Consider the following 122,313-nt stretch of genomic DNA (forward strand, 5'->3'; position numbering starts at 1 on the left):
CATGGATGCTGGATGCAATCCTCCCATTTTCAGTTGTAATCACTCTAGGCTCCATGGTGTGGTGGTTGTCCTTCTTCAACTCCATCTTAGCTGAGTGTGGTAAGTCCAATAGATCAGATTGTAGGTGCTGGAGTCTGTTGAGGCTCAGGACCTGACTATCACATTGTCAGTCCAGAGATTCAAATCCCCTAAATATATCTTAAACCCCAACATTAACTGCACCTCCAGCACATTAGCATGAAAGTCTTATGAAGGGAGATCCCATTTGAGTCCAGATTCATCACACATAAACACCATTTCCAAAGAGGAGGCCCTGGGTATTGAACCCTGGACCTCTTACATGGTAGGCGGATGCTCTATCAGTTGAGCCATATCCGCTTCCCTCCTTTGGTTCTTGGTCCATGTTTTCCTTTAGCTCTTCGAGCATATTTGAGACCATTTTAAAAAAGTCTTTGTCTGGGGAAGCGGCTGTGGCTCAATCAGTTGGGCTCCTGTCTGCCATATAGGAGGCCCTCATTTCATGTCCCAGGGCCTCGTTGTGAAGGTAGGCTTGCCCGCACGCCGCCGGCCCACAAGTGCTGCGGAGTGCCGCCCTGCCCGCAAGTGCTGTGGAGAGCCGACTCAGCATGGTGATGCAACTAAAAGAGAGACAAGTAAAAACACAGAAGAGCATGCAGTGAATGGACACAGAGAGCAGACAACAAGCAAGCTGCAAGGAGAGGGGAAATAAATAAAAATAAATACAGACACACAGAAGAATGCACGGTGAATAGACACAGAGTGCAGACAGCAAGCAAGCTGCAGGGGAGGGGGGCGGGAATTTTAAAAAAGTCTTTGTCTGGTATGTCCTAGGTCCTCCTCACTGGTGGTGTCTAATGCTTTTATCTTCTTTGCCTGGCCATCACTTGCTGTTTTTTTGTATGTTTTGTAATCTTTTGTTGAAACCTGGGTATATTGATATTTTAATGTGTTATCTCTGAAATTTACACTCTGCAGCTTCTATTCCTTAAGTTTGTATCCAGCTAGTGTTATGACCGAGTTTTCCTTGAATGCCCATTGGAGCTAGTATAACAACCAAGTGGGTTGGGGGGAAAATATACCAAATGTAAGATATGAATTATTGTTAGTAGTAATATATATTTTTAAAGATTTATTTTATTTATTTCTCTCCTCCCTCCCCCATTGTCTGCTCTCTTGTGTCCATTTGCTGTGTGTTCTTCTGTGTCTGCTTGCATTCATGGTGGCATCGGAAATTTTTATCTTTTTGTTGTGTCATCTTACTGCGTCAGCTGTGGTGCCACTCCTGGTTGGGCCGCGCTTTTTTCACACTGGGCGGCTCTCCTTGCAGGGCACACTCCTTGTGCGTGGGGTTCCCCTATGCAGGGGACACCCCTGCATGGCATGGCACTCCTTGTGTGCAGCAGCACGCACGTGTGCCAGCTTACCACATGGGTCAGGAGGCCCTGGGTTTGAACCCTGAACCTCCTATATGGTAGGTGGACACACTATCAGTTGAGCCACATTCACTTCCCAGTAGTAACATTTTGATGATGCTCTTTCATGGTCTGTAACAAAACAAATGTTTCACAACAATGCTAGGTGGTGGCGGTGGTGGTGGTGGGGTAAAGCATGGGAGCCCTGTATGATGATAAGCATGTTTGTTTTGTAGGTTCATAACTTTTACCACACACATATTGTTTATGTATGATCATGTATGAATGATATACTTGAATAAATTTTTATTTTAAAAAACACCATGGAAAAAAAAGGAAAAAAATAAGTCACCTTTCCTAGCCTTTGCAGATTGGCCTGTGCAAGTGATCTCCTCCAGGGTTTATCCATACAATGGGTTGCATGAGAACATAGTGGCCCTCCTGATCCTTTCTGTGCATGTTTTCTTGTCTGGGGCATGTGCAGGTGGCCCTAGGAATTCCCATTTATAGGATTAGGAACGGCCCTTCTTCCCTAGGAAAGGGTTTCCTCAAGGTTCCAGACACTGCACTGTATGTTCTATAGCTAGCAATCCTTTGCCCCAGGCAGCATGACTTGACTGCTCTTCCACAGAGTTCTGCTAGAAAGCTCTGAAAGACGCCTTCTACATGCAGGACAAATTCTGGGATGGTGTTGCTCTCAGGCCACCACCACCAGATAGACTGGGCCAGATATATATGTGCCCAGCACGTGCATGTGGGCCACTCTGCCCCCTCCAGAATGGACACCTGGGATCCACACTGGCAACACGGGGCAGCAGAGCATGGGAGGTATGGGGAAGGGGCCAGCCAAGGCAACACCAGATCCCACTCCTTTTAAGTGGCCTTTATCTTGATTCCATGCTCACCCTGTTCCTGCAATTCTTTCACTGCTTTCTGGAGCCCTAAGAAAGGTGTTTCCATCAGGGATTTTCTTTGGTGAGCCACCATGAGCCCCACCATCCAGCTTTTTATGGCAGCAATATGCATCATAACATCTTCTGACCCTTCTATCAGGATTGGGAACCTCAAACCACAAGTATCTATGGGCCAAATGCAGCCTTCCTGATTGGGAGCAATAACCTGGCATTTAACAACAAAAAGTGTGGCTTAATTGACTAGCACCCACTAATCAGTAAGGCCTAAACATCTGCCAGTGGAATTTGAGAAGTCTGGTTTAAAAGTTGAAAAGCTGAGTTTATTCACCACAGATGGGGCACTGGTAGTGAGAGGGGAACAACAACAACAAAAACGCCCAATTTCTAGGAGAGTTTTTGCAGTGAACTTTGTCTTTTTCACTGCCATGACGTGACTCTTGATTATGTGATGGAAGAAATTATCACTATTATGAACTTTCTCTGTGCTTATATTCATACTCAACCATTTGTGGACTGTCTGGAAGAAATGGAAGCAAAACTCGAGGACTTTTCTTTTTTAATGTAGTCAAATGACTAGGTTGTAGAAAATTTTTTAAAGCAATTCACTGCCCTGCTTTCTTAGATCAAGGGCTAAATAAGAGGGTTCTCAAAGACCCAACTTATGGCTTCCAGTTGTTTATAATAATTTCTTGCTGATAGGACAAGCTACCTGAAATCCTTTCTGGAAAAAGACATGGAGTATAAATGAATGCTAACATGACAAAATATCTAAACAGTGGACTTGAGACTGCAGGAGAATCCTAAAAGCTGATTTGTTATTGAAAGTGGAGGTAATTCAGACTCGAACTAGATATGTGGTTCAGGTAGATGGCAAGTTAATTCATTCAGCATTTTTGAACTGCCTGGAGCTCAGTGGAATCAGTGTGATGATCTGCAGACCTATTTTGTGGAAATGAAGTTACAACTCAGAAGAGAGTCATGGATTTTAAGTGGATTTTAACGGGCACTGAATATCATATTTAACATTTTATGGCTATCTTTGGAGGGCAAACTCTCAGGATGTTCCTGAGCATCTACCCTACTGTGGGCAGAACTATCCTGAATACCAAAACTATTTTGCAATGTCCGGAAATAGGTGCAAAAATCTGAGATGTTTGGGTTTATTTGGCCTTATGAACACATCAGTCTTTTTCACTGAAGTGCTTTAATCAATGGCTCAGGTCAGAACTATGAGGTGTGTTCAAATCGCAACCGCTCCCCCCACCCCATCATTTTGGCAAACGGTTCAGTCTTCAAAATTTAATCATCTAAATTTATTGGCTCCGAATCGATCCTCGACTAGTAATCATCAGTCTTTTAACTACTCAGTTTCGTATGAATCAAAACTTGATTAAACTTTTCTAGACTCCTTTGACATTTCTGTTCAAGTCTACATTATTGTCTAAGGGGACAGGTCACACTTGCGCACTGTAGCAAAAACATATGCGTATATGGATGCGTTTTTAAAAACCTTATGCTAAACAAGTTAGAAAACAAAGCAAAACAAAACTTGGACCCTCCGGCCGGAGCCAATGCCCTAGCCAGCCAGAGTCAGGTTGACAGGGTTGCTCGCATGCGCTGTCGACACAATCGTGTTTGTCGCAATGGGACCTGCGCGGAGGGTTACATAAGAGCAAGCGACTTTGATTATAGTCATTTTTTTTTGTCAGCTAGCGTTGGTTACCGCGCTCCCTCCGCGCTGGTACTTGATTGTAACAGAAAGTAGTTCCGGCCCGTGTTGTTTCAGCCGAGGAGCCGTCGCCGCCATTTCAAGACCGTGAGAGGTAGATGGGCAACCAGAGTTCCTAAGGTTCGAAGCCTGTAACTGCTGTCGCCGTTTAAGCCTTCCCGAGTACTGGCACGGTTGCTGCCTTCTTACCACTACCTCCAGAAATATTTTTGTCCGTAGCGGCGGCAGCGGGACCCACTTAGCCCTCCTCGCTCTCCCTCTCAAGAAGCTCCAGATGGCGTCTTCCGTGGGCAACGTGGCCGACAGCACAGGTACCGGTGTCCCATTCTACCTTGGCAGACGCCCCATTGGGGGCTCGCGCTGTCCTCTTCCTTTCGTCCCTCCCTGCCTCCCTTTCCTCTAGCCCTCCCCGTTACATTAGTGGTGTTGCGTTAGCTTTTCAGGGGCTCCCGGCATCTGATCTGTTCTCCCCGTCTTCCCCTCAAGTATTTCCTCTTTCTTTTTGCTTGTTTAAGGCTTCCTTTCTTCCTTTTTAATCCCATACAGTGTGCTAGCTTCCGACACTCTCGGGACACTTCTTCCACGAGTGCGCTCCCAGGCTGTCTCGGGACGGACTGCCTTGGAATCCCTGCCCTTTCACTCTCCTTTTCCCTACCGTATCCTCCCTTCATTCCGTATCCTCCCTTCATTCCGGCTCCCCGCCCTCCCTTTCCCTCGCCAGGGCCTCCTCCCACCCTTTCCCCTTAGCCAGACTGGGTCTTCCTCCGGCCGTCGAGGGCGGGGGTGCCCTTCCGAGGTAATCGCAGTCCCATTTTTCGCACCCGAGGACGAGCACAGCTCGCCTATGGGCTCCGGGGATCCCGGAGAGGACGGGACCTGGAGCAGCGCCTTCCTCGGCTGCTCTCGGCCCAGCGGGCCCCAGTTTAGATGGGAAATTTCCAGGGGGTTCTCTTTGCCGTCGCCCAGTGCCTCCCGCTGCCCCCAGCCTGGCCCTCCTACCCTGCGCCCCCTCTGGTCCCCTCCGGCGGGGAACCACACCCTTTCCCTTCGCGCTGTGCCAGCCCTGCGGTCCGGTTCCTACCCTTGGGGGCAGAAACCATGCCTGCTGCTGTTGCTTCGGCGTTGACCGGCCTGCCTTCGGGAATCTGGCTTTGTGTTACTTTTCTCCCTGTATTCCTCCGCCGTTGCCGCCGCCTCTGGGTCTGCCATCCCCATTCTTTAGCCCCGCATCTCGTTATTCACCGGGTGGATGATGATATTATTATTATTTATTTTAAGTTTTCATCCCTGCTTGCAGAGTTTGTAAAGCCACTGGAGTGTAGCTGCACGAGTGCCAGGTGGTTGTCCTTGTAGACAATTGAGTCGATAGCCTTTGGTACTAAAAATATAAAATCAAACAAAAAAAAAACCCAAAACACACAACCAAATCATAATTTTCCTTCGGCTGCCATTCCTTAGCGAGGCTCTTTGGCGAGGAGGGAGGGGGCGAGGATTGGGCTGCGGCTATAAGGTTACCCACGAGGTTGTTTTTTTGTTTCTGGGTCGAGGTGGGTCGTTGGGCATTAAATGATAGGTGGCGTCAACACCGTGTTATCCGTAATTGTATATAGTGGGATTAATAATTAGTGGTCTCCCCCTTCCCCTGCAGTGTGTTTCAAGATTGAAGATTCTGTACTCGTTTGCCTCCCCCCCCCTTTTTTTTTTTTTAAATGTGCGTTGTTTTATTTGAGGAAGTCGTCATTTCAAGTGTTAAAATAGCAGATAAGGCTCTTTGAAAAGTGAGAAAGTAAATGTGTTAAATTAAAGAGCTAGGAAGTTCTAGAGACTTATCTAAAATGTAATTTCCTAGTTGCTGTTAGAAAAACTCGCCCACATTTGAATGCCAGTCTCTCTGCTCTTATGGGTACGTGGTCAGCTCTACGTTCTGTCAGGAAATTTCCTTTGCTTTAGTATCCGGAACAAACGGCAGCTCTTCCTGATTCGGGAGCGAGGCTCAAATTTGAGTTTGTCTAATCTGCTACCCTTGGGAGGGTTTAGGTAATTTTTCCATGGTTTCCAGTCCAATCATCTAGGCAGGTTGTTTGTGAGAATGTGATAGTCAAATTCCCGGTCATGAATCACTGTTTAAATAAGTATTTACAATTAACACTTAGGCAGTTTGCTAGTTTTTGTCCCCCTCCCCTCTCTCTAGGCCTTAGCTATATCCCTTATTTTTGTCTGTCTGAGTTAACATAACAAAGTGCCTTCATTTATTATCCCTTCTGTTGAGCTTTAGCCAATGTTTTATATTTTAGCATTTTCCCATTCCTCTTAAATCATTGCAGTTTTCGGTAACTCCTTGGTTTTTATATGGTTGTTTCAGTATCTTGATTCTTTAGTTTGTGCCAGATCTCTTTGGAAAATGCAAGTGTTAAACCAGCGTGGGTGGGTTTTGCTAATTTAGTCTTCCTGTGAGTTTGGGTTGGTAGAGGAGTAATATAACCTTGGGTCTTTATTTAAAATGTTCTGTGACCCCTTTAAATATTTTGGCTCTTGACAGATGGATTCATCTTGTTTATCAGCTGTTTTAAAAATAGCACCTTGACTTTCAGTTTTTTCCTTATGCTTCTTTCTAGTGTTGCCCTTAAGATATGTATATTGTGAAATACACAAACATATCAGTATAGAGAAATAAAAACAAAATGAACATGAGTGTCCCAACTCAGGTTAAGAAATAGATTGTTACCAGTTATCTCCCCCCCCCCCATTTCAACCTAAAACATGGAAGAAAGTATTGTTTCTCAGCAGGTTGTTCTGACATTATTAAATATTTGTGACCTTTCAAAGTCACATGTTTTATATTTTATTTCTATTTGTTAACTAAGGTAGGAGGAATTATGTCTAGTGACTCTTTAGATGTTACCTGTGATTTATAATTTAAGAGTTCAAAATGTTTGTACTCTTGTTGTAATATAGCTTGGAAGTATATCTCCCTGTCTAGTTTGGAAAAGAAACTTAATGGGTGAATTCTAAAAAAGCCAATTCTGCACCTGGATTAACTTGGGGCTGTGAATAACATGCAGAACACTCTAGTGCTTTACATAGTTTCAAGCATTTTCATCTTTTAAGTTTTATATACCATATTTTTACATTTTTTTGTTTGCATTTCTAACTTTTTGTTTTCCCCCCTCCCTCCCTCAAATGTTTTGATGATTCTCCAGAACCAACGAAACGTATGCTTTCCTTCCAAGGGTTAGCTGAGTTGGCACATCGAGAATATCAGGCAGGCGATTTTGAGGCAGCTGAGAGACACTGCATGCAGCTCTGGAGACAAGAGCCAGACAATACTGGTGTTCTTTTATTACTTTCATCTATACACTTCCAGTGTCGAAGGCTGGACAGGTAGGAGATGTGGGGGTCCCTGATGGTGATAGCTGCCTCTGGGTGCTGAGCTTGAAAAATGATACTTAAATATTTGAAGTTTTACCAGTAGTGGATTTCAGCTGAGCCACCAACATACATCTGCTCTGTTGCCCACTTTTGATATGTGGCAGCCCAAATGCCAGTTTTTCTGCCTTTTTTTGTTATATTAACTGTAAGACCAGAGTTCTTTTCTAGACTTTTCTACCTGGGTCTGCAGCTTTCTTAACTCTGTTCAGGTAATAAATTATTCTTAGTGTGAGATGTGTCAGCCAAGGGACTGAAATGTTGATAAATGATGGTATATGTGCAGTGATAGGAGATGCTTGTGTGCCTCAAGTTGCAGATAGCACTGTTAACTCTGTACAAGGTGTGTGTGTTACTTTTAGCTGATCAGTGGAAGTAATTGAAAGGGAAGATTTTGTGCTCTTGTCTTTTTATTTGTCAATCTGGTTTACTTCCACATTTAAAGACATAAGAGGGAAACGGACTTGGCCCAGTGGTTAGGGCGTCTGTCTACCACATGGGAGGTCCGCGGTTCAAACCCCAAGCCTCCTTGACCGGTGTGGAGCTGGCCCATGCGCAGTGCTGATGCGCGCAAGGAGTGCCGCCCCACTCAGGGGTGTCCCCCCGCAGCGTAGGGGAGCTCCACGTGCAAGGAGTGCACCGGTAAGGAGAGCCGCCCAGGGCAAGAAAAGTGCAGCCTGCCCAGGAATGGCGCCGCCCACACTTCCTGTGCTGCTGATGACAACAGAAGCGGACAAAGAAACAAGACGCAACAAATAGACACAGAGAACAGACAACCGTGGGAAGGGGGGAATTAAATAAATAAATAAATCTTTAAAAAAACAAGACATAAGAATTTTATCTCAGGAAAAAAAATGTTTTCCAATTTGAAATTTGAAATACCTCCACTTTTGAAAATCTTTTATTTCCAAAAATTTTCATACTCTGTACTAGTTAAAAGGTTGTTCCATAACTAGCAATTGCAAGGGATCTTAAGAAACTGTGTTGCATGTGGGCCATACCTTTGTCCTGTAACACACATACCCATGCATTGACAATTTTGATTTTTCTAGATCTGCTCACTTTAGCACTCTGGCAATTAAACAGAATCCCCTTCTGGCAGAAGCCTATTCCAATTTGGGAAACGTGTATAAGGAAAGAGGGCAGTTACAGGAAGCAATTGAGCATTATCGACACGCATTGCGTCTCAAACCAGATTTCATCGATGGTTATATTAACCTGGCAGCCGCATTGGTAGCAGCAGGCGACATGGAAGGGGCAGTACAAGCTTATGTCTCTGCTCTTCAGTACAATCCCGTGAGTAAAATTTTAATGGTTATTATTTTCCCTTCAGGGAAACTCAGAAGGAAGCATCGTTTGATAGTTTAGACACAGAAATAGGTTTTTACATGGAATAAAATGAGGAGTTTAGAAATGTTTGTCTGCTTGAAATGAAATGGTGAAATTGTTTTGACCCCTGGTCTGCAGTTTTTAAAAAAAATATCATTTATCTAGCACGTTATATTGAAAAGCATAAAGATTATTATCCTTATTGTGAGAACCTACATCTATTTTTTAATATACCCATAAAAATAAGGAATACATGACATTGTTTCTTTGGGCTGCTTTGATTACATTTGGATAAATTCTGATAGGTATTTGTGACTGTTTAATTGATTTCCAAGGAATGATGGATAAAGGGTATTATCTGTAAAATAAAATATTAAAGCAAGTTGCCAGTCTATGGATTAGTGACATGAAAACTAGGCTGTAAAATTTGCCCCTCAATATCCTATTCTTTTTTCTTTCAGTGTATTTAGATGTGGTAGGATTCAGATGATAGTGTCTATGCCAGGCTTTTGATTAGTTTTTAAAAATTACAGATGTTTTCTGATGAACAAGCAAGGCCCAGCTGGCAGATACTAAGTTTATACTGTATTAGGGTCTGTGAAAGATACAAAGGAAATAAGACTTGCAACCCAGAACTTTAATGTAGTTAGGGAAAGAAGATAGATATAAATTTAAGAGGTAAGTGATGAAAAAAAAAGAGGGTTATGGGAATCTAGAAAAAGTTAGAATACAGTCCCAAAGTATATCATCAATATTTAGTTGTGCTACAACCCTGGAAGTGGCTATAATAATCACTACCATTTATTGAAAGCCTACTATGTGCTTTGACACTGAGCTAAGTGCTTCAAATGTTGGTCTCATTTAATTCTTACAGTGATCTTTCAGAGTAGGTGGTGATATTTCCAATTTTACCAATTTAAAAAAACAGACTGAGAGATTATGTAACTTTCTTGGAATCACACGTCTCATAATGTTGAAGTGGGTATTAAATCCTAAGCTTGAATTTCCTCAAAGCAAACATTGAAGAGAAAAGAAATAAAAGATAAAACGGGGATGTAATTTTAGTCAGTTATATTTGAAGGTGCTATTGCAGATGGTGTTCTTTCACATGATAGTTCAGTAGAGTAGCCCACACCTAGCTGTCCCTTTTATGTTATGTTTAAATTGCCTTTTGTATAATGGTTGTAACGGTGACTTACTCTAAGCAGCTCTCTTTCTAAATCTATAGGTTTTCGAACTATTGTTTCTGCTTTGATTGTGGATGAACAGCACTGAGAGTTACTGGCATCCTAACCATCATGTGTTAATGTCACATTATTTCTTACTGACACAAACCCTGCTTAAATAGCTGGACTGTAGGAAACCGTGTATTTCTTGTCTTTGTTCTGCTCTTTGTTAAATTTGCCATACAATGTCATGTCTAAATATTTTTGAGAGTTAGTTTGTACAGTGTTTTGCTAGGAATTGGGGGGACGCATTGAAGAAGTGGGGGGGGTTGTGGTTTATAATATAAAGACAGGACCTATAAAGGAAAAAAAGGCTCTTTGGATGATTATTGTTAGAGAGTATTAATCAGAAGATTTTCTCGAGTGGGTGCTTATAACCTAAGCATTCTGTAGGAAGGTAAATAGCAAGTAGACTTACTTGGCTGAAGTGGTGAGTCAAGTAGTAACAAGAAGTGAGTGTAGTAGAGGAGAGTCAATTGGTAGATTTAGAAAGACTAGAGAGGCTGAGGAGTTTGAATTTAATTTGAGAGGCAATTGAGAATTACCATAGGTTTTTATAGACCTGATTTTCATGTGTGTGTATAGAAGTTTTGATGGGGGGCGGGGGCTATCTCTAGGAGGAAAGCCAAGAAACATAATATCTAGGAGGGGTAGATATATAGGAAAATCTTATTCATTTCCCTCTTTTAGTCATGCTATTTTCCCTTGTCTGCAGTGCCTTTCTTTGTCTATTAATAAAGCCCTACTCATCCTTCAAGGCCCAGTTTAAATTTCTTTGAGTTTGTTTATTTCTCTAAAATTCTACACTCCTGTGGGCACTTAATATCTATGTGCCTTGTCTTTCCACATAGTTTGTAAGCCTTCTGAGGATAAGAATTTTATTAATTTCTTTCTTCTATAGTTCCACACATATTATTGAGTTGAGTAAAGGTTGCCATGGAAAGTATTAATCTGGGAGTGAAGAGAATGGGTCAGGTTTGAGAAATGTGATTCTCCTACCAGACATTGTTTTTATTTGCCAGGTGAAGCAGAATTTGATGAGGTTTTGAACCTTAGGGAGAATGGTGGTGTTCTTGAATTGTCTAGAAATTAGCTGTACATGCATACAGGTTTGTATTCCCAAGCAGGAGAATTAGATTTTACAGTTGTATTTTAATGTGATGTGTTTTGCTTTTTTCCAAAGCTACCTTATTGACTCTTATAGTAATTTTAAAGATAATCTATTTTTAATTATGGATAGTATGTTCATTTGACTTAGTGTGTTGTAATGGACCTAAATGATGTAATCTAAGTGATAGAGATAGATACGCTGTCAGCACTGGATGGCCTCTGTCCAAAGAGTGTATAGAAACTAGAGGATACAAATATATAACAGTTGGCTAAAATATATATCCAGTGTGGTCATTTTTGGAAAATTGTTGTAAGACTTCTGAGTATTGTGCCTCAGAAAAGTCATAGGAGTTGGTAAGAGCCCAAAGATGTATAACCACAATAATCAAGTAGTAGAAGGAGCTTGAATGAACAGATTGGATTATTTAGCCACAGTCTATCAAAACGGGTAAAACTGAAAGGAGAAAAAAACACCAAAGTAGATAGCAAAATTATGAAATTCATTATGTCTGAGAGTATAAATAGGGTTTAAAAATGCTTAAATTAATTGGAGGAGGCTATCTATAATAAGACTAATAGTACCTATGGGGAAGCGGATTTGGCTCAACTGATAGAGCATTTGCCTACCATATGGGAGGTCCAGGGTTCAAACCCAGGGTCTCCTGACATGTGTGGTGAGCTGACCCACGTGCAGTACTGATGCGTGCAAGGAGTGCCGTGCCACGCAGGGGTGTCCCCCGCTCGTGCAAGGAATGCCCTGCCACGCAGGGGTGTTTCCCACGTAGGGGAGCCCCACGTGCAAGGAGTGCACCCCACTTGAAAAAAGTGCAGCCCACCCAGGAGTGGTGCCGCACACAGAGAGCTGAGGCAGCAAAATGACGCAACAGTGACACAGATTCTCAGTGCAAGCAGACACAGAAGAACACACAGTGAATGGATACAGAGCAGACAGCTGGGGTGGGGGAGTGGGTAGAAGGGGAGAAAAATAAATAAAGCTTTAAAAAAAATAGTACCTATGATGCTTTGAGAATTAGTGTTAACCTTTTGTGCTTGAAGTCATGAGAGACAACCCTACTCTCCCAAAACATTAGTCATTGCCTGATGGACAGTACTGGGTTGGGAAGTTCTGTGGCAGCCTGCTTTTTACTGGAAGATTTTTGATTGACTTGATGGATAATATACAATCTTAAAAGCTGTTTATCAGAAATTATTTTCCCAATTCTAGAAACCATAATATCATTGCACATAGAATAGTATAGGTGGTATTTCTTTGGCACAGTTGCCAAAATTGCACTTTCTAGGATTTAAGGCTCTTCTACCCACAGAACAGTTTGGAATGATAAACATACTCCCTAGTGCCATTGTTCTCTGTTTATTGACTGATGATACTGCTGACAAAGACATAATAGGATAAATAAAAATTAAGCTCACTATTCTGAGGTGTTTCTCATACTGATGAATGGACTGGCGTTTCAGATGACTAGCAATACAAATTGAGCTGCTAATAAAAAGCAGCGTCAACTGCTTTTCATTATTCGCCTACTCAGCTCTAATGGCACTTAATATTAATGAATAATTGAGTGGCAGGTGCCAGAATTAAGGCTTTAGTTGGATGGTAATCCTTTTGCCTGATAGTAAAATGAAGTCAAGGTTTCTAAATATGCCTGAGAGCCTAAGGGCAGGTTTGTTGATAGGTAATCACTGGCTAGATACTTTTTTCCACTATGGAAAATTTTTGGTCCTTGATATAGATTGATTCATTATAACCTTAAATAAAATAGTGTATTTGATTTTTTTAAAAACATGGTTGACATTGGGAAGGAGAGATACTATAGTAAGTTCCGTAATCGTCTGAAACCACATGGGGCCAAGTGCATTTCAGAATTCAGAAATTTTAGGATTAGAAAGGTAATAATATAATAATAGTGTATATGAAACTTGCAGGCAGGTCTGGAGCAGCACCTTAAAATGAAACACGCTTATATTTCTGCAGTAAAGTGTGTTGAGTATTCACACTAAGATAAATTCTCTAAATAGTTTCATGTCAGTTCAGGTCAGTTTTAACCAGCAAATGAGTGTTTGGAAGTTTTTGAATTTTTAATTGAGGTTTAAGGATTGTGGTCCTGTGCTATTTGTCAAGCAGTGTCTTTAGTTGACAGAATAGAATGACAGGGAGCTAGATACATAAAAGTGATTTTAAGATATTGTGGGGAAGCATATGTGGTGCGTCCGCCTACCATATAGGAGGTCCAAGAGTTTGATACCCAGGGCCTCCTGACTTGTGTGGTGAGCTGGCCACTTGCAGGGCTGCTGCACACAAGGAGTGCTGGCCCACACAGGGATGCCCCTGCGTAAGGGTGCCCCCCTCACAAGGAGTGGCCCCTGTCCAAGGAGAGCCGCCCCACATGAAACCGCAGCCCACCCAGGAGTGGTGCCACACACATGGAGAGCTGATGCAGCAAGATGAGACAACAAAAAGAAACAGATCCCCAGTGCTGCCTGATGAGAATACAATGGACACAGAAGAACACACAGCAAATGGACACAGAGAGCAGACAAGTGTGGGGGGATAAATAAATTTAAAAATCTTTTAAAAAAAGATATTGTGGATTAACAAAGCAGAGTATAATTAATGACAAAGTATCTCTGGGTTTCTAGGATTTGTACTGTGTTCGCAGTGACCTGGGGAACCTGCTCAAAGCCCTGGGTCGCTTGGAAGAAGCCAAGGTAGGTGTTTGGTAGAACACATTTAAACATCAGTGTTTTTGAAAACTTGTACTTTTTGCCAAGTCCTCAACTCCTCATTGAGCTATCTTCACAAAACAGTCCTAAGAAACTGAGGAAAAATGACAGCATGAATCGCCTCAGACTAGAGCAGGGCCAGGCTTTGGCATATCTGTTCTAAATCTGGGGGTAAAGCAAGAACCTGAATGTTTTGGAGCCTTTCTTTCGAGCTAGATCATCTTTGTAACAATGGGCTCCATCCTGATCTTATGTGGGAATAAATAACATTCCTTCAAATCTGAGGCTTGCCTGCTGGTGACAAGCAGAGCGCCTGTGATTTGGCTCAAGACTCCTATATGATGCAGGTGCCACTGAAAATGCTGCTCTTCTAAGTCCTTTGTGGCTTGTAAGTGGAGAAGAATTTCATCCAAATGTTACCCTGTAATACTGGCATTTAAAATTCTTATTTAACCTTCCTCCCTTCATCTTCCTCATCCTTTTTATAGTGGAAGAAAGGCTGTTAAAATGATGGCAAATTAATAATTGGAACATCCTGCCCCTTCTTGTTCCCCATTCCCTCCCCCAAGTTCCTTTTTCCTCTTTTCCAGTCCTGGTTGTCTACCTTCTTTTCTTCTTTACTTCCTTCTTTTATTCCTCCTTACCCCACCTCCTTTAAAAAAAAAAGTCAGGATGACAAAGCTGGTTTGTTTGGGAAATGGACTGATCGAAAGAAAACTTGCCAAAGTGGAAAGGTGGCTTTTAGCATTGTGTTTCCAAATAATGAATTTGAATACCAGGTTGGGTTCTTAAAGCTTTTGGTGTAATTTTAAATTACATTTATAAATGAAATGGTCTTGTTACAAGCCACCTTACGCAACCGCGCTGCAGGGGTGAGGAGTGGGGAGAAACCAGAATGCTTCTGAAACTCCCACCTGTTGCTCTGAGCCCCACGCGCATGCTAATGCGTGGAGTGTATGCGCAGCGTAGCTGTCTGTTTGATTGCTTCATTCAGGGAGGGAGAAGGCTTTTCTGCACCATCTAATGTTAAAAGGCACAAGTTTTAAGTGCATAGCTCATAAATTCTGCTGACACTTTGGATTAACCTGATATAAGTTTCCAGCTAATGAATTGTAATTGATCTCAATCTTAGCTGATAAATCTAATTGGTAATTTATAGAGCAAATATTTGATAAGCTCCTGTTAATTTTCACCCCACCAAGCGGACAGCTAACATGAATTGCACTTCACTGCAGCTTTAGAGATCGGTTTAGGCTGAGACATTGCGCCTGCCTTAGGTTGCTGACTTCTTTATTTCAGAGCTCTGGAGACACCTAGTTTGAAAAATGTTATTCTGTTTTTGTGAGAACTTAGTAAACAAGAAAATACTCTTGAGTGAAATGCAATGTATTTCTTTTGTAATCAGTGCATTTGAAAATTCAAGCCAGCATATTTCTAGTAGACGGAAGCAAAATAAAGTTCTTTGTAGAAAATGAAGAGCCTTTCTTCCAGCAAAAAATCCCTGCTGTATGCAATAGCCCTGATTAACCCTCTCCCTTCTGCATGTTTCCCATGTTACAGACTTGAGACTGTCCTCATTCCCATATGTAATAGACATCCAAAGAATTTCAATTGCTTTGTTGAACTTTTACTAATGATCTTGTTTTTATTTTCTCTCTTGTTTTTGGTTTTTCACCATTGATATTGTATTTAGAAGGTTTCAGGTGGGTGAAACCTCCTATTCCATGCGTAAGGTGCCTCGCTGAAGGGAGCTCGAGGCCTGGATCTAGGGCAGACACACACCTCCTCCTCCTCTTCCAGCAAGGAACGCACCGAAAAGTCACATGATGAGAAATATGGTAACGGGTTTGTAACTGCCACAGCAAAACAATTTGCCTCCATGCCTGAATCTTCTGTCTTGTGGCTTCAGAAACAGCTTAAAATAATTTTATTTACAAACAAGTTATGTAAGAGAATGTTTTATACTATAGCCACAATTCTGTCAAAGATAAGTAAAAGTTAATTAAGATATTAAAAATTGTTAGAGATAATTTACTAGTAAAAGCTTCTAACTCTTCTTGTTGTTCATTTTTTTTCCTTTTTTCTTCTTTGTTTGGATTGCAGCATTCTGCTCTTCTGATGATGCGCTGTGACCCTGCAGTAGCGCAAAGGCTGCGCAGCGTTAATGCGCAATGCGTGCGAATGAGCCCCTGTGAACGGTTGACTAGATGAGTAATCTGATTGACTGGCTCCTGCAGTCCTATTCTGTAGCCTTTTTGGATAAAATTGGGTTTTAACATACCTCGAGTCCAATGAATCTCATGAAACAAATATTCTCTATGGGCCTGTCTAGTAGATTAATAGATTCTGGTTGGCCGTTTGCTGCGTCTAGGGGTGTTCTATGTAGCGCAGCAGTTCGCAGCGATTGCGCAGTGCGATGCTGTTAGGTTGCGCAAGCGATGTTTGCGCTCGCATTACAGGGACCTCAACCTAGGTGCAGTCCTGTCATATGAGGTTTCAGCTTTGGTCCCCTTTGGGAGACAGGGGCATTGTGAGAATGTAACCTATAGCCTGGCTTTATGACATCAGACTGGCATAAAAACATTTTTCTCCTCAGTAACGTAGTGAAGAACATTAGGGTTTAGAGCAGCACTTCCCAAAATGTGCAGTGAAAGAAGGGTTCCATGGTCAACTAAGTTTAGGGAGTCTTGCATATACCGTGGAAGGCTTAGGGAAATCTCATAGTACAGAAACCTGCTCTCTGTTTTCCTAGTTTGTTTTATCAAATCCTTTTTCTAGTGATACCTGTTAATGCCTCATATAACACACTTTAGGAGACAATGGGGGTGGGAAAATCTGACCTTAAGTGGTACCTCTAGCTATTGCTTAAAAACCTAACAGGAGCCCTCAAGTGTTCACAAAAGAGAAGGGACCAACATATAGGGTCTTAATTGACTTCCTGTATTCCCAGTGGAAGGGTTAGTCATTGGTTGGCAGAACTGAACATGGTGGTTTGCACTTGGGTTCTGGTGGCGCAGGCGCAGGAGCAGCCAGCTGTGGCAGCGCATTAGTTTTGGCGCAAGCGAGCCTATGCTGCAGGGTCACTTTTGGCTGGTCAGAGAAGGAATAATGATATCACCTTCTTCCTCCCTCCCCCAATCTTTTTTTTTTTTCCCCTTTACAAATTTTCCCTTTTCCCTTTACCTCCTTTCCCTCCCATCTTCTTTCATTAACCCCTCCTAAGGCATGTTATTTGAAAGCAATTGAGACGCAACCGAACTTTGCAGTAGCTTGGAGTAATCTTGGCTGTGTTTTCAACGCACAAGGGGAGATTTGGCTTGCAATTCATCACTTTGAAAAGGTTAGTTGTTAAATTAATAATTAGTATTTATGAAGTGCTTATGAATGCACAGTGTTTTTACTAGAACTAGAGAAGAGGCCTTTCCATTACCTACTAACTGGATATCTTTGTTTCTCTGAAAATCACAATGTTCACTAGAGAATATATTGTGTAGCACAATCAGTTTCCAGTTTTGCATCAAGAATGTACTTTAGTAATTAAAAGTAGTTTTTAAAATTGGCAGCTTCACCTAGAAGCAGGGCTTCTTGATGAAAAGGCTGATTCTGGGTCTGGGACAGTGAATGTACAAAGTTAGTCTCTGAAATGCCTTGTCGTACCAAACACAAGGAAGTTTTGCTGTTTTACTTTGTGTCAGAAGGACTTGGGAGACAACTTGGAGAGACTACCACTGGCTAAAGATGAGAGTTGAGCATCAGTAAGGATAATAATTGAAATATACTGGAACTTAACAAATAATGTTCCAATGCACAAGTTCATAACTATGCTAAAAAGAAATTGTTTGGTTACCTTTGGAAGATAAAGAGCAACTCATTTTAAAAGCCAGTTTGTCAAGGAAAGAATAAAGCATTTTTCGTAATCCTGTACGAACTTAATTTCATCTGCCCAGTAGTTGATGGGAGAAGTTTCTCTTTGTGGAAGTATTCCAGGTAGTAAATGAAGTAGGAATGATAGAATTAGAGTATTGCCTTTAATAGACTCTTATCAAAGGCAAAAAAAAGAGACAACCAGATGTTATAAACCTTGTGATAGAAAAGTAAACAGTTCCACCAATGAAGTAGTCTTTCAAAAAGAGAAAAGAAACCAAATCTGCTTAATCTTCTAGTTCTATTAACTAACAGGAAATACAAGGGACTGGGGAACACGTTAAAGGACACCATTGGGATGTAGTCAGCAAAATCCAAAGTGGGAAGCTTTATAGGACCAATGATGTGAGTTCTTCAACAAATTTCAGGAATAAAAATGGAGATTTAAATTAAACCATTAATTGAAGGATTAAAAGAAACTCACAAAGTCATGTTGACAAATTGTATTGTATGGATCTTATTTGACTCTTGAGTCAAAGTTAGGGTTTAATCAAACTGGACCACTGAATGGATATTTGATATTAAGGAATTACTACTGATGGTTTTTAGGTGTGCTAATGGTTATGGTGGGAGGAAAAAGCATTTTTTTTCCCAGAGGTACATATCGAAGTATTTTTGGATGGAATGATATATCTGGGATTTGCTTCAAAATATCTGGGAGGAGTAGGAAAAGGTTGGCATATAGATTAAATAAGGTTGAACATGGTATGTTAATTGTTGAAGATAGGTAATGGGGGCCAGGGGGGTTCATTATATTCTCCTTTTGTATATATTAGAAATTTTCCATAATAAAAGGTTAAAAAGATTTTAGGGTTGACATACCACTATAGACAGCCTAAATATGTGCTGCTTTTTAACTACAGAGTTAAATCATCTGAGTGAAGATGAAGTGTTCTTCAAGAATCTTTAATATATTCAGAATTACTCATTACCTTTATCTTTTCAGTGTTAAGGTTTGCACTTACACTATAGGAATATTTTGCTTGATCAGTAGTTCTCTACTTTGGTTGCACATGAGGAGGTTGTAAAATATATGGATGTCTTGGTCCCATCTTCAGAGGGTTTGGTTTAATTGGCCTGTGATGGAGCTTAGGTACCTTTTAGAAGGTGAATTTTAATAATACACTGCCGGGGTTGAGACTCACTGCTTTAGAAATACCTGTATATTCAGCCATTTATTAAGACAATTTCAGAAGCATTTGGGTGAAATTATTTAATGGTTAGTATCTACTTGTGATAACATATCGAACTCAGTGTACAGTTCTAGTTATGTATGTTCAGTAAGCACTTGTTACCTCTTCCTGCAGTTATTTTTCAGAAGGGTTAAGCTAGCTAATCGTGAATAAGGTATGGGCCAATCATTACAAGTATTCAGCTCAATAAAACAGAACAGGGCCAGTTTTAAATTTATCCCTTCAGGGCCCTTTCTTCTCTTATGAGAAGTTATTTTCATTGAGGTTTGTGAATGATGGAGAGGGTACTGAAAATGAAAGAAATGAAATTTAATTATACTTAGATTAGAAAAATGTAATTAGAAATTTAAACTTAAAGTTATAATTTGGAAGTTAATCTGGTGAAATGCTACATTTCTTTAAGTAACTGTCTTGTAATTTTTAGGCTGTTACCCTTGATCCAAATTTTCTGGATGCTTATATCAATTTAGGAAATGTCTTGAAAGAGGCACGCATTTTTGACAGGTGAGAGAATGTTCTATTTGATCAATTTTCCTGAGTCTTCGCTGTTCTGATACTTGGGAATTTGGACTGAGGTTATGACAGTGGTCCATTGAAAATAAATTTTCCTTTTCTAGTTGTTTTTCCTTGCTCATAATGTCTGCTGTGTTAACCTTTTATTTATACATATTGTAGCTTGACTTTTCATTGTTGGCTTTTCTCAAAGCCATTTTCCTTACTGGGAGTTTAGTTGGAATTTCTTTCATTGTAAAACTGTCGAAATGGTTATTTCTTAGGCTAGATTATTTCTTTGCTCTGACTCAGAAAGCTAAATAAGTCATCTTGCATTTGAACTTTTTTTGTTGTCAAAGGAAAGCCTGTTTTCCTTTGTGGGAATAGAAGAACTTTCAGTGTAGAAATACATTTTATAGAGATGCAATTTTGGTTTGAGGTTAAATAGTATAGCTTGAATTAATTGTAATTAATTACAGTTAATTGATAGACTTTGGCATAGTGAAGCATGAATTAATTGTAACAAAGCGTCCATTAAAAGTTAGTTGCATTTTGTGTGTGTATGTGTGTGTGTGTTTGTTTTTTATTTACAGAGCTGTTGCAGCTTACCTTCGTGCCCTAAGCTTGAGTCCAAATCATGCAGTGGTGCACGGCAACCTGGCTTGTGTATACTATGAGCAAGGCCTGATAGATCTGGCAATAGACACCTACAGGCGAGCTATTGAACTGCAACCACATTTTCCTGATGCTTACTGCAACCTAGCCAATGCTCTCAAAGAGAAGGGCAGTGTAAGGATTTTTACTCAGTTTATTTCTTTGTTACCTGGTAGGATTAAAATCGCCTTTTTTGTACATATTGTTATTAAGTAATAAGATGGTAAATCATTTTATTTTGGAGTTTTGGTTGAGGCGTAGAATAGTGAAAATATTTTCTGGAATATTGCCAGCCATTAGGCTTAACAACACCATTGTTAAACTTGTTAGAAAAATATCAGTGGTGGCTCTGTGATTCTTCTGTATAGTATTTGAATTGTTTGTTCTGTTTTCTAGGTTGCCGAGGCAGAAGATTGTTATAATACAGCTCTCCGTCTGTGTCCCACGCATGCAGACTCTCTGAATAACCTAGCCAATATCAAACGAGAACAAGGAAACATCGAAGAGGCAGTTCGCTTGTATCGTAAAGCATTAGAAGTATGTTGAGGGTGGTGTGGCTAGGTCTTTTTGTCTGTGTGGTAGTAGAGGGAAAGCAGTTAAGTTTTCCATGTCATCTACCTCTTTTGTAAAGATAGTAGTTGAGTAATTTAAAAGTGGGGTATTCATCGGGCAGCTAATTGAGTACTTGAGGCACTCTGTGAGGTACTTTGTGACTTTCAAGAAAATCCTGCATCCAGAGTTGTTATTTTTATGGGTAGGTAAGATAATTAAACAGTAATCCACAGTTCAAGAGAAGTTACCGGTAAGTATATAATTTCAGTGTCTAATGGCTATTATGGCAGTTAGTAGATGTAATAGGAGTTTAGGAGAGACTTCAGCAGTCAGCATAAACTAAGAAGGTGAGGGTGACCTCATATTTTGAAATGAGAGGTATGCATAAAATAAAGGAAAAGGTAGAATTTGAATTAGTAGGTCTTGAAATGAGTAGAATTGGCAAAGGTGGAAAGAAATTTAGGGATTGTAAAGGTCTTTGAACAAAGTTCTTAAGGTGTGGGTAAATTATTACTGCTGTTTTAGGTGTGTTGTATGTGTGTGTTTTTAACTTCAGTTATGATCTTGACCTTTTATAGGTCTTCCCAGAGTTTGCTGCTGCCCATTCAAATTTAGCAAGTGTACTGCAGCAGCAGGGAAAACTTCAGGAAGCTCTGATGCATTATAAGGAGGCTATTCGGTAAGAGGCCCATAGCCTTATTTTTTTTCTTTTTAATTATCATTTGATTTTGAAATGTTTCAACTTTTGCACATTTGGCATGCACTAAAATGATTTTAGTAACAACATAAATTAATACTAAGGAAGTTAAGGATTTTTGTACTAGAGAAATAAAACTTTTGTATTCTCATTTAGAATCAGTCCTACCTTTGCTGATGCCTACTCAAATATGGGAAATACTCTAAAGGAGATGCAGGATGTACAGGGAGCCTTGCAGTGTTACACTCGTGCCATCCAGATTAACCCTGCATTTGCAGATGCGCACAGCAATCTGGCTTCGATTCATAAGGTACTACTGTTGACTATTATGCGGGCATGTTAGTGTCTAATGTTTGATTTTAGGAAACTTTTCACCGTCTACTTATTTTCAGGATTCAGGAAATATTCCAGAAGCAATAGCTTCTTACCGCACTGCTCTGAAACTTAAACCTGATTTTCCTGATGCTTATTGTAACTTGGCTCATTGCCTGCAGGTAAGAAATAATGGGCCAATAATGGCCTTTTAACGTTGTAATCACTTTTTCATTGTTTTATGTCATAATCCAGGCCTGACTGTGGAGATGGTAGATATAGATATATAGTAGATAATATATAGATACATTTATAGTATATATATATTTTAGGAGGTATTGGGGATTGAACCCAGGATCTTGTACGTGTGAAGCAGGTACTCAACCACTGAGCTATACCCACCCCGCTTTTTTTTTATTAGAGAAATTGTGAGCTTAAAGAACAGTCATGCATAATGTGCAGAATTCCCATATATCACCCCTCCACCAATAACTTGCTGGAGATAGTATTTTTTAAAAGGTTATCTGATATTACTTTAGGCCAAAGACATGTGAAATGTTAAATCCCTGGGTAGAGTTTTCTGGATAGTAATTCCTTTTTGTTTCCTCTAGATTGTCTGTGATTGGACAGACTATGATGAGAGAATGAAGAAGTTGGTTAGTATTGTGGCTGACCAGTTAGAGAAGAATAGACTGCCTTCTGTGCATCCTCATCATAGTATGCTATATCCTCTTTCTCATGGCTTCAGGAAGGCTATTGCTGAGAGACATGGTAACCTCTGCTTGGATAAGGTAGGGATTCTTTTAGTATACTTGTAAAATAAAACACAGATAAAGAAACTACTCAAATATATGGCTTAATGGATGGTCATAAGGTGAACAGCACCCTGGTTGAGGAGTGAAACTTCGTTAGCATGCCAGAAACCCCTTCCATGTACCCTGTTTTGATCACAACCTCCTCCATTCCATAAGTTGGAATTCTTAGATACTAACAGTAGCCTGATGGTGTTTTCCTTTAAGTTGAAAATGCTTAATGAAGTATTTTTTTAACTTTTTATTTTGAAATACTTTCAAACTTACCTAACAGCTACAAAAATATGAACCCCATATAGAGAACTCCAGCATACCCCTATCCCCCCAAATACCCAGAGCTACCAGTTTGAACATTCTGCTACATTTGCCATATTTCATCTTTCCATCCATCCATCTGTATATCTATCTGTCCATTAATTTTCTGAACACTGAGTATAGGTTGTATATATCATGCTCTTTGAACACTTAGTACTGCCATGTACCTTTCCTAAGAAAAGGATATTTACTTATTTTATCTCCTTAAGCAGAGAAACCATGTTCAAGAAATTGAGCCAGTGGTATAAAGATTATAGTCTATATCCCCATTTTTTCATATGTTCCAATAATTTCCTTTGGGGGCCTTTTCACCTCCATTATTAGGTCCTGTCCAGAATCATGCAGTGCATTTAATTGTCACTGTTTCTCTAGTAGCTTTTTTTTTTTAAATTGTGGGAACATATATACAACATAAAATTTACCATCTCAACCACTCCCACACATAACATGAGATTAATCACATTCACATTGTTGCACTACCTTCACTACCAGACGTTACCAGAATTTTCCCATTATCTCACAAAGAAACCCTGCACCTGTCTGTTACCCCTGCTACCCGCCCCTGGCTACCTATGTTCTAATTTCTGACTCTGAGCTTGCATATTCTGTGATTACCATTGGGCTTAAATACCAAAAATCCAGTAGTACTGGCATATATATTTATCCATGTTGTTACCTTTACCGGAGATCTTTATTTCCTCATGTGACTTTGATGTATTATTTTTTTTAAAAGATTTATTCATTTATTTCCCACCCCCTCCCCACCCCGGTTGTCTGTTCTCTGTGTCTATTTGCTGCGTCTTCTTTGTCCGCTTTGGTTGTTGTCAGCAGCACGGGAATCTGTGTTTTTTTTGTTGTTGCATCATCTTGTGTCAGCTCTCCATGTGGGTTGCACCATTCCTTGGCAGGCTGCACTTTCTTTCTCGCTGGGCGGCTCTCCTTACGGGGTGCACTCCTTGCGCGTGGGGCTCCCCTACGCGGGGGACACCCCTACGTGGCACGGCACTCCATGCGTGCATCAACACTGCGCATGGGCCAGCTCCACACGGGTCAAGGAGGCCCGGGGTTTGAACCGCAGACCTCCCATGTGGTAGACAGACGCCCTAACTACTGGGCCGAGTCCGCCACCTTGATCTATTATTATTCTCTCTTCCTTTCAATCTTCAGAACTCTCTTTAGCATCTCTCTAGAGCTGGTCTAGTAATGATGAAGTCCCTCAGCTTTTATCTGGGCGTTTCTTAATCCCTCCCTCATTTTTGAAATACAGTTTTGCTAGATAAAGAATTCTTGGTGGCAATTTTTTCCTTTCAGCACTTTTAAATATGTGATCCCACTGCCTTCTTACTTCCATAGTTTCTGATAAGAAATTGGCACTTGATCTTAATTGAGGCTCCCTGGTACTTAACATGTTGCTTCTCTTGCAGCATTCAGAATTCTCTCTTTTTCTTTGGCATTTAACAGTTTGATTATAATATGCCATTATGTAGGTCTAATTTGGTATATCCTATTGGAAGTTCATTGAGTGTCTTAGATGCATATGCTCATGTTTTTCATTCAAGTTGGGAAGTTTTCAGCCATTCTTTGAACACTCTCTTTGGGACTCCCACAATATATATATTGATATGCCTGATGAATCCCACAGGTTCCTCAGGCTTTGTTCACTTTTTAAAATTTTTTCTTCTGTCTTTCAGACTAGATGGTTTCCATAGTCATAGATTCATTCTTCTGATAATTCTAATCTATTGAACTACTACTGTGGTTCATATTTTTGATATGTTACTGTGGTCTTCAGCTCTCTTTGGTCCCTTCTCATCGTTTCCCATCTCTCTGTTAATAGTCTCTTTTCCTGATTTCCCTTACTTCTTTGTCTGTGTTTTTCTTTAGCTCTTCAAGCATATTGAGGACATATTAAAAAGTGTTTGTCTGGTCCCCCCCCGCCCCCCCCCCCAGTCTGGGCCTCTTCGTTGATGGTTTGTGATGCTTTAATTATTTCCTTTGTCTGAGTCATTGCTTCCTGTTACTTTGTATGTTTTGTAATCTTTTGTTGAAACCAGACATTTTGATAGTTTAATGTGTTATTGCTAGAATTTAGTATGAGGCATCTGTTTCTTAAGCTTGTATTCAGCTAGGGTTATGACAGCTTTCCTTGCATGTCAGGAGCTATCACACAAAAAGATGAAAGAAAAAAGAAAACACCTTTCCCAGTCTTTGCAGATGGACCTGTGCAAGTGCTCTCTTCCTCAGGGCTTAGCTATACCATGAGTTTAGAGAATAGCTCAAGGCCATAGTGTAGGGACCTCCCCTGATTGTTTCTGTGCATGCGACTTGTCCTGGGCCTGCACATGTTGCCCTAACAATTCCATTTACAAATATACAAATGTCCCCTCTTCCCTACTGTATTAATCAGCCAAAGGGTGATGCACAGTACCAGAGCTTTATTGGCTTATTATAAAAGGTATTTATTTGGGGTAGAAGCTTATGAAACCCTAAAGAGTGATTCACGGTACCACAAGAGGTACTTTCTCACTCAAAGTCTGTTGCCATGTGTTGATGCAAGATGGCAAGCATGTCTACAAGGGTTCAGCCTTCCTCTTCCCTCTTAAGGCTCTGTGGTCCCGGGTTCTTCCCATCTCAGCTGTAGGCTGGCTTAAGGCTTGTCACTTCCCAGGGCTCGTTTCTTTCTGGGCTCAGTTGCTCTGGTCTCTGCTAGGTCAGCTGTAGACTATCAGGCTCATCTTTCTTCCAGGGCTGAGTCTATGGAGCATTCTCTCTTCCTGCTTATCTGCTTCTGTGTGTCTACTGATGTGTGAGAGTCTGTTTTATCAAGCCAAGGGGGCTGAGACTCAATGCTGAGTCGCACTCTAGTGACATGGTTGGATCAGAGTCCTAATCTTAACATGATTTAGTCATACCTCTCAGTTGAATCTAATGCAGTCAAAAAGGTTATCATGCCAGAGAAACCAACCAGTTTACAAACATAATCTATATTTCTTCAAACTGCTATACCTAGGAAACATTTCCTCACTATCCTGGGCACTATACTGTATGTTATACAGCCAAGGCAGCCACGACTTGATTACTCTCCCACAGCATTGTGTAGGACTCTGTAGCTATCTTCTACATGCAGGGCAAGTTCTAGAATGAGCCTACATTAAATGTCCTGGTTCATTCCCACAGGTTACCACCAGAGAGATTGGGCCAGATATATATGCTCCCAGTATATGTATAAGGGTTACTTTGTTCCTTCCAGAACTGGGACCAGAGACCTGCACTGAGCTGACGAGGGGTGGGGAAGGGGCCAGCCAGGGCACCATGGCTTTTTTTCTTGATTTGATGCTTGCCCTGTTACTGCTACTTTAACTTTTTTTACTGGAGCTTTGAGTTTTAAGTGGCCTTTTTCTTGATTCCACACTTACCCTATGTTTGGTTTTTATATCCTCCTTTGAGAGCTAGAGTATTACTTGATCAAAGGTTGAAATTTGCTTGGCAGAATAGATTGGAGAGCTGGGTGTAATTTTGTTTTTTAAAATGCTCCCCTACAGAAACTTCTAAAATGTAGGGTTCATCATGCTCTGTCCACATTGTCTCATTCCTACAAGTTTTAGATTTGCTGGGGGTATTTCATGATCCTCAGGAATAGGTCAAAGTATGAAGCATATAAACTACTATGGTTGCATTAAACTGGCTTCATGAATTAAGTAATGTGCTGTAAGCCAACCTTTCCCAAAAGGTGTGAGGTGTAGATTTTAGGTTGTATTTTAGTCAGTTTGCTTAGATGAAAATGTATATATTAGGCTCAGCTTTACTAACAAGCATTGGATTCTGTTAACAGATTAATGTCCTTCATAAACCACCTTATGAACATCCCAAAGACTTGAAGCTCAGTGATGGTCGACTGCGTGTAGGATATGTGAGTTCTGACTTTGGGAATCACCCTACTTCTCACCTTATGCAGTCTATTCCAGGCATGCACAATCCTGACAAATTTGAGGTAAGAATAGTGTTTATCTAGAACCACTTATTTGTTTTAAAGCAAAACAAAACACAGTGGTGGCTTTGTTGTCCTCATTAGGTGTTAAACCCAGTATCTTCTGGAAATATTAAGGTTATTAAATATATTGTTGCTGTCTTTCAGGTATTTTGTTACGCCCTGAGCCCAGATGATGGCACAAATTTCCGAGTGAAGGTGATGGCAGAAGCCAATCATTTCATTGATCTTTCTCAGGTAGGCGAAAATAACACTTCTAACTTGTTATTTTGAGCAAATATTGAATATGTAACTATGAGTGTATAGTTTGAATTTTTGATGTTAAGTCTTAAATATCAACTACTACATAAGGATAATTGTTTTTATTTCCTTGGCTATTTATAATTATAATTGGCTTTGGCTGAGTTTGCACATGGAATGAAAATGTATTAAATTTGTGTGCTTGGATGTATAACTTTTCTGGGTATTAAGCTAACATTTATGACAGTAGGCGTTTTATAAATAGCAACTGAATAAATGCAGTAAAATAGTGGCTTAGAAGAAGAGGTCACTTACGGAAAATGACTACTGTGGTTCATCTACTTTTGTGGGCCTTTGCCTTTGGTTATTTTTATTTCTATATTTTCTCTGCTGCTATTTCCTCTAGGTGCACATATATATTTTATGATAAATTAAGATAGAAACTTGGGGAATTAATTTACTGAGGATGTAGACAAGAGTTTTTCCTTTAGACTGTATTGGCCACTGTGGTGACTAATAGAGATAATATGCAATATATAGTAATATGGGAATCATTGAAGTCCTAGTAGAAGGGTTGTGAGACTTATTTAATAAATAGTATGCATCAACATCTTTTGTAGTATAGCTGTTACTTCAGAAATATGCCTGATCATTTTTTATGTATTTTGGGGCTCTTTGTGACTATAAGCATACCACCCTCTACCTCTGAGGCCGTCAGGGACTCACTGCCTACTGACTGAAGTCTAAACTTTTCAGCATGGCCTTCAAACCCTTCCCAGGTTGATTACAACCTTGTTTCCCAGTACTCTCACCAATCATTTACACTTATGTATATACCCAATACCAAATATAAATGAACTCACAATTTATGAATCTACCTGGCTTTTTATTCATACTGTTCTCCACGAAGATAGTATTCTATCAAACTCTTATTTATTTTTGAAAGTCCATTTCAACTATCAGTTCCTCTTTGAAGCCTTCAATCCAAAAGTAAACATTCCTTCCTGTGTTCTGTTTGTGTAATGTTTCAAGCTCAGTTGTCTGACACTTAACCATATTTCTGCCCTATTAATATAGTTAATTTGTGTTTTTATCACTTTTCCATCTGGGGAAATGTGGATTCCTTTTAATGCTATTAAAACAAGTTGAATTCATCTGAAATTACACATAGCAAATCATTTTTTCTTATTCCATAGATTCCATGCAATGGAAAAGCAGCTGATCGCATTCATCAGGATGGAATACACATCCTTGTAAACATGAATGGTTATACCAAGGGTGCTCGAAATGAACTCTTTGCTCTCAGGCCAGCTCCTATTCAGGTAAAGGAATTAATAATAATTACTCACAATGTGCATCCAACTAAAAAGACAGTGATGTCTTTCCTCTGGTTAACTGGCATTTGAAACAATAGAGTAGACATACTTGACTTTATAAATGCCTAGGGACAAAATTTTGGGTGTAGAACACAATGCCTACAGGTAGATGAATACAGGTAGATGCAATTCCTGGTTAGTTATAAACAGTTGCTCTATCTTGCAAATTGGAAAACATTTTCACAGTTAGAAGATTGTGACCTGGTTAGTCTAAAATACTACTTGATTGCTCTCAGATAAAGATGTCAACCTTCTTCCCTTCACTCATTTATTCATTTAAGGTTGGAGCCATTTCATGAAGGTTCTTAATCAGTTTTTAGTCTAATTTTTTTTTTTTTAAGGCAATGTGGCTGGGATACCCTGGGACCAGTGGTGCGCTTTTTATGGATTATATCATCACTGATCAGGAAACTTCACCAGCTGAAGTTGCTGAGCAATATTCTGAGAAACTGGCTTATATGCCCCATACTTTCTTTATTGGTGATCATGCTAATATGTTCCCTCACCTGAAGGTAGGCAGAATAAAATGCTATGGGGGGATTGGGGAATTTCAGAAAACCATGGTTGTTTATTTCCTTTCTAGTGTTTGTATGCATCCTAAAAGACATGTCTGAAATTTTTTCCATTAGAAAAAAGCAGTCATTGATTTTAAATCCAACGGACACATTTATGACAATCGGATTGTTCTGAATGGCATCGACCTCAAAGCATTTCTTGATAGTCTACCAGATGTGAAAATTGTCAAGGTCAGAGCTTAGTCAATACTGTTAGAAAAGTAAAGGTAACTTCTTTTGGGATCTTTTTCCTAGTGATGCATTTTGTGACTTTTTTTTTTTTAGATGAAATGTCCTGATGGAGGAGATAATGCAGATAGCAGTAATACAGCTCTTAATATGCCTGTTATTCCTATGAATACTATTGCTGAAGCAGTTATCGAAATGATTAACAGAGGCCAGATTCAGATAACAATTAATGGATTCAGTATTAGCAATGGACTGGCAACTACCCAGGTGAGGAGAATAATTGTCAGGACCATAGTATGTACCACCAAGTATGCATTTATCTCCTTTAGACCTCTTAATCATTAATTTTAGATGAACGAATGAGCTCAGTGGAAATTGGTATCCTACATAGGTCTGTCTGATTTTAAGTCTCGTGGATTCCATCAGCAGGTTATTTAATAAGAGTCTGTTGTGTTAATACATTGTTATTCCCTGCCTGTGGCTTTAGTCTCTTATCAATAGTGGACTATCTGTAGGCACCGTCCAGTTTCTTGCTTTTGTAAGCCATGCTTTCTCTGGCTAAATTCTACTTATCTTTTTAAAAAAAATTTTTAAATTTCAAATTTTTATTTTTTTTATCCCTCTCCCTGCCCAAGATGGCTCCCTTGTCTGCTCATTGTTTTTGCTCGTTGTCTGCTTGTCTGCCTGCTCTTTTTTTCTTTAGGAGGCACCAGGAACCGAACCCAGGATCTCCCATGTGGGAGGTGGGTACCCAACTGCCTGAGCCATATCTGCTTCCCTCTACTCAGCTTTAAGAATTTAAGTTCAGTTAGCTCTTTCAGGAATTTATTCCTGTCCTTATTCCTGCCTCTCACACTCCTACATCATTGGTTCCTGTCTAATATGCTTTTGTAATATTTGGAATATTTCATTACATTGGGTACAACGTACTATAATTTCCTGTGTTTGTATCCTCCACTGAGTTGAATTTCTTTAGGGGCCCATGTCTTAATCACAGTAATGTTGTATATCCTCACTAAATATATATTGCCTGCATAAATAAGTGAATATGTAGAATATATAACTCTGTCATGAGGTTGTAAGTCAAGGGTCGCTAGCCTCTAGGAATTAAAGTTTTGTTGGAATGTCCACACATCATGGAATAGTTACATAAAAGTGTAAGATAGTACTCAAGTATGTGGGAATGGTATGATAAGACTCTTGCATATTGTATACTGTAGAACCTCAGAAATAGTGATGAGGGGAAGCATTTCAGGGAAAAGAAACCACCTTGAGGATTAGCTTTGAAGAGTGGGTGAGATTTAGAAAAGGATACTTCAGTCATAAAGAATAAGCAAAAGCTTACTGTTGGATTATTAATAGGGCTGGGGATTTTTGTTTGTTTTTGAGGTATTGGGGCCCAGGTATTAAACCTGGGACCTCGTATATGGAAAGCCAGTGCTCAATCACTGAGCCACATTGGCTCCCCTGAGTTGTTTTTTTTTTCATTTGTTTTGCTTGTTGTTTGTTTTGGATTTTTTAGGGAGCACCAGGAACTGAACCCGTTAGTTCCCGTATGGGAAGCAGGTACTCAACCGCTTGAGCCATATCTGCTCCCATTAATAGGGTTTTGAGGAGCCTTTTTTGACTAGAATGAAAAGTATCATAATGCAGTCTTCTCCCCACCCCCAAAATTTAAGATAATGCTCTAAGCTTTTTTCCTGTTTTTAACTTAATATATGAGTATTTTCTCTTACAGTTAACGATATTATGAACATTTTCTCATATTAGAGTTCAGTGACGTGACTTTTCATCTTATGGGTTCTATTGATTAAAAAGCTACCTTGACTTTACATATAGTCATCATAATCTTTTCCTTGTTCTAGATCAACAATAAGGCTGCAACTGGAGAGGAGGTTCCTCGTACCATTATCGTAACTACCCGTTCTCAGTATGGGTTACCAGAGGATGCTATTGTGTACTGTAACTTTAATCAGTTATATAAAATTGACCCTTCTACTTTGCAGATGTGGGCAAATGTGAGTATCCATAGATTCATTATGGATATTTAGAGACTAGATTATATGGGCCATCTTGCCAAAGCTGGCTCTTCTATCCCCATTCAGGAGCTGTTGGGCTCTTTTATAATCTGGAAAAGAGTTATAGATTTTCCAGCCATTTTTGATTTCTCCTTCCAGTTTCTAAACACCGTATCATGAACCTTTAAAAAATTTACATATTCAGAGTGTCCATTCATCTAAACCAGGTATCAGCAAACCTTTTCGTTTATGACCCGATGGTAGATATTTTCTCACATCTACTCTGTTCTGTAATTGTAGAAGCACCATGCACAATATGTAAGTGAATGAGCATGACTGTGTTCCAGTAAAATTGTATTTATAAAGACAGGTAGCCCCTAGGTTGTAGTTTGCCAGTCTCTGTTTAAACTGATGGCAGAAGCTTTCATATGCATCTTACTATGTTTAACATTCTTGGAATATTGCAGAGTTGTAACCGGGAAAGAAATGATTTCTATTCATTTCCCTATCAGTCAGTTCATTAGACTGCTGTGCATAGGCAGGACTCTGATTATCCTAATCTTTGCTACCCATAACTGGCTCTTATTCTGTAGAGCTAAAATGACTTGTCTTATCTTCAGATAATCTGGGGTTAATATCTTGGTTGACATCTTTTTTTTTACTTTAAAAAATTTTGAAATATATTCAGACTTACAAAACAGTTGAAAAAATATTACATACTCCATGCAGAGAATTCCATCATACCCATGCTGCCTCCAGATTCCCCAGATCTACCAATTTTGACATATTGCCACCTTTGCTATATCATTCTCTCATCAATCTGTCATCTATCTTACCTATCTCCCAAACGTTCGAGAGAAGGTTGCACACATCATATTCCTTGAATACATGATAATTGCATGTACATTACTTACAAACAAGGATAGTCACTTTGGTAATCACCTTAAGTGCATTTATCAGTTTCAAGAAATTTATCATCAATATAAAGCTTACATTCTATAGTCTGAATTTTTCATATAATGTCCTTGTGAGCCTTTTCTCCCCCATTCTTAGATCCCATCGAGTATAGACTGTTGCATTTAATTGCCATTATCTTTTTAGTGTATCTTTCTTTTTTTTTAATTGTGGAAACTTGTATGTAAAATAAATCTTACCATCTTAGCCCCTCCCAAGCATACCATTCAGTGGTATTAATGACATTCACATTGTTGTGCTACCCTCATAATCATCCATTACTATAACTTTCCTTTACCCCACACAGAAACCCTGCCCTCATTTTGCATTAACTCCCCATTATCCCTGCCCCCCACCTCTGATAACCTGTACTCTACTTTGTTTTTATGAGTTTTAATTAAAATTTGACATTCTAAATCTATGACATTCTTGTTTGCTTTCCTACCAATGTAACAACTTCAGTAGCACATACAAATTATGTTCCTATACCCTTCTCCCCCCGCTTTTGTAATTCTTGTCACAAATTATATCTTTATATGTAGGTCCCAAACCATTGATTTATTGTTAGTTTATACATTTGCCTTTGAGATCCTATAGTGGAGTTATAAACCAAAACTATAATAGTACTGGTATTTATATTTACCCATGCCCATTATCTTTACTGGGGATCTTTATTTCTTCATGTGGCTTCAGTCATTTTTCTTTTCAAACTGCACAACTTCCTTTAGCAATCCTCATAGGACCAGTCTAGTGGTGACAACTTTTGTTTATCTGGGACTATCTTAATCTCACCCTCATTTTTGAAAGACAGTTTTGCTGAATGTAGAATTCTAGGTTGGCAGGTTTTTACTTTTGGCACTTTAAATATGTTTTACCACTGCCTTCGTGCCTCCATGATTACCAATGAGAGATTGGCACTTAATCTTATTGAGGCTCCCTTGCATGTGACATGCTGCTTTCTTTCCTCTCATAGTTTTCAGGATTCTCTATCTTTGGCATTCGACAGTTATGGCACAGTGTGGGTCTTTCTGGGTTTATCCTATTTGGAGTTCTTTGAATGTCTAAGATGTATATATTCATGTCTTTCATTAAGTTTGGGAAGTTTCCAGCCATTACTTCCTGTACTGTTCTCTCTGTCCCTTTCTTCTCCCTCTGGTACTCCCACAGTGCCTGTATAGGTATTCTTGATGGTGTCCCACAGGTTCTTAGTTTCTGTTATCTTTCCTTCATTCTTTCTGTTCTTCATACTGGGTGATTTCCATCGTCTTTTCCTTTTTCTTTTTTTCTTTTCTTTTTTTCCATTGTTTTATCTTCAAGTTCTGGATTTATTCTTCTGTCATTTCCAATCTTCTATTGAACTGACAGAATTGTAGAGAATTTTAAAATTCTGTTATGCTGGTCTTCAGCTCTGTTTGGAACCTTGTCATCATTTCCATCTCTCTTGATATTTTCTTTGTGTGCATCTGTTGTTTTCCTGATTTCCTTTAATTCTTTGTCCATGTTTTCCTTTAGCTCTTTAGCATATTTAGGAAGATTTTGCTCTTTCTCTTTCTCTTTTCCTTCCTCCCTCCCTTCCTGTTTTTCCTTCTTTTCAGTGGGTTTACAGAAAAATTATGCATAAAATACCAAGTTCCCATATACCACCATATTATTAACACTTGTATTAGTTTAGTGTGTTTGTTACAATTCATGGAAAAACATTTTTATAATTGTACTGTTTAGTCTGTTTATAGTAGCGTTCACTGATAGGACTTTTTTTTTTAAGTTTTTGTCTGGTTTGCCCCAGGTCTGGCCCTCCTTGTTGATGGTTTCTAATATTCTCCTTGCCTGTGCTGTCACTTCCTATTTCTTTTGTATGTTTTGTAATCTTTTGTTGAAACCTGGACATTTTGATATTTTAATGTGTTATTGCTAGAATTTAGTCTGAGGCATCTGTTCTTTATGCATATATCCAGCTAGTGTTATAACAGAACTTTCCTTGGATACCATGAAATAAAAAAAGGAGGAGGAGGAGGAGGGATAAAAGAAAATACCTTTCTCAGTCTTTGCAGATTGACCTCTAGGAGTTCTTTCCTTTGGCAGTTATCCATACAGTGAATTTAGAGAGTAGCTCAAGGCCAAAGCTTCTTGTCCTATGACCCTAGAAATTCCACCATTTATAAGAATAAGTTTCCCCTCTTCCCTAGGAAATAGTTTTCTCACTGTCCTGGGTACTGCACTGTTTGTCTTATAACCAGCATTCCCTAGCCCCAGGCAGCTATGACTTGACTTCAACAGCACTTTTGTAGGAGAGTTCTGTGAGCTGCTTTCTGTACCCAGGGCAAGTTCTTGGACAGCAAGCCTGTGATAAGTGTCCTGGTTTGGTCCCTCAGATGCCACCTGAGAGATTGGGCCAGGCATACCCAGTATGTGCAGGAGGGTTACTCTGCTCCTTCCAGAATTTGGACAAGGGATCTGCAGTGGGAGCACAAGGTGACTCCTCAGCAAGCTGGTGAGGTGATGGGGGAGGGGCCAGCCAGGGCACCATGAGTTCCTACCACTTTTAAGTTGTATTTTTCTTGATTCGGCGCTAACCTTGTTACTACAGTCCTTTAACTGTTTTATGGAGCTTTGAGAAAGATTTTCTGCCAGTTCCTGCTGCTTGTTCAGAGCCTCTATTGGGGAATAGGACTCTGAAGCTTCTCACTCAGCCATCTTGATTAGGGCTTCTATTTTGGTTGATTTTTATTTTTTATTCCTAGTTAATATCTATTTGCTTTTTCTTTAAGTAGAGGGGAAGGTAGAGATGAGGCAGATGATGTGGAGATAAGGAGGAATAAATCCTTAATTCTAAGTGTTCAAAGCTCTCAAAACCAAAAGCTTTATCTTAGTTTGTGGCAAATATATTTGGCGGCAAAACATGTCCTGAACTGACATAGGCTTTTTATTGTCTTTCTGTTATCTCATTTCGTATGAATATTCCTACATCTTGATGCATAAAACACTAACATGTTTGTCTACATGGAATTGCAGTTGAAGGTTTTATGTAATACATATGCCCTGTACTACTCTTTAAAAATTCTCATGGCTTTTAGAGAAAATTTTGAATGTAAACCTCTGTTCATTGAGTAGTAAAGCAATGTTCAGGAAACTATGGCCCACAGTAAATCCAACCCACTGCCTGTTTTTGTAAATGAAGTTTTATTGGAACACGGACAGCTATTTTTCCCCATAATGTCTGTGGCTGCTTTTGCACAACACTGGTAGAATCGAGCAGTTATGGCAGAGTCCATGTGTCCACAAAATCAAAAATATTTTCTATCTGGCCCTTTACAGAAAACGCCCACTGACCTCTCCTTTAGATAAAGTTCAGCAAGTGTGGGCTGACTTTGTTGTGTCATGGTTGGGGATTTAAAATTGAAATGGAAAATTCCTATCTCTTTGACAGAGACTTCTGCCATTATCAATTCTCATAAGATATAGCTCCCTCAGATTTTGCAGTTAATAACTTGTTCAGTGTTTCCAACATCGGGCTTTCTCTGATGTCTCTTTGGGAACAGCTTAAGTAGAGGAGGGACCTATTCAGGTGATCTATTTCATCTATGTGAGAAAAAGACTTAAATTCAAAGTAGGCTACTATTTGGATGAAAAGAACAGAGTGTGGTAGAATATTAAAAACCTATGGACACTTTTGTTGAGAAGGGCACATCTGCTATCAGTAATTATTTTATTTTCTGTATTTTAGATTCTAAAGCGTGTTCCCAATAGCGTGCTCTGGCTTTTGCGGTTTCCAGCTGTAGGGGAACCCAATATTCAACAGTATGCACAAAACATGGGCCTTCCCCAGAATCGTATAATTTTTTCACCTGTTGCTCCTAAAGAGGAACATGTCAGGAGAGGCCAGCTGGCTGATGTTTGCCTGGACACTCCACTCTGTAATGGGCACACCACAGGAATGGATGTCCTCTGGGCAGGGACACCCATGGTGACTATGCCAGGTGAGTTGATGATAAATCATGGTAATCTTTCTTATGTTTTGTTAACATCTCCTTTGCAGGAGACAGTTTCAGGTGAAATCGCCTATGCTAGAAGCAACATTTAGAGCAAGATGATAGAAAATGAGATTTGTTCAAGTTTGAACACTTGACTCTTGTCCTCATCTGCATTGTGTAGATGCGTGACATCAATAAAATGAATAAGCATGTGCTACTTACATTCTCAATTAATGGTTTCCTTTCTTAATACAGGAGAGACACTTGCTTCTCGAGTTGCAGCTTCCCAGCTCACTTGCTTAGGTTGTCTTGAGCTTATTGCTAAAAATAGGCAAGAATATGAAGACATTGCTGTGAAACTGGGAACTGATCTAGAATAGTAAGTAAACTTTTCCATGAACAAATAAGCAAAGAAATCAGGAATATTTAGGGAGAATATAGCTGTTATAAAATGAAACCATAAAACAAGGATAATATAAAATAGGTGAATTAGTTTTATGATTCTTGGATGAGAGAAAAAGTTTGTAAATTCTCATAAAGAGGAGTGATCATTAGGTTTTACTACGTAAAGAATAAATGGCTGAATTTTTAAAAATCAAGAAAATTAAAAGGCAAATGAAAGTTTTTTCTCATGTCAAAGTATTAACAATCTTGCTATGTAAAGACTGGCGAACATTTAAGTTTAAATCCCTAATAGAAAAATGAACAAGGAAATGACCAGATAATTCACTGAAGCAGAAATTAAGGTGGTTAACAAGAAAAATCTTCAACCTTTCTTTAGTAGAAATGCAAAGTAAAATAACATTGAGTTATACTTATTATTTGCCTATAAAATAAGATTTTTATTATGATAATAATGGTGAAGGAGCATTGAGAAATGGGGATTAATGATAGTAGTACGTACTTACCTTACAGGGATGGTCTACGGATTGAAAGAGGTATTCCGTATAAAGCACTTAGAATTGTTCTTGGTGCATACATAATAAACATCTAACAGATTTTAGCTATTTATGTATTATTTTCAGAATTTTCTCTATTGAACATATGCATCTAAGAAAAATGAGTGAAGATTTTGAACAAGCATTAAAAAAATTAAGGTTCTTGATTTCTAATGACACAGGAAAATGCTTGTACCCTAGTATTTTATAATCAGTGACAAAAATTTAGTGGGTATATCTTTTTTTAATTATACCTTTTCTTTTTAGTGGGGTTCAGGCAATTTTTTCCTAACTTTTTGCTGTGAAAAATTTCAGTTCATAGTAAACACATATCTACCACCCAGACTCTACCCTTTGTTACTTGCTTTATCACAATAGATACTTGCTTTATCACATCTCTTCCAATTATTTATTCCTTTATCAACCCATCTTACTTTGATTTATTTCAAAGTAAATTGTAGACAGTACTTTCTCCTAAGTACTTCAGAATGAATATTTTTAGAGTTCAATATTTGCTTCTTTTTTCTTGATGCAGAATTTATATGCAGTGGAATGCACAAATCTTAAATGACCCAATTCAGTGAATTTTGAGAAATATCTTTGTAACGCAGACTCCTACCAAGATATACAACATTACCATCATTACTCCAGAAAGTTCCCTCGTGCCCCTTCTCAGTCCCCATCCCTACCCCACAGAGACAACCACTGTTTTGAATTTTTTTCTCAACGTAAATTAGTTTTGTCTTTATAGAACTTTATATAATGGACCCATACAATATGTACTCTATAAAGGCTTCTTTCACTTAGTCTATTTTTGAGATTCATCCATGCTATTGGCTTGTATTGGTAGTTTTTATTGCTAAGTAGTATTCCATTGTATGGATGTACCACAGTTTAACCATTCTTCTATTGATATACTGAATTTTAAAAAATGGAACAGATGTATTTTTATTTGAAAAGCAGCATTAAAATGGTCATAGTTGGATTGAGGCCAAAAGATTGACACAGCAATTTCACTAGTTCTGTCCTGGCAAACATGAAAACAGCTTTTTTATTATTGCTTTTAAAAATGCACAGGAATCTTCTACTTCTGCTTCTAAAGTAGTCTCTTTTTAAGAACAATCTCATGACAAATAATATGTCTAGAAGGGAAGTATAGAGAGAATTCTTCCCCTTTTGTTCCCAGAAGAATTCATTGATTGGTTCTGTACCGAAATAAGGAAAAAAGCAGTAAATTCTTCTGTAATCTTGGTATATTAGGACACCTGCTATTATATCTAAATAATTGTCCTGGTTCAAGTATAAGTATCTATGGCAGTAGATATCTTGCATTTCTTTCCCCCTTGAGTGTTTTCTCCTTTCATTAAAACCTTCATAAACTATATACCTCGTTTTCTGTCTGTGCCTTCATGATTATAAATGACGCTTTCAGGAACATCTTTGTGTGGGCATTGTCTGCATCTCTAATTCTTTTGAATAGATTTACATTCTAACCAGTAGCACATAGGAATAGTCGTGTGTCATGCCAATTCTTGTTTTTATTTTAAAGGTAGAAATGAGATGAAATGGAGAAAATATGGTATCCCTTGGTTATACTTGTCTAGGACGGAACTAAGTTGTTTCAGAGGGTGTGAGAGTGTGAGGGTGAACTCCATTATAAATGATTTGTCAAAGATTATGTTAGCCATGACCCTTTTTCGGCACTGAGGTGATTGGGGTAAATAAAAAAAAAAGCAGCATGAATTTTGGTCATGTAGTTTACCACAAAAGTGACTAGGTATTTTATGGGGTCTCATTCTGAGTTTCTGCTCTTAATTTGTAAACTTGACTTTTTTTTTTTTTTAATTACCCAGCCTGAAGAAAATTCGTGGCAAAGTCTGGAAACAGAGAATATCTAGCCCTCTGTTCAACACTAAACAGTACACAATGGAACTAGAGCGGCTCTATCTACAGATGTGGGAGCATTATGCAGCTGGCAACAAACCTGACCACATGATTAAGCCTGTTGAAGTCACTGAGTCCACTTAAATAAAGACCGTATGCACAGGAGAATTACCCCTCTACCCTGAGCCTCAACCCTCTGGGGGAAAGGGAACTAGATACATACTTTTCACGTATCTGTACAGTACCATTTTGCAGACGGGTGACACATAATAGTAATAGAATAGCACAGCCAGATTTGCTTCCTGCATGATAGGGAGAGATGCAAGAGATGGGAAACTACTGTTCCACGAGGAATCTCCATAGAATATTGCAACAACCAGGTGGTGCATAGGCCTGGAAGGTCTGATCTCCCTTGGTCTTCCATGGGATAGTTAGTATGGAGGGGAGATAGAGATTGTCCAGCCATTTTGTGATTCCATGGATTGAATGAGTCTTCTCTGAATTAATTTTTCTTTATATTTTGGGTATTGGAGCTTTTAAAAAACGTTTGGTTTCAGGTATTTTTATTCATGTGAAGTATATATGATTCTCTTGAGATAAGGTTTTAAGCTAAAATGTTGCTCCTTGTTTTAGTTTCTGAGCTATACAGATTATAGGGGACTTTGCTGGTGTAGTCTTTTTATAGGTTTTATAAACCACTTAAGCCTATATCAGTCGTTTTAGTATCTTACCTAATGTTTGGAGCTATCAGTGCTTTGTGGTTTAGATAACCCAATGTATTTTCTGGTCCATTTCCCATTTCCTTCTCCCTCTTCCACTTTAAAATTTCTCCTGTAGCTCAGCTAACAAAACCAAGTCTGACTCAAAACATCCCAGAGTGTTTATCTTAAACACGTCATCTGGTGCCAAATGAAAATTCTTAGGAGTGATTGATTATTAATGATGAAAGGTGCAGTCATGATACTGTCATTGATTATAATATAGTTTGTTTTTTTGCCTTGTTTTGATCTATTTCACCAGTGTTTTATCTTCGACTGCCCCTTCTATGCTGCTTCCAAAGTGATAGTGTGTGATAAGATTTTTACCTTCCTTTCTAAAGTTTTTTTTTTAAGTGAGTCCTGTTCTTCCTATTTCTTTCAGCAGAAATGAAATCCCAGGTAAGTATAAGTATTCAAATATTCAATCAATAAGTCATAGTTATCTCCAGTACATTAAATAATGTTCATCAAAAAACCTGTTATCTCATAGGGAAAAAGCTCTGAAGGACTTCTTTCTGTGTGTATACAGTAATTATTTTTTCAGACCTTCTAGGATATTATATAATGACTGTCTACTGGACTTGGTCTTGAAGCCTGTCTGGATTCAGCCTCAATAGTAGTGGCTGCACTGCTACTTGATTTGGAGTACAAAGTAGACTTTAGCCCTCCTGGAGCTTGAGGTCTTGGTCTTTAAAACCATAGGAATAAAATTATTGAATTTCAACAAAGGATCGAGGGCTTGAGGCTTAAACAAGCCAACATATGAATATATGTTTGGCTTGCTATCCTGCACTTAGCTATCCAGTAACATAATTTTTTGTCTGCTACTAGTGTTCTAGATTACAATGTCTTTCCAAAGCGCTGAGGCAGTGCACCTATTCTGTAGTTGCAGCTGATGCCTGAATGTATCCTAGCTGACAAATTATTAATAAGAACTTGAATTTCTGAAAGATTCTTACTGCTGACCAAAATCTGAGCAAGGAGTCTCAAATGTAATTCTTAACCAGAATTACATATCAATGAACTGTGTACCTTTTCACAATGTAAATCAAGAAACATCAGTTGAGAGATTTCTTAATTTATTTTCTACCTGATTGAAAAGTCAAAGGTTGCCGGCATGGTTGCAGATAAACTGATGTTTGAAGTTCACCAAACTACTTAATGTGGAACGTAAGAGTATACTTCCAGTGCCCTCAAGGCTGTGAGTGATATTACAGCCATTTCACATAGCACATCATTCCTCCTATAGGGATGAACTTTTTCCTGGCACGAAAAGTAGCCGCTCTGGTTGAAGCTTTGCTTATTGTAACAGGCTTTTGTTTCCAGGTAACATGTCTGTGGAACACTTAATTCTGAATAGAGATATAGATATTACTGGAAACTAATTGTTTTTTTCTATTATACTCTGTCAAAAAAGTAAAACATTTAAATTGTGCTACAGAAATCCAGATGTTGTCTTGCGAACTTTAATAAATGAATGATTTCCCCTTAATGTGGCTGCTGATGTGTTTTGTATTCCATTATATTAAGTGTTGGACTGAAGATTATGGTCATTCAGTGATTAAACATATATTTGAACTGTACCAAACAGCATAAAAGGACCAGATTTCCCTATTACAGCTATGATATTAGGAATTATTTTGCTTTCTTAGCCAATTTTGGTGGGATGGGGTTTGGTTAAGAAACATTCAGAGAACAAACAAAGCAAGTGATTCCCAGAGATACAAATTTCTCAGAGATATAAATGGGAAGTTATTCTTTTCAATAAAATTTCAAGTAATTTACTTGCCAGCCTCAGTGGGTTGTGACCCTCAAGGCCTTAATGTGGACTATGTCTCCTAAAAGATGGTGTGGGAAGAAAAGTGCTCAGTAGCCTACTTTCCTCCACCTTCTTTCCTCTTTTATTAAAATCTGAAACAGTTATTTCCAGTCTAATTCAGTTCCTTCAGTCTAAAGGTGTTGCTTGCATACCTCGAAAAAACTTTTATAACTTCTGGATTGCCCATTTTAAGAGTATCCCGTTCCTAATCCCCTCTTAACTTGAAGCATATTCCCGTTAATATTTCATAGCTAACATTTGGGTTCTTTACCCACACTTCTGAGGTGCAGTTATGTAACCCCACATTGTATAGATCAGGGAACGTACATGCAGAGGCTTATTTGCAAGTTTGTGGTAGATAAGGTTATAATTATGCTTGTTTTATCCAATTTCCTATCAACTTGGAAAGTACCTTTAATAAGTAGGCAGTTTGGTTAAGAGCCTGGGTTTTGGCTTTGGGATTCCCATTTGAATCCCAGTTCTGCCACTTTCTAGCTGTGTGATCTCTAAAATGAGAATGCTAACATTACTTTGTAATGTGTCTTACAAAGATTAATCCCACATAAAACACGGGGCTACAAACGCTAAAAAATTATCTTCAAATGCAGGGATGATCCGTTGGACAATCGCTTAAATTATCAAATGTATGGTTGCCAGAGAAACGGGCACAACCTAGGAAGAATTTGCTTACCCCTTCAATGTTTTTCTTCGTGTTCAGAGAGAGTGCCAAGAAGCTTCAGGGTCGACAGAATGGAGGAATAAAATATGGACTAGAGTGGATTTACTGATATTCTACTATAAAACTACCGTGATGAGTAATAGAAGAAACTTTAGCATCAAGGTGGAGAAAGTGGCCACAGTAGTTGCTGAGGGCAGGGAGAGGGAAGAAGAGGTGATGTGGGGGCATTTTTGGGATTTTGAGTTGTCCTAAATGATATTGCAGGGTCAGATGCTGGACTTTATATATCCTGCCATAACCCACCGAATGTACTGGGGGAGAGTGCGAACTACAGGGTAAACTATTATCTATGTAGTGCAGCAGTGCCCCAAAATGTGTTCACTAAGTGCCATGAGTGTGCCACAATGATGGGGGAGGTGGTTGGTGTGGGAGGAGTGGGCTGGAGGTTTTGGGGGGTATACGGGAACCTCATTTTTTAATGTAACTTTTTTATGTGATGTATATATCTTCAAAAAAATACAGTTTACAAAAATGTGGGGGAGTGGGGAGTGGGTTATATGGTAAAAGATAAAAAAGCTTCAAGTAATCTCCCCCTCTATCTCCATTGATGGAGTTGTCCTGTCCTCCCCAGCACCCACCTTCGTAGGGTTCTGGAAACAAGCGTCATAGTTCACTGTTGCTAGACGCTGTTGGATCGCTCCCTTGCTCTTAGCTAGGGTCCTAGGTGGCCGTCCCCCGCTCGCCTCGCTTGCCAGGAGTTATTTGGAGAGCAGGCAGACTTTGAAGTTGGGCGATTCAAGCAAGGAACGGGGCTCATTTACCGAAGTTCTCTCACAAAGATAAAACTTCCTTACAGAAAACAGCTTGCTTTTCCCATGTCCCTTAAAAAGTTTAGTTAGGGGTCTTTTTTCCACAGAAACTGACTCTGGTCCCCAAGCTCTGCGTGGAATGGCGCTTTTGAGGCAAATAAGCAACAAACCGTTGAAGTGGTAGACCATTCTGGAAGCACTGCAGCTAGGCGCCAAGTTTAAGTTCATAGCCGCGAAGTTTAAACTCACCTGAAGACCTCGCTGTGATAGGTGGGTGCAGGGAGGGCGGGAACACGTCAGTTCCTGCCTCCTGCTGGGCTTCTGGCTCTATAAAAGCACCCGTGCCTGGCGTCCCTCACAGTTGCTCTGGCTCGCACACCTCCAACGTGTAGTCGGAGGTGAGCGAAGAGTGAAGGAGGGGAAGGAGGACTAAACAATCGGCCTCACCTCTGGCTACAGGAGGAGGTAAGGTGACTGGAGGGACACTGGTGGACACTGAAATGATCATTCTGGTTAAGCAGATTTAAACTCAGAGCTGCCATGTATCTTGGACTCTGACGGGCCATGAACCTGGCACCTGAGATTTAGACAATCTTTTCAGAAGAAAAAACGTTGTTCTTTTAAGGGGAGAATGGAGAATGGGGAGGTGACAATTCCTCCCGGGGCGTGAGATGGTGGGTGGGTGGACAGGCCAAGGCCTGAGGGGTGGAAGACCGGCTAACCCCATGGGAGCAGGGCATGGGGCCCGTTGAAGTTAGATAGAGGCCTGGGGTGGGGGTGGGGGGCGGGGGGAGTGTGTCGAGGCCTGATCCGTGGAACATTGGCAGGCAGTGGGAGGAGGGGGTGGAGGGAGGTGGAAGGAGGGGCGTGAGAGGAGTGGAGGTCTGAGGGGGGAATGCGGGGGTGAGGTGTGGGAGGGTGGAGGGTGGGAGGAGGTCTGAGGTGTGGAGGTGCCATCGAGGCCTGATTGGCAGAAGACGGACTGGCGGCGTGAGGCTGGGGTAGAGTAGAACGGAGGTTGGACAGAGTTGTGGGGGAGGGTCAGGCTGGAAAGGTGCTGGTGTGAGGCAAGAGTGTGGATATGTGTGTAAGAAACCTGATTGGTGGAAGACCGGCGGCGGCGTGAGGTGGAGTCCTGGGATGTGGAGCCCTGAGGAGGACTGGAAGTTGAATAGAGGCATTGGCGGGAAGAGAACTGATTGGTGGAAGCCCGGCTGGGCATGAGGCAGGAGAGGGGGATGGAGGCCTGATTTGTGGAAGACTGACTGCGGTGGGGGAGGGGGGAACCAGGGGAAAAATGGAGGCATGGGGAGGGTTGGAGATCAGGTGGGGGTGTGGGGGGCCATAGAGGCCTGGTTGGTGGAAGATGGGCTGGTGGCGTGAGGCGGGAGTAGGGCTATTGGAGGTTTGGTTGGTGGAAGACCAGCTGGCGGCAAGTTGGGAGTAGCGGGGTGGAGGCCTGGGGATGAAGGTGGTTGGATAGAAGCTTTGGCAAGAAGAAAACTGATTAGTGACTGTGAGGCAGGAGTTGCTGGGGTGGAGGCAGGATCCATGGAAGACCAGCTGGGGGCAGGAGTAGAGGGTAGAGCCCTGATTGGTGGAAGACGGTTGGGCGGGATTAGGGGATGAAGGCTTGATTGGTGGAAGACTGGTTGGGGGTGGGATTAGAGGGTGGTGGAGGTCTGATTGGTGAAAGACCGGCTAGGAGTGCCACCTGATACGTGGAGTCCTGGGGAGGCACGACCGTTAGGTGCCGATGTGGGGGAAGGTAGAGACCTGATCAATGGAAGACGGGCTAGTGGCGGGAGTAGAGGAGAGTGGAGGTTGAATAGAGGCATCGGTTGGGGTTAGTCCAGAAATGTGGCAGAGAGGTTGGCGGCGTGAGGCGAGTAGGGGTGTGGCGACCCGGGAATGGAGGTTGGATAGAGGCATTGGTGGGAAGAGGACTGATTGGTGGAAGACCAGACGGAGATGCAGGGGGAGGGGGGGGGGCGGGGCGGAGAAGTGGAGGGATGCAGAAGGAGGTCGGGTGGGGATGTTGGGGGCACTTGAGGCCTGATCAATGAAGGCATGAGTCCGGAGTAGATCAGAGTGGAGGTTGAATAGAGGCAAGGGTTGGGGTTAGGCTGGAAAGGTGGCTGACAGCCTGGTGGCTTGAGGGAGTAGTGAGGCAGGTGGAGGCCGGATCCGTGAGAGACTGAAGTGTGAGGGGGAGTAGTTGGGCCAGTGGCGAACTAAGTGGTGGAAACCAGCTAGTTTGGGAGCAGCAGAGCTGGGCCGGGACCGTGTAGGGCTTAGTGCATGCTGAAGTCGTAAGATAGGGAAACGGACTTTGGCCCAGTGGTTAGGGCGTCTGTCTACCATATGGGAGGTCCGCGGGGGCCTCCTTGATCCGTGTGGAGCTGGCCATGCGCAGCGCTAATGCGCGCAAGGAGTGCTGTGCCACGCAAGGGTGTCCCCCGCGTGGGGGAGCCCCACGCGCAAGGAGTGCGCCCGTGAGGAAAGCCGCCCAGCGTGAAAAGAAAGAGCAGCCTGCCCAGGAATGGCGCCGCCCTACGCTTCCCGTGCCGCTGATGACGACAGAAGCGGACAAAGAAACAAGAGGCAGCAAATAGACACCAAGAACAGACAACCAGGGGAGGGGGGGAAATTAAATAAATAAATAAATCTTAAAAAAAAAAACAAAACCTAAGATAGGGCAAAAATTTAGTTGGGAGCTAATAAATGAATTAGCATAACTCGCGTAGCACACGGAGGTTGAGGTGACAACATCAGGGGCCTCCGTGTGCTTTGGGCTTTCTGACCTGCAAAGAATCTTGGTGGAGCAAGGTGGGGTGGATGGTATATGTTGCCTCTAGTTTTCTCCATCCAGGAAAAGTCTGCCGTAGAATAAGTTTAAATACTCCTCATTTCTCAGAGCAGAGTTTAGGCTTTAAATTAGGTTGACACTAATTTATCAACGATAAATGCAAAATATAGAAATGTCTTGGCTTTTTGGTTCTGGTTTTCTTGAGAAAGTGTATCTTTGTCTTGATTACAGAGGTGGAAATGCCCAAAGGAGCAGAGGCTAGTGGATCGCAGATCCAGGATGATGACTGGTGAGATTTGAAAAATTCTATTTTCTCTTAGTGTAGCCCTACTCTTGGCCAAACAATTTCTCAAGAAGTATATGGGGAATTAAATAAATAAAAATAAATCTTTAAAAAAAAAAAAAAGAAGTATATGTGTTTATTTCATTTAAGGTCTACTTTAGAATATAGCTTAGTTAGTCATGAAATGAGAATTGTAAAGAAGGATTTAAAGAATCATAGGAGTCCTGTCTCTACCCAATGCATGAATCCTCTATATAACATCTCTTAATGGCTATGAGCTCACAACCCTATAAAGCAACGCAATGCATTTTTGACATGGATAATTTCTAGAAAGTTCTTCACTCTGTTGAACTTCAAAGGTGTCTTTATGAACTTTCACCCCATTGTTGACAGTGTTGCCCTCTAGAGGGACACAGATGAAGTATTTTTCTTCATGATAGCACAAGGTATTATCTGACAGCTGTCTTATCTCTTCTAATTCTTCTCTCTTCTGGAATACTGCTCTGTTTTCCTTCACAGACAAGCATGTAAGTTTTTAATATGGGAGGAGGTGTAAGTCATAAAATAGAATAGAGAATCTGGAAATAGACCCAAACACACATGAATCTTTAATTTATCATAAAAACTATATTTCAAGTCAGTAGGGAAAAGATGCATTAGGTAACAAATAATATGAGGGTAGTTGGCTGACCATTTGGGAAAAATAAGAGCTGAATTCTTACTTCATCACTCCTTGTACCAAAATAAATTACACTGGCATCAAATATTTAAACATTAAAAAATGAAACCAGGGGAGTTGGTGTAGGTCAGTGGTTGAGTGCCTGCTTCCCATGTATAAGGTCCTGGGTTCAGTCCCTGGTACCTCCTAAAAATAAAAAAAAAAGGAACCATTAAAAATACTAGGAGAAAACATAAAGGATTTTGTTTCAAATAATTTCGGAATAGGAAAGGTCTTTCTAAGTTTGGCGTCAAACTCAAAAGCATAAAAATAACAAACTGGAAAAAATATTTGCAGTAGCTATGATGAAGAGCTAATTTCCTTAATCTATAAAGAACTTGTACAAATCAATTTATAAAAAGTGAATAAACCAATAGAAGATGGGCAAAGGATATTAAAAGGTAGTTCTCAGAAAAAATGCAAATGGCCATACACATTAAAATATACTTAACTTTTTTATACTTAACTTTTAAAGAGAATTAATTTTTACGTTTAACAAATAAATTTTATTGATACATAAAAATAAAGCATACAATTCATCCAAAGTGTACAATCAGTGATATTTGGTATAATTACCTAGCTGTGCATTCATCACTTCAATCATTATAAGAGCATTTTCATTATTTCAATAATAATAATAAACAAAAAACAGACAAACAAGAAAATTCTTCACTTCTCAACCTCTCTGTTTCCCCTGCTGTACATAGCTATTTCTGGCTATTCTTGCACAATTATTTATTTATTAAGCAATTTTATTGAGATATAATCACATACCATATGCTCTATCTAAAGTGTATAATCAATGGCTTTTAGTATAATCACAATGTTGTACATTCATCACTACAAAAAATTTTAGAATTATTTCATTATTCCAAAAAGAAAAACTCCACACCCCTTAGCATGCCTTCCCTAGCTCTACATAACCACTAATGAAGTTTCATCTTTATAAATTGATTTATATTTACATTTTATATAAATGGAATCATAGAATATGTTACACAATATAGTTCATAGTAGTGCAGTCATACAATATTTGTCCTTTTGTGTTTGGCTTGCTTCATTTAACATAATGTCCTCCATTTTCATCCATGTTGTCATATGCTTTATGATTTCATTTCTTCTTACAGCTCTATAATATTACATCATGTGAATACACCACAATTTGTTTATCCTTTCATCAGTTGATGGACTCACCTGGGTTGTTTCCAACTTTGGCAATAGTGAATAATGCTGCTATGAATATCGGTGTGCAGATGTCTGTTCATGTCACTGCTCTCAGTTCTTCTGGGTATATACCCAGTAGCTGTATTGCAGGGTCATGTGGCAGATCTATATTTAACTTCTTTAGGAACTGCCAAACAGTCCTCCACAGTGGCTGTACCATTCTGCATTCCCACCAACAGTGAATAAGTTTCCTATTTCTCCACATCCTCTCCAGCACTTGTAGTTCTCTGTCTTTTTAACAGTGGCCATTCTGGTAGGTGTGAAATGATATCTCACAGTTTTGATTTGCATTTCCCTAATCATTAGTGATGTTGAACATTTTTTCATGTGTTTTTTTTTTTGCCATTTGTATTTTTTCTTTGGACAAATGCCTATTCAAGTCTTTTGCCCATTTTTTAATTGGATCGTCTGTCTTTTTATTGTTGAGTTGTAACATCTCTTTATATAGCCTGGATATTAAACCCTTGTTGGACATGTGATTTCCAGATATTCTCTCCCATTGAGTCAGCTGCCCATCCTTTTGACAAAGTCCTGTGAGGTGCAAAAGTGTTTGATTTTGAGGAGGTCCCATTTATCTATTTTTTCTTATGTTGCACATGCTTTGGGTGTTAAGGCCCAAGAAACTACCACATACAACACGGTCTTTAAGGTATTTCCCTATATTTTCTTCTAATTATACTTAACTTTTAATTATATTGCTTACAAGTAAATGAAAAAATTTTAATGAGTTACCATTTTTCATATATCAGATTTGCAAAGATAAAAAAAAAATGTTCGATAATCCCCAGGTTTGCAAATCTGTAGGAAAATAGGCACACACATACAATTTTGTTGAGAGTATAAATTGATGCAACCTTTTTGGAGGGCATTCTAGGAATATCAAAATTTTAAATGTCCTTGGCCTTTGACCCAGCAATTCTGCTAGGACTTCTTTTTTCACTTTTACAAACGGTTTTATTTAATTTCTTTATAATATACTGGCATATAATTTCACATAAGCTCTTTTTTTTTAAAAGATTTATTTATTTATTCACATAAGTTCTTAATGTGGTTATATCATACATGCCCTTTTGTAGATCAATGTTATTTTCTTTTGATTCCTTTCTTTCCTCCTTCCTCCCTGTAACCCATGCTAAATATTTCTGTCCTTCTATACTTTTTCCTATGTTCGTATAATTATATCTAGGCATATAGGCTTTTTTAGTCTTCAGTTCTGTGAAAGAACCATGTATGATTTAATTTTATACAGATTCACACCTGTATGCAGAGGAATATGTACAAGGATATTGTAATAACAAAAAATTTGGAAGGAACTTAAGTGTCCTAAGGGACTACTTGGATGAATTGTGGTTCATCCAGAAGATGTGGTAAAAACTGTGTACTGATAATGGAGAGACTTCTAAGATAAATAAAGTAAAAAATGTAAGCTGCAGAACAATCCATATAGGGTAATACTATTTGTAAAGGAAAAAAAATGTGCATACACATTTCTGCTGGGCCGTGCTTATGCTTAAGAACTTTCTGGAAAAATAAATAAGGTATATTGTTCATCTCCGGGGGAGTGGGACTGCGGGGGGAACAGGAACAAATGTTCCTCTTCCTCACTCCTCTTTTCAATGTTCTTTATCAGTTACAAAAACTATCTGGTAAACACTATTTTCTAATAGTTGTTAAAATTGGGAGGGAGGCATTAGCAAAAGAACACAGCAAACAAACATTGGAAAATAAACATCAAGTTTTAAAAAGAAATGCTAATGTAAAAGTTATCTACCTATTAAATTAACAAGTTTATAGTATTGAGTACTATTGTGGTAATGCTGCTGACATGAAAAACTGATACAACCCTTTGGAAATGATAAACAAATTTTACCCAGAGCTATACATTGATCATACTTTTGATTAAGCTGACTTCGAGGAATCAATCCTAAGAAAATCCAATTTATGAAAATAGTTAACTGCATAAAGATACTTGTTGTAACATTCAATTGAAAAATTAGTGTGTATGTTCAAAAATGCAAAAAGTAAAATTGCAGCTTTCTCCGTGACCCTCAGTCACTGCCCCAAAATAAGGAGTGCCTGGGGCAAATGATTGGCATTAGTTTTTCTGAGAGGTAAATGGGCGGCCTGGTTTATTCGTTCAATCTGCTGTGAATTTGGTTAACAGGAGTCACTCCTGGATTTGATGAAGAAGTGATAAACCTGCATTCCCGAAGCTGCAAATGCAAAGACCAGATTCTGGACTTCTGTTTGGAGATAGTCCTTGAGGCCAGACAGTAACCTACCAGTCTCTACACCCACTCTAGCTGCAAGCTGGGACTCTTACTTCCCATGATCTAGGTGTTGTATTTTTATAAATGCAGACAAGATTGTTAGTGTTTTTTTTTAATTGCCATGTCATACTTTAGTCTGACTCTATCTGAAACCTTCACAAAGATGGGCATATATGTGTAATTACAGTTTTTAAATGGAGAAAATTATAACTTAGTACATAAGATCTGGTAGGCAAAACCTTTCAAAGCTTGAGGTTCTATGGGTATGTGTGGGGTGTAGAGGAAAATAATAAAAGGAGTCCTTGGAATCATTTTTGTAGAGTCAGGCATACATTCGTTCATTTAGCAAATATTTATTGAAATCTTTGTCTTGAACGAGGTGAAACAGATACACTTGCAAATCCTTGCTTAGCTTACTCTCTGGGTCAGGGATATGGATATGTAAACATGCAATTACGATATAGCGTGATAAGTGCTGTAATGGAGAAGTACGTAATCATATAGGAGGGACAGTTACTACTTTAGCTTGTTTACTTTTCACCATAGCCCTCTGAGATGAATGGTTCTTGTTCAACTGAGGCCTAGGTAGGAAGTAATGATGGCTTTGGGTAGGGTGATAGTGGAGTTGGAAAGATCTGGATGAATATGGGATATATCAAAGTTTGTCAGTTCTGAGGCACTTTTTCACAATTTCACATTTCTGAAATTGGGATGCATCTTATGTTTGATGGCGTGTGTTGTTATTTTTTTTCCTCTTCTTTCTTTCTCAGACGTACATATAATGATGTCATAAATTAAATGAAATATGTTATAGAGGTAGACCCAGCAGGCCTTGATGATAGATTGGATGCAGGAGATGAGGAAAGGAAAAAAATAGAAATCTAGGATGACGCCTAAGTTTTTGGTTTGTGTTACTGAGATAGGTAAGACTGGGGTAGGTACAGGATTGAGGGAGGAAACAAAGAATTCTGTGTTGGCCTTGTTCCATTTTAAGTCCTTATTAAATATCCAGGATGTTTAGTAGACAGTTGGAGTTCAGTGGAGAATTCAAGACTAGAAATATAAAATTGGGAGACATGGGCTCTAGGGGTAGTAGAATGAACTATCTAAGAGAAGAAAATGATGCAGCACAGAGTGGAAAATGGCAGGAATAAAATTCTTGAGAAGACTAAAGAGGATGAGATCAAAGTACAAGGGAGGGGTTGGCCTTAGAAGTAGGGACACTGCATCAGCTGTCAATGAGAGAGAAGGCAGGTAGTTGCTGGCAGGTTGATAAATATATTGCTGGGAGAATGAGTGAGTTCCTTTTAGATGGTTTCTGTTTTCCCAGTGACTTGTGAGACAAGGCCATTGACTGAGCACAGGGTTGTGGGGGGGAAGGGGGCTTTGGCAGTTTCAAGAGAGAAGTACTACTGAAATACATAATGCAGACAGTAGGGGTTGGTTTGTGATGATCCATCAAAGCCTTATTAGTAATCTCTGATACCACTGACTAGTCTTTTTATAGCCCAAGAGTCTTTGTTTTGTTAATACTAATACAAGAGAGCCTTGATGATATATGCAGAAATACCATATTTAAAAATTACTCTGGGGAAGTGGATGTGACTCAAGTGATAGAGCTTCTGCCTACAATAGTGAAGGACCTGGGTTGAGCTCTAGGGCCTCATGGTGAAAAAGAAGAGAAAGCATGCCCGCATGGCAAGCCAGTGCCTGCATGAGTGCCTGCGTGGTGAGCCAGTGCCCACACAAGTGAGTCATGCAGCAAAATGATGACGCATCAAAAGAGAGACAAGGGGAGAGTCAAGGTGAAGTGCAGCAGAAACCAGGAACTGAGGTGGTTAAATTGACAGGGAACCTCTCTCCCCATCAGAGGTCTCCAGGATAGAATCCCGGTGAATCCTAGAGGAGAGAAAATGAAAAGAGAAGACAACACAGAGAGCAAAAACAGCAGGGTGGGAGGAGGGGAAGGGGAGAAAATAAATAAATCTTTAAAAAATTACTCTGTTATACTCAATTTAAAATAATCTGATCAGAAGAGCAAATGGGTCACCTAATGGGCTGGCTATTGTTTCAAACTTCTTGACAGTGCCACATGTACTTAATTAGCATTCTGTTGACCTTTTCGATTCCCAATTTCAAGCAAAAGAAGGCTCTAGCACAAACTAGTGATTCTGAAGGTGTGGTCCTCTGCCTTCCTGCATCAGAATTACCTGGGGGTGCTTGTTAAAAAATACGGTTTCTGATTTCCATTGTTCAAGTGCCTGTATTTGACACATGTATACTAGGTGATTTTGATGCATGCTAAAGTTTGGGAACTACTGCTTTCCCTTTTCCCTGGAAAACCTCAACCCAGCTCCTCAATAGTCCCTATTAGTCCTACAGACTTGGTTATCACTTTTTCTTGGAAGTTTTTCGTGACTGGATTAGATGTATCTTCTATCTATGCCATTTTTTGCTTTCCTCCATCCACCCAAGGCCTTAGCATACTGTATTGTAATTGCCAATTTACTTTCCTGTCTTTGGCCCTAGATTCTGAGATCCTTGAAAGTCAGTCCTTTTTGTGGTCTCAGTATCTCACATCTAGTAAGTGCTCAGTGTTGAATCATTGAATGAATGATCCAAAGATGCACTCATCATATTTGTTGACTTTAGAAAATTTCTAAGGGAATGTGGGCCTGTGGCAAATCTATTCAAACAATACAGAAGCATATTAAGTAAGAACCTGCTCATTCTTTTGAGGTAATAACCATTTATAATTTGGTGTTGGTCTTTTTAGATCTTTTTCTATCATCATATAAAAGCACACACAATTGTTATGGTTTAGGGTCTCAATACAATTGGATCTTTTAAGTTTTTGAGGGGTTTGATATACTTTCCAAAACCCGTGGTTTCTTAGTCCGTTCATGATAGAGTTCTGTTCTGGTTAAGTGAACTAGCTCATCCTAGGGGCATGGATTTTCTAAAAGCAGTAACATGAGGCTTGAAGCACTTTCTAGGGGCTTGTCCTCCTGATGGTGAATTTTACTCTTCTGCCTCCTTGTTGACAATATATTCCTTCACACTTTCCTTGGACCATTTCTCTCAGTTACTATCCAACCTGGAATTTGATATTTTGCCTTTAAGGTTTAGGTGATTTTTAGGTTATATTTTAGAACCCTAGTTCCTTTTGCTTGACTGCTCAGAAAATGTGTGTGTGTATGTGTAACAAAAGTATGTGAGAAGATAAACAAGGTATGAATCACTTTTTAGTTTATTTATAGTGCTATTTACTGATAATCAATTTTAAGGTGACCGAGGTCATGTATTGAGCCATACTTGGGAAACTACATCCAAAAAGAGTTTTCTTTCCTGTTTAACAAAATGAAACATTGAAATCTACCACCAAATAAATCCAGTGTACAGGGACTGATAAATGAACAGGGAATTTTATCAAGGGGGTGAGTCAGCAGGTATCTTGAAAAACTGAAAGGTATATAGTCAATCCAGTAACAACCTCCAGCTCAAATTAAAAGTCCTAAAGATGTGGTTAAGGCTAACTTTTCTATATGAAACTTGGTAAGTATTATGTCCACTTTCTTTAGCACTTTTAGTATCATCCGTGAGCTGTATAGCACAATAACTAATGATAAGATTACTTATGATTAGGTCCTGGAATGTAGCCAGGCTGCCAGCATCGAAGTGATGCTTTTTTGCAGCATGACTCCTCTGGGCTGAATTTTGGATCTCTGTAAGGAATGGCTAACAAGGGATATCCGTCATTTGCTCTCCCATTTCCTGAATGATCCTGAGCAGGAATATGCTTTGGCTTCACCTCAGGTGGTGTACTGCACAGCTGTCTGGTAAGCTGTAACTTTTAAAACAGCCTGCCATGGGGTAGTGAAGAATGAGTACTCAGGCCTCAGACAAATTATGAGGCAGAGAAGCAAGAGGCCCAACATCATAGCTTATGGAGGTAGCAGTTGCAGCTTTGAAATCACCCTTTGCTCCCCATGAAATGGACTTCAGTATTTGTTCATTTATCTAGACAGCCATCCCAGTAAATAGGCTTTTTTCAATCAGTAAAGCCCTAAAGGCTGTTCTCCTTGCCAACTATACTTTTTTATTTTAATTGCAGTCTCTTCATCCAAGGTCTCCTCTGGCCCCTTTCTTTCACTTTCCTATCTTTAAACAGAAGTATAGCATTTGGCAGAAAACAGACTTCTCACAGATAGCTAATGATACTCAATGTTCTTCCCGTCTTTGGTTCAGCAGGAAAGACTGAGCAGCTTCTTGCTTCCAAGTTTTCTTCACTTACTCTGTCGTGATCTTAATTTCCTAAGCACCTAAATTCACTAAAACTTTTTTTGCATTTCAGAAACTAATTGGTTGTTCCCTTCATTTATTTGAGAGTTTTGGCATTTGGTTGCCTATGATATTAGTAAGACTCATTTTTTAAAAATGTCTATTTATTTTCGCAGTTACATTTTTGCTGTTGACTCAAGTGGCAATGAAGAATTTCAGGCCAGTAAGTAGAGTCTATGCAAAGCAGTAATTTATATATTAAAATGTAATTTAACTTCGTCTTTGTGGAGCTGACTGGACTGTGATTTGGTATTTAGCATAAGCTGGTCCTGAGTTCTACTCCACTAGGGCTCACTCTAGGCTGGGAAAAGAAAGTTTTATTTCCCTACCCTTAGGAGCAGCGGAAGTTCTCTGTGCTTTTTCAATTTATTTTTCTTACCTTTTTGGTTCTGGGTCTCCTTACTTTTATTTCCTCTCTTCCATGGAGGGTGTTAAAGGCCTAGGTAACCAGATTTTTATCATACTTCAGATGTTTTCTAATGCTTTCTTTCTTTCTTTGACTTAGTTGAGGCCAGAATGAGAATGGAAAAGAAGAGACAACAAGTCAGGTGAGTAGAAGAATTTTTGAAAAAAAATTTTTTTTTTAAGAAATGGTGTTCTGGATAAGTAGATGTGAGAATAAACATCACATTTCCTCTGTGAACACCGTGGAGTGTTCCGCAGGATCAGAATGCGTGTTTGACCACACAACCAGGTTCAAAATATTAACTTTCTTATTATACCCTGACCCATTATCTAATTGGTCAGTTTCTTCTTCAGATTGTCTCTCTGAACCATTTTCATTCTCCAGCAGTTCAAGTCCTTATTCGTTTTACTCTTGTGTTAGTCCACCAGCTTTTCAAAGTGGGCTGCCCACCCTGATCTCTTCCTCTTCTGATCCAGTCTGCACACCACTTCCAGATTAATCTCCTAAGGCACTGCTTTGATCATAGTGCTCCCCTGTTCAAATTGCTGTCATATAAAAATTAAGCTGCTTCGGTGCTCAGAGATGTATTCACCAAATGCAATGAATGTCTCATGATGATTGAGGAGGTTGTTGTTATGGGGGGAGGAGTGGGGTGAGGGGGGTGGGGGGTATATGGGGACCTCATTTTTTTTAATGTAACATTAAAAAAATAAAGAAAAATACATAAATAAATAAATAAAAGGAAAAAAAAAACCTTAAAAAAATTAAGCTGCTTAGCACAGTATTTAAATCCCTCTGTGATGTGGCTCTACCTATTTTTCAACTTTATCTTTCCTATTCCTCTTAATGAACCCTCTGCTGTAGCCAGAGGTAGATTAAGAGGTGTTACCCAGGTACCATACTATAGGGGGTGCTAAAAAACAACAATACTGGGATAATTTCAAAAGATGGTGCTAGTTAACTATAGTTTCCACATTGCCTTCTTAAATTACTGTAAAAATGTAAGTTGGTTATTCTTGTTCTCCCACCACCCCCATCCAGCCAAATAGTGCTGTCAGTCAGGAAAAGCTTTTTCTAGCCAACGCTGATGGATCTCTGTTGAATAGTTTTTGCAACATGTAAGCGACAAACTCTGACACCAATGTGGAAAGGCATCTGAGGTCAGCAGTTGCAGTCAGCTGAAATGCTAAAACCAAATAGTGCATTGTATCAAGCTATTTATTGGAAATGATCAGTTTCATTATTTATATTTTAAAAAGTTGTATTGAGGTATAATTTACATGCTGTAAAATCCACCCTTTTTAGGTGTACAGTTTGATGAATTTTTACAGACATAGACAGGATGGTACATGCAACCATTACCACAATCAAGATCCAGATTATTTTAATCACTGTTACTAAATTATTTGAGTAGTTCATCCTGGCTCCTAAGAAGTATTCTGGTTGAGAATGTTGTGCATAATAAAGTCTGCACTTAATAATAAATAAAAAGGCATCTGAATTTTTTATTAAAAGAAAAATTGGTCTCTTCTTGCCTCTACCAGAAAGATGTTGAACAAATAGTGAAAGAAAATCAGTTTTAAGGGGCCTTCCAGGAGTGTCCAGTGATCCTGGTCCAGTCCCAGGTAGCTGTATCATACTTACTATATACAATTTAGAAAATACAGAAGGATGACAAATTTTAATGCTGCTGGAACCTCTGACCCAAATACCAGGGCCAATCGAGCATGGAAATCCCATCAGTGTGCTCACCTCCAGCACCCTGGGTGGCACAGGGACAGTGCCGAGGGGTTCTCCTACTAGAGCAGTCTGTCAGTTAGAGAGGGTGGTGCTGGCTCCAGAATGTTAAGAATGGTCCCAAGGAGAAATCTCCTTGCATTTTCTCTCCATTTATCCTCTACTCTGTCCGACAACTGGATCTCATAGTTGATAAAGAAAAAGACAACTAAATCTTTCCCTAATTTGTTTTTCTTCTACACCTGAACTGTTTGAGTCTATTTCCCTCTCAGTACCTGACAGACACCTCCTTCGGAAAGGAGGCGAGGCAGATGGAAAGATTAAGTAGAAAGATGGAAAAATCTGGAATAATGGAAAGATTCAGTAGTGTCAAAGAAGGGGAATAGAGTTACTGCAGGAAACAAAACATTTTAAAAGGTAGAAAATGCCACGAAAAGAGGAATATTACCTCCATATTTCTTTTATTTTTTTAACCTTTTTATTTTGAAATAATCTCAAACTTAATGCAACAGTTGCAAAAATAATACAAAACCTATACAGAAATCTCCAACATATCTCTCCCTTCCCCCAATACCCATATCTATCAGTTTTAATATTTTGCCATGTTTATTGTGTCATTCTATCCACCCATCTGTCTGTCTATATATTTATGTATTTTCTAAAACTTTGAGGGTAGGTTGTATATATCATGCTTCCTTTTTTTTTTAAAAAGATTTATTTATTTATTTATTTATTTATTTATTTCTCTTCCCTCCCCGCCCGCCCCCCTCGCGCCCCCCCCCCCCCCGCCACCCCAGTTGTCTGTTCTCTGTGTCTATTGCTGCATCTTCTTTGTCTGCTTCTGTTGTTGTCAGTGGCACGGAAATCCGTGTTTCTTTTTGTTGCATCATCTTGTTGTGTCAGCTCTTCGTGTGTGCGGCGCCATTCTTGGGCAGGCTGCACTTTCTTTCGCGCTGGGTGGCTCTCCTTATGGGGCGCACTCCTTGCGCGTGGGGCTCCCCTACGTGGGGGACACCCCTGCGTGGCACGGCACTCCTTGCATGCATCAGCACCGTGCGTGGGCCAGCTCCACATGGGTCAAGGAGGCCTGGGATTTGAACTGTGGACCTCCTGTGTGGTAGATGGATGCCTTAACCACTGGGCAAAGTCCGCTTCCCTATATCATGCTTCTTGAGCACCTAATGTAACCACCTTAAATACATTAACAAGTTCAAGAAATTTAACATTGATATAAAGCTTACAGCCTACTGCCAGTTTTTTCACATGCCCCAATAATGCCCTTTTGGGCCTTTTCTCCTCCATTATTAGATGCCCCCTCCAGGATCATGTATTGCATTTAATTGTCATTGTCTCTTTAATTGCTCTTTTTTTTAAAAAAAGAAAATTGTAGAGACATATATACAGCATAAACTTTCCCATCTCAACTACTCCCAAGCATACCATTCAGTGGGATTAGTAATATTCACAGTGTTGTGCTACCCTCACCACCATCCATTACCAGAACTTTCCCATCACCCCAAATGGAAAGCCTCTACCCATTATTCTTCCTCCACACCCAGATGGCTTCCTCATCTGTTTGCTCATTGTTTGAGTTTGTTTTTTGTTTTTTGTGCTCTTCTACTCATTGTCTGTTTGCCTTTTTTTTCTTTTGGAGGTACTGGGAACTGAACCTGGGACCTCCCATGTCGGAGGCATGTACTCAGTGGCTTGAGTCACATCTGCTCCTGGCTCGTTTTGTTTATGCTCAATGTTTGCTCACTGTCTGCTTGTTTGTTTGTCTTCTTTAGGAGACACTGGGAACTGAACCCAGAACCTCTCATGTGGGAGGCGGGTGCTCAACTACTTGAGCCACATCTGCTCCCTACCCATTATTCTTTAACTCCCCATTCCCCCTATTCCAGCCCCTGGTAACCTGTTCTCTATTTTATGTTTCTGAATTTGCACACTCTAGATATTTCATACAAGTGGAATCCTAAATTATCTGTCCCATTGTTGTTCCGATTTATTTCACTCAACATGATATCTTCAAGGTTCTCTTTTGTTTTTCCCTGTCTCATTATTCAGCTGCGTGGTGATTGATGACTCAGATTACTCAGATTGTGATGATGAATACTTCTTTGAGGAAAAGAGATCCAAATTATCTGATATAAGAAGTGGAGGTAAGTATACTATTAGGTCTTAGAGAAGTAGCTATGTGAAGCCTCATCACACAGTAATTTTAGGATAAGAGTCAGCAAACTTTCTATTCTGAATGACTTAGTGAGTGCCACCATTTCTTTCCTCATATGTGCTCAGATGTGTTGATGGATGGATTTGCTGTACCCACTGGTAAGTTTCCTAACACAGCAGTAACTGCTTGCTGCCTTATACCTTGGCATCCCTCTCAATAGAGTTCACCTACCCAGATCTACATCAAGGAAGTGGATGGGAGAACATCAAGCACCGAGGCAGAGAAGTATAAATGATGCCTATTTCTCTCTTTTCCTCCCTCTCTATGTGTGAGAAATAACAAGTTCCTTTCCAGCTTGATGTAAAAGCTTGGGTGGGTAATAGTCATGGGCTGCCAGCAGGCAATGACTTGTCAGGGGAAATCCTTGCATTCTCCACCTAGCTGTTTATCTTTGCCGTCCACTACTCTCTTTGCATTTTTCAGAGATGTCTGTTATTCTTAAGCCTATTTCCCACAACAGATCCTTGCCTCTTTGGATTCAGAAGCCCTTTTAACCTCTTGGAAGTCTCAGAACTTTACTTGCAGTTCATAACCTGCTCTGTTGGTGTGAGATGCAGAAAGACTAGGACTTTCTTAAGCATTAGGGATGGTATTTTATTTATCTTTGTTTGTTCAGTACCAGGCATAGGGACTGATATGTAGGCACCTAGTAAATGCTTGCTGAACTGAACTCAGTTGAAAATGGGTGCACTGGCTACGTAAGAAGTATCAGTGTGGGGAAAGGAGAGGAGGCTTGGAACCGTAGTCTCCTACTGCTTCACCAGCTGTTCCCTCTAATTTCTGTTTGCTTTCCTTCTCTCTAAACTCTGGGTAGATATGCCTGAGCAGGACAGAAGTTCATATGCAGAGTAGGGGGTATGACAAGCTACAGAAATGCAAAGGGAACTCCAAGGGAGGTCTGCTTCAGAGTAGGGTATGGGGAACAGAGCCAGAAACCAACTCCTTACCATAGGCCACAAGGTGATGCCTTGACTCAGAAAGTGCATGTTCTTTTGAGGATGAAATTTCAACTGAAGCTGTTCTTACCTTTTTCACCTATGTGGGTTCTGACTGTGGGCACCCATACCATTGTGTGATGAAGAATGCTTTAATAGGACTGTCTTTATATATTTCTTTACTGTTCTCACATGTCATTTCTTTTGCTATTATTTAACAAATTTAGGCCATTTTATAGAAAAAAAGCCTTGATGAGCTTTAAAAAATATTTCCAACCTCACTTCTGAGTTTGTCAATGTATAATAGTCACTTTTTATTTATTTTAAGTAGTTTGTCCCTGCTAGTTTTTTTAAAATTTCAAATGCAGGTAAGAATCTCTTAATTTTCTAGGAATGATGGCTTTTTACCATAGGAATGTTCACTCCTTTATCTTTTCTTATTGCATATTTCAAGTTCTTTGATGATTATTTCAAATAACCCATGGGACTCTTCAGAGAAATGATCCCAAATCTGCATTTGTACGATAGAATTTTTGTACCATAAGCACATCATCATGTCTTGTCCAGGCCTTGGTTTACATTTTTACATCCAGAATCATAGAAACCTAGAAGCTGAGCTCTTCAGAGAACATCTGGTGTTAGACTTCCACCTTATTTTCCAGATGAAGAAACCCTCTGTGGTTTTCCTAATGTTTCCAAGGCCTTTTAGAGAGCGCAAGTATTAGGACTTAATTCCTGACTGGTTTTGTTCTGAGAGCTTTGGATTTACAGACTAGTTTTTAAAAATTAAATTTTGGTGACCAACATAGAGTTACCAATTTTAAATTTTTCTAATGAAGAAAATAAATATTTCCAACTACTATCTACTATCACCATAATTTCATAAAGTAAAGAGCATCAAAAGTTTAGCAAAGATAGTCCTTGAAACGGTAGAAATTTAACTTGGGGAAAAAACCCACTTTATTCTAATTTCTCTCATTTTCCTGTGAACCATTGAAAATATACAAGTGTCCTGTGTTTGGGTACCACTGAGCAACTATATCATGCTACTTATGGAATGTCATTTTGAAAATTGCCATTGGACTTTGATTTCTATTTTATCTGAGACTACTCTCAGTAAAATAAAAGAAACAGGGAAAAAAGTCTAAAATAACTGATTCTTAAAGGTCATGATGTCACAGTTCCCAGCTTGTTTAACTTGTACACAGGAAGTTAAGTGGATTAGGGGGGAGCAGAGAAGTGGAGTATATTTATATCTGATTGTGTTTCCTCAATTTCAGATGAGATTCTGAAAATGTCAAAGCAGTCTACCATCCAGGAGCCTCCAATACTTATTACTGATGATAGTAGTGATTTGGAGGGCCCAATGCTAATAGAAGAGTCTTCATGTGAGAATGGCCAGATTTACTCAGATGAAAAAGAGCTGCATGAGTTTTCTGTCTCTAAATGTGATTCTTCCAAAGAAGTTGGTGAGCAAAATCTTTGTGAAAATCTCTGCCAACTACCAAATGAGCCTGAGGCTACAGTGGAGATTTTAGATGAAAATTTGCCAACTAATGAAGAGCCTGAACCTGTGGTAGAACAACCAAAGAAAAGGAAAGCTAAGACCAAAAATATATCCGTGACACCTGGTAAGCCAGTCATACCTAGTATACCTGTCATGCCTGCTGGGTCTTTTCAGCCACATAGCCTGTCTTTTCGGGTATGCTTGGCCTGCCTTCCAAACCTGTGCTGTTTCAGCAACTTCTTTGTGGTCAAAACAGGCAGCCATCCCAGTTAAAAGGATCTTTCTAGGCCCAGGAGAGACACAAATTCCATATTCTAGATCAAAGCATTGCTTATGGCTAAGTTAATCAGCAAATGCTTAAGTATCAATTTGTAGAGCAAAGGATCCAGAAACTGTGTAAAGTTCTTAGTCCCTGCATTCAGGGAATTTTCAACCTCATTTGGGAGGCAGAAATATTAATATAGGAAATAACAATTGAACACTAAATTATAGTGTTTAACGGCAGTTTTAGAGAATTCCAGAGCGTGCACAGGTTATTGAGGACTGGGGTTGTCAGCAAAGGTATAGCCTTACTGAGGTGAGGAACAAGTCCAAAATCCTTTTTGGATGGGTGGGATTGAAGGGAGAGGGCATTTGTTGTGGGACATACAAGGTGGGCAAAGACCAGAAACTAGCCTGAGCATATGAGCAGAAAAGAAGTCACTGGCCTGGCTAGAGAGGAGGGAAAGGATGTAATCTGAAACAATTGGAAAGTTTGGGATTGGTTTGTTGTTGTCATTGTTTACTGCTGTCAGTAGGAGGGAGGGGCAATATTAGTTTTGTGGGTATATCTGAGGGAAGGTTGATCCAGATGGGTTTTGATAGGACCAGCTTTCTTTGGCCCAGTATGGATAATGAAAAGTGAGGTTATTAGCTTTTATTTGACATGTTTCAGATAATACTGTAAAACAAAACAAGAGGAATGGATGTGGCTCAAGTGGCCCAGCACTGGCTTCCCGCATACAAGGTCCTGGGTTCAATCCCCAACCCCAGTACCTCAAAAAACAAAACAAAAACAACTCATTTTCTGCATTTACAAATAGGACCACAGCACCAGTCTGCCTCTTGATATGATGTGAGATTATACGATAAGTGAATTTTCCTTCCCCTATACTTTAGAAGTAAACTCTGAGTGGGGCCAGGGGCCAGGATGTGATCCCACTGGCTAGGAAGAACTGAACTGTTTAAAGATCTTTGAAAGTATAAAGATGATCATGAAAGCCAGGCAACCTCCATAGAATTATTCCCTGCTCTCTAAATATACCATCCTTTCTTGTGCTTCCATGTCTTAGGATTTGCTGTTCCATCTGCCTGGAGTATTTTCTCCCTGACTTTTTTTGTCCTGAGGATATCCCATTTTTCTGAGGGCCTGGTCCAATTGTCTCTACATCTATGAAACCAAAAGTCAAAGTTGGTCCCCCACCCTGGGCTCCCAACGTTTTTGGATCCCATCTCTACTAAATCACTCATCACACTGTGTTGTAATGATATGTTTCTGAATCTGTCTCCCAGGATTAAGGGTAGGGACTATGAGCTCTTGAGGTCCTGAACCATTTGTGGGTTTGACTTTTACTCATCTTTTAATCTCTTGCAGAGACTAGTCTGGTGCTTTGCACACAATAAATGTTTAGTAATTTGTTTTTTTGTTTGTTTAATGAGTGAATGAGTGACACTAACTACTGATACCTAAGTCTCTGGCTAGAGCAACCAGCAGCAGTATGGGTCCTCGTTTAAGGTAGAAAGATTTGGCTGGCAGATTATGTGAAGATATGCCTGGGATATCAGCCACTCTTCTCACAGCAAAAGAGTGAGCTATACCATATCACTCCTTGTACTGTAGAAGCCTCAGTTGCCCACAAAATTGAGCCTATACTAGCATACTCCTATAACCTCATTATAATCCTCAGTGCCTATCACAGAATCCTACCCAACTTACTCAGCTGTTAGCTGGGCAATTTACCTAGGTAAAATCTCTCAGGATGACTAATGAAGCAGTATACGAAGTCTTCAGGCAGGTTTTGTTTATAGACATTGCTCTCTGGGCTTGGTTATGGGGGCTGTTGGGTTTACCCTTCTGCCAGTTGCTTGATGGTACCAGTTTTCAGGGTATATGTGAAGTATTATCTTTGCAGCTGTTATAGGACCAAAAAGGCGTGCACCTTCAAAGAAGAAATTCAGCTCAGCAAAATTTGAAAACTGCGAGTCTGGGTATGTATTTCTCATGTTCAATGTAATTGGCCTCAGAGGCAAAATTGTCACATATTAAGCAGTCCATTAGGCACTTGGGAGGGGGGTCTTCAAGGAGATAAAGGAGTCTGGTGGTTTGGGGTAAAGTAGGGGCAAGGACTCTCCTCCTCTCTTTGCCCACAGTGCATAGACGGCAGAGCCAGTTGTGGCATTCTGCAAAGTCCACCACAGTCACCTGGTCTGAGGGGAGCCCTCTGCCCCCACAGTAGCTCTGGCCTCAGAAGCTTCCTTTGTCTTTAAAAGAATGATGTGTAGCCAAATCAAACATTTTTTTTCAGGCTGGATATAGCCTCCTGGCCACCAGTTTACACTAAACCAAAGCAAATGTAGTAGAAATGGCGAGAAGGCAGCACTGACTGGTTTTTATGACCCACAGGAATTGGAGGGAGGGGAGTCAAGGGTATTTTCCAGGCTTCTATATCCTTTCGGATTAACCCAGTTATTTTCACTGCTGTGTATATCCTTGTGAATTTTTAAGGCTTAATTCATAGCACGAAATAGATTTCTTGAAGTTCCTTTATTTTTATTAAGCTATAAATAGCTGATACTGAAACCACAACAGATCATTTATATACTTAATGATTACGGGAGGAAGAGATGAGATGTGGAGGCGTTTTCAGGACTTGGAGTTGTCCTGGGTGGTGCTGCAGGGACAGTTACCGGACATTGTATGTTCTCCCATAGCCCACTGGGTGGAATGTCAGAGAGTGTGGGCTATGATGTGGACCATTGACCATGAGGTGCAGCGGTGCTCAGAGATGTATTCACCAAATGCAATGAATGTCTCATGATGATGGAGGAGATTGTTGTTATGGGGGGAGGAGTGGGGTGAGGGGAGTGGGGTATATGGGGACCTCGTATTTTTTTAATATAATATTAAAAAAATAAAGACAAAAAATACTATTAATACTTAAAGAAAGCAAAAAATAATTGATGCATTTTCTAGTGTGGGTTCCAGTAATTTCTCGCTTTTTTTCTTAAAAATATGACATAGGAAGCATACTTTTCTTTTTTTTTATACATACTTACATCCATCTGAATTATCTCCCAAAAGAAGGAATGTATGTGAAGGGTTATATGTTTATTTTTTAACCTGGGTTTTTGGATATGTCAGGCAGGGATTAGGGCAACAGAGCGGCTAGGACCTGAGTGGAAAGCTCAGGTCTCTCTTTCTACACTTCTCAGTGAGTGAAGATAGCTGGCAGTGGTTATAGATGTTCTCTCTTAGATGGATCCCCTTTCAGCAAAGTTTCTTCTCTGGGATCCTGATGCATATTTAAGCTGCTTTGCCCATAGGGATAGGTGTGAAAAGAGAGAAGCTGTCCCTTTGTATCATCGCCAGTCTGCATCATCTAAAGGAGGCTGCTTCTTGCCTTGGTACTTCCTGTGTCAATCTGTAGGCTTCCTGTTCTGCTTAGCATTGTTCCTGTGTCGGCTGCTTGTTCGTCATGGTATCTGACATATCCATTTTGGGGTCTTGTTGGTTTCTCTGATGTGGAGATGCGTAATCTTCAGTGACATGGGCATTGAGGCAAAGGTATGCTAAGATGTAGGCCTGGCTTCTGTGAGCTCACATACACACACATACACAGGCACACACACGCAGGGATTGTGCTCTCTGCTGAAGTCTGTGGATAGTTCAGGTTTTCATCTACCTCCTTTTCTGATGCAAATTGGTTTTCAAAGCTAAATAATTTGAGGCAGAAATGTTTTGAGTCATCTGCCTCAGGCTTTGGGATTAAGACTCTTTTTTAAGCCTCCTTTCTTTGTCTTGCCTGGTATTTCTCCCATCTCCCTACCCCAGCCTCCTTACATAGAGTTTGTTTGGTGAGTTAAAGGTTAATGAGTATTCTGGTACAATCTCAGCTTCAAGAGTTGTGTTAAGCCAGAAACTCACTCCCCTGTATTTGTTTCTATTTTACCTTTCCAGCTCTGTGGGCTCATCTTTCTGGACTTTTGTATTTTTCCAGACAAGATAAAAATGCTTCAATTTCAATAAGTAGTTATGCAAAGTTTGAGAACTCTGTGTGCTCAGCCCTCTTCTTTGTGCCATTTCAATTAGGCCTTGAAAGATGGAGCAACAATTGTGGTCTGATGGCAAGACCATGAGATTTGGAGCAGAAGATTCATTGTCTCTATGAACTCTGGGCAAGTCACTCAATTTCTGAGCTTCAGGTTTCTCTTCTCCAAAGTGGAAATGATAAGAATAGTCATAACTTCTTTGAAGGGCTGCTATGGACTACGTATGATAAAGTAAAAGGAAGTCTTTTCAATGATAAGGCACTGATAAGATGATTGTTCCTATTTGAGATGTGGTCATTCTAGGCCATGGGGAAATATATGTGCCAAAGCGTGAAAGTGCAGAATCTCGGTTCATGTCCAGGGAACATTTAAGTAGCTCACTTTGGCCAGAGTGAGAACAGTAGCTGGAAAGAGAGGTTGGGACCAGATTGATGAGGGCCTTGAATGCCAGGCAGTTAACGAAAAGCCAGAAAGGGGCATAATTGGAACATGGCTCGGGAAAATTAATCTGGAGGGGTGTATCTGTGGTTGGTTAGAAGGAAGAGAACCTGCAGATAAGGACCACATTTAGGGGAGATGCTGTAGTATCCAGACATAAAGGGGAGGACAAGAATTTGAACTAGACTGGGGACAGTGAGAGTGGACAGGAGGGGCTGGATGGAAAAGATGACGTAAAGGAAATTATCAGGGTTTGTGTGTGTGTGCACGTGCCTAATTGAATATGTGGTAAGGGAGAAAATGAACTAAAAAATATCTCTGAGGTTTTCAGTCTGTTATAACAGAAGTTTGGTAATTAAACATTTTAAGCTGGAGATTTACTCATGTCGGAAATTTGACTCAAGTAACTGTAAACTCAGAACTAAACCTGAGGAGAGAGATCCAGACTGAAGATACAGGTATGAGGTTTACTCCTGTTGAGTGTGAAACTATGGGCTTCACATCTCTGAGAATATACGAGGAATGAAGGGGAAAAGCCTGTGAATGGAACCTTGGAAAATGCCCTCATATAAGGAGCTGGAGGAGGAAGAGGAAACCAGCAAGATTCCAGATTCTTTCTTTTTTTTTTTTTTTTTCAGTTTGAATATAAAGAATTTTTTTTTGTTTTTTTGTTTTGACATTTTTTTTATTGACTTTGTAATAATATTACATTAAAAAAATATATATATATGAGGTCCCATTCAACCCCACCACCCCCACCCCACCTCTCCGCCCCCAGCAACACTCATTCCCATCATCATGACACATCCATTGCATTTGGTAAGTACATCTTTGGGCACCTCTGCACCTCATGGTCAATGGTCCACATCATGGCCCATACTCTCCCCCATTCCATCCAGTGGGCCCTGTGAAGATTTACAGTGTCCGGTGATTGCCCCTGAAGCACCATCCAGGGCAGCTCCATGTCCCAAAGACGCCTCCACCTCTCATCTCTTCCTGCCTTTCCCCATACCCATCAGCCACCATGTCCACTTTTCCCAATCCAATGCCACCTTTTCTATGTGGACATTGGATTGGTTGTGTCCATTGCACCTCTGTGTCAAGAGGAGGCTCAGATTCCACATGGATGCTGGATGCAATCCTCCCACTTTCAGTTGTAATCACTCTAGGCTCCATGGTGTGGTGGTTGTCCTTCTTCAACTCCATCTTAGCTGAGTGTGGTGGGTCCAATAAATCAGATTGTAGGTGCTGGAGTCTGTTGAGGCTCAGGACCTGGCTATCACATTGTCAGTCCAGAGATTCAAATCCCCTAAATATATCTTAAACCCCAACACTAACTGCAACTCCAGCCCATTAGCATGAAAGTCTTATGAAGAGAGATCCCATCTGAGTCCAGATTCATCACACATAAACACCAGTTCCGAAGAGGGGCCATCTGACCTGGTAGTTAACCCCATCTGCCATAACCATAACTCCCATGGGTCTCTTTAGCCCTCAAAGGAACCAATACCTGGGGGTTGTATCTGCTTTATCCAGATTCTTTCTTGGTGTGAGCTTTACATGTGTATGTCGTCTATTTCTTTAGCTGTATAAAACACAGTTGGATTTACCTTTTCAGGAATTCTGTGTGCAAAGTACCTGGATGCTTCTTGCTTGGCCTTGAAAATGCAAAGCAGTATTCTGGAAAGAATTTCAAGCAAAATAAGGATGAACTGGTTCAGAGACTCTATAACCTCTTTAACAGCTCCGTCTTTGATAAAAAGGTAGAATCAATGAATAGATATTTATTGAGCCCTGCTATATGCCCAGCACTCTTGGGTGCTGTGGGGTGTAAAGCATGTTAACCATGTTTATTTGCTGCCCTTAAGAAGTGTCCATTTAGGTGGGGAGACAAGGCATGCATATATGAAAGAAAAAGCAAATACTTAGGTGTTATAAAATGTGGGTACAGATCATTGTTACACAGGAGACCAGTGAAGGAAGAAATCCCTGAGCCCAAGTAGTCAGGCAATAGGATTGCCTGCCTGGAGGGAGGGAGACTTGTTCTGGGCCTGGAAGGATGGGAGATAAAGAGAACAGCAGTGATGGAGTGGGCATATGTTGAGGCTTGGCTAGCTGGGAATGAGGGTTCATGCTGAAGAATAATGGGAAGAAGCTGTGTGACTTTGAGCAAGTTACTTAACCTTTTTGCTTCAGTTTCCTCGTTTGTAAAATAGGGACAATTACAGTACCTACAAATTCATAGAATTATTTTTAGGCCTAAGTAAGTTAATACACTCTAAGTGCTTAGAACATAAAGTGCCAAGGACGTAATAGGTGATATGTGTTAGCTATTTTCAGTAGCATAGGAGCAGATGATGGAGGGTCTTGATGGTCAGGTGGGAGGAGCTTAAATTTAAATCAGTAGGTGCCACTTCACAGGGGTGTGATGTGAATGAAGTGGCTGCTGAAAGAAACTAATCTGACAGTAGAGTGAGGTCCAGACTGGATTAGAGAGAATCTGGAAGTAGAGAGGCCTATGGTCTTTAAGTTTTTCAGACTTTATTGTCTCTGGTGACAAACTTTCTGTGGGGAAAGTACTGATATCTTCCTAAAAGTTCCCCAGGTTTTGATGCCCTTCCTGATGACAGAGGTGTCATCACATCAAATGACTCCAATTAGCAGAACCTGAAGTGTTCTGAGTTGCATTTTCAATGTTGCCTCACCACTCTTACTCATAGGTTTCTATCTCTCACCTCACCACGTTTACACTTCTCTCCTTGGCTGCCCCAGACTTTTGTCTCCATGAAAGAGAGCACAAATCGTGCATTCATTTGGTCTCAAAAATCCTTTGTGTCCTGATTGCCTGTTAGTTGTCTTTACCTGGGTTTCAACTTGATTTTTATTCTCTTCAGAATGTTTAGATTTGTAGGCCCTTTGAATAGACTTCTTCTCAAACTTGAGGTACTTGCTCTGGGCCAAGAATATGGGGGAAAAATTCCTCTCACCTTTCATTAGAGGGAGAAGAACTCATGACTTATATTTTCTGATTTGTTTAGAATTGCTTTCTGATTCATTCCACTCACTTTTTTTTCTCAGCTGCCGGAGAAGATAGACATAGGCTGGAATAAAAAGATGCTTAGGACTGCTGGCTTGTGCACAACTGGTGAGACACAGCATCCCAAGAAAGAGCGTTATGCCAAGATTGAGATTTCTCTGAAAGTCTGTGACTCTGCAGGTGATGGCAGGAGCATGGCAATTTTGCCATTGTGCCCTTTCCTTTTGACATGTGGCCGGTTTAATTACTTTTAGATGCTGGTGTTCTCTGACAGCCTGTTTCACAGCTTTAACTGTTATTCCTATATGAAAGACCTACTTTGTGTTGCTTAGGAAGCATAATTATTGTCCATCTCACCATCACTGAAAATTTGATTTGTCAATCTTTATACAAGTTCTAACTTTCTCTCTGCATTTCTGTGATCCCAGCAGCAGCAGCTTCTTTGTTTCTACAGTAGCTGAAATTCCAGGTCCACTAAATATAGCCAGTCACCAACTCTTCCTTCATAAATGCCTCTCCAATAATTTCTTCTCCATCTTTGCCTCTCTTTTGGTACAGGCCCTTGTCACCTCACTCTCCTCCCAGCTCCATGCAGCCTCTCTGGCATACCACTGCATTGCTTTCCTACTAAGAAACCTATGTTAGGGGAGTTTTCTCTAGGGAAGAACCATTTCCTTGTCAATGTGTCCCTGCCTATAGCCTGGCTTGCATGTCCATTGTAATCTGCCTCCACTCTGCTAAGCCAGTCTTTTCTCTCACTCCTCCAACAGTAACCTGTGTTCCCACCAGGACTTCTTCACACCAGCCTTCAAAATGTGTTACACTCCTTCCTGGCCCCAACCTTTGCTCACATTTTTTTTTTCACCTCACCTGGAATGGCTTTTCTAATTGCAAATCCAACCAATTGGAAAGGGCCCAGCCCTGACCCCCATTTCTCCATGGAGCTTCTCCTGACCAAATCTCATGGCCATAGCTGCTGCCCCCCACCCTGTCCACTTAAGTTCTGGGAGGACACAAACCATGTCTTAAAGGGACATATTCCCAGCAGTGCCCCACAAAAAGACAAGCACATTGGAGCTGCTCCAAAAAGCCTTGCTGGATATAGGTACCTGACCTAGGCTCTCTGCCCTTAACAAAATCTGGTTGAAGTACATGGGGATTTTCACTTTCAAACTCCTGGGAAGGTGACACCTGTCCCTGCCCAGGTATGCTTACATAAGGTGGCTTTGTTTTGAATGTAATATTAAAAAAATAAATAAAGACAAAAAAAAATAGATACAGAGAACAGACAACCGGGGTGGGGGGGGGCAAGGGGAGAGAAATAAATAAATAAATAAATCTTTAAACAAACAAACAAACAAACGAAAAGATGGCTTTGTATCTGGCAGGGTTGAGAGACTAGGAGTTGTGGAGAGGTGGGGTAGCAGACTAGGAAAAAACTGGCTGAAGTGCTCATGACTTCTTTTCACTCCTCTTTTAAGACCGACTCCGGGACACCTTGATCCATGAAATATGCCACGCAGCCTCCTGGCTACTCGATGGTGTCCGTGATTCCCATGGTGATGCATGGAAATATTATGCCCAAAAGTCCAATATGGTACACCCAGAGCTGCCCAGGGTCACCCGTTGCCATAACTACAAGATCAACTACAGGATTCATTATGAGTGTACTCAGTGCAAATCCAGGTGAGACCCTTCTCCTCAGACTTTTTTCCCCCTATTATGTTTGTACTCTGGCCTCCAAGTGGCTCTTCTATGATTTATTAGTAAAAAGATGGCTATCTGACTTGAGGAGTAAAATCACTCAACTCCTTTCCATGTTCTCTCTCTCCATTCTTTCCCCTAATGTGCGCCTGCCTGACTGCTGCCACTGCTTAGTGCCCTGCTGATTCTGAGAACCCACACACGGTTCTTGCTTTGGGCCCAAGGCCAATAGCTCCAAGTTTATGCTGCAGTCCAGTGACTGAATCCTCCTTTTTTTTTTGTGTGGTATCTCTTTCCATCCTAGGGTCGGCCGCTACACCAGGTCATTGAACACTGAACGCTTTATCTGTGCCAGATGCAGGGGATCTTTGGTCATGCTGCCATTAACACGGAAAGATGGAACCCCCATTGAGCCCCATGTAAGACCATTTGCCAAATACGTGCAGGAGAATTATAGAGCAGTTAAGCGGGAGGTGGACGGGATCAGCCATGGGGATGTGATGAAAAAGCTTGGCAAGGATTATGGTGCCAAAAAACAAAAGCAAGGTCCTTAAGCTTATCTGAAAGTATATTTGTATGGGCTGAGTCCCCTACTGGTGAGAAGTATTAGAAAAAATTGCTTTGTTTCTATGAAGTAACAAATATTAGAGTTCAAATACTTGTTTTAGGTTTATGTTGTCAATGATGGTTCTTAACCAAGAATCCTATTGCTAACCATTTTGTGGCCTTGATGGTACTCTGAGACCCTTTCTGATCCATCTCAGGTTTTACTCTTACTCCATAGTTTTGACATGTAAGAGCAGCATGCAAAAGAAAAGTGAGTTTTTGAGAGTGGCAGGTTGAGAGAATGACAATAATGCTGGAAAGTGAACGTGTTAAAAGGCAGCACTTCAGAACCAAAACCAGAGCTGCTGTCAGATGTAACCAAGAAATAAAAGACAAATATGTTTCATGAATTTAGTTGCCGTCAACACTGAACGAAGCCTTCTGAGCCATGTAATTGTTCACAAAACAAAATAAACTGTTTTCTGCATTTCACTGAGCAAAGTATGTTCATTGACTCTTGTTCCTAGAGCAGAACAGACCCTTGGGTCTTTTGTCTAGGACCTTGACAGCTAAAGTTCTCCAAGATGTGTCTAGATGAACACTCTCCCTGCCTGTGTTTCTCTCTGATTTTTGTGACTGCTCGTAAGCACTTCAGCAGGCTCCCCACTTCTAGGAGATATCCAGGATGTAGACTAGAATCAACATGGTGTTGGTTTCCTATTGCTGTCAGAACAAATTACCACAAACTTTGGCTCAAAACCACACCAGTGTATTACCTTTCAGTTCTGGTGGTCAGAAGAGTGAGGTGGGGACTCACTGGGCTAAAGTCAAGGTGTTAGCAGGCAGATTTGCCTTCCTTTTGGGGACTCTAGGGGATGATCTGTTTCCTTGTCTCCTCCAGCCTCTAAAAGTCACCTGCGTTCCTTGGCTCGTAATCTCTTTCTCCATTTTCATGGCCAGCAGCCTAGCATCTCTCTTCCATTGTCACATCTTCTCTGACTTTCCTGCCGTCCTTGTCCACTTTTGAGAACCTTTGTGATTACATTGCGCCCAACTGGATAATCCAAGTTCATCTTATTTTAAGGTCAGGCCACCTGCAACCTTAATTCCCCTTGCTTTGTTAACATATTATTAAGCTCTGGGGATTGGGATGAGGACACCTTGGGGAGGGCCTTATGATGCCCATCACCAATATCTTTACTGGCCAGCGGTACTGTTAATGTTTATAGGCAGGTTGTATTGTTGGATGTGTTAGGTTCTGTTTTCCTTTATATTGCAGATGCCCAGAGCATTATTTTAGTGGGCACAAACAAACATGACCACAAGCTGAATCCTCTTAATTTCGCCTCCTGGCTGCCATCTCCAGTCACCTCTGCAGTCTCAGCAAGGGCCCAGCTGGCATGTGAAACTGGATTGCACCCCCATCAGTGACCTCATTAAGGTGCAGTGGATGCACCTGAGGCTGCACCCCCATGGACGAAGGACCAGGCCCTCTGCCTTTTAACTCAGTAGCCCTGTCACTTACCCCTAGGAAGCCCTGGTTATCTCCTCCACTTCCTTTACCTTCAGCTCCAGTCATAGAATATTGCTCCCTGCCACCCACCTGTGCCTCCCGGTGGCCTGTGTGCTTCTGACTGTTGGCAGGTCATCCAACCCTGTTGCTCTTCTTCACTTCCACTGCCACTCCTCTAAGCCAGAGCCTACCTCACCTCTACCCTGAATAACCACTACAGCTTTTAAACTGGTCTCCATGATCCCCCAAGCTCGACCAACTTTCAGTCTTTCTTTTATTTTTTTTTAAGATTTATTTTTTATTTATTTCTCTCCCCTCCCCCCACCCCCGCCCCCAGTTGTCTGCTCTCTGTGTCCATTCGCTGTGTGTTCTGTGACTGCTTCTATCCTTATCAGCGGCACCTGGAATCTGTGTGTTTCTTTTTGTCGCATTATCTTGTGTCAGTGCTCGGTGTGTGCAGCGCCATTCCTGGGCAGGCTGCACTTTCTTTGACGCCGGCGGCTCTCCTTACAGGTGCACTCCTTGCACATGGGGCTCCCCCCTGTGTGGCAGGGCACTCCTTGTATACATCAGCACTGCACATGGGCCAGCTCCACATGGGTCAAGGAGGCCCGGGGTTTGAACCATGGACCTACCATGTGGTCAGCGGCCGCCCAATCCATTGGGCCAAGTCCGCTTCCCATCAGTCTTTATTTTCAACCCCCTGCCTGAACCCTTACTCTGGTCAGTTGGGATCACTTCTTATTCCTCCAATAAGTATTACTGTTTTCAGGCTTTCCTCTGCCTGGAGACACTGTCTTGCCTTCTCTTTACCCTTGGAAATACTACTCACCCTTTAAGGGCTGTCCACTGCTCTTTATCTTTAGGAAGACCTCCTAAAGGGCTCTGGTCCACAGTGCTCTGAGCCCCCGTGAATACTGTCTATCTCCATGCATTTGTGTCTGAGGGTCCCTTCCCCATATTTTGTCTAGACAGTTTCCAGCCAGCCAGTTGACTACCTGCCTACTGGGCACCCAGGGACCTAGGTGCTTCCCTGTGAGTGACAGGAGTGCCCAGGAGGGCAGAGAAATGGTAGGATGGGTTGGCACAGAGCCATGGCCAGGCAGGGCGAAGGAGAAAGTGACGATGTACTAACACACCCTTGTCCCGATCCTCTTGTTTATTGACAGGTCTTCAGCAGGCTTTTTAGACATGCATGAAAGGGGGCAAATACAGAGGTCTTGGAGACCATAGCCACAAGCACTACTAAAGGTCCATACTGTTGGCCTCATGCTACCTGCAGCGGGGCTCCAGGCAGTCAAGGGAGATGGGCCTGAAGGCAGCCACCTCTGAAGCAGAAGGAGCAGTAGAACCTCCAAGGCTGGATGGGGCTTGCCAGCTGAGGAGCAGCCATGGCACAGCCCCTGGACCTAGAAGATCAGCTTCCCAGGTGCCCTGGCAGTGCTGGGGCTGCCAGTCAGTCCCAGGGGAGCAAAGCTATGGGAGACTTGGAGACAGCCCAGGAGAGAGGGAAGAGAGGAATCTGCAATGAGAGGGCATGTTGGGCTGGGTGCCTGAAAGGGGAGCCCTCAATTCCAGCCTCACAAGCCCGAGTAGGAGGCCTCTGTGGTCTCAGACCAGGAGGAATCCCGGCGGGAAGAGGCAGGTGGCCGCTGGTGCCCTCTCTGGCCAGGGCAGCCCAGGCGCACCAGCAGCATCCACATGTGCTCTCGGAACTTGACACCCACGAAGGCATAGAGCAGTGGGTTGAGGCAGCAGTGCATGTAGCCAAGGCCGGAGGTGACTGACTTGGCCACATCAATGTGGCTTTCTCGCCCACAATTGCGGGCCAGGACCCCCAGGTCCATGAGGGTGTCTACCAGCACCACTAGGTGGTAGGGGGTCCAGCAGAGGGCGAAGGCCACCACTACCACCACCACCAGTCGCATGGCCCGCAGCCGCCGCTGGCCCCTGGAGAGCAGCAGCACAGCCAGGATGCGGGTATAGCAGTAGGCCATGACCAGCAGGGGTAGCAGGAAACCAGCCACCAGCTGCAGGAGGCGCAGAGCCGTGCGGCCCACCTGGGGGAAGTTGTACTGGCAGTGAATGGCACTGAGGCGCTCGTCGTGGTGGGCTGACAGGAAGATGAGGTCTGGGAGGGCAAAGAGCAGACAGAGCCCCCAAACGACTATGCAGGTGAGGGTCACGCGGGTGGGGGGACCCCGGCGGTAGAGCTGGGTGGCGTGTACGATGCTCAGGTAGCGGTCAAAGCTGATGCAGGCCAGCAGGAGGGCCCCAGCATAGAAGTTGATGCTGAAGAGGGCCCCAGCCACTTTGCAGAGGCCAGAGCCAAAGATCCACTGGACAGCAGCGTCCACTGCCCAGAGTGGGAGGGTCAGCACCAACAGTACATCTGCCACGGCCAGGTGAAGCAGGAAGGTGTCGGTGCTGCTCAGGGCTGCCCGCTGGCTCAGCAGCACGGCGGCCACTGCACCGTTGCCCAGCAGCCCCAGCAGAAAGAGAAGGCCATAGAGGGCCGGCAGGAAGGCCCGGTCGAAGTTCAGGCTGAAGTCCTGTGGGCAGGGTGGGGCGGCACAGCAGGTGTCACTCTCGTTTTCTCCAAAGTCATAAGAGGAGCTACAGTTTTCCAGGAGGGAGGCAAACTGAGAGGAATGGAGCTCTTGGCGTTCACTCATCTGTGGAGGGATGGAGTGGATAGTGTAAAGGCCTTGCAGCCATTTCTTCATTATTCAGTCTGAGGAGAGGGTTGTTTGGGAGTGTGGGGTGGCAGTGCCTCTAGTAAGGCAGACTTCCTGAACTCCACCTGCCCTGCAGGAGCTCTGCGGTGGTAACTTCCCTTCTCGGAGGCTGCCCCTCTCTCAGCCTTCTGGGCCATTCCATCGGTCAGGGGTTTAGGGCAGAAGGGAAGGATTTCCTCCCATGCCACCAGCCTTCTCCTGCCTGCTCTCCTGACTCTCCCTCCTCTTCCCTTAGGGCTTGCTGCTCTTGGTGCCCCACCATGCCTAGTTCAACCCCCTTCTTCCCCAGGTGCCTCCCCACAGTCCCCTCTCCCAGTCACTGACTCTCCTCTTCCCTCCCCAGCCCTTGTCTGGGGACCCCAACTTCTGCCTTCCCCCCCATACCCACGGGGCCCTCTCTACAAATCACAGCAGCCCCCAAAACACCATTTCTGCCCCTGTCCTTCCACCTGGCCCATACTGAGTCTTGCTCACCCATTTAGTCATCCCCTGGGACACCCCTCCCCTTGCAAAGCTCTAGTGGGAATATGGGACTATTCCTTTTCCCCTCCTTTGTACAAACTGACCCAGGAGGGGCAGACTTTCCCAATGTCAATTCAGTCCAGCAAGTTAATGTCAAACTTCAAAGTCAGAGCTGAAGGGCATTTCAGAGGCCACCGAGGCTGAGCCTCTACCCCCTGCATTTTGCACATGAGGCACCAAACTCCAGAGAGGGGAGGAGACTTGCCACCAACCAGCAGCCGAGCTGGGCTCCCAATTCCCCGTCCCGGTACTCCTTCTACCACAAGCCCTGCCGCCTCCACCTACTCACCCGACCCTCTGGTAACCCTGGGTTTTGAGCCAGAGCTGATGTTTCCAGTTTCCTGAGTGTCCTGGGCTCTCCACTCAGAGCTCTGGCCTGGCCTGATGGGGCAGCAACACTTACCTCAAAGACCATGGTCAGGCTGGTGCTCCAGCTGCTGAGGCTGTGTGCTGTCTACCCCTCTGCCTTGGCGCTTGTGGTTGGAAACCTGCGCTGCACAGAGGAAGTGAAGGTTTTACATGGTTCTCAGCAGCAACCCCTTCCATGGGGTTATCTACACTAGACCTCCTTAGACCCAAGGCCACAAAGTCCCTTATCCTGGGCATTGCCCAGGCTCTGGAGGAGGTGGACAGAAGCCTGGGCCCTGGGGAAGGGCAGGGGGTGGTTGGGCAGGGAGAAGAAGTCCTTTGAGGGCAGAGGTCTGAGGGAGAAGCAATGCAGCTGGGAAGTAAAGGGAAGCCAAGCATCCAGGGGCAAGAATTGCTTCTCCTGCACCATAGGGTCAATTAATATTCAATAAATTGGACATTTTGCTCACCTGCCTTAGGCTGGAGTTGATCTTTGCATGACTGTAAAAACTGGATGCCTTGTGTTAAGCCTGTAAATCAGATCCACCCTCTTAGAAAAGGAAAATATTTTAAAGAAATGTATCACATTCAATCTAGGCCCTTTAACTTTGGCCTTGTCGTTAGTTATCAGGGGAAAAGGACAGGAACTCCCAGTTATGAACTTGCTCCATATGCTAGATTCTGTTTGAGGTGCTCTTTCTGACACCATCTCATTCTAACCACATGACTCCCCTGTGAGGTGGGGTGCTCATCCCCATCAAACAGATGGGACAGACCCAGAAAGGGGCCAGGCCTTCACTAGACACAGCAAGTACAGGTGGGCACTAGGATTGAAGCCACGGCTATCTGACTCTCCTTTTATCTACCACTCATCACACCACCTACAATTTCTTTTTTTAATGCATAAATTGTGATCTATTCATACAAGTAAAAAGAAATAAACTATCTTTTTTCTTCTTTTTTTTTACACATGGATCCATCTAGAAAAGCTAATGACTAGAGAGTGGAAGAGGCAAAGTTGCAGAACATCACGTCTGCTTGGTACGACTTATGTAAATGCTAAAAACCACATGCACAGAACAACACTGTATTGTTTTGGATACATCTGTTTGTTCTAAAAGTTTAAAAACAGGCACTAGGGACGCCACAAAGTCATGAGAATAGTTGCTTCTTGAGGGGGGGGGGCGGTGCGGGGAGAAGGGGAATGGACTCGGGGACCTCCTGATCAAGGAAAAGCTATAAAATGGCATCTGTACATCATATCAGTAACGTAGCTGAGCGCTGTAATGGCGCCTCTCCCTACCTTCCCTTCAGCTCCCCCTCAACCCTCTTTCCCATCCCCAGGTCCCTTTTCTCTTGATAGGCAGGGAAAGTTTCCCCTTAACTTGTCTCTCCCAAGATATTTCTTCCTTTGCTCTCTCTGCCCCCATTTGAAAAGAGGAAGGGGGTGGCAAATGCTAGCCCGTGGCCTTGAGATCGGGTTTTCAGCCAGACTGCTGCAGCAAACACTCCAGGCTTATGCCTGGAATTCAGTTCAAACTCATCGATCAGATGTAGGCTCGTGAGACACCAAGGCATCTCCTTCCATGGGCTACGGACAGAAGAAGCGACTATCACCTGCATGGTCTAGGCCAGAGGACTTGAGGTCTAGAGGTGCAACCCACGTAGAGAGGCCAGGGTGGTTTCCAGAAGCCGTGCCAGTTAGGATAGGTAGGACTTGGCAATTGCCAGCCTCTGGGGAGGAGAAACAGGGGAGGGAGCCGGGACCACAGTTTCCTGGAGCTGGTCTGTGACCGGCTTTGATTTCCCTCGGCCTCTACAAATGAGAAAAAGTGAGGACCACTTAGTGGCGTTTTCAAAAAGCTGCATCTGCTCCATTTAAAGGATGGTTTTGTATTCTGCAAGCATGTCCATCCCTTTTTGGGGGGTATTAAAATGACCTTTTCTTTAGGAAATGACTGTGAGAAGGGTTGGTAGCTTTGAAAATATTTTATATTGGCAGAAGTTGCTAACCCAATGTGGGTGCTTCAGAGAGATGTTGAAATTTCACTGGTGCCTGATAAGTCGGGGGATCCCTGGGCTCCTTCCTATGCCCAAGTCTCCTCACTCATGACATGGGGATAATACCCACCTTCCCAGGCTGCTGAAAGTAAAAATGAGAGAAGGGGAGGGCCAGGACTTGGGGAAAGGCACAGAGAGCTTTCCTGCCCAAGGGAACAAGGGGATAGTATCCTGATAGGCCTGGTTGGGCTGTGTGCCTGGGCTGCTCCAGCCCCATCTCCACCCTGTCTGAGCTGTGTGACCTTGGGCAAATGACATGCCCTTTCTGAACTGGTCTTCCTCAACAGGGTCATCATAAGATGAACTGAATGCATCAAGGCAGGAAGGCTGTCAGCCCAGGGCCCAGCATTTTCACAGGAGCGCAGTTGAGAATGCACAGTGAGAGGGACATCAGCTGCTGACCTATAGCCACTGGGAGCCTTTCACGGCAGTGGTGCCTAGGAAAGGATTTGATGCCTTGTGTAGTTGGGTGTGGAGGGGTGGACAGGGGCCCAGGGGCTGGTCCTAGGGTTTGACCCATACTAGCCTTAGCCTCTGGCTACTTAGCTGTGTGATCTTTGGCAAGTCATTTAATGCCACTTTCTGCCTCAGTTTCCCCATCTGAAAAACTGGGATAAGGACAACACACATTTGGCAAGGTTGCTCTGTGGATTGCAGTCAATAATGGAGTAAAGTGTTGGCACAGGACTGGTGCCTAGTGAGCAGCAGTTGCCTTCTCCTCATCCCCCGCTGCCTCCCCCACTCCAGCCACTGTCCGGTAACTTTTCAAGCTAATCCCTCTTAGGCCCCAGAATGGCAGGTCTGCAGTGGGCTTCTGTCACCTTCCACAGCTAAGATACCTTGGAAGGGTCGAGCCCTGGTGTTTGAAATCAGATCGTGCCTCACCAAGTGCAACCTGGCCCTCTAATTTGGCCCTTTCTGGACCCGTGCAGCTTCCAGCAGTTCACAGCCAGGCCCTACCCTTGAGGAGACCTGGCCTTACAATCTGGGGCTCTAGCAGTTATTGGGAAGCTAGAGAAGGAAGTTAGTCAGAGTGAAGCTGCCCTGAGCCCCACCTGTGGTCAAGGTGTGAAATGTGCACCTGGCTCAGTCTCTGCCACCCCTCCCCCTGTTTTTTTTTCTTCTTTCACACCTCTGGGCTGTGGTTTGGGGAGATGGGAGGCTCCGAGCTCTGAGCCCTGGGCCCAGTCCCTCACAGGAAAGAGGGCCCCTATAGCTGTCTGCCGGGGGCGGGCCAGTGCAGGGGGCCATTTCCTCCTTCTCCTCAGTGTCTGCTGCCTCACCGCTTCTCTCTTGCAGTTCCTCAGAAAGTTCCTTGGAGCCTGTGCCTGGCTGTCAGGAGAGAAGGCTCAGGTGGGTCAGAAGTTCCTGTGGAGCTCAGGCCTTGGTCCAGACTGGAGCTGAGCCTTTTATGGGGACATTTTCAGGAGTTGGAGTTGTCCTGAATGATATTGCAGGGACAGAGGCAGGACATTATATATCCTGCCATAACCCACTGAATGGACTGGGGGACAGTGTAAACTACAACATAAACTCTTATCCATGTTGTGCAGCAGTGCTCCAAACTGTATTCACCAAATGCAATGAATGTGCCACAACGATGAAAGAGGTTGTTGATGTGGGAGGAGTGGGGTGGGGTGGGGAGTGGGGTATATGGGAACCTCTTATATTTTTAATGTAACATTTTGTTTGATCTATGCATCTTTTTAAAAAATACAATAAAAATTTTGATTTAAAAGAAAAGAAAAAAGAAGTTAATTAGGAAGAGTTCTAGCCCCAAGAAGGGGTACAGAGTCCTGGGTTGGGGCTGAAGGCATCCAGTGGGTGGAACAGTCAGTTCCAGCCCCTAGGAATGAGTTCACTGAGCTGGGGGAGTGCTCACTCCTCCTGGGTCTGGTGAAAGTCAGATGAGGTGAAATTTGAGCTGGACTCGTCAAAGATGTTGGTGCAGTTTGTCAGGTGGCTAAAGGGACACAACGGCCATTTGGGCAATGGGAAAAATATGTGGCAAGGCTAGAAAGCGAGGAAGAACTTTTCATATCAGGGGTGGGCAGTCTGCTTAGAACCAAAGGTACTTGTGAGAATAAGAGGGCAGAGGGGGCTGGCCCCAAGTCCCACCACCAAGCGCAAGTGTCCAGGTGTGAACATTCTGTCATTCTCTTCCCCAGCAATGCCTGGGAACTGATAAATAAAAAATAGTTTCCATTCAGCAAGCCCTTACTTTCATACATGTGATCACTTTTATATCTTAGTCATTTACTGAGGTAGAGATTACTGTACCCATTTTGTGGAATGGAAATGGAGGTTCAGAGAAGGGAAGTGAGCTGTCCAAGGCTGGTAGATTTATGACAAGATTCCTATAAAGGCTACTTTTGTGTGTGTGAAACCTTTTATTTCTATTTATTTATTTATTTTAGAAAAGAAAATGAGCTTACTTGCAAAAGTTTGCAAGGAGCTGAGATTCTTAGAAACCATATCAACAAACAAAATAAGCTTTTTTTCCTAATCCCACAAATTTGTCAATGTTACTGGGTTGAAACCTTTTATTTTGAAATAATTTCAAACTTACAGGACAGTTGCAAAAATAGTACAAATCCCATACAGAGAACTCCAACCTGCCTCCCATCCAGATATCCAGATCCACCAATTTTTAACATTTTGCCAACTCTGTTGTATCATTCTGGATCACCTAGCTAGCTAGCTATCATCTTCTAAACCTTTGAGAATAGGTTGTATGCATTCCACTCCTTGAATACTTAATAACTCCATGTACATTTTTCCAGGCTGCTTTTTTTTTTATTTTAAAGATTTCTTTCTTTCCCCTCTCCTCCACCCTGCTGTTTCTGCTGTCTGTATCCATTCACTGTGTGATCTTCTGTATCTGTTTCTCTTTTGGTCTTCTCTTCTTATTTTTTCTCCTCTAGGATTCACTGGGATTTGATCCTGGGGACCCCAAGTGTGGAGAAAGATTCCCTGTTAGCTGTGCCACCTCAGTTCCTGGTTTCTGCTGTGCTTCACCTTGACTCTCCCCTTCGTCTCTCTCTCTCTCTCTCTCTCTCTCTCTCTCTCTCTCTCTCTCTCTCTCTCTCTCTCTCTCTCTCTCTCTCTCTTTGTTGCATCATCATCTTGCTGCACGACTCAACTGGTTCACCACGCAGGCACTGGCTCACCACACAGGCATGCTCTCTCATTTTTTTCACCATGAGGCCCCAGGGACCGAACCTGGGTCCTCCCATATAGTAGGTGGAAACCCTATCACTTGAGCCACATCAGCTTCCCCAGGCTGCTTTTTAATAGGCCGAACAAATTGCTTGGATTGGAGACCTTTGCACCACTCCCCGCCTGCGCCCCACCCCTGCCCCCTGCAAACATACACCTGCTGCCCAAGGACCTGTCCTTTCAGGAGCCACACCTTACTCATCATAGGACCCCAACTAGGCATCTTGTTGCTGTGGCAAGAGTAACTATAGCCTGGTGGTGTCTATCCTGTTGAGGGGGATTTGGTGAACTTCACCTCATCCCTACTCTTCTCTGCTTAATCAGAGAGAAGTGCCAGAATATCCAGGAGGAGGGGCCTGGAGGCCCAAGCATCAAGTACGAGGCCCTTTTTGCAACTCCCCCAGTTAGGTCTGTGGTGCTGCTAGACGTCTCCTCTCCTTCCCAGCCCAGCTCCTAAAGGACTGGCTTGGGAAATACACCACTTGAGGGGGGAAGGCAGCATGCCTCTGGTCCCATTCTGCCCTGTACCCCCGTCCAGACTCCTCCGAGGTGCAGTTGGCAGCATTACCACTGCACAAAGTTCTGATTATGAAAGCCTGGCCTCTGGGTGGGATTGACAGAGCCATCCATCCCAGGGAGCAGGTGGAGGGCTGTCTCCCTGTTCTGCTTAGCTGGGCTGTGCCCTTGGAGTGGAGTCATTGGCATGCCCAGGGTTTGCTTCTTGCATTCCCCTGGTTTGTCGGGCAGGATGAGATCAAGAAGGCTAATAAAAACCCAGCTGACAATTATTTATTACTTAACTAGGTGCCAGACACTGTTCAAAGTGGTTTATTGGGATTAATTCACTTATGTCACAACCATGAGGGCATTACTCTAATGGTCATCCCCAGTTTACAGACGACAGAAATATGGAAAGTTTAAAGAACTTGCCCAAAGTCACACTATAAAGTTATACTCTAATGCCTCAAAGGTCAGAGGGAATGGGACTGAGGGTGGGATTCAAAGAGGGCCTTCTCTGGACAAATATTATGTGGTCTCACCAACATGAACTAAATACAATGAGTAAACTGACAGAGGTAAACTTTAGAGCAGGTGTTCTTTTTTTTTTTTTTTTTAGAATCAAGAAAAAAAAACAACAAACTCTCATGTCAATGTCAAGGGCTGACTTTTTTTTTTCTTAATTTTTTTATTTTTTAAAAAATACTTAGATTACATAAATGTTACATAGAATATAGAGAGTATTCCCATATGCCTTGCTCACCACACCTCCCACATTCTCCCACATTAGCAGCATCTTTTATCAGTGTGGTATATTCATTGCAATTGATAAACACATTTTGAAGCATTGCCACTAACTATGGATTATAGTTTACAATGTTTTTTTCCACTCTCTTACACTCAATTCTGTAGGTTATGGCAAGATATATAATGGCTGGTATCTGTCATTGTAATGTCATTCAGAATGATTTCTGGGAAATGAAAAAGCCCCCATAATAACTGTTTTTTCCTCTCCCTACCCTTAGAACCTCCAGTGGCCACTGCCTCCCTATCAATATTCCTTCCACTGCTAGAATCACAATGTCAAGAGTAAACGGGAATCTCTTATATTTTATTTATTTATTTATTTATATTTTTTTGTCTTTATTTTTTAAATATTACATTAAAAATACAAGGTCCCCATATACCCCCCCACCCCCCTCACCCCCTTCCTCCCCCCATAGCGACAATCTCCTCCAACATCATGAGACATTCATTGCATTTGGTGAATACATCTCTGAGCACCGCTGTACCTCATGGTCAATGGTCCACATTATAGCCCACACTCTCCCACGTTCCATCCAGTGGGCCATGGGAGGACCTACAATGTCTGGTAACTGTCCCTGCAGCACCACCCAGGACAACTCCAAGTCCCGAAAACGCCTTCACATCTCATCTCTTCCTCCCATTCCCCACACCCAGCAGCCGCCATGGCCACTTTCTCCACACCAATGCCACATTTTCTTGGATTACTAATCACAATAGTTCATTAACAGAATATTAGTAAGTCCACTCTAATCCATATGCTATTCCTCTCTCCTGTGGACCTTGGAATGGTTGTGTCCACTCCACATCTATATCAAGAGGGGGCTTAGATTCCACATGGATGCTGGATGCAATCCTCCTCCTTTCAGTTGTAGTCACTTTTGGCTCCATGGTGTGGTGGTTGACCTACTTCAACTCCATGTTAGCTGAGTGGGGTAAGTCCAATAACCAGAGTGTAGGAGCTCAAGTCTGTTGAGACTCAGGGCCTGGCTATCATATGGTCAGTCCAGAGATTCAGATCCCCTGGGTATATATTAATAGATCACAACGAGGGAGCTGCTCTGCTACCTGTGAAACCCCGACCTAGAAGCAGATTGTCTATGAGTGGTTTAGCACCGGGTTCCCCGCGAATGTGTGGTGTGTGATGGGTGAGGCGGTGGCCCCTTTCCGGCTGTGCCTCATTTCCCAGGACGAAGGACTCTCCGCACCAGACCCCGGTCCTGACATGTGATCGAGGTGCTGCACGCGCAGGCACACACGGCGCCAACTGAGGTCGGGGCACTGCCGTATCATTGCCCCTGGGCAGGATTCTGACTTAGAGGCATTGAGTCATAATCCCACAGATGGTAGCTTGGCCCCATTGGCTCCTCAGCCAAACATATACACCAAAGGGAGCAGGGATTCTTAATAAGGGGTCCATGAGCTTGAATTGAAATCCAAAAAAAACATTATTCTTGTGGGGATGTGTTGGTGCGGGTGTGATATATATTTATTAAATAATACACAGTGTAGTGTGGACTTAGTAAGGGGTCTGTGGTTTTCACCTGACTGGCAAAGGGGTCTGTGGAACAAACAAGGTTAAGAACCTTGCTCTGGAGTAGAGGCTACTAGGAGATAGAATGTGGGTTAAGAATTGGAGCTGATGCTTAATGTATGTAATTATTAAGGTTAATTGTAAAAGTGTGGAAATGAATAGAGTTGATAGTAACACATTGTAGTGAGTATAACTAACAATGCTGATTTATAAATATAATTGTGGCCGAAAGGGGGGTAGTCTGTTGTCATAAATGTCAATTGAAAGGAATTCAGAAAATAATCTATGGACTGTATAACATAGTGATTTCAGTGGTAGATGAAGATTGTGGTTAATAGCGTAAATATAAGAATGTTATTCTTTTACAAAGTATTAAGAATATGGTGATACATGGGAAAATTACAACTAATGTAACTTATGGACAATAGTTAACAGTAATATTGCAATAATTTTGCAGCAATGGCAAAGAAGATATTAATACATTAATTCTAAGGGACAATGATAGGTGCCTGTAAAGGGGTGGGGGATTTTTCCTTTTGGAGTAATGAAAATGTGCTGAGGTGATGACAGCACAACTCTGTGATGGAAATGAAAGCCACTGAGTGTACACATTGAATGGATTGTACAAAATATGGAGCTGTAAAACACAGGGAATCCAGTGGTGGAAGATGGACTGTGGTTAACAGGACATTTTCTCATGAACTATAACAAAAGTATAATATTATTAATAATACAGGGCGTTAATTGGGTGGGTTGTGGGGGGAAAGAAACCAAATGTAAGGTATGGGCTATAACTAGTAGTAATATTTTGAGGATGTTCTTTCATGGTTTGTAACAAATGTTTCACAATAATGCAAGGTATTGGTGGTGGGTGATGTATGGGAACTCTGTAGGATGTTATGTATGTTTGTTTTGTAAATTTGCAACTTTTGCCATGCATTTATTGTTTATGTATGTTCATGTATGAATGATATACTTCAATGAAATATTTCTTTAAATGAAGAAAAAGAGGGCCTTTTCTGGTAATGTTTAACTAAGAGGAGACTTGATTCATGTATTACCTGTGTGAATAGTCATTACAAATGAAAATAAAATGAACCTAACAAATTAGGACAATTGGTGAAATGTGACTATGGCTTGTGGATTAGATTAAAAACAAACCCTCAAGTGGACATGGTGGACGATGGGTATGGGGAAGGGCAGGAAGAGATGAGAGGTGGGGGCGTATTTGGGACGTGGAGCTGCCCTGGATGGCGCCTCGGGGGTGATCACCGGACATCGTGGATCCTCACAGGGCCCACTGGATGGAATGGAGGAGAGTATGGGCCATGATGTGGACCATTGTCTATGAGGTGCAGAGGTGCCCAAAGATGTACTTACCAAATCCAATGGATGTGTCATGATGATGGGAACGAGTGTTGTTGGGGGGGGAGAGGGGGGGGTGGGGGGGTGGGGTTGAATGGGACCTCACATATATATTTTTAATGTAATATTATTACAAAGTCAATAAAAAAAATTAAAAAAGAAAAAAAAAAGAAAAAAAACAAACAAACCCTCATTTCCATGTTATTTTGCTAATTTTGATAATGTAAGAGAATGGCCTTGTTTATAGGAAATACCCATTGCAGTCTTCAGGGGTAAAAGGGCCATCATGTCTGCAACGTATTTTGAAATGGTCTGGAAGACAAACATTCAGAGAAAGAAGATGCCCAAATGAGAGAGCAAGGGGGGTAAAATGTTGTTGACAGCTGGTCATAGGGCATGAAGGCATAAGGGAGTTCTTTTGTAGTATCTTTGCAACTTTTCTGTACTTTGGGAATCATATCCAAATAAAATTTACTGTAGTACTGGAAAAACCCAGTCTAGCTTAAATACTGGGGCATTTTATCGAACCTTTGTAACTGAGTTTTAAGAATTATATAGATGCCTTTATATTATAAGAAAAAAATAGCAAAAGGTTATTACCTGAAATTCCTGGAACTGGCTGGATTTAGCCTAGACCTGCTATTTACAATGGTCACTCTAAACAGGTCTCATCCCTGTTTATGGTTACGCAAAACTTAACCTTTCCCTTGTGTATAACCCCTCCACCCTCCTATTTGATATCCATTTGGAACACCTTATGCTGATCTCTACTCTGTACTTTCCTATCCTTAGAATCTTGACCTCTGATAATGATTATAATCTTGTAACTCACCCTGGTTTGGTACTCACCCCACCATGTTCAACCCTTTAATGTTTATTAATGAAGGAACCTATGTCCACCTCTGCCCCAATTATTCATTAGCACTCTGATGGTATAAAACATTGGAATTTCTGCTCTTTGGGGAGGCTGATTTTAGACTGTACATCTCTGGTCTACCACTGGCAAATAAATCCTCTTTATCTCCTTAGCCTGGTTCGGTGTGTCTGTCTATGCTGCTGCACTGAGTGAACGAACCCAGCCAAGGACAACCCCCACCCCTCTTCATTACCAGCAGAATCCCTCTCCTGCTGAACTGCTCAGAGGCCTAAGAACAAGGTGGGGCCAAGGCTGCCTCAAAACAAGGGCTCCCTGGTTGTGGCCTCATCCCAGGGAAGCTCTGTTCCCTCCCTCACTTCCTGCCCACTTCCCCTACCAGCCAGCCTCGTGCTGCTTCTTCCTTTTCCCCACTGTCTGACTACTTCCAACCTCTCAGTTAAGAGTTCTGCCAACTTCCTTCTGCAGCCTTTTTTTTTTTTTAAAGATTTATTTTTTATTTATTTAATTCCCCTCCCCTCCCCCGGTTGTGTGTTTTCTGTGTCTTTTTGCTGCGTCTTGTTTCTTTGTCCGCTTCTGTTGTCGTCGGCGGCAGGCACGGGAAGTGTGGGCGGCGCCATTCCTGGGCAGGCTGCTCCCTCCTTCGCGCTGGGCGGCTCTCCTTACAGGGTGCACTCCTTGCGCGTGGGGCTCCCCTACGCGGGGGACACCCCTGTGTAGAACGGCACTCCTTGCGCGCATCAGCACTGCGCATGGCCAGCTCCACACGGGTCAAGGAGGCCCGGGGCTTGAACCGCGGACCTCCCATGTGGTAGACGGACGCCCTAACCACTGGGCCAAAGTCCGTTTCCCCCTTCTGCAGCCTTTTGAACCAGGAAGGGAAGCCTGCTTGCCCACCACCGGCAAGCATTAGAGGCCCAAAGTCTCCTTCTCCTAAGCCACTTGGGGCCCTTCAAATAATACAGGCCATGCCTGGGGCTCTCAGGGTGACCCTATCCTTGGCCTTGGCTGGCTGAAGAGAAGGATTCGGGCTTGTGTTCTTCAAGAGATGTCACCAACTGAGAGCCTGAAGCCCTTTTTCCCCAAACTGAAGTGGACTCCACCAGCCAGGCTGCCCCACCCCCACCTCCATCCCTCTACTGAGGAGCAGGTAGGCAGGGCTTCTTGGCTGCCACAGTGTTCCCAAAAAGAGGAAAAAGCACATCCTGCAAATTGCAGTGCCCCCTGTAAATGTACTCCATTGAGCAAAAACATCTAAGCTGTGTCCCTCCCCAGGTTCTTACCTCAACCTTGTTAGATACCCTGTGGTGCTTTAAGCTACCTTCCTGGGACCCTGCACAAGGCCCTTCGAGGGTGGGCCTGATTCTGGTCTGGATTCCACTTGCTTGGACTCTCTGGTCTCCTGGAAAATTCCTCAACTAGACAAAAATAATTTCCTAGAATCCCATCAGGATGTGGTGTTGGGCCTTGGAGACTTTATCCACACGCCCTGTGTGGGGTTGCCATGTCCGAGGCTCTGTTTCCTATTAGGGTTAAGCCCATGTTTCTCCAACGAGGCAGCAAGCCATTGGTCTAGGCACAAGCATCCATGCTGTCCAGGCCGAACCAAGCTGGCCCTATTGTGGCAAAGCAGCAGAGCAGGTAAGCACGTGGACTCAGGGGCAGGCTGTCTGGATTGGAGTCCTGCCTCTGCCATTTACTAGCCATGTGGCCTTAGACAGGTTATTTCACCTCTCTCTGCTACAGTTTTCAGACAGGTTTTTCAACTCTCTGTGCTGCAATTTCCCCCTGTGGATTACATATCAATATATCACATCTACAATGGAAAGGTGCATGTGGTCAGTGCTATATAGCAACAGTTGTGTCCTACCAGGACAGGCACAGTGGGGTAGCTTCACTGGCACTGAGGTACAGCCCACACCAAATGGGCAAGCCTAAGCCTTGACCCTGCCTGAGGGGCTGAATTGGTCAAAGCCCTGACTCATTTGGATGTGGGGCCCGAATACCAGTTAGAGTCCAGAGACCAAGTATGGTCCTAGGTATGGGAGTAGGAAGTCCTTACATACCTAGGGCCCAGCCAGGTGAGTTGTCCACTCTGTGAGCTTCAGGGGCTTGAGGGATGGACCCAGATGCTTGACCTTGCATTTGGAGGTCAGGACTTCAAAGGAGCTTAAGGAGATACCACACTGAAAATAGGCTTTCCCCTGTGGCACCCACAAGCTCCTCATGCACAGAATACCAGATTAATTGCTGACTCAGCCAAAATGGCTGGCAATGAGTGGACAGATGGGCAACAACATCAACAACAAAGTATTACTAACACTGGCCTGGCACTTGCTATGCACCAAGGGTTGTTTGAAGCACTTTTACATACACATCCTTACAACAAATTTTTAAAAACTTGAGGTGAAATTAGCATAACATAAAATAAAAAATTTTCCAGTGAATTTGGTGGCATGGAGTACATTTCACAATGCTGTGCAACCACCACCTCTATCTAGTTCCAAAACAGTTCAATCACCTCAAAAGGAAATTTGGCACTCACTAAAGCAGTTACTCCTGATTCCCGTCTCTCCCCAGCCTCTGGCAACCACCAATCTTTTTCTGTCTCTATAAATTTATCTATTCTGGATGTTTCGAATAAATGGAATCATAGGATATGTGAACTTTGGTGTTTGGTTTCTTTCACTTGGCATGTTTTTGAGGTTCATCTAGGTATCAACACTTCATTTCTTTTTTATGGCTGAGTAATATTCTAAGTGCATGGATATACCCATTTTGTTTATCCATTCATCTTTTGATGGACCTTGGGGTTGTTTCCACCTTTTGTCTATTGTGAATAGCACCACCATTAACATTTTAAAAAAGATTTATTTATTTATTTATTTATTTATTTATTTATTTATCCCCGCCCTCCCCATCATTGATTTGTGCTCACTGTCTGCTCTCTGTGTCCATTTGCTGTGTGTTCTTCTGTGTCTGCTTGTCTTCTCCATAGGCGCTACTGAGAACTGATCCTGGGACCTCCCAGAGTGGGAGAGAGGCACTCAATCTCCTGTGCCACCTCAGCTTCCTGGTCTGCTGCATTTCTCATTCTCTCTCCTCTGTGTCTCTTTTTGTTGCATCATCTTGCTGTGCCAGCTGTCTGTGCAAGACAGCACTCCACATGGGCCACCATTCCATGCAGGCCAGCTTGCTCTCACCAGGAAGCCCTGGGAAGTGAACTCTGGACCTCCTATATGGTAGGTGGGAGCCCAACCACTTGAGCCACATCTGCCTCCCACCACCATGAACATTTGTGCACAAGTATTTGTTTGAACAACTGTTTTCAGTTCTTTAGGGTATACACCCAGAAGTGGAATTACTGGGTCATAGGTTAATTCTATGTTTAATTGGTAGAGGAACCACCAAACAGTTTACAGCATCTGCATTGTTTTACATTCCCACCAGCAATGAGTAAGAGTTCCAATTTCTCCACATCCTCGCCAATACTTGTTATTTTTCTTTTTTTTTATTATAGCCATTCTAGTGTATGTGAAGTGGTCTCTCACTATAGTCTTGATTTGCATTTTTCTAATGACTGACAAGGTTGAACATCTTTTCATGTGTCTGTTGGCCATTTGTTTATCTTTGGAGAAATGTCTATTCAAGTCCTTTGCCCGTTTTTAAATTGGGTTGTTTGTCTTTTTTTTTTTTATTAAAGATTTATATTTTTATTTATTTCTCTCCCCTTCCCTCCCTCCCCAGTTGTCCGTTCTCTGTGTCCATTTACTGCATGTTGTTCTTTTTGTCCGCTTCTGTTGTTGTCAGCACCACGGGATTCTGTGTCTCTTTTTGTTGCATCATCTTGTTGTGTCAGCTTTCCTTGTGGGTGGCACCATTCCTGGGCAGGCTGCACTTTCTTTCGCGCTGGGTGGCTCTCCTTATGGGGCACACTCCTTGCGCGTGGGGCTCCCCTACGCGGGGGACACCCCTGCATGGCACGGCACTCCTTGCGTGCATCAGCACTGCGCATGGGCCAGCTCCACACGGGTCAAGGAGGCCTGGGGTTTGAACCGCAGACCTCCCATGTGGTAGGCAGATGCCCCAGCCACTGGGCCAAGTCCGCTTCCCTTGTTTGTCTTTTTGTTGTTGAATTGTAAGAGTTCTTATATACTCTGAATAGGAGACTCTTATCAGATATGATTTGTAAATAGCAGCTCTTTGAGATAGGTTCTATTTTTATTCCTATTTTAAAGATGAGGAAATAGACTCAAAGAAGTTAAGTAGCTTGCCCAAAGTCAAACAACTAATGAGTGACAGAGCTAAGATTTCAAACCAGGCAGTCTGACTGCACAGTCCATACTCTACCACCTGCTCTACTAGCTCTGGAAATACCTTGTGTATCCCTTACCTTCTCTGATCAAGATTTTAAAAGGCCATTGTGTGAATACAAGAGAAGCAGAGGTAATGTCTCAAGCTGACCTCAGGCTGGGCACGGCTATGGAGGGAGGCGTTCAATATGCAAATCACCAGCCAAGGTTCCAGAATGGAGATGATGCAGGGGTTAAGGTGAAAACCAAGGCACAGCCCCTTCCTGGAACAATGGAGCTCTTCAGGCATTATGGAGTTGGGTGCCAGGACAGAAGATGAAATACAGTTGGTGTAGGAGTCAGGAACTAGATGTGGTTACCAAGGAAACTAACAGTGTGGTAAAGCTGAAAGCCAAGCATGTCTGGTTCTAAAAAAAAAAAACACACACACACAAATGATATTTCAGTTTGCTAAAAGCTGCTGGGAGCAATTCACCAGAAATTGGTTGTCTTTTATAATGGAAATTTATTCGGCTAAAAGCTTACATTTCTGAGGTTATAAAATTGTCCCAATCAAGGCATCATCAGAGATGCTCTCTCACCAAAGGTTGGCTGCTGGTGATCCTGATCTTCTGCCATGTGGCAAGTCACATGGAGACATCTTCTTGTCTGGGTCTCTGCCTTCTCATCTGGTTTACTTGCTCCCCAAGCTCAGCTGTGGGCAATCAGACATATGGCTCATCTCTTCCCTCTCCTCTGGGCCTCCTCTCTTTGACCTTCTTTCCCAGACTCTATGCTCTACTGATTCCAGCCTTTGGCCTCCAGGACATCTTTCTCAGCCTTTTTGTGTTTCTCTGTCTCTGCCACTTTCTCTCTCTCTGTGTCTCTGCATATTCCTCCCATTTATAAAGGACTTCAGCAAGAGAACCAAGACCTGCTCTGGGTCATGCCTCACTGAAGCAATCCAATCAAAGGCCCACAACAGAGCCTAATCCAATCGAAGTGTTCCGCACCCACAAGAATAAATTAGCTTTAAGAACATGATCTTTTCTGGGAGCCATAAAAAGCTTCAAACTGTCATAATATTTTTAAAAATTCAAGAATTTTTGGAGGATGGTTTCCTCCATGAATTTTTAAATGACTATAGCTTATAGTATAGCTATAAAAGTCCTTGCATATGAAGAGGCTTAGGATAATGGGATGGTTGAAGAGGATTGAGTGGAAGGGAAATAGAGTCTGGAAGAGGGGAGATGGTTTGGGAGCAAGTATGTACAGGGAGACCAGTTAGAGGGTGGGAGTGAGTCAGCTGACCTGGGGGGAGGAGGGGTAGCAGAGAGGGGAGAGAAAAGGTTTTATATAGCTGGAAATCACAGGACTGATCAGCCACTCCCAGCCCAGTCTGCTGCTGCTGGGTCTCCATCTAGCTTTGCGACTGAGGATGGTATCTACTGTGGGCCCTAGACTTTCCCTCTGGACCTCACGCCAACTCTGAAAACTCTAGCATAAAAGGAGTCTGTTTGGAAAGTGGACTTGGCTCAATGGATAGAGCATCTGCCTACCACATGGGAGGTCCAGGGTTCAAACCCTGGGCCTCCTGACCTGTGTGGTGAGCTGGCCCAAACACAGTGCTGATGTGTGTAAGGAGTGCTGTGCCACAGAGGGGTGTCCCCTATGCAGAGGAGCCCCACATGCAAGGAGTGCACCCCGTAAGGAGAGCTCCCCCATGTGAAAGAAAGTGCAGCCTGCCCAGGAATGGCGCCACACACACAGAGAGCTGACGCAGCAAGATGATGCAGCAAAAAGAGACACAGATTCCTGGTGCCGCTGACAAGAATACAAGCAGCCACAGAAGAACACACAGTGAATGGACACAGACAGCAGACAACTGCGGGGGGGTAGGGAAGGTAGGGAAGGGGAGAGAAATAAATAAGTAAATCTTTAAAAAAAAAAAAAAAGGAGTCTGTTTAACCCCACTGAACTTCAGCTCATTTGACAAGGAAACTTTCATTTCTCATGTAACACCCATTCCTGTTTGTGGTCATTTGAATTATGTACCCCAATTTAGATGTGTTCTTAATCCATGTCCTTGTGGGTGTGAACCCATTGTAAACAGAACCTCTTGAAGACAATATTTTTAGTTAAGTTGTGGCCCAACTGAAGCAGGGTGGACCTTAATCCACACTACTAGAGACCTTATAAAGTGAAGAAACCAGAAGCCAACATTGGAGAAGGATACAGGGAGATGCCAGAAGTCAGTGGGAACCCAGAAGAGAGAAAGGAGATGATACTGTCATGTGCCGTGAGGCAGGGATTCAAGTCAAGGAGCCCCAAGGATTGCAGCAAGCCAGCTCCAAATGTTACCGACCCTGGGAGAGAATAAACCTTCTAGCCTCTGCAACCATGAGATGATAAATTTCTATTATTTAAGCCAATCCATTATGGGGTATTTGTCAGAGCAGCTTGGCAAACTTAGTCACCGTTATTGCTATCTATCACTATCTGAAAACACAAGTGATCTGCAGGGCACATTTTGGCAAAACATCAGCCTAGAGAATGGAGGCCGTTCTCCTGACTTGGCATGCCAGACCTTTCAGCCTCAGCCTGCCTGCCTATCCTGATTCTCCACTCTGCTGTGTGCATCCTATGTTCTAGCCAAACTGGGCCACTGGCTGTTGCAAATATGCCTGAAGCTTCCACTGCTTGGCTGGTCACTATACCCAAGTCCTGCCCACCATCCAGGAATCAGAGGTACAGCTCAGAGCCATGAAAGTGTAAAAAGTTCCTTTGGCTGGTCCTTGTGGCCCTGCCCAAAGTCCCCAGGTGATGGGACAGGACAGAGAGGAGAAATGAGAAGACTTGGGTAAGGGAAGCGGGAAGTTTCAGTACCCTTTGCCCACCTTCCAAACACAGAAATAGATTGAAGCAATTCTGCAGGGCAAGTATCTCACTAAAATTGTCCTTGACTATCTGATTTCTTGCCTCTGGCCTTCTTACCCTTGGAATCACTGATTCCACTGGGAATCAATGAACAAGTATAGAGAGTCCAAAGCAGGCTCTCGACTATCTCAGTGTGAGTCAAACTGGGTAGAGGAACCATGTAGTTTGGTAGGAGTAAGTGGATTTTGTTTGGTGTCAGAAAGACCTGGGTTTTATTCCCAGATTGGCCCCTTCATGCAGTGTGATTTGGGCCAATCACTTCTCTTCTCCAATCCTCAGTTTCCTCATGTGCAAAGCAGAGATAATGCCTACCTCATATGACAAGAATTAAATGGTTTTTAAGAGTATTACATGAAATTAACTTAGGTAAGTCACCTAGTGAAATGCCTGGCTTTCTCTGACCACCTATTCTAAAATAGCCACCCTGCCCCCCATCCAAATCCCTCTCTATTACTATAACCAGTTTTCTAGTCATCATAGCATTCATTATCAATTGCTATATTTTGCTTATTTGTTGACTGATTAGTCCACTAGAATATACTTTTCACAAGAGATATGATTTTTTAAAAATTACTACATCCCCAGTGCTTTGAACAGAACCTGACACAGAGTAGGTGCTCATAAGTATCTATTGCATGAATGCATTAATTAATGAATAGTAGGTTCAGAAGTGGCAGATACATAACATATATTAGAGCATGGATGGCAAGTCTCTTCATGCATAAAGGCCTTGCACACAACCTGCAATGCTATGAGTCTGGTTCATGGCAAAGCTGTGGGTGGTTTGTGATGTAGTGCAAGGGGTCCCTTGGTATGCCCTGGGGAACACTCATCCAGGGAAAACACTGCCTTCTGGCATAGGAAAGGATTTGGAAAGTTTTGCTCTGAAGACAAGAGTTACCAAACTTTTATGGTCCAAGTATTTGTTACCCTAGGGCTGCCCTAACAAAGGACCACCAACTGGGTGGCTAACAACAACAGGAATGTAGTCTTTCACAGTTCCGGAGGCTAGAAGTCCTAAATCAAGGTGTCCAGAGGCTCTAGGGTAGAATCCGTTCCACATCTCTGTCAGCTTCTGGTGGCTGCCAGCCTTTCTCAGCTGGAGGCTGCATCACTCCAATCTCTGCCTCTGTAGCCACATGACCTTCTCTTATGCATGCCTGATCTCCCTCTGTCTCTCTCTTATAAGGACACTTGTGATGGCACTTAGGGCCCACCGAGATAATTCAGGATAATCTCCTCATCTCAAGATCTTTAATTTAATTACATCTGCAGAGACCCTTATTCAAAATGAAGCAACGTTCACAGGTTCCAGGGATTAAGACCTGGGCAAATTTTGGGAGGCCATTATTAGCCTACCAGTCACTCACTCCCCTCTTAAAAAATGTGTGTATATATATATACACACACACACTTTTAAATTAAAGAAGTTGTGAATTTATAAAACAATCACACATAATGTGTAGAATTCCCACACATCACCCCTCCACCAATACTTTGCATTGTTGTGGAACATTGTTGCAAATTATGAAAGAACATTAGCAAAATATTATTCCCCTCTTTTTGACAACTCCCCTACCATCCCTATGGAATATATTTTGGGAAATGGTGACTTGAGGAAAGAGGTTTTTAGAAAGAATGAAGTGGAGATGGGAGTAGAGTACTGAAAGAAACTTCCTGAAAATTCAAGAAGATACTTCAATTGGCAGGCCAACCTCAGGATGGGAAGGACAGGGCTGAATGTTGACCAAGTTCCCCTGCTGATTCCTTTTGTGTGTCAAGGACTGGGCCACACTGTGTACACAGACATAGAGAGGTAATTATGACTGATGGAGAATAAGGACCGTGCAGTGCTTCTCATTTAATGAGGTCAGTGAGGATGTCTAGATTTAGACGTTTTTTAAGGGCTCTCCAGGTAATTGTCATGTGCAGCAAGAATGGAAATCCACTAGACAATAGTGTGGAGGTTGTGAGAATTTTAAAACGCGGTTGTTAATGAATATTATCTTGAAGAACAGTAAGAAGGTTCACAACTTTGACATCAGTAATTAACCCTCTTGACCTACTCAGGGAGAAAATATTGAATGGGAAAGTGCCAGGAACATCGCCTGTGGGGGAGTAGTTGCTAAGCCAATGTGGTGTGCAGTTAAAAGCCTAAGAGAAAGCATGGCCGAAGCTTTCTCTGTTCAACAGACCAAGTCTCCAGATGGAAACTACAGGGCCAGGGCAGGTGGGGATGGGGGGTGTCATCAGAGAGCTGATGAGAGTTGCCTGGAAGAAAGACTAGGTGTTAAAAATGGGGGGGGGGTGGCGGGGACAGGATGGGAAGTCCTGGGCCTGGGCATCAGTTGACTCTGCTACCTTCTATGTCAGAAGGACTGGGACACTCCCTTATCAGGCCCATCTTAGGTCTGAGGTGTGTGTGTGTGTGTGTGTGTGACTCTCTGAAATAAAAGTATTAAATATGCAGGTGAGGTGTGAGGTAGTGCTGTGAAGTCTCATACAGGACTGACTAAACCTTTTTGAAGTTGGGGTGTCCAAAAAGGCATACTCCTTCCTCTCTCTACAGGTCTCATTTGGGGCTTTCTCGCTAAGCCTCCTACGTGAGCAGGTTAGGGGAAGGATGTGGTAAACCAGGCAGGGATTATTATTTTGTAGGAGAGGAAAGTGGCTCAGAAAGGATCACACAGCAAGTAAGCGGTATGGCCAGCATTCAAAGGTAGACTCAACACAAATCCTACTCTTTCATTGGGCTTGGGGGCCCCCACAGAAACAGCTGCCCTGTGTATCACCCTTCCACTTCTAACAGCCCAGTAACCTGTGAGCTGGCCCTCCATGATCCCAGGGAACTTGGAATGACCCACTTGGTCCCCAGTAAAGACCCTCATGAAGAAATCCTTCTCTTCACCTCTGGGGTCAGATGTCTGAAGTCCTATGCTTGGGTGACATTTGTGCCCATTTCTGACCACAGAAAGACCCAAATGGAAGATGTTGGTGTCTCCCTCCACTCCTACTTTGTGTCCTGCTTCCTCGGGCTTCCTGACATCTTGGCCTTTGATTGAGCGGGTTTATTCTGGAACAAATGCAGCCCCTGGGAGAAGGCGGAGGAAGCATGAGACAGGAAAGTTCTGCCCTGGCATTTCCTGCCGGCTAGGGATGAAAGCAGGTCTCTTACAAACTGTATGGCCCTCACTTCTTTCATCCCTTTCTCTTGCTACCAGACATGCAGAAGGCATGTATCCCATCAAAGCTTTGCATGCCACTTTTGAAAAGTCCTTTGCATCTAAGGGTGTGGAAAAACCCCTGCAGGTAACCCTATCCACCTTGCCTGCCTCTAAGAAATGCCAGTCCTACAACAAGCACACAAATTAGAGAAATTGAAATTCTCTAAGGACTGAAACTAAACCTCCAAGTGGCACTTCAGTCTTAAATTGAAATCCCTTTTGGGGTTCAGTTCTGCTATAACCCAGGTGGAGCAGTTCCCCTGATCAAGCTGAGGAGTGTGGGAAAGAATGGAAGCAGCAAAGCTCCCAAACTGAGAGCGAGTCCGTGGTGGTTTGAAGTTGTATGTACCCTAGAAAGGCCATATTCTTATATTTAATCCCTTCCTGTGGGTGTGGACTCATTGTAAGTTAGGACCTTTGGAGGCTATTTCAGGTAAGGCATGGCCCAGGGTGGGTCTTAATCCTCTTACTGCAGTCCTTTACAAATAGGATGAACAGAGAGCGAGAACAAATGTGCACGTGCATGTAAGAAAAAGAGTGCAAGAGAAACACAGAAGCAAGAAACTGGAAGCAGTGAACCCTGAGAGAGAAGGGAAAACACCAGCAGATGCCACCATGTGCCTTGCCATGTGACAGAGGAGTCCTGGATTGCCAGCAGCTTGTCTTTGGGGAGAGAGCATTGCCTGATGGTGCCTTGATTTGGACATTACAAACTGTAAGCTTGTAAACAAATAATTCCCATTGTTAAAAGCCAACCCATTTTAGGGTATCGGCTTGAGCATCTTAGCAAACTAAAACACATACCCCCAGCAGAAGCTTTTCCTTAAAGCTCCATTTTTGATGCGCTAGACCTTGGAGAACAAGTAGGTGAAGGAGAAGTTAGCCTGTGCTTCTGAGGCTTTTTAATATGAAATACTGCTGTCTTTCCTCAAAAAGAAAAAGGAAAATTCATACTGACATAATGAGATGTCAGTGAAAATGTACCAGGAGTCAGGGATAAGGCTGTACTGGTCAGCCTACATCAGATAGAGCAGTTGAGCTAATAGCAGTGACACATTTCCCTGCTCTCTCATTAAGAGGAAGAAACAAAACAATGAGAAGGAAGTGCCACATATGAAGCTTCAGGGCAGGGGAGCTTCTGACAGAGCAGGCAGAACCCCAATTTGGGGGATGCTGGGATGGACAGTTTACTGGTTCTCAGTGTCCTGGAGACTCACCTCAACACTCTGGCATTTCCATCATGAGCACAAAACAAGCAACTGAAAACGGAGGCCCAGAAGTCACTGAGTCCTGACCCTAGAGAGGTCACTAACATGTCTTTCAGCAGTCACATCCATTTCAAGTGGAGTCCCAGGGTGGAAGAAAACACAGGCGATGATTGTTATAATTTTGGCTTTTTTTGTTTCTAGTACTCAGCTAAATAGTAAACAGTGTGCTTAATGTATTTGAAATGTTTTGAGAAAGGAGGCAGAACTCGACAGCCTGTGTGATAATACCACAAGCTAGGCCAAAAGTCTTTCTGGAGAAACCTGCCTTGGAATTCTTATTTCCCAAAGGTGTTTGTTCACGTCACCTCCTAAATCCCAGTTTCCTCACTTTTCAAACATGGAAAAACCTACTTCTTTTTTTCTCAACATCAATCTACAAGCCAGGGGTACATTTTCCTATCCCCTGTAGCAGTGGGACTTGAACACTGGGTACCCACCCCCACACTCTTCTTTGTCCCCCCGTATAGAAACTTGGGGGCTGGATATGATTCCAATTCTGCCAACAAGATGTCCTTGCACCAAATCTGGAAGATGCAAGGGAAACAGAGTTCACCTTCCAGTGGCAATGCCAGCTGACAAGCAAGCTCTGCCAAGCAGTATTCCCAGCAGCCGGACTCCTCATTCCACTCTCTGGCTATCAGGTTTGAGGCCGTGAAGCAGCTCATGGCAGCTGTAGTAGTGGTGGTGCTTTCCTGACTCTTGGTTTGCAGACATGGTGGTGCGACCTCACGACAAAAAGTCCAGTGGCAGCTCCCTGATTTCTGCTTCCTTTGCTCTTCTAAAAATCTTTAAAAATCTACACTGTAGAAAATGTCTTTCTGCTTGAAATATCAAGATTGCATTCTGACTGGTATTACCTCTCCTTCCTACTTCTACCATCATGCCTGCTTCCTCACTTGATGGCCTATTACCCTGGGGGCTTGTGGGTGTAGAACAGGAGACTTTGACCTGTTTATAGACCTAGCAGCTGTCAACACTCGTTTCTAGTCAAGACTTAGCTTTTAGTTGTATTGGAGGGCAGGGGGAAAATATTGACTTTTTAAAAGAGACTTATTTTATGTATTTCTCCCCCCATCCCCGTTGTTTGTGCTCATTGTCTGTTCTTTTTTTTTTAAGAGGCACCAGAAACTGAAACCGGGACCTCACATTGGGAGGGAGGCACCCAATGGCTTGTGCCACGTCCACTCCCTGCTTGTTGTGTCTCTAATTGTGTTTCCTCATTGGTTCTCTTCGTTGTGTCATCTCATTGAGTCATCTTGTTGTGTCATCTTTTTTTTTTAAAGATTAATTTATTTATTTCTCTCCCCTTCCCTCCCCCCAACCCTGGTTGTCTGTTCTCTGTGTCTATTTTGCTGTGTCTTCTTTGTCCGCTTCTGTTGTTGTCAGTGGCAAGGGAATCTGTGTTTCTTTTTGTTGCGTCATCTTGTATCATTTCTCCGTGTGGGCAGTGCCATTCTTAGGCAGGCTGCACTTTCTTTGGCGCTGGGCGGCTCTCCTTACGGGGTGCACTCCTTGCACGTGGGGCTCCCCTACGCGGGGGACACCCCTGCGTGGCAGGGCACTCCTTGCGCACATCAGCACTGCGCATGGGCCAGCTGCACACGGGTGTTGTGTTATCTTCTTTCATTAGCTTCCTGCACCACCCCATCATGATAGGTTGCTGTCTTGCTTGTCATCTTTAGGAGGCATGGGAACTGAACCCAGGACCTCCCATGTGATAGCAGGCACCCAACTGCTTAAGCCACATCCATTCCTGATATCGATTTTTAAGAGTCCATGGAGCAAGGGCCAGAGGGTGGTAACCTGACCCTCCACCTCCCTAAGGTGTGGGAGCAAACGTAACACTGGCAGTGCTCAACACTACCTTTGAGCCCTGGAATGGGGAATTTTGGGAAACAGTTACACTGGAAACAAAAACAGGAAATTAAAAAGCATCATTGTCTGGCTGTATTAATTTTCTATGATTACCCATAATAAATTACCACAAACTCAGCAGATAAAACTACATACATTTATTCTCAGAATTCCAAAATGGGTCTCACAGGGCTAAACTCAGGGTGTCGGCAGGGCTGCATCTTTTTGGAGGCTCTAGGGAAAGAACTTGTTTCCTTGTCCTATCTGGCTGCTAGAGGCCACATACATTGCTTGGCTCACAGCCCCTTTCCTCCATTTTCAAAGCCCGTGACATCACACTGAGTCCTTCTGATGCTGACTGTTTTACTTCTGCAAGGCTGCTGAAAGTAATATGCCAGAAATGGGTTGGCTTTTACAATGGGGATTTATTAGCTTATGAGCATACAATTCTGAGACCACGAAGATGTCCAAATCGAGGCATCATCAGGTGATGCTTTCTTCCCGAAGAGTAGCTGCCAGCAATCCTTAGCTCCTCTGCCACATGGCAAGGCACATGGAGGCATCTGCTGGTCTTTCCCTTCTCTTCCAGGTTTGTCGCTTATAGCTTCTGGCTTCTGGGCTTTCTCTCTCTCTCTTTGTCTGAATTTCATTCTCTTATAAAGGACTCCAGTAAGAGGATTAAGACCCAGCCTGGGCTCTGCCTTACTGAAATAACCTAATCAAAAGGTTCTACTTACAATAGTTTTACACCCACAGGAATGGATTCGCTTTAAGAACATGACATTCTGGAGTCCATATAGCTTCAAACCATCATACTGCCATCCCTCTGGTTCTCTCACTCTGCTTGCCTCTTCCCTTTGTCCACTGATAAGGACCCTTGTGATGAATTTCTCCCCATCTCAAGGTCAGCTGATTAGCAAACTTAATTCCATCTGCAACCTTAATTCCCCTTTGCATGTCACCTAATATATTTACAGGCTCTGGGGATTAGGATGTGAGCATTTTGGCAGCAGGGTGGGAGCAGGCGTTATACTGCTTATCACACAGGCCTAGGAAGAATAGGGTCTCTGTCCTAGGAAGAAAAGAGTCTCTATCGTAGAAAAAAAAACACGTCAATATCATCTGGGAAATTCCCCATGTGGACATGATATGGGGCTATAGACCCATTGAAGTGTTTTAAAGTTAGGTTAGATGCTGGCATTTTCAAATGAAGCTTTCTTTCTTTTTTTTAAAGTAAGCTCTCTTATTGCTTTTCTCTGATATTAATTTTAATAAATCTACTCAGAAACCAATAGCTCATCACTTTAGGTGTCATAGGCTGAAGGCTGTACTTTTACTCCTTGTGTTTCCCCCCTTTTCCCTACCCGCTACAAAAAATGAAGCTAGCTCTGTGCTTCATTGCCTCAAGGGAGGGAGATAGCCTGGGTAGAGGAAGAAGAGAGAAGACTGTGCGTCCCTGGGCCCTGCTAGTGCCCTGAGGGGGAGGTAATTCCTCAGCGAAGTATGGCCTTCTCATTTATCCAGGGAGACAAACCAGGAACACCAGGGCTCCCAGAGGCCTGGAAGCTTTCCGCAACTTCCCTTAGAAGCAGCAAATGAATACGGATACAATGACTGACTTAGTGGCAATTGATATGAAACAATCAATGATTAGATGGCACTTCCTCAGATGTCTGGACTGGGGAAGATCCCAAGAACTAGTCTTGACCTTGGGGACAGGAACTCCAAGAACTACTCAGTAGAATTTCCTGACAGGAATCTGAGATGGATTTGATCTTTGAAACAAAGTTGATTCAGAAAAAAAGAATCCAGAGAGGCAGTACAGCTTGTACATATAGATTTATGGTCCAAGACTAATAACAAGAAAGAAACATACCTTTCAATCTACTGAGGTACTTGGGCATAGTAGAGAAGAAGGCAGAAGGGAGCCATGTCTGTTACGTCGGAAATTACAGGCCTAAAATGAAGCTTTTGATTTTCTTTATCCACAGTCAGGGAAGATGATCTTTGCTGAGAGGTTTATACTCAAAAGATTTTAAGAAGACTGAGAGAAAATGAAAAATAGTTGGGGAGCTCAGCAGGACTGTACCTTTTAGGGGCAGACAGTGAGTGCAAACAATGGGGGGCGGTGAGAAATAAATAAAATAAATCTTAAATAAAATAAAGGGCTTCTCCTATATAAACTGGTACAACCCTTTTTGGGAGAGCAACTGGGCAGTATCTGGTAAACAGGTGCATCTGTTATGATTCAGCAGCCTCACTGGCTATGCACTCAAAAATAGAAGTACAAGGACATTCTCAAATAGATTACCTTCTCTCTAGCCTTCCCCCCATGGTTTGAGCTGACATAGCTTACCTGGACCATTGCCACAGTCTCCTCTCTGATTTTACTGCACTCAGTCTTGCCTCTTTCAATGAGAAGATGACTTTGAATGCAGATTTAATTATGTGCCTTCCCCATTCAAAACTCTGCAATGCTCTACTCCGCTCTTCTCTGTATATAGGCCAATCCCCTGAGCTTGCTTCACAAGGGCCCATGACCTGGCTCCTTGACAAAGGTCCCATTTTCCAATTAGGTTGAAAGGGGTGTTCACCACATGGGTCAACAGGTTCCTCTCTGTGCCTGCGGTTCCCATCTGCTCAGTCCTAACTTAGCTACTTCCTTATCCATCAGGAATCTCTTCCTTTCAGAAGATGTCCTCGAACCCCCAGTGCAGAAGTAATTGCTTCTCCTTTGGGCTCCCACAGCATAGTGTGAACCTGGATAAAATAAAAATTAGTGTATTGGAGTGTAATTTTTAAAACAATTCTTTCATGTATTAGAGCGTTATTTTTAAAACAATTCTTTCTCCTCCACTAATGCGTTCCTAGAGGGTACAGGCTGGTACCTATTATCTATTATTTCCACCACTTTGTAAAATTCTCAGTGGTTCTCTCCAAAGATACAAAACAGTTTCCTGGGCTTTCTCATTCACCCAGGCTGCTGCCTTCAGGTTTAAGTCACTGCAGGCTGAAGGTACTGGAGCTAGAGATTACTTCAATAGCAGAAGGGTGGTAGGGGCAGTAAATCCTACTTTCATTAACATTGTTAGTTAAAAGTGGCCCAGTAGCCAACAAAACGTGTCAAATCCCTGGGTATCATCTGGTCTTCTAAGGACAGAGAGTGCCACCGTCATTAAACCAAACCCACCTCAGGCACTAAGACATGCACAACACCTATGAGCATTATACAATTTTTGGAGGTCAGACAATACACATCACTCATTCTCATTACAGCCCATGTAAAAAATTATACACACATATGCTGCTTTACACTGGGGAAAGCCCCAACAACAACAACGACAACAACAACAACAACAACAACAAAGTGGCCCAGGAAAAGAGATATAAGAAAAATTAAGTCCCTGATTTAGAAGTCAGTTTCATACAAATTACATCCTCATTATTCGTCTTCCATAAGTTCAAACTAACTTCTTACTTAATTCTGACTCAGCTGGTCTTTACCTGCAGGACATTATCCTCTTCTCTCTGTCATTTTTTCCCCACCCTATCTCCAGTTATTATCTTCAGGGACAGTGAAACACTCTGGTCCTTCCATTACGCAATCAATTGGATACGGGAGTCAATACTGCCATTTCCAGCTGTGCGGCTCTGGGCTGGTAACTTAACTACGACCTCAACCCATCCTCCTTCTTCCTGTCCCCCTTTTCTGGTCTCAATCAGTTCTCTGCCAAGTCAGAACCTCATGGACAGCCATCTCACATGAGCTCACTGCTGCTCTACACTTCCACACTCCCTTTCTCTGGATGACTGCCAAGCAGTATCAGCAAAGCACAATCTAGGAGTCACACAGGGCACCTGTCAGTGTCAGAAGAGGTATCTAAACCTAGCTGCAGCAGGGACCAATTTCAGAAGCAGAGAGCTGTCAGATGCTCTGGGGGAGCAGCTGGTCCCCAAGCTGGGTGCTATGGGTTGAATTGTGTCTCTCTCCCCAAATATATGTTGAAGTCCTAACCCACAGTACTTCAGAATGCGACTTATTTGGAAACAGGGTTGTCACAGGTGGAATTAGTTAAGATGAGTTGTTCGGGAGGAGGGTGGTGCCTTCATCCAATATGACTAGTGTCCTTATAAGAAAATAGACCCAGGGGGAAAGGCCATGTGACAATAGAGGCAGACACTGAAGTGCTGCAGCTGCAAACCAAGGAATGCCAAGTATCTAGGAAGAGGCAAGGAAGGATTCTCCCCTATAGGTTTCAGAGGGAGCAAGGACCTGCTGACACCTTGATTTTGGGACTTCTTGCCTTCAGAACCGAAAGACAATACAATTCTATTGTTTTAAACCACCCAATTTATAGTCCTTTGTTATATCAGCCCTAGAAAATGAAGTGCACTGGGGTTCCACAATGGAAAGTAAGGGTACAGAGCAGAAGTCAGGGTGGCGCAGTACCTGAGATGGCTGTGTAAGAGCAGCAGGGGACAACTGAAGTGGCAAGGGTAGTTTCCTTTCACCTCCTTCTTTCTCTCTTCCCCAGACACTCCTGGATGATAATTCCACCTATGTAGAAAACCTAAAAAGTACACACAACTTTAAAAAATATATATTTTCATTATAGAATTTGTGAACTTAAACAATCATGCACATGTGTAGGATTTTCATACTATACCCATTCATCAACACACCACACCATTTTTTACAGATTATGGTATAATATCATCAGATGATTACCACTAAATATGGTCCATAGCATACAACTGGCATATTTTCCATACCCTCCTATTATTAACACAGAACATCTTTGACATTGATGCAAGAATATTACTGTTATTCTGATGCAAGAATAGTATTGCTATTAACTCTAGTCCATAGGTTACATTAATTGTATTTTTCCCATGCTTCTTTATATTCCCATGACCCTGAAATAGTGACATATATTCATTCTAGTTCACAGGACATTCTTACATTCCTACTTTTTTTTTGCACTTGTCTTAAGAGTTTATTATAAACTACTTTCACAGGCCACAAGGAAATAAAAGGACTATGTACAGTATTACGGGAAATAGGTAGGTAGCTGAGGAGGGTCAGGATGAGTCTAGAGCTTTGGTGGATGTATTCCCAGGGGAAGGGCTCTGTAAAGGAAACCAGACAATCCAGTAAGACTCCATGAACAACAGCATAACAAACAAACAGGTCTGTAGTAACTTGGCCCTGGGGAATCGGGCCCATGCCTCTGTGGAGCTAATTCTGTAACTCTGTGGACAAGGGTCAAAGAAGGCCCCATATGCCCAGGGGAGGGGGCCGCATCCCTGGAAGGGGCATGCCCATTACAGTCCCTTGTCCAGGGGAAATCTCCATTGGGGGACCCATGGGAGGCCTCGTTTCAGGAAGTGGGCCCATCATGCCTACAAGAGAAAAGTCTCAAGAAAGTAGCTAAGGGAAGCGGACTTGGCCCAATGGATAGGGCATCCGCCTACCACATGGGAGGTCCGCGGTTCAAACCCAGGGCCTCCTTGACCCGTGCGGGGCTGGCCCATGCGCAGTGCTGAATGCGCGCAAGGAGTGCCCTGCCATGCAGGGGTGTCCCCCGCATAAGGGAGCCCCGCGCGCAAGGAGTGCGCCCCATAAGGAGAGCCATCCAGTGCGAAAGAAAGTGCAGCCTGCTCAAGAATGGAGCCGCACACATGGAGAGCTGACACAGCAAGATGATGCAACAAAGGGAGACACAGATTCCCGGTGCCGCTGATAAGGATAGAAGCAGTCACAGAAGAATACACAACGAATGGACACAGAGAGCAAACAACTTGGGGGCGGGGGGGGGGGGGGGAGAAATAAATAAAAAATAAAAAGAAATCTTAAAAAGAAAAAAGAAAGTAGCTAAGCTTCCATTTTTTTAAGGAAGCAGGAAACATACAAAAGCAGCCCACCAAGTTGGGAGACAGATGGGCCATCCCACCCTCCCAGCAAATTGGGACTAGAGCCAAAGAGCTGATGTTCCCACTGGCTCCTGTCCAGCTAGTTCCATGGTCAGCCAGTCCGGCTGAATTGCATTTGTACTATGAATCACAATTGTCATCCACCTGTGGGTTCACTGTATTATGCAGCCCCTAGATTATTCTCTAGTTTTCTTTCACTTGACATTAACATCCCTAGACCACCCTTTTCAGCCACAATTCCATATATAAACCATCTTCTACTCACTATGTGTTACCATCAACTCCATCCATTTCCACATGTTTACAGTAAAGTTCATTAAAATGTCTACATACCTTAAGCAACAGTAGTCCTTCACACCCCTCCTCTTATCACCTAATAACCTCTACTCTAGGTTTTAACTCCATTTGTCCTTTTTTGTCTGGCCTGTCTCACTCAGCATAATGTCCTCAAGATTCATCCATGTTTTCATGTGTCCCAATTTCATTTCTTCTTACTAGAGCATAGTATTCCATTGCATGTATATACCATATTTTGCTCATACATTCATTGGTTGAAGGACACTTGGGTTGTTTCCATCTATTGGCAATTGTGAGTAACGCCGCTATGAACACTGGTGTGCAAATGTCTGTTCGTGTCACAGTTTTCAGTTTTCTGGATATTCCCAGTAGAGGAATGATGGATCACATGGCACCTATACCCAGCTTCCTGAGGAACTGCCAAACTGTCTTTCACAGAGGCTGCACCATTCTACAATCCCACCAACAGCGAAAGTGTTCCTATTTCTCCACATCCTCTCCAGCACTTACAGTTCTCTGCTTTTTTAATAACATCCATTCTATGTGGTGTGAGATGATATCTCATTGTTGTTTTGATTTTCATTTTCCTAATAGCTACTGATATTGAATTTTTTTTCATGTGCTCTTTGGCCATTTGTATTTCTTCTTTGGAGAAATATCTATTTAAACCTTTGGCCCACTTTTAAATTGGATTGCTTGCTCTTTTTTGTTGAGTTGTATGATCTCTTTATATAGAATGGATATCAAACCCTTATAAGATATATGGCTTCCAAATATTTTCTCCCATTGATTGGGCTGGCTTTTCACTTTCTTGATGAAGTCCTTTGAATCACAAAAGTGTTTAAGTTTGAGGAGGTCCCATTTATCCATGTTTTCTTTCGTTGCTCATGCTTTGAGTGTAGTTTAAGAATCCACCACCTACCACCAGGTCTTGAAGATGTTTTCCTACATTTTCCTCTAGGAGCTTTATGGTTCTAGCTTTTATATTTAGGTTTTTGATCCATTTTGAGTTAACTTGTATAAGGTGTGAGATAGGGTCATCTTTCTTTCTTTTAGCTATGGATATCCAGTTCTTCCAGCACCATTTGTTGAAGAGATAGTTCTGCCCCAGCTGACTGAGTTTGACCAGCTTGTCAAATATTACTTGGCCATATATGTGAGGGTCTGTTTCTGAACCATCAATATGCTTCCATCGGTCTATGTGTCTATTTTTATGCCAGTATCATGCTGTTTTTACCAGTGCTGCTAGGTAATATGATGTAAAGTCCAGAAGTGAGAGTCCTCCAATTTTGCTTTTCCTTTTTAAGATGTTGCTGGCTATTTGGACCTTATATTCTTCCAAATAAATTTGATAATTGTGTTTTCCATTTGTTTAAAAATGCTGGTGGAATTTTTATTGGGATTGCATTGAATCTGTATATCAATTTGCGTAGAATTGACATCTTAATGATATTTTGTCTTCCAATCCATAAGCATGGAATGTTTTTCCAATTATTTAGTTCTTTTTCTGATTTCTTTTAGCAACACATTGTAGTTTTCTGAATACAAGTGCTTTACATCCTTGGTTAAGTTTATTCCTAAATATCTGAATCTTTTAGTTGATAATGTAAATGGATTTTTTTCCTCCTGAATTTCTCCTCAGATTTCACATTACTAGTGTATAGAAACACACTGATTTTGCATATTAATCTTGTATCCTAACACTCTACTGTGTGTTTGTTAGCTCTAGAAGCTTTATTGTAATTTTTTGGGACTTTTTAGGTATAGAATCATATCATCTGTGAATAATGAAAGTTTTACTTCTTCCCTTCTGATTTGGATGCCTTTTATTTCTTTTTCTTGCCTGATTGCTCTAGCTAGAAGCTCTAGCATTATATTGAACAACAATGGTGACAGTGGGCATCCTTGTCTTTTTCCTGATCTCAACGGGAAAGCTTTTGGTCTTTCAACATTGACTGCACTGATAGCTGAGGAATTTTCATATGTGGCCTTTATCATGTTGAGAAAGTTTCCTTCAGTTTCTATCTTTTGTAGTATTTTTTATCAACAAAGGATGCCGTATTTTGCCAAATGCCTTTTCTACATCAAATGAGATGATCATGTGATTTTTCTCCTTTGATTTATTAATGTGGTGTATTATGCTGATTGATTTTCCTGTGTTGAACCACCCTTGCATGCCTGGTATAAAGCCCACTTGATCATGATGAGTAATTCAATGTGTTGTTGGATTTGATTAGCAAGTATTTTGTTGAGGATTTTTGCATTCATACTCTTTAGGAAGTGGGTCTTTAATTTCTTCTTTCATAATATCTTTACCTGGCTTTGATATTAGGGTGATACTGGCTTAATAAAATGAGTTTGATAGCATTCCTTCTTGTTCAATTTTTGAGATTGAGTAAGATTGGTATTAAATCTTTGACTGCTTGGTAGAACTCACCTGCGAAACCATTTGGTCCTGGGCTTCTCATTTTGAGGAGTTGTTTGATGACTGTTTCAATCTCTTTACTTGTGAGTGGTTTGTTGAGGTTTTTGATTTCTTCCATGATCAATGTAGGTTGTTTGCACATTCCTAGGAATTTTGTATTTTATTTTTTAATTATCTTTTTTAAAAGTTAATAGATCATACAAAATGTTACATTAAAAAACATAAGAAGTTCCCATATAGCCAACTCCCGACCCCCCACACTGACATCAATTTTTTAAATTGTATTTTTTAAAGATACATAGATCACAAAAAATGTTACTTTAAAAAATATGAGTATGATTAGTAATCGAAGATAATGTGGCATTGGTGTGGAGTAAGTGGCCATGGTGGCTGCTGGGGGTAGGGAATGGGAGGAAGAGATGAGATGTGGGGGCATTTTTGGGACTTGGAGTTGTCCTGGGTGGTGCTGCAGGGACAGTTATCGGACATCGTATGATCTCCCATGGCTCACTGGGTGGAATGTGGGAGAGTGAGGGCTATGACGTGGACCATTGATCATGAGGTGCAGCGGTGCTCAGAGATGTATTCACCAAATGCAATGCGACTGTCTCGTGATGATGGAGGAGATTGTTGTTATGGGGGGAGGAGTGGGGTGAGGGGGGTGGGGGATATATGGGGACCTCATATTTTTTAAATGTAATATTAAAAAAATACATAAAGACAAAAAAATATGAGGTTCCCATATACCCCCACAGACCCCCTCACCCCACTCCTTTAACATCAACAACTTCTTTCATCATTGTGGCACATTCATTGCATTTGGTGAATACGTTTTGGAGCACTGCTGCACCACATGGATAATAGTTTACATTGTAGTTTACACTCTCCCCTAGTCCATTCAGTGGGTTATAGCAAGATATATAATGTCCAGCATCTGTCCCTGCAATATCATTTAGGACAACTCCAAGTCCTGAAAATGCCCCCACATCACATCTCTTCTTCCCTCTTCCTGCCCTCAGCAACTACCATGGCCACTTTCTCCAAATCAATGCTACAATTTCTTCCATTGCAAGTCACAATAGTTCCATAATAGAATATCAGTAAGTCTACCCTCATCCATATTTTATTCCTCCATTCTGTAGACCCTGGGATGGTGATGTCCATTACACTTCTATATTGAGAGGGGGCTTAGATTCCACATGGATAATGGATGCAATTCTCATTCCTAGGATTTTTAAAATTTCATCTGAATCGTCTAGCTTGTTGGCAAACAGTTGTTCATAGTATCCTCGTATGTACTCTTTTATTTCTGAGGGGTCAGTAATAATGTCTGCATTTTCATTTTTTATTTTGTTTGTATCTTCTCTCTTTTCTTTTGGTCAGGCTAGCTAAGTGTTTGTCAATTTTGTCAATCTTCTTGAAGAATCAGTTTTTGGTTTTGCTAATTCTATTTTTTTTTTTGCTCTCAATTTCATTTATTTCTGCTCTGATCTCTTTTATTTCATTCCTTCTGTTTGCTTTGGGAGTAGTTTGCTGTTCCTTTTCTAGTTCCTCCAGCTGTGTAATTAGGTCATTGATTTTTATTTATTTATTTATTTATTTATTTATTTTATTTTATTTTTTAAATTCATTTTTAAAAAATATTACATTAAAAAAATATGAGGTCCCCATTCACTCACACTGCCCCACCCCACCACTCCCCGCACAGCAACACTCTCCTCCATCATCATGACACATCCATTGCATTTGGTGAGTACATCTCTGGGCATCACTGCACCTCATGGTCAATGGTCCACATCATAGCCCATACTCTCCCACGTTCCATCCAGTGGGCCATGGGAGGATCTACAATGTCCGGTAATTGTCCCTGCAGCACCACCCAGGACAACTCCAAGTCCTGAAAATGCCTTCACATCTCATCTCTTCCTCCCATTCCCCGCACCCAGCAGCCACCATGGCCATTTTTCCACACCAATGCCACATTAGGTCATTGACTTTAGCTCTTCTTTTTTCATGTAAGCATTGAGGACTATAAATTTCTCTCTCAGCATTGCCTTTTCTGCATCCCATAGGTTCTGATATGTTGTGTTCTCATTTTCATTTGTCTTGAGATATTTATTGATTTGTCTCACAATTTCCTCTTTGAACCACTGATTAAGAGTGGGTTGTTTAATCTCAATATATTTGTGAATTTTCCCTTTTTCTTCCTCTTGTTAATTTCCGACTTTATTCCATTATGATCAGAGAAAGTACTTTGTATAATTTCGATCTTTTTAATTTATTGACATCTGCTTTGTGACCCAACATATGGTCTATCCTGGAGAAATATCCATGATCACTTGAGAAGAATATATATCCTGCTGTTTTGAGCAGCAATGTTCTGTATATGTCTATTAGGTTTAGTCCATTTATCATATTATTCAAGTTCTCTGTTTCTTTATTGATTCTCTGCCCAGATGTTCTATCCAATGCTGAGAGTGGTATATTGAAGTCTCCAACTATTACTGTAGGGTTATCTATTTCTCCCTTCAGTTTTGCTAGTGTTTGCCTCATGTATTTTGGGGCATCCTGGTTAGGTGCATATACATTTATGATTGTTATTTCTTCTTGGTGAATTGCCCCTTTTATTAATATATAATGTCCTTCTTTGTCTCTAATAACACTTGTGCTTTTAAGTCTATTTCATCTGATATAAATATACTTACTCAAGCTTTTTTTTTTTTGTTATTGCATGTGTGGAATATCTTTTTCTAGCCTTTCACTTTCAATCTATTTGTATCCTTCAGTCTAAGGTGAGTCTCTTGCAGATAGCATATAAATGACTCATGTTTTCTTATCCATTCTGCCAGTCTATGTCTTTTGATTAGGGAGTTTAATCAATTAGCATTCAATGTTATTACTGAAAAAGCAGTTTTTGTTTCATCCATTTTTACCTTTGGGTTTTATCTGTCATGTTTTATTTTTACCACTCCTTTTACACTTTTATGTTATAATCTTCATGTCTAGATTCTCTTCCAAGACTCCCTCTCCTGTCATTTGTTTTCAGGTTGTAGCACTCCCTTTAGCTTTTCTCACAAAGCAGGTCTCTTGGTTACAAACTCTCTCAGTTTCTGTTTATCTGTGAATATTCTAAACTCATCCTCAATTTTTTTTACATTTTTTCTTTTTTTAAAAATTAAAGTTAATAGATCACAAGGAATGGTAAATTAAAAAACATTAAAAAAAATATAAGAGGTTCCCATATAACCCACTCCCCATCCCCACCACATCATTTTTGTAAATTGTATTTTTGAAGATATATACATCACACAAAAAAGTTACACTAAAAAATATGAGGTTCTTGTATACCCTCCACCCCCCCCCACTCCACTCCTCCCACACCAACAGCTTGCCTCATCATTGCAGCACACTCATTGCACTTAGTGAACACATTTTGGGGCACTGCTGCACTACACAGATAATAGTTTACCCTGTAGTTCACACTCTCCCTCAGTACATTCAGTGGGTTATGGCAGGATATATAAAGTCCAGCATCTTACCCTGCAATATTAAGGACAACTCAATATCCAAAGAATGCCCCCACATCACAACTCTTCTACACTTTCCCTGCCCTCAGCAACTACTGTGGCCACTTTCTCCACCTTGATGCTAAAATTTCTTCTATTACTCGTCACAATAGTTTTATAGTAGAATATTAGTAAGTCCATTCTAGTCCATATTTTATTCCTCAATTCTGTGGACCCTGGCATAGTGATATCCTCTCCACCTCTAGATCAAGAGGGGGCTTAGATTCCACATGGAGGCTGGATGCAATTCATCTGCTTACAGTTGTAGGCACTCTTGATTCCCTGGTGTGATAGTTGACTATCTTCACCTCCCTGTTAGCTGACCTAGGTAAGACCAACAAACCAGAGAGTAGGAGTCGCCACTCTGCTGAGGCTCAGGGCCCAGATGGCACATGGGCAGTCCAGAGATTCAAGTCTCCTGAGTATGGACCATCCCTAGCACCAACCACAGGTTCAGTAAAAGTGACAGAAGAGGCATGTGGAGAAAAGTCACATCTGAGTCCAGCTCTGTCACACTCAGGAGCACAAATTCCAAAGTAGGGCCTCTGACATGGCACAAATCTCCAAATCCATCTGCCATAGCTATCTACCCTGTGGATCTCTGTAGCCTTCAGGAGAACCAGTAGCTAGGGTTGTATCTATTTTGACATTTTCTGGGGTCCTGCTGAGGTGTGTGTAAGTGCAACCCCTCTGATGACTTCCTGACTCTTTCTGGAGGACTCTTAGCCATATCAACTCATTTGTCTTTGCCATTTCCCCCTTTTATTCAAGGTCAAAGAGCAGTTTTTAACACTTGATCCAACATGTAGGCTGAGATATTCTGCTGGTCTGAGTTGACCCTTTTATTCGAGGTCTCTTTCTAGTTGCTTCTCCAGTTAGTGATTGGCAGTAATCCTTCAGCACCAGGGAGGCTCATCCCCAGGAGTTATGTCCCATGTTGGGGGGAAGGTAATGCATTTACATTCTGAGTTTGGCTTAGAGAGTGGCCACATTTGAGCAACAGGGAGCTCTCAGGAGGTAACTCTTAGGCACCCTACAGCTCTAGACCTAGTTCATATTTCAGATGCACAGGCTACTAAGCATAGTCATCAGTATCAAGGGCTCATTATTGGACCATCCTTCTTTGCTGATCTTTGCCATTGCACTTGGGTCACCCTCACTTTTGACAGACAATCTTGCTGGATATATGATTTTTGGCTGGCTGTTTTTCTTTTGCAGTATCTTAAATATATCATACTACTGCCTTCTTGCCTTCATGGTTTCTGATGAGAAATTGGCACTTAATCTTATTGGGTATCCCTTGTATGTTATGCATCACTTTTCTCTTGCTGCTCTCAGAATTCTCTTTCTTTTTGGCATTTGACACTCTATTATGTGTCTCAAAAGTGGTCTATCAGGATTTATTCTGATGGGTGTACATTGTGCTTCTTGGGCATGGATATCTATGTCCTTCAATAGATTTGGGAAATTTTCTACCATTATTTTTTCAAATATTCCTTCTGCCCATTTTCCCTTTTCTTCTCCTTCTGGGACACCCATGATGCATATATTTGCACATCTCTTGCCATCATTTAGTTTGCTGAGATTCTGTTCAATTTTTTCCTATTCTTTCCTTCATCCATTCTTTAGTACGTTTACTTTCAGAGGCCAAGTCTTCGTGTTCACCAATCCTTTCTTCTGTCTCCTCAAATCTGCTGTTATATGCCTCCAGTCTATCTTTTATTTCATTTATTGTGCCTTTCATTCTCATGAGATCTGCTATTTTTTCTATGTATGTTTTCAAATTCTTCTTTGGGTTTTCCCAGTGTCTTCTTCATACCTTTAATCTCTTTAGGCATCTCATTAAATTTATTAGGGAGATTTGTTTGAACATCTATGATTAGTTGTGTCAACTCCTTTAGGTCATCTGGAGGCTTATCTTATTCCTTTTACTGGGCTATTTCTTCCTGTTTCTTGGTATGGATTTTAATTTTTTGTTAGTGTCTTGGCATCTGGCTTACTAGATGTATTTTTTCTGGGTGCAGTTTCCCTCTTTAGTTTAGGGTTTTCTTTCCCTTTCTCCCTTGCTGGTTGGACAGTAGGAGCTGAGGATATAGTTGGTATGTAAGCTGTGGAGGCTGAAGCTACCCATGTTGGCCCAGGAAATGATGAAGCTTCTTCACCTTTCTCCTTTGCCAGGGGTAGGTACAGAGCTGCAACCATTTGTAATAACCCAAGTCGTGCATGCCAAGACCATCTGCAGTTGCCAGAGAGACTGATAAAGCTTCATGCCCCTTCCTCCCCTGCCTGGGGCAGGGATGGAGCTGTAGGTGTGGGCAGCTATATATGCCATACAGGTCCAAAATGATCACAGTTGCCCAGGTAGACTGATGTAGCACCAGCCCATCTTCTCTCCTGCCAGGGGTAGGGATGAACCCTCTGAAGTGCCCAACAATCTAATCTGTGAATATTCCTGCAGTTGCCCTGAGAGGCTGAGGGACTATTGACCTTTCTGCCCTTTAGGGCATGGGGATGGAACCACAGGTGCCTAACAGTTCACTCCCTGTAGACCAAAAGTGCCTACTGTTACCCAGAGAGGCTGAGGAAACACCAGTCCCCTCCTATCCTATTAGGGGATGGGGAGAATCCGCAGTCACCCAACAGTTCAATCTGAAATGCTAAAAGTGCCTGTCATTGGCTGGAGAGGCTGAAGAAACATCAGCCCCTTTCTATCCTATTAGGGGGTGTTGGTGGATTCACAAGCACCAAACAGTCCAGCCATACAGGCTTAAAGTACTTGTCATTGTCCAGAAAGTCTGAGGAAACATCAGTCCCCTCCTATCTTATTGGGGGGTGGGGTGGATCCACAGGAACCCAACAGTCCAGTCTGTGCAGGTCTAAAGTGTCTGGTATTGCCTGGAAAGGCAGAGAAAAAAATCAGCCCCCTTCTATCCTATTTGTGAGTGGGAATGGAGCTAAGGTGTCATATTTTTCAGTCTGTGTGGTCCAAAACACCTGTAGTTACCCAGAATGGCTGGGGAAACATTGCCTGCCTCTTGTCCTATTGGTGGAGGTGGAGTCACAGGTGCCCAAAAGAGGAGTTCGTGCAGGCCAAAAGCACCCGCAGTTGCCCTGAGAGGCTGAGGAAACACCAACCCCCTTCTATCCTATTGGGGGTCAGGGATGGAGCTACAGGTGTCCAAGTATCCTGTCTATTTAGGCTGAAATTGCCTGAAGCTAACCAGAGAGGCTGAAGAAACACCAGCTCCCTCTTATCTTATGGGGATGGAGGGGTGGAGATGGAATCAAAGGGGCTTAACAAACCAGTTCACGCAGGCCAAAAGCACCTGCAGTTGCCCAGAGAAACCAAGGAAACACAGCTCCTCTCCTATCCTATCGGGGTTCAGGGATGGAGCCCCAGTTTTCTGACTATTCAGTCTGTGCAGGCTGAAAGTATCTGCAATTTCCTGGAGAGGCTGGTGCAAGTCCTGCCAGTTTCCTCCCTGCCAGAAGTGGGGCTGGAACCTAGGCTAGGACTGCAATCCAATCTGGGTGGAAAGAAGCTGGTCCCTACTGTCACTGTGATTTTTAATTAGCCCCACCTCTCCTCATGTGGGGGGCAGAGTTAAAATGGTGGCTACTGGCCTCTTTTTTACTTGAACAAGTTCAAACTTTAGCTGTTCTTTTTTTTCTTTTTAATTCATTTTTTAAAAAAATATTACATTCAAAAAATATGAGGTCCCCATTCACCCACACCGCCCCCACCCCACCACTCCCCCCACAGTAACACTCTCCCCCATCATCATGTCACATCCATTGCATCTGGCGAGTACATCTCTGGGCATCGCTTCACCCCATGGCCAATGGTCCACACCATAGCCCACACTCTCCCACGTTCCATCCAGTGGGCCATGGGAAGACATACAATGTCTGGCAATTGTCCCTGCATTTAGCTGTTCTTAAGATCATACTTTAGCCCGCTGAATTTACTAATCAGTAGCTGAAGTCAGTGGCCAACTGTCTCTTCCTCCTTGTTTTTGGGAAATGGAACTTCCAACTCCAGCTATGGAACAGCTCCTGAGGCAGCTTGCACTACCAGTGGAGGATGGGCACCTACCTCTGTATGTGGACTGCTCTAGTTATGAATCTTTTCTGCAGATGGGCAGTCTCCTCCTCTCATTCTTTCAAGTATGTTGCAGGATGTTCTGGTCTCCTAGGGTCCCTAAACAATTGCTTTAGATAGCTCTGTGTGATTACTAACTGTCCTATATGATGAGCTAACTCTTGGAGTGCCTTACTCTGCCACCATCTTGCCTCACCTCCTCCATGCAACTTTTAAAATAATTGAGATATTGGCCCAGTTACACCACTCTTGGGAATTTAGCTAGAGGAAATCATTTAAAAGGAAAAAAATTCTCTATGTACAAAGAAGCTTGCGTATAGCAGTGAGTCTAGAAGGGCAAAAAGCCTGAAAACAACCTAATGTTCAACAGTGACAAAAAGAGCTACTAACAATTTGTTGAAACTTTACTATGTGCCAGGCCCTCTATGTACATGATCTTATTTTATTCTCACAAGAGCTACATGAGATAAATACTAACATTATCCCCAGATATAGGAGGCCCAGAAATGTGACTGCCTACATTTCCTCCACAACTTTGCACACAATTTCAGGAAGTTCATGCCTTTCTGCCCCACACCCCCAAGTTGAGAACCACACAGTTCTAGTCCAACTTCCTCTTCTTTCAAATGGAGAAACTGAGTTTCAGAGAGGGGAAGTGACTTTCCAGCAGGTTAGGAGAGAGCCAGGACTAAACCCAAGTTTCCTTAGTCATCATCGCATGCTTGTCCTACCTTACACTGCTTTCCTTTAGCCTTGTGAAGAACTTTACAGCAAGGAGAGCCCACCATCCAGTGTGACCCTAGCATTCCATAAGGCCTGTAAAGGGGACAGCTGTTTCACCTGGTATGCTCATATTGGTTAACAAGTCTCTAGCTATAACTGACAGCCAACAGGATAAATTTTGGTGCTGAAACTTTAAAAGTCAGGAGGTTAGGAAGAAGCAGCACCAATTTCTCCACCAATCTACAAGAGGCCTGAGTGTGAGGAGTGGCAGGCACTTCTGCAGACTGAAGGCCAAAGTGGATGTCAAAGAAGCACAGCTTCTAGCTATCTGCTGACCTTGACATGCCACTGTTCCCTCTAGGGGCACTTCTACACTGCGCAAGGTTTGGCCTATTCAATATATTGAAGAGTTTTCTAGCTTGAATAATCTGTAATTCAAAGATTCTGGGGCGGTAAACATGGAGAAAAAAATTGGTCGACCCACCTATTTCCCATGCTGCAGCCAACCTCCTTTCTTTTCTGGTTCCAGGCACTCTGGGAGCTACAGGTGAGGGTGCAGACAAGGCCAAGTCCACACCACACACAACCAGTCCTGAAAGTGACACAGAAATGGCATCAAGAAGCCCTTAATCTCTCAAGGGGCAGACCCCAAGTTCTTAAGGAATATGTGCTTTGCCAAGAGACATAACAAGAAGGGCCTGAAGAAGATGCAGACCAACAATGCCGAGTCCATGAAGGCATGTGCAGAGGCCATCAAGGACCTTGTCAAGCCAAAGGCAGTCAAGACCAAGATCTCCAAAGAGCGGCAGCCACAAGCTCAATCCACTTGCCTACATTTCCCACTCCAGGCTTGGGAAGGGTGCTTGTGCCCGCCTTGCCAAGGGTCTCAGGCACTGCGGACCAAATTCCAAGGAAAAGGATCAAACCAAGGCCCAGGCTCTGGCTCCAGCTCCGGCTCCTGGTCAGGGTTCTAAAGGTGCCCAGGCCCCCACGAAGTCTCTTGAGCAAAGTCCTCTGTCTGCCAATGTTAGGATGGAAGGACAGGTGTGACCCCTGGGCTGCTATCTGCATGGGGCCCAGGTCCTCCTGTGCTATTTATATAAATACACCTGAGGCAGGAAAAAAAATCAGTTGAGGCATTTGGGTCCTAGAATTATGGACAAAATAAAATTTAAAAAAAAATGCCTTATATAATAGTATAATTGATCATGAAGAAAACGCAGTTTAAAGGGATGAAAAATCTCTAACAGGAATCTGAGAAGATCCTTTAAGCACTCCTTATGTAGTCATTTTAGGTAAAGTTCAACAAAATTGTTTCCTTTATTTCCACTTCAGACTCATCCTTAAGTAAGGAAGGTGAATTATGGTGGCTGGACTTCTAAATAATGTGGCCAGAAAATGGAACAGTAATACAATGGGAAGTGCAATTTATCTTGAGGCAGAGGGGGTGGCCCCAGAGAATAGTTTTCATTTCATTTCATCAATCAAATAACTATCATATTCTTCCTACTTGACCCTGTTAATGCCACAAGGAGCCTTGACTAGAAACATCTTGGGGAACATATGAGGAAAAACAAAAGCAGGGAAAACTCATGGTGGGGTGGAGGTTAACTTTTCTTTTTAAGGTGGCATTTAAATTTGGTTCCTACAAACAAGCAGGCCTGGAATTTCTGAGCACACCCACCTGCTGTTTCTCTGCCTGTCAGGGTGCCACAACTAGTCCAGCACACTAGCTCACCAGTGCTCTAACCTGCCTCATGGGGAGAAGAAAGAGGAAGAGTTGCTGCTGGGGGAGGAGTGGGCAAGGGCTGGTGTTAAGATGGAAGCAAAGAGGTAAAGGAGCAGCCCATCAAAAACCACCATCGCCACCCTCCTTTATTGCCACATATAACCTTTGCAGTCCCAGCGGCTAATGCAAAGAACGAGAACTGCAAAGGCACAAAATCATGGGCCTCTGCCCCTCTTTCCCAACAAACAACCTTAAAGGGCACTGCCCTCAGCTGGTCAAATAAGTTTTTCACAGTTTACCTTTCTTTTGCTCAGGTTCTTGTACCACAATCACTGAGAGGAAGCAGGTGGGATGGGGAGAATATCTGAGAAATTGTAGCTACAATGTAGCTCCTCCGTCAGTTTTCCACCCAAACTCACAATTAGATTCTGAGTGAAAATGTATTGTCCAAACATGGAATATTTATAAAAATTGAGATTGATAATAAGCTTATGTATCGCTCCTATAATTTTTGGTACTGAGTTTTTTTTAAAAAAATAAAGCTATTACCATAAATACCATGATAGTACTAATTTCAATGAGATCTGTTATAGATAAAGGAAATAATTTTAGTTCTGCTTCTGGCTATGAAATATTTACAATATGTTCACTGGGGTGTTATTTACTTTATCTCTTTTTCCCTTCTATGGTAAAAAGTAACTTACAAAGAGAAAACTGCACAATATATATGTGTAGTTTAATAAATTATTATAAAGTGAGTCTCTATGTAAACACCATCCACGTCATATATGCGATTACTGCCAGGATTCCTCAAAGCTTCTGGTGTTTCCCTGCCTGATCTCAGTCACATTCCTCTCCCAAAGAGAAAGACTCCATCCCTGCATTTGTGATCATCCTTCCTCACATTTCTTTACGGTTTTATTATCCTATGTATGCAACTGTAAATGACAGAGTTCAGTGTTGATTGTTATTTATATGAACAGAATCATTAGGTATGTCTGTATTATTTCTAGCTTCTTTCACTAGATATTACATTTGTAAGATCCATGCCTATTAGTCTGTGCAGGAGTACTTTGTACATTTTCACTGCTGAAACAATATTCCATCGTATGACTATATTGTGATTTACTTATGCATTCCAATGAGAGTGGAAATTTGTGTTGTTTCCCGTATTTGGAATTGAATGATAAAAAGCAAACACTACACATAAAAACTTGTGTGATGCAACCAAAGCCATATGTAGAGGGATATGTGGAGTGTGAATTGCATATATTAAAAAGCAGATAGCTGAAAATTAAGAGGTTAGAAAAAGAACAGCAAAATAAGCTCCAAGAAACTAGAAGGAAGCAATAAAGTTAAAGGCAGAAATCAATGAAATAGTAAACCAGCATATAGTGAAAGGATCACAAAACCAGAAGCTGGTACTTTGAAAACCTAACAAAACTGGTAAAACTCTGGTGAAACTGGTCAAGAAAACAAGGGAGAAGGCCACTAATCTCAGGAAAGAAAAGGCAGAAATAATAAAAAATGACACAGACATCAAAAAGATAATAAGAGGATATTATGGGGGAACTGGCTATCCACACAGCATCAAAGTAACACCCTATACATACAAAGGGAAAAAGGGACCTCACAGTGCAGCAATCTGAAAGACATTACCCTGACCAAACGATCCAAGTTCACATCACCAGTAGTGAGACAGACCGACATCATTTATCTCCTGATATCAGGCACTGAGCAGGGCATCACCTGTGCAGTATTCCTGCTGAAAATGTTGATCTGAATCTAATTAGGAGGAAACAATCTGCCAAATCTAACTTGAGACACTTTTTGCAAAACAACTTGTCTGGACTCTTCAAAATTGTCAATGTCATGCAAGACAAGAAATTTAAAAAGTCTGGGAGATGGTTCTAGTTTGAAGGACACTAAAGATACATGACAACTAATGCAATGCAAAATTTTTGGAAACAATTTTTTAGAAGGAAGCTCTATCAAGGACATTATTAGGACAATCACATTTTTGTATGTGGATCGTATATGAGACAACTATATTGTTTCAATGTTAAATTTCTGAGTGTGGTCACTGCATTATGGTTTTGTAGGAGAACATTCTTTTTTTCACTTATTATTTTTATTCTTTAAAGCAGATGTAGGTTTAGAGAAAAACCGTGCATAAAATACAGTTTCCATATAACCCATCCCACAGTTACCCCAATTTTTGTTTTGCATTAGTGTGGTACTTCTGCTACAACTGATGAACCAATATTATTATATTAAAGTCCATAGTTTACGTTAGGATTCACTCTGTGTTGTACAGGAGAATGTTTTTTCTTGAAGGATACATGCTGAAGTATTTAGGGATGATGTGTCAATGTCAGCAAGTAACTCAAATGATTCAGCAAGAAATAAAAACATACAGGAGGCAGGAAGGTGAACAAGTGTTGAATTCAGGTAAAGGATAGATGGATGTTCATTGCATCATTCTGTGAATTTGAAATTTTTCAAAATAAAATTTGGGGAAAAGTGAGATATTATGAACAATTTATAGCAAATTATTTGAAAACTTAAAGAAAAACATAGCTTGCCAAAACTGACTCAAGAAAGAAGAGCAAATTTTAATTGCCCCATAACCGTTAAAGAAATGTATCAGTAATTGAAATGCTTTTTTAGAAGCAGTTTTATTGAGATATATCCATGTACCACACAATCCACCCAAAGTGTACGATCAATGGCCTTTAGTACACAAAACCTCCAGGCTCAGATGGCTTCTCCACTGAGTTCTAAGAAACTTCCTAGGAAGGAATATTTTTGATTTGTCACAAACACAAGAAAATAGAAAAGGAATGAATACTTCACAACCTCATCCATTTTATGAGGAAGGAATAACCCTGACACCAAAGCCTGTCAAGGAGTTTAGAGAAAGGAAAATTGCAGGTCAATCACCTGCTCATGAACA

General features: G+C 42.0%; 3 protein-coding genes across 5 annotated transcripts; 2 read left to right on the top strand and 1 right to left on the bottom strand.

Annotated features, from left to right (window-relative positions):
• Positions 1-3,963: 3,963 nt before the first annotated feature.
• OGT (O-linked N-acetylglucosamine (GlcNAc) transferase) lies at positions 3,964-41,222 on the top strand. 2 transcript variants are annotated; one of them, XM_004475808.5, is made up of 22 exons: positions 3,964-4,387; positions 7,277-7,457; positions 8,555-8,798; positions 13,826-13,894; positions 17,133-17,249; positions 19,451-19,530; positions 20,112-20,307; positions 20,569-20,709; positions 21,303-21,403; positions 21,578-21,731; positions 21,814-21,915; positions 22,345-22,524; positions 26,693-26,851; positions 26,996-27,085; positions 28,285-28,410; positions 28,806-28,976; positions 29,094-29,210; positions 29,304-29,474; positions 31,073-31,225; positions 35,904-36,156; positions 36,406-36,529; positions 38,942-41,222. In XM_004475808.5, exons 1-22 carry the CDS (start codon positions 4,351-4,353, stop codon positions 39,114-39,116), a joined length of 3,141 nt encoding a protein of 1,046 aa, XP_004475865.1. In that variant the 5' UTR covers positions 3,964-4,350; the 3' UTR covers positions 39,117-41,222. The 2 variants fall into 2 exon arrangements, with proteins under 2 accessions (XP_004475865.1, XP_004475866.1); XM_004475809.5 differs by having other exon boundaries at positions 3,973-4,387; positions 7,307-7,457.
• Positions 41,223-43,415: 2,193 nt separating this feature from the next.
• GCNA (germ cell nuclear acidic peptidase) lies at positions 43,416-71,659 on the top strand. Of its 2 annotated transcripts, XM_058290910.2 has the most exons (11): positions 43,416-43,502; positions 46,078-46,135; positions 54,799-54,845; positions 55,188-55,230; positions 58,890-58,984; positions 61,271-61,621; positions 63,669-63,744; positions 67,862-68,006; positions 69,322-69,460; positions 70,762-70,966; positions 71,289-71,659. In XM_058290910.2, exons 2-11 carry the CDS (start codon positions 46,086-46,088, stop codon positions 71,536-71,538), a joined length of 1,401 nt encoding a protein of 466 aa, XP_058146893.1. In that variant the 5' UTR covers positions 43,416-43,502; positions 46,078-46,085; the 3' UTR covers positions 71,539-71,659. The 2 variants fall into 2 exon arrangements, with proteins under 2 accessions (XP_058146893.1, XP_058146894.1); XM_058290911.2 differs by lacking the exon at positions 43,416-43,502 and having other exon boundaries at positions 45,967-46,135.
• A 2,503-nt stretch (positions 71,660-74,162) lies between these two features.
• Positions 74,163-76,787, bottom strand: CXCR3 (C-X-C motif chemokine receptor 3). The gene is made up of 2 exons (XM_004475810.3): positions 76,707-76,787; positions 74,163-75,718 (listed from the first exon to the last, which is right to left on the bottom strand). Exons 1-2 carry the CDS (start codon positions 76,716-76,718, stop codon positions 74,624-74,626), a joined length of 1,107 nt encoding a protein of 368 aa, XP_004475867.1. The 5' UTR covers positions 76,719-76,787; the 3' UTR covers positions 74,163-74,623.
• Positions 76,788-122,313: the final 45,526 nt, after the last annotated feature.

This window comes from Dasypus novemcinctus, chromosome X, assembly GCF_030445035.2.
Source record: "Dasypus novemcinctus isolate mDasNov1 chromosome X, mDasNov1.1.hap2, whole genome shotgun sequence".
Taxonomy (NCBI): domain Eukaryota; kingdom Metazoa; phylum Chordata; class Mammalia; order Cingulata; family Dasypodidae; genus Dasypus; species Dasypus novemcinctus.

What these genes read in the sequence shown, in the direction of transcription:
- OGT (XM_004475808.5), top strand. Translation starts at nt 4,351, where the DNA reads ATGGCGTCTTCCGTGGGCAACGTGGCCGACAGCACAG. An exon ending in GTCGCTTGGAAGAAGCCAAG is followed by an intron (nt 13,895 to 17,132) that starts GTAGGTGTTTGG and finishes ACCCCTCCTAAG; the next exon opens with GCATGTTATTTGAAAGCAAT. An exon ending in GTAACCTCTGCTTGGATAAG is followed by an intron (nt 22,525 to 26,692) that starts GTAGGGATTCTT and finishes TTCTGTTAACAG; the next exon opens with ATTAATGTCCTTCATAAACC.
- GCNA (XM_058290910.2), top strand. Translation starts at nt 46,086, where the DNA reads ATGCCCAAAGGAGCAGAGGCTAGTGGATCGCAGATCCAGGATGATGAC. An exon ending in ATCTGATATAAGAAGTGGAG is followed by an intron (nt 58,985 to 61,270) that starts GTAAGTATACTA and finishes CCTCAATTTCAG; the next exon opens with ATGAGATTCTGAAAATGTCA. An exon ending in GAAAGTCTGTGACTCTGCAG is followed by an intron (nt 69,461 to 70,761) that starts GTGATGGCAGGA and finishes TCCTCTTTTAAG; the next exon opens with ACCGACTCCGGGACACCTTG.